This window comes from Cervus elaphus, chromosome 11, assembly GCF_910594005.1.
Source record: "Cervus elaphus chromosome 11, mCerEla1.1, whole genome shotgun sequence".
Taxonomy (NCBI): domain Eukaryota; kingdom Metazoa; phylum Chordata; class Mammalia; order Artiodactyla; family Cervidae; genus Cervus; species Cervus elaphus.
The window spans coordinates 55,556,810-55,670,624 of NC_057825.1; the positions used below are offsets into that span (position 1 = coordinate 55,556,810).

At 49.6% G+C, this 113,815-nt stretch overlaps 1 protein-coding gene and 2 long non-coding RNA genes across 3 annotated transcripts; 2 read left to right on the top strand and 1 right to left on the bottom strand.

Moving 5' to 3' along the window:
• Nucleotides 1-7,012: 7,012 nt before the first annotated feature.
• LOC122703503 lies at nt 7,013-11,907 on the bottom strand. Its single transcript, XR_006343508.1, has 3 exons — nt 11,841-11,907; nt 8,869-8,971; nt 7,013-7,353 (listed from the first exon to the last, which is right to left on the bottom strand). It is a non-coding gene; the product is annotated as an uncharacterized LOC122703503 (long non-coding RNA).
• Nucleotides 11,778-14,166, top strand: LOC122703502. The gene is made up of 3 exons (XR_006343507.1): nt 11,778-11,881; nt 13,811-13,838; nt 14,094-14,166. It is a non-coding gene; the product is annotated as an uncharacterized LOC122703502 (long non-coding RNA).
• A 16,489-nt stretch (nt 14,167-30,655) lies between these two features.
• ATOH8 (atonal bHLH transcription factor 8) lies at nt 30,656-71,959 on the top strand. Its single transcript, XM_043917794.1, has 3 exons — nt 30,656-31,754; nt 43,531-43,722; nt 70,930-71,959. The coding sequence occupies exons 1-3, from the start codon at nt 30,987-30,989 to the stop codon at nt 70,933-70,935; spliced, it is 966 nt and encodes a 321-aa protein (XP_043773729.1). The 5' UTR covers nt 30,656-30,986; the 3' UTR covers nt 70,936-71,959.
• Nucleotides 71,960-113,815: the final 41,856 nt, after the last annotated feature.

Below are 113,815 nucleotides of genomic sequence, written 5' to 3' on the forward strand. Positions count from 1 at the left end.
AAATGTACTACTCTGGTTACCAGATGAATTCTGTCAGCGTGGATTTAAAACCTTTATGTGCAGATACAAATCTGGAAATATAAGTCTCAAGAATATTAGCAGTGATTACCTGGAGGTAATAGAATTATAGGTGAACATTATTTTCTTCTTTGTACTTTTCTGTATTTGGTCAATTATTTTCCAAAATGCATGTATTACTTTATAACCAAAATTCAGTATTGTTTTTGTTTTGTTTCTAATGTTTATTCCATTTGATTCAATGATTCCTTTCCTAGGAAAATACCCTAGATAAATAGTCAGAGTAGATCATAAAAATTATCTAAAAGAATTTTTTGCATAATGTTATTTAGAACTGCCAAGAAAATTGCAAACAATAATAATTGATAAACTGGGATTGGTTAGATTATCTTGCACTTATACGCTGGGATACTCAGCTACTAATCCCTGCCAGAATTTTGGGATAGATAGCAGCTTTACTTCCCAGGTGGCACTAGTGGTAAAGAACCTGCTTGCCAAGGCAAGAGATGTAAGAGACATGGGTTCCATCCCTGGGTTGGGAAGATCCCCTGGAGGAGGGCATGGCAATCCACTCCAGTATTCTTGCCTGGAGAATCCCGTGGACGAAGGAGCCTGATGGGCTACAGTCCATAGGGTTGCACAGAGTCGGACACTACTGAAGTGACTTAGCACAAATAGCATGTATATAGACAATATGACCTCAGTGTTGTTTGAAATAACTAGATATAGATTTAGATCTACTTAGGAAAAAGACTTGAAGGAAGCACATCAGACTATTTTTTAAGTTGCTGGTTGTCCCAGGCAGATGTAATCCCCTTGCCTGAGTGTGACTCTGGGAGGGTTAAGATGGGGTCTCTCATTTACTTTTCTATTATCCAGGATCTTGTTTTTGTTTGCAAGTATCTGTTGAATATGTAAATGTATTATAAGTTGTTTGTATTTTCTTCTCTATACTTTCCTGTATATTCCAAAATTTCTACAATAACCTCTTTAATTGCATCATCACGATAAGTTAATTTTTTTTTTTTTATGAGGAAAAGAAAAGGGAAAACAATGGGGGATGTGGTGCAGAAAATTTTCTTTTCTTAAATGGACTCCATTTACCTTCCCAGGGTGTTGGTAGCAATAACTCCTTCCTCTGAACACCTCACCCCCACCTCCCCAAATTGGCAAAGTTCTGGGCTTCCAGACCACCCAAGCCATAAAACACTGGCACAAGGCCTGATTTCCCTAAGTAGGCAGTCCTGGGTGGGCCAGGAGGAGTGTAGCAATTCTGTTCAGTTTCTCCAGCCAAGCTTCTCCAGGAGTCCCTGGGCCAGGCCTGGTGCATTTCACTTGTCATCAGATTTTGATCTTGTAGATGTCTAGGCCACCATGGGCACCATAATTATTTCCTTGGGTGCAGATTCTTTGCCAGCACTGGGAGGTGGTAGCAGGCAAGAGGTGGGCTGGGGGAGACAGATCACTGGAGAGAGGGTCTCATGGAGAAAGGTGACAGAGAGAGGAGGCAGAATGAAACAGAGGGTCATCAAGACTCCCACTGTTAATAATAATAGTAATACTTACCAGTTGGGTCTTTATTGTGTGCCAGGCACTGTACTAATCAATTTTCATCATTATTTTCTTTATTTTTAAATTTATTTATTTTTTAAAGTTTTTTTTAATGGGGACCATTTTTAAAGTTTTTATTGAATTTGTTATAATATTGTTTCTGTTTTTTGTTTTGGGTTTTGTTTAGCTGAAAGGCATGTGGGATCCTAGCTCCTCCGCCAGGGATCAAACCAGCACGCCCTGGAAAGTGAGGTCTCAACCATGGGACCACCAGGGAAGTCTTGCATTATTTTCTTTAATCTTCACAAAATCCACATGAGGAAGGATCCATATTATCATTCCCGTTTTATGGATGAGAAAACAGCCTTTGATAAGTGAAGGAGGCCACTGAAGGTCACACCATGAGTTAAACATCAAAGTGCTGAGTTGAAAAGATACCTAAGGCCTGGTTCTTAGCTATTCCTGGCGCCGTATTGCAAAAGAGCCCCTGGACAGCTGTGAAGTGAGGCCTCCAGTGGAAAATCTCAAGATTTCTGTCTTGAAGACAGAAGTGTCCTGTCTTCAGGATTGGGGTTGACTAGTTTCCCAGAGATCAGAAACTGGGGGCCTTGGAGATGCTGCTGGGGGCCACCAGGGGGCAGCAGAGGCCTGCACTGGCTGGGGCGGCCCTGTCCCCAGTTGACTGCAGGCTTGGGGCAGCTGTCCTGACTCAAAGCTTGAACTGCTGGTGGCCAAGAATAGCCAGGGGCTGTAGTTCACGTGGGTACTCCTTCCCCGGGTTTCGAAAGCCCCTCACGTCATCCCTATCATTTCACAATCCTCCTCCCAGAGCACTTTTTCCATCTTCCACAAAACAGGTCCTATCTTGGCCGGTGAGAAGACAGCTCAGGGACACATACTTCCTGCAGACAGCATGTGAGATGCTGGCCTGGGCACTGGGATTAAAAAAAAAAAACAAACAAACCACCAAACAGGTCTTACCCCCAAGCGACATTGTCACAGAAATAAATAACCAAGGTACACTGTGTAAACTGCAATAATATATACAGGTGTGAGATTTAGTGGCAGGACAAAGTGGGAGAAAGAGGGGCAGAATTATATCTTAGGGACTTAGAATTATTATTTTAGGTACTTAGCTTAGAAGTGACCCAAAGGTGTATGTCTGTCTGCAGGAGTCATTTTTCCTGCGAGCTGAAGCAAAGAGTCTGAAAATTCTGGCCTAGAAGGATAAAGGGCCCCTGTTTGAAAAGTATTAGATACTATGAGAATGGGCTTCCCCAGTGGATCACTGGTAAATAATCTGCCTCCAATGCAAGAGATGTGGGTTTGATCCCTGCGTTGGGAAGGTCACTTGGAGAAGGAAATGGCAGCCCATTCCAGTATTCTTGCCTGGGAAATCCCATGGGCAAAGGAGCCTGGTGGGCCATAGTCCCTGGGTTTGCAAAAGAGAACTTGACTTAGCGACTAAACAAAAACAATGAGAATGTCAAGTGTTCTAGAAATTGTGAAGTTTGCATCTCTTAAATCTTGCATCAGGGTGTGGGTTGGGACAGTTGAAGCAGACCTAACCTGGGCTCAGTAAGCTGGTAAGGGAGGGTGGAGGAGGTTAGTTGGGAGGTGATTATAGGGTCAAGTGTCAAGGTCAATGGGCTCCAGTAAATCTAATGGAGAGAAGACCCAGCCTCACCTCCCACTCCTTACAATGGTGGTCACAGTCCTTCATCCTCAGGGATGGCAGGACAGATTGGACAAGTTCAGTTCAGTTCAGTCGCTCAGTCGTGTCCAACTCTTTGCAACCCCATGGGCTGCAGCACACCAGGCTTCCCTGTCTATCATCCACTCCCGGAGTTTAATCAAACTCACGTCCATCCAGTCGGTGATGCAGATACTCCCTTTCCTAAACCAGGGACTCAGGCTCTCAGGATTATCCCAGTGGGGATTATCTCAGTGGGATCCCAGGTCTCCACCCAGCCAAACCCCGCCCTTTAAAATCTGTAATGAGCTTGTCTGGGTAATTCTAACAACCTGGACTCATTCTTGGCTGAGAGCCTGCATGTTCCCTGAAGTTCTGTCCTCTCCCAAGATGGCTGCAGCATGGAGTGGGGTTGACGGGGGCCCTAGAGATGCTGTCACAAGTCTCTCTGCCCCCTGCAGTCCAGCAGCCTTCTGTGGTGCCCATTCCACGGCACTGTGGACACAGGTGTGCTATATCCTGGCCTTGAGAATGCCTGGGTCAGGTGGGGCTCCTTACCAGTCTTTCATTTTATTCCCAGAAAACTTCTTTCTGGGCAGACTGAGCCCAGATAGTGCTTTTAGGCAATGGTCCTCAGCATGGCCAAGGGCAGGGGGCGGGGGGAAGCACACGAGGACCAGGGGGCTCGGCGTGTGTGGCTCCACCCAGGGTTCCCGGAGGCTAGAGTTCAGTTAACCAAGCCTTTCTGGTTGAATAAGGGCCACCGCCAGTGCACTTAAAATTTTACACTTTTGGAGTTAGAAATCATTTAAAATATAATCTCACCAATAAACTTTTAATGAATTCTTAATATGGGTCAGTTTTTCTACCTTTTTGTTGTCTTTTTTTTTTTTTTAATTTTTTGGCTGCAGTTTATGGGATCTTCTTAGTTCCTTGATTATGGATTGAACCCGGGCCCTCGACAGAAAGCGCAGAGTCCCAGTTACTAGACTGCCAGGAAATTCCCCGTATTGTTTTCTCTAGGACGTCTGTTGTTTAGTCTCTCAGTCCTGTCCAACTCTTTGCAACCCCACGAACTGCAACACGCCAGGCTGCCCTGTCGTTCACTATCTCCCGGAGTTTGCTTAAAATCACGTCGTTTGAGCTGGTGATACCATCCAACCATCTCATCCTTTGTCTTCCCCTTCTCCTCCTGCCCTCAATTTTTTCCAGCATCTAGGACATTAATGCATTCCTATTCCACCAGTTTTCTAGAACTAGAAATTAAATAAGTGGGAGATGGGAACTTCCCTGGAGGTCTATTGGAAAGACTCAGCACTTCCACTGCAGGGGGCGTGGGTTTAACCCCTGGTCAGGGAACTAAGATCCCACATGTATGCAGCCAAAAGATAAATGTATAAATATAAGAGTGGGAGGTGGGGCTGAATGACAGTTTATGGCATTAGTGTGTTACATTTTTTGATCGCATATTATCTCACTTGTTTCTTATAACAACACTGGGAATGTTATTATCATAGACACTTTCATTGGACCAAGGAAGAAACTGACACTCTGAGGCTTACCCCATGTGGCTAGTGAGTAGTGAACGGGGCTTTCATCAGGTTCTCTGGTGTTTAGCCCCCAGGCCTCTCTCTGCTTCCTGGGGCTTCTGTGGTGTCAGAAACACCTGGGCAGCTTTGACTTTGTTTTTTCCAACAAAACTGAGCTGCTTTCATGGCACCTTTTTCCCACGCTGAGGGCCGACCTCCAAATAACTCCAAGACATTGAAAAGAAAGAGATCTGCGAGTTGTGTGTGGGTCTCAGACAAAGGCCTATTTAATTGCATTCACAAGTCTGTTCTCTATGTAAGTCTTTCTTAGCGAGGAAAGGAGAGGGTGGGAGAGAAACATTGACATATATACATTACCATGTGTAAAACAGATAGACTGTAGCCCTCCAGTCTCCACTGTCCATGGATTTCCCAGGCGAGAATACTGGAGTGGGTGGCCATTCCCTTCTCCAACAGATCTTCCTGACCCAGGGCTCAAACCAGGGTCTCCTGCATTGCAGGCAGATTCTTTACCATCTGAGCTACCAGGGAGACCCATAATATAGCTAATGGTAAGTTGTTGTATCTGGTGTTCTGTGACAACCTGGAAGACTGGGATGGGGGGAGGTGGGAGGGAGGTTCAAGAGGGAGAGAAAGTATGTATACCTATGGCTGATTCGTGTTGATCTATGGCAGAAAACAACATAACATTGTAAAGCAATTATCCTCCAATTAAAAATGCGTGTGTGTGCTCATTTGCCTCAGTCATGTCTGACTCTTTGCGACCCACTGGACTGTAGTCTGCCAGGCTCCTCTGTCCATGGGATTCTCCAGGCTAGAATACTGGAGTGGGTTGCCATGCCCTTCTCCAGGGTATTTTCCCAACCCAGAGATCGAACCCACATCTCTTATATCTTTTGCACTACAGGTGGATTCTTAACATTGAGCCACCGGGGAAGCCCCCAATTAAAAATAAATAAATTTTGAAAATGCATTCACTCAGTAACTCTCTGTTTGAACCCCACGTGCTCAGCATGGGGCAATGGAGTGACCCACCAGCGCATCCTCATGCCCGTGTGTAACCCCTCCCAAGGGCAGGCCCTGGGACCATATGTCTGTGGAGAACCAAGGCACATCTGAGCTCCTGCAGGCTGCCTCGGCGTCCCCCTGGGATGCCCCTCGTCAGCGGCGGAGGTGGGCAGGTGGGCAGTGAACGGTCCGCCAACACCGCCAGGTGGTTGAGGAGCTCAGAGATGGACTCTGGAGACCCTATTAGTGGAGGAGGGGCAGAGTGGGGTCAGTGTAGGGGGCTGTGTCCCTGAGGAGGTGACATTTGAGCTGCCCTCTGAAGGATGACAGAAATTCACCAGAAGGAGTAAGAGCTCTCTTGGCAGGAGATCTACATGAACAAAGCTCAAAGACTTGAGAGTATAAAGCACAGAAGGGTGGTGTGGGGCCGAAGGTACATGTGTGTGTGAGAGAGACAAGGGGGAAGGAGACAGAGACTGAGAAAGAGGCTCTATGTAAGTTTCCCTAACATTCCTTGGCCTCTGACTCCCCCCTTGAGCCCCTGCCTGGGGGCTCTCGGCCCAGCCCTGACCTCTATGGGCCTCTGCCTATTCCCCACAGGCTCGGAGCTTCTGCACTTGAGCCCCACCAGGGCTTCCCTGTTCCCCCAGCAGCCCCGCTATGACTTTGTTCTTCCTAAGCCTGTCCTAAGCTTGGCTTCCACCAGGACACTCGATCCCATCCCATGGCTGGCAGTGGGGCGCGGCCCTCACAGCAGCTGCAGGGATGGTTGACTCCAGATGGAAAGTGTTTCGAGAATTCTGACGTGACATCACGCTGTCAGGACATCGCGCTGACGGTCAGTAACCGATCCGGGAGTGGCCAGGTGGACTCATCGCCAGCTTTGCCCCTTGCCCAGGGCTGGCTCGGGTCAAGGAGCTTGGCTGGGTTGGGGGGGGGGGGTGATTGGTGGCACAGGGCGGGGCCTTCTGGGGGTCTAGGACCTCACCAGTAGCAGCTCAGAGGCCAATGGATGTCCATCTCCTTCCTATGAACTGGGCCCAGCAGACGCCCTGCACCCACATCCCGCACCGTGGGCAAGGCCCAGTTTGGCTGCTCTCCCGCAGCTCTCCTACCTGCCCTGGGACCTCGGGCACCTCTCCTCCCACACAGGCCAGATCACCACCCCTAAAAGGCCACTAACACTCTGCCTGTGGCTTCTTTGGGCTCACTCTGCTAGCCCCGCCAAGCCTGCTGGGCCAGGTGATGACTGGGGGCTGCCCTGGCCGCCGGGCCGGAGAGTGAAAGGGGAGTCCCGCCACAGCTGACATCCGTACCCGGGCTGGGACCCAGGGCTTGTCTTCAAGGCACCATCTGTTGCCTGCGAGGGCTGAGCAGGGACAGGAGGCTGGCACCAGGGCTCAGAAGGCAGGGCTGGGAGGGGGGAGGTCACGGTGGTTTGTGGGTGGTTTGCTGCCCTTGCGGAGACAACACCCTTGCTGCCCTCTCTTCTTCTGCCACCCTCACTCACTTGTGCAGAGTTCAGACCTGGAGCTGAAGAGTAAGAGTTAGAAGTGGTCAGCCACCCCCCGCCCCGGCTCAGGCTGGCTTCGGCTTCCCCGACATCAAGAGCATTTCCTTCTGGGGAAGCCAGAGGGCATAGCCAGATGGGCTGTAGCCCAGGCAAGCCTCCAGTGCTGGGCATCACAGCGGTCACTGCGGAATCATGAGACAGGAGTTGGATACTGGGCATGGGGCCACAGGATGGCCTTCCTGGGGTTGGTGCCCTGGCTGGCTCTCTGCGCCTCTCTGGAGCAGACTGGTCTGACCACAGAGCTGGACATGATGGGAGACACCTCGGAGTGGGAACAAGCCCCTAGCTGGTCATGACCCTCAGGACAGAATGGTGGTGTTCACAGGGACTGGGGAGCAAGAGAGTCATCTGGGCTCTTGGCTCCCTGCTGTCACCACCTGCTACTTTGCAAGGGACCAGTGGCTTTGAGGGGCTTCCCAGGTGGCTCAGCAGTAAAGAATCTGCCTGCTGATGCAAGAGACACAGGTTCAATCCCTGGGTCAGGAATATCCCCTGGAGAAGGGCATGGCAACCCACTCCAATATTCTTGCCTAAAGAATCCCATGGACAGAGGAGTCTGGCAGGCTACAGTTCATGGGGTCGCAAAGAGTTGGACACGATTGATTGTGCATGCACACACACACACACACACACACAGGATTGGAGAGAAGAGAGCAAAGGAAGGTGAGGGGGTCTGAAGATCAGGAGGGAAACAGAGAAGGAAGAGAAGGACAGTAGAGGGAAGAGGAGAGAGAGAGGGCGGAGATGTGAGAGAAAAGGCTACAGGTAACAGAGACCTCAATATAACAGAGGCTTAAACAAGATGGTGGTTTCTCCCACATACAGCTGTAGGTAGGGGGTCCAGGGCTAAAGCTGGAACCCAGGTTTGCATTTTTTTCCCCCACTCCTAACAATTCCAAGCTGTAGCATGGAGGAAGGGGTGGGGGAAGGGCATGCCCAAGAAAGGCCCAAGAGAGACCCAGGAGGGCGTTGCACACATGACTTTTCCTGCCAGCTCCCTGCATCTACATCTTACAGTTACATCTAGCTGCAAGGGAGGCTGGGAAATGTAGTTGTTCTGAGCATCCCTGTGTCCAGATTAGAAAGAATGAGAAAGAATGGGACTGGCTATTGGGACAGGAAGATAAAGAGGAAAGGAAACTCTTGGAAGGAGGAGTGGACAGGACAGGAAGGGAAGGAGGGTTAAAACCCCCTGGAGCAGCTTGTACGCATGGCCAGACCTGACCTCCCAGCACACCTGGCTCCCCCCAGGATGACTGGGTCTAAGGGTTTGCCTTAGGCAAGTTCCTTGGGGGTCAAGAGTCCTCTCTCTTCTCAAAGACTGATTAACCTGCTTCTGGGGCCCAGACCAGAAGTGGGCTATAAATACTTCGGTGAGGTCTCTGGAGAAGGCCTGCATCTAAAAAAAGGAAAGAAAATCAAGTGCAGGGTTTTATCAACATTCTCCCACTTAGTCAAGAGGCTCCGGAATGTACCTGGAGGTTGCGAAGATGGGTGTGACTTCATACTGAGCCAGGATGTAAGGAAGGAACTTGTCCAGTTTCCCTCAAGGTACATGAAGGTACATAAAATACGGGACTGAGGAAAAAAAATAAAATAAAATACGGGATCATCTCACACATCAGCTAGGTTGCTTTGGGCAATCAGTAACAATAAACCCAATCAGAATGTTCAGTAAGAGCATTTGTTATCTTCCAAAATGAGGAGTCCAGAGGAGGGCAGTTCCAGGATTGGTTAACTCAATAGCTGTGTGATATCTGGGCTCTGATTCCATTTTTCAGACATTCTCATAGCTTTTCTGTTTGGTTGTAAGATGGCAGCTGTACCTCTAAGCATTATATCCTCCTAAAATTGCTTTCAGAGGAAGTATTTTCCTCATCGGTGTAACATTTTAACTGAGAGGATAACCTTTCCCAGAAATTCTTCATCAGAATTCCCCTTCTCTTGGCTAGAGTGTTGTTATTGCTCAGTTGCTCAGTTGTGTCTGACCCTTTGCGACCCCCTGGACTACAGCATGCCAGCTTTCCCTGTCCTTCACTATCTCCTGGAGTTTGCTCAGATTCACGTCCATTGAGTCAGTGGTGCCATCCAGCCATCTCATCCTCTGCCTCCCTCTCCTCCTTTTGCCTTTGATCTTTCCCAGCATCAGGGTCTTTTCCAATGAGTCGGCTCTTTGCATCAGGTGGCCAAAGTTTTGGAGTTTCAGGTTCAGCATCAGTCCTTCCAATGAATATTCAGAGTTGATTTCCTTTAGGGTTGACTGATTTGTTCTTCTTGCACTCAAGAGACTCTCAAGAGTCTTCTCCAGCACCACAATTCAAATTTGGCTAGACTGCGTTACATCTATGTCCCCCAATGAAATTCTGGCAAGGGAGAATGGCATTACCCATTCCCATGGGGATGGTTGGTTTAGGTCAATCCTGACTCATTATCTGGGGCCCACCTTCTCTGAGCAACTGGATTCTGAATAGATGAATTTCTTTTATCAAAGAAATAGGCCCCCATGTTATAGGGAGCCATGGCTGTTGGTTAGGCTTAGGGAAAACATTACTAATCACTTATAGATCTCCTTTTCTGACTGTTATTACCAGTCAAAGTTGGCACAGGAGATAAAGCATGTGTCCTCTTGGCCTTAGATAATGTGACATAAAGAAACAATTATACAGGGTGTCTTTAGTGACCCAGTCATCTTATTGCCTCACATGGTATCTTCTTAAAATTTTTAAATTTTTTTATTGGGGTATAATTGTTTTATAATGCTGTGTTAGTTTCTGTTGTACAATAGAATGAATCAGCTACATGTATACATATATCCCTTCCTCTTGAGCCTCCCTCCCACCCGCCCTCACATGACATCTTTAAATATGTCTACAAATCCTTTGGCAATCTTTCCTCCAAAGGTGGAAGCATATTCCCCTCCCCTTGAGTGGGGGGTTGGACTTAGTGATTCATTTCTAATGAATAGAAAATGACAGGAGTGATGGTGTGTGAATTGTGAGACTAAGTATAAAAGACAGTGCAGCTTTCTCGTTGCTCTCTCTTGGGTCACTTTCTCTGGGGAGGCCAGCCACCAGGCCATGAAGGCACTCCAGCAGCCCTACAAAGAAGTCCGCAAGGGGGAAGAGCTCAACCTTCTACAATCAGCTGAGTGAAGAAGCCATTCTGGAAGTGGATTTTCCGGCCCCAGGCAAGTCTTCAGATAAATGCAGTCCCAGCCAACATCTTGACTGCAACCTTATGAGAGAGCCCCAGCCAGAAACCCCCAGTTAAGCCACTCTCAAATTGCTGACTTTTTCACAGAAACCATGGGATAATAAATGTTTCTTGTTTGAAACCATCAAGTGAAAGTGGTAGTCGCTCAGTCGTGTCTGACTCTTTGCCATCCCATGGACTGTAGCCCGCCAGGCTCCTCTGTCCAGGGAGTACTCCAGGCAAGAATACTGGAGTGAGTAGTCATGCCCTTCTCCAGGGGATCTTTCCAACCCAAGGATCAGACCTGGTCTCCTGCATTGCAGGCAGACTCTTTGCCATCTGAGCCACAATGGAAGCCACCAAGTTTGGAGTAATTTGTTGTGCAGCCAGAGCTGGGACTAGGGTAAAGCAAGTGAGGAACCCAACCCTGAAAATGAATGCCTTCTTAACTCTGTGCCCTGGCTTCCTCATTTGCCTCACCTTAGTCCCAGCTCTATGTGTGTGTTTAGTTGCTAAGTTGTACCTGACTCTTGGCAGCCCCATGCACTGTAGCCTGCCAGGCTTCGTGGTCCATGGGATTTCCTAGGCAAGAATACTGGAGTGGGTTGCCAGAGAATCTTCCCAACCCAGGGTTTGAACCCTCATCTCCTGCATTGGCAGGCAGATTTTTTACAGCTGAGTCACTATATCTAGCAGGATGTAAAGTTTCATGCTCCTTTTACCTACCTAACATTTTCCAGCTGGTACCTGGAGGTCCTTGGGGTTCTGAAGAAGCTTGCTCCTTCTCCAGCTCCAAAGGTGGAGCATGTGACTAAGTACATCAGCCCATTCCCGTGCCCTTAGGTCATAGTGAAGGGATCGGTTGTAGTACATGACCCCATTCTGTCCAATCAGAATAGATGTCAAGCCTTTTGCTAGGGATGCTGAGACAGATACAATTCCATGCTTGTGACTGAACAAGGTAAATGCAACCAGGGGGGACTTCTGATAGCCTTTGGGAGTCCTCTGAGGGGAGTCAGTTTGGGGATAAAGCTGTTAGCAGGATACAAAGAAACTGGGTCCTTGGTAATATTGTTCATTGCTAGATTAACACCTACCTAAAGCCAGCCTCTTCTCTGGACTTTTCAGCCCAGGGAGTTAAGAATTTCCCTTTAAAACTTTTAAACCCAGTTTGAGTCTGGTTTTCTGTTACAGGCAGAGGAAAGCCCAAACGTGATGTTAAACACACGGAGGAGACCCCACATGGGTTACTCACACAGATGCTGCCAAAGATCCTGCTGTTTCATACCGTGCAGAGTAAGTATCCAGATGTTCCATCGAAGTGTTGTTTCAGCCAGATGTTGACTATACTGTAGATCCAAGGTTAAGCTGGTTTAATGCTTAAAAGCAAACACCCCTGTTCCCCTGCCCCCCATCTGGTGTCTTCCCACTCCTAGTCCCTTCCAGGTCGTCATGTCCTACCCAAATCCTCAGGCAGGTGTTGTGATTTGTATCGTGTGATACCACCTACCCCACTTGTCTCCTTCCCCTACAGTTATGTGGACCAGGAATTAGTATCTAGCTCACAGAGCCAGTCTATAAGCTGGGCAACAACCCACATGTGGCTGGCATGAAGAGATGAGCTGAGGAAGTCAGTCTTCCTTTGTCTCTCTGAACTGAGACATCCTGAAGAAGGAAGAGGTTACAGGCAGAGACAGGGCCACAGGAGAATGTTGAGCAAGCAAAGTTATGCAGAAGAGAGAAGGGGAGTGAGCCCCTAAAAAAGAGGTGGAGAACCATTAGTCAGGATAGGCTAGGTTCTGCTGTGGAAACAAACATCCCCCTGATCTCAGTGGCTTAACCCAACAAAGGTTTATTCCTGACCCCACATGACTTACCTGTCACCTGTGAACAGGAAAGACTCTGTGTACTGTGGCCACATGAGAACTCAGAGCAACAAAGACTCCCTTTCGACCCAGGCTTCCACAATTGCAGAGGTAGGGGAAGGAAATTCAGCCAGTTGCATGTCAGCTTTTAAAACTTCTGTCCAGAGGTGACACATGCCCCTTCTGCTTACAATTCATTGGCTAAAGCAAACCTCATGGCTGTGCCTAATTTGAAGATTTGTGACCAGCCTTATTGATTCCACAGAGAGGGAAGCTGGTCCCCAGAGCAGCCTCAGACCCCACAGGTCCAGATTTCATGAGGCCCTGCCATGCTGTGGTTTATACTCACACAAGATCCCCATCACCCTTATTATCACACACCTGTCTTGCAATGCCCATCATCTCCACACACACATTTGCTTATTTCTTGCAACTTAGGATCTCCCTTGGTGACTTCCCTGGTGGTCCGGTGGCTAAGATTCCATGCTTGCAATGCAAGTGGCCTGGGTTCCATCCCTGTTCAGAGAACTAGATCCCACACGTGTATGTGTGTTTAGTCACTCAGATGTGTCTGACCCTTTGGACTATAGCCTACCAGGCTCCTCTGTCTGTGGAATTTTTCAGGCAAGAATACTGGAGTGGGTTGCCATTTCCTCCTTCACGGTATCTTCCCGACCCAGTGATCGAATTTGTGTCTCCTGCATTGCAGGCAGATTCTTTACCTGCTTAGCCATCAGGGAAGCCCCATATACTGCAACTAAAGTTTCCTCTGGCCACAGTTAAAGATCCCTCTGGCCACAATTAAAGATCCCACATGCTGCAATGAAGATCAAAGATCCTGAGTGCTACAACTAAGACCCAGGGCAGCCAAATAAATAAATATTTAAAAAAAAAGATCTCCCTCTAGGGACTCTAGGGACTTATTTCCTTTGAATGTTCCTTTCCTCTGGGGACTCCCTTTCTCGAAAGTCTAAAGCCAGGAACTCACTAATAGCCCAGTGGTTAGGACTCCATGTGCTCTCACTGCTGAGGGCCCAGGTTCAATCTCCAGTCAGGGAACTAAAATCCCACAAGACATGTGGTCTGGCCAAAAACAAACAAACAAAACAAACCTAAAACCAGCACAAATCATCCTTGTGTCTCTGATTTGTAGCATAGTGAGGATCTACAGGTCCTCCTGCTTTGGGAATGTCAGGGAAGGGTTCAGAGAAACTCCATTTGCACATGAAGACTGTAGGATCCTCTAGTAGGAATGCTCCACATCTATGAAGTTTTCTAGTGCTTACTATTTGCCAAGCACTGTGCTAAGAACTTTGCCTGAATTGTCTCATTTAAAATACTTATTGACCTCACTTTGCAGGTGAATAAACTATGGCAACTCCCTTGAGGTAAGATTTTCTTATCTATGTTCCTCATACTATAGTATGCCTCCAAGAAAGATGGTGAAGAGGGCTTTGGGGCTGATGGGCAGCCTGGGGGACTGAGGTTCATTTCTGAGGAGAGGATAGAGTGTATGTGTGGGTGGGTATGTGTATGTGGGGTGGGATAGAGTGTATGTGGGGTGAAGCAGCCTCAGGTGGGTAGAAAGCTTACCTCCAAGAAGGAGAGACATGCTTAACAGGGTGGGGGTTGGTATCTTTCAGATGCCCTTGGGCCCAGACTCAAGTTCTACTTGGAGAAGATTGAGAAATTGAAATAAGCTGTCTTTGACTGAGCACCTATAGTGACCAAATAGTGGTCTCTAATCACCTTTTTGCTGCTTTCCTGGTGGCTCAGAAGTAAAGAATCTGCGTGCAATGCAGGAGATCCAGTTTGATCCCTGGGTCAGGAAGATCCCCTGGAGGAGGGCATGGCAACCCATTCCAGTATTCTTGCCTAGAGAATCCCCATGGACAGAGGAGCCTTGTGGCTACAGTCTATAGGATCGCTAAGAGTCTGATAAGACTGAAGAGACTGAGAACATATGCAAGCATCTTTTCTCATTGAAAGGAATCAAGTCTTCTTGGAGAATTGGCTGTTTCCAGGTACAGAGCAATAATTATACAAGATAAACGCAGAGTATCTTTTATCAGAAGTTAAGAAAGCTGTCAAACCTCACTGGGCTCATGTCAAAAGGGCTCAGATGCCAACATCAAGGAGCATCAAATACAAAACCAACCAAATAAAAACCTTGCAGTGAATTGAAACACATCAAATATTTTTAAAATCGATAAATTAAAATGATAATAATAAAAGACATTTGGAGGATGCTTAGAGAAAAATAACTCACTATTCTAAGACCTGATAAATAAAGGGAAAAAAACTTTTTTAAAAGTTACCCGTGGGGCCTCTCAATGATACAGTAAAGTTGAGGGTTAGTTGGAAGGTTTCTCACATACTCCCCAGACTCTCCCTCTCACTCTTTCCAGCTCTGAATTTCCACCATTAGAGACTCATTTCTTTCAGGTTAGAGGTGTCCTTAATTTGAGTCAAGGTACACTTGGGAAAGATTTGTTAACTACGTCCCACACAGATTGTGATAGAGGGAAAGTGGAGAGTCCTGTGGTTTCTGGGGTCTGGACAGGTCGGGGTACAGCCAGAGAAGAAAGGCTGGAGGGGAAAGATCATGGCACCATCATGGAGGTCAGGAGAACCCCCTGGGCTGGCCTTCCATAGTACAGCTCCAACCCGATCGGATGAGTTGGATCCAGCAGGTTGAAAGCATGCCAGAGACATACATTTATTACACATTCTGGGTGATTCAAATGCAAGTTGTCCTGCTACCATCTTCGGGGGACACTGGACCAGGGCCCCTGAATCTCTCCTCCTGGTCTCTGTGACTTCCTGCTCCGGCAGCGTGGACTGTCACAGCTGAGCACATACATCTTCTGCAAAGCTCACCAGTTCCCATCACTCTGGGACCTCTTCACTACTGCTAGCTCCCTTTACGATGCCAGGCCCTTTCCTATGCGGGAAGCGGGTACCGCAGAGGAGGGACACAGTCACATGGGCCCCAGTGTGAGTCTGAGCTGCCTGCCCTTATTCTCCCTCTCACAGCCTCCCCAGCTGTCCCGCCCAGCTCCTCCTGTGACAGCCCACTCCCTTGGAGCCCCTGATGCTTGACAACTCCTCTCAGGCTCTCCTGGGCCGGGACTCTACATCCCAGCCCAGGCCTCGACATGCCTTCAGGCCTGTGCGTGTTAGTCGCTCAGTTGTGTCTGACTCTTTGCCACTCCATGGACTATCGCCTGCCAGGCTCCTCTGTCCATGGAATACTCCAGGCAAGGATAATGGAGTGGGTTGCCATTCCCTTCTCCAGGGGATCTTCCTGACCCAAGGATCCAATCTGGGTCTCCTGCATTGCAGGCAGATTCTTTACCATCTGAGCAGCCAGGATCCCTCTATCCCCGCTGGTGCCCTCATGGGGCACCTGTCCCTGGGCAGGAGGTTCTTTGTAGCCCTGCAGACCAGTTCTGTGGTTGAGCCAGGTTTGCAGCCGGTCTACCTTCACTCTAGAGTCTGCAAAGCATCCTTTTTTATCCCCTTTCCCACCCCACCACCCCACCTAGCCCCTTCCCATCCTGTGGGCCTCTCCCATCTCTCCCTCCCTGCTGAGATGAGCACCCATCTTCCAGGCCAGAGTCCACCCTCCCCTAGTAACACTCCTCAGCCCATCTCTTCCCCAAGGACCAACCGCCCCATCTGGGGCTGACCTTCTGAGTCTGGTCCCCATACGCTCGGCCCTGACTAATGGGTCCTGGCTGAGCACCCCTGCCCTGACACCCGGCCTTTGCCTGACCCCATGGGGAGGCTTGGGCGCCAGCCTGGGCCCTCCCTGACTGAACTGTCCCCCAGCACCCAAGCCTGGGTTGTGACATCTTTCCACTGAGCAGCTCTTATTTTGAGAAGGCAAAACACACCCCTCTCCTCGTGCTGACGCCGCACGCGCTGGCGTGAAAACCCGGCTGGCCGTGTTTATTTTTCTTCCTTTAATTTCCCCTTTAGAACAAACACCAGTCCTGTAACACCGACCACCCTCTCCTTTCAGATCCACAGCCTCCGCACCACCTGCCCCCCCATCCTGGTCCTCCCCGGCGCAGCTGTGAATGAGAACAGACTAAGTCCTTTAGCAGGAGGCAGTGGCCTGAATGAATTGATCCCAGCCTCCCAGCCAGCAGGGAAGGAGGGCTTGTGAGCATGTGTGTTTGCTTTTTAGAAACTCTTTGCACATCCCGAGGCTCCTATTTTCCCCTGGGCCTTGGAGCCAACGCCTCTCCACCTCACCCCCCTTCCCCTGACTCCTTTCACATTTGATTTGAATTCCTTTTTGGTCCCATGCATTTTGTTTTCTGTTTTCTACAAGGGAGCCTGAATCGGGGCCTCAGAAAAACAAGACTGGGCTGCCAACTGGAAATGTTTGCTCTGGGGGCGAGTTCGGAGGCTGGCGTCAGGCGGGGCAAGATCCGTGCCAGTGGAATGCGATTTAGGGGGGGAGCTGCAGGTCACTCAATCGCTGGCAGCCCGCCCGGGAGCAACTGAATGCTTTCTGAGCTGTGTGTGTGTGCGTGTCTGTGTGTGTGTGTGTGTGTAGACTTTTCCCTCATGCAAACAGAGCCCTGGAGACGTGGAGACAGAAGCATTAGGAAGAAACTAGACAGAGGTTTGGAAAAATCAGGGGAACCAGAGAGATTAGGTGGGTGGGGGTGGGAAGATGGTGCCAGGATCTGTGTGGCCACTTTATGCAGCACCCATTGTGTCCTCTGCCTAAAGCTCAGGGTGGGGGTGCTCTGGAGCAAAGAGAGATGCAGTCCCCTGCCCCAGCTCCCAGTGACTCATAGGCTCTTTGAGAAACAAGGGTCTCAGCGCAGAGCAGTCAGGCTAGCTTGGAAGTTCCCTGGCTGGAGTCAGGAGACCAGCGGTGCCAATAAGGTCAAGAGAGTCTGTCTCCTGAGGAGTGGTCTGGATGTTCCCTGAGCGGTCATGCAGACTGCATGAATGGCTGAGGTTTTTCAGGGAAGGCTCCCCAGAGGAGGTGTAGCAGGGTCCCAGCCCTGAGTATGAAGTACACGTCTTTCTCTGCTTATGATGGGATTATATCTTAATACATCCATCAGTAGTTGAAAGTACTTTTAAGTCAAAAAAATGTATGTAATACAGCCAATCTACTAAAGATCACAACTTAACCTACCCTACGTTAAACATGCTTGGGACACTCCATTAGCCTACACAAACCCATTTTAACAAATAACCTATTTTGTAGCGGTGGTAAAGAATCTACATGCCAATGCAGGAGACACAAAAGACACAGGTTTGATCCTTGGGTCAGGAAGATACCCTGGAGAAGGGAATGGCAACCCACTCTAGTATTCTTGCCTGGAAAATCCCATGGACAGAGGAGCCTGGCGGGCAACAGTCCATGGGGTCGCAAAGAGTTGAACATGACAGAGCGCACACATGGCATGGACTTTCTTATGTAATTTACGGCACACTGGACGGAAAGTGAAAAACAGAAGTTGTCTGGGGACGGAACGTTTGTGCGTTGGTGTGATCACGTGGTTGTCTGCAAGCGGCAGCTGCCCCTGAGGAGCATCTCAAGAGAGCATCACTTCGTGTGGGGGTGGTTTACTCACTCAGTCACGTCTGACCCTTGGGACCCCATGGATTGTAGTTCAGAGCTTGGTCCATGGGATTTCCCAGGCAAGGGTTGCCATTTCTTCCTCCAGGGGATCTTCCCAACCCAGGGATTGAACCCAGGTCTCCTGCATTGCACGTGGAATCCTTACCCACTGAACCACCAGGGAAGCACGACGTGTGCAGGAAAAGAACAAAATTTCAGGATAGCTGTTTCTACTGAATGTGTATCACTTTCACACCACCATAAAAATAAAAAAGTCTTCAGTCAAACCATTGAAAGTCAGGGATCATATGTGTTGCGTTGAAAAGAAAAGAGGTGTTCAGGAGATTGTTAGCTACCCCAGGCTGAGACTGTGTTGAGCCCTTTCATTGATGACCCCATATCATCCCAGCAACCCTTGAGGGTCAGTGGTCTTTCTATCCTACATTGCAAATGAGGAAACTGAGGATCAGAGCTTTTAGGGACTTGGCCAAGCTCCCAGCTGGTATGTGGCCAGCCTGGTTCAGCTCAGAGTTGTCTCATAATAAAGCCTGACTTCTCCTGACCACTGAGGGTCTTTTTCCACTTAGCCAAGTTTTCTAGGTAAGGGCCTGTCTTTTTTTCCCTCCAGAAAAAGAAGTTAAGTTTGACTTGGGGATCTAAGATGCCAAGTTAGACCTCCCAGAGGGCAGTGTGACAAGTTCTGGGAGATCTGAACAAAATTTGCCTCATCTCGGCATTCCCAGGAAGTGGCAGCTGGGCCCCTGGGCAGTCCTGCCAGGGTTCCTACCAAGCCAGGCCTCTCCGACAGCCGGGCTCACCTTATCAATGACCCGGGTCTCCTCCTGTACTCCTCAGCACACCCCATTACATGCCAAGTTCTTTCCCATCCCAAATGTTCACTGTGGGACTGCCCCCTTCAGGGGTCCTCAGTAGTTATCTGCCACTGTGAGAAGTGCATGAAAACCCAGCTGGACCAGACAGAATGGATATATCTAGGGCACCCAGCACGACCTGAGAGGTAGTCGGGGGACCCAGCGGGGCCAGTATTTCCCAGTGATGTCAAGTGAGTCTGTACCCTGAGGAATGGTCTGGATGGTCCCTGAGCTGTCATACAGATGGAAGGAGGGAATCTAAAATCTGGCTTAAGCCAGAGCTGATATGCAGGTATTGGTTGTGGGGGGAGTATCTGACCCACCACAGAAAGATTCTTGGTTAGAGAAAGCAAGATCTATTTCAGGGTCTCTCTCAGGCTTGGGAGAGGAGAAGGAAACAAGCCAGCCTTGGCAGGGAGGAAAAGATAGGGGCGAGGGGAAGGAGTATGGACAGGATGGTTAGATCCAAGCTCATCAGGTAGAGACCAGAAGGATAGCTGTCCATTTGATTAGAATGATTCCATTGGTCATTTGAGGATTTTATTGTCCTGAGGCCAAATGGTTAGCCTCATCCATGGATTTTTAAAAATTTTACTTTAGTTATTTATTTATTTTGGGTTGCATTAGGTCTTTGTTGCTGCACAGGCTTTTCTCTAGCTGTGGTGAGCTGGCTCTCATTCTGGTAGCTTCTCTCATTGTGGAGCACGGGCTCAAGGGCATGCAGGCTTCCGTAGTTGCAGCACATGGGCTCAGTAGTTGAGGCTCCCAGGCTCTGGAGCACAGGCGAAATAGTTGTGGCACACAGGCTTAGTTGCTCCGAGGCATGTGAGATCTTCTGGATCAGGGATCAAACCCGTGTCTCCTGCATCGGCAGGCGGACTCCTTACCACTGAGCCACCAGGGAAGCCTCATGGACTCTTTTTGCCCATCTAACCATTAATGTTAGGTAAATACTGTGTGGGGGTCACCTTGGTCTGCCAGGTCATCTACATGGGTTGAACTCACTTGTCAATCCTACAAGACAACAGATCATACCAATTATTTCCAGGAAATAAGCCATTGACTGAATTGACCCAACCCTGTCATTCTTTCGGTTTTTCAGAGACAGTCTTTGGACACATCTTTGGACCTCACAAATACTTAAGTTCCCCTGCCCGCACACACCCCATTGACAGGGCTTCCCAGGTGGCTCAGTGAGTAAAGAATCCACCTGCAATGCAGGAGAGGAGGGTTCAACCCCTGGGTTGGGAAGATCCCCTGGAGGAGGGCATGGCAACCCACTCCAGTATTCTTGCCTGGATAATTCCATGGACAGAGGAGCCTGGTGGGCTACAGTCCAGGGTTGCACAGAGTCGAACATGACTGAAGGGACTGAGCATGCATGCACTCACACGGGCACACCACTGACAACAGCCAGCCCCCCAAAAGGCTGGGAAAGACCCTGCAGACAATGGACCTTGGCACTCAATCTCTCCTATCAATAAAATGGGAAGGCTGGACTAGACCAGGAGTGGCCAACACATGGCATGAATCTGCCCTCTCCATGGCAGACATTGCTAATCAATTACAGTGTTCATTCCCATGGGACCCGGATGCAGCCTCAGAATCCTTTTCAACACGGGGCTTCAGGCAGCCCCTACCAATCAATTAGATTTGGCATATGCATGATGAAAAGCATTTGTCCTCGGTGCCCTAGATGATCTCCAAGCCTCCCTCCGGCTGTGCCGATCTAGGATTGCAACTGATTAAGTGTGTCTGAGGACTCAGCCCGGAGACCACCAGATCGACAGCTGTCCCTGGGGCTTCCCAGGTCTGTGGGGCGGCTGTGGTAGAGCGGTACCTTTTAAATTTTCCTCACTGCTAATAAACGTGCATTGCGTCAGCTCCGCTATGCCATACCCCCCATGGGCTCCGGCTGCCGCCATCAGAGAGGACTTTTTCAGAGAGTTGTAAAAATAGTTTTTCAAGGAGCTTGTACAGAAGAAGCAGCCAAGCCTTTTTTTTTTTTTTAATTTCCTTTCTTTTCTGAGGGAATGGGGGAGATGGGTAGGGAATACTTCACAATGAAGGAATGTGATCCTTGGGGAATTGAAAGTTGTTCTCCTAAAAAAAAAAAGTTATCACACACTGCTTTCTCATCTAGCCACAGAGCACGCCTGTGAGTCTTGGTAACAGCTCCCGGGAGATCACTGGCTTAAGCCAGTTCTTGTTAGGCTGTTGACAACTCCGTCCTGATGAGGGAAGCACTAATGGGCCCCTGGCTCACTCTCTGCCCGCCCCCTGGATGATCAGGCTTTGGGTTCCAGTGGGCTTGATGGCTCCATGACAGAGCTTTTCTTGCCTGCAATAGGGGTTAGGCCTGCAAGAGAGTTTTCTTTCTAGCCAGTGAACTTTTCACTTCTCCCCGTTGTGCTCTGGATTTGGAAGAGGCTTAAGACAGACGCTGAGATGTTAAAGGTGGGAGTATCTCCAGGTAGGTAAGGAGCCATCACCTTCTCACTCTTTCCATTTTACAGATGAAGAAACTGAGGTTTGCAAGGGCAGGGAGAGAGAGGAGGCAGATACCCAAGGGAAGGGTACATAACTGGTCCTGGGATGAGAATGCATTTTTCGACACCCAGATCAGCAAGTCAGAACTTTAGGACAACTCTGATAACATCCAGCCTGGAATTTCTCAAACCCTGAGTAATGTGTACTCCTGTCTTGAACGGTGACACCTTGTCACAGAGCCCTAGGACATCGCTGTACTCTTAGGCTTTATACTTTTAATTTTTATATAACTATGAAAAGAAATAAATTAGTAAACAAAACGACAAAGGTGATGTGCTTCCCCAGTGGCTCAGTGGTAAAGAATCTGCCTGCAATGCAGGAGTCACAGTTCCCCAAGTTCAATCCCTGGGTTGGAAAGATCCCCTGGAGGAGGGTATGGAAACCCACTCCAGTATTCTTGCTTGGAGAATCCCATGCTCCTCTGTCCATGGGGTTGCACAGAGTTGGACACAACTGAAGCAACTTAGCACACACGCACGCACAAAGGTGATACAATTCACATGAACAACATGGGGTTAATGACGGATAACGTTGTTTTACTGAAACAGAGCACATAGAGGGCAGAGGAGGAGCATAGGAGAAGCCACTGAAGACCCTGGACCTTCCCCATCAGAGCTCATTGGAATGAAGGAAACTGGGGGACAGTGTGATGTTGCAGGATGGAAGAGGATCAGAGAGGGCAGGGCCAAGGCAGATGCTGGTCAGGAAAGCACAGAGCCTGAACACACTCATGTCCTCTTGGGGGTGTGCTCTCCCAAGTCTCCTTGAGGCTTGGCTGTCCCCTCACTTCTTAGCGAATCCCCGACGTCAAGGCGGGGCCCCGCTGCCATCCCCTCTCTGCTCTACCGTCTTACTCACCACTGGGATGAACCCTCACTAGCCTCCATGAAGGAGTGGGTACCCCTGCTCCCTGCTGCTTCCTGTCTACTTCAGGTGGGAACACAGGCCAAATGGATCCCATAGATGTGGAAGTGGATCATAGAGTGTGTGTCAAGGAGAAAAGGGGTACGGTTCCAGTTGTAAGTGGGTGGTGAGGGGAGGCCTTAGCGAAAGGTGGCACAAACAGGAGGCTGGGAGAAGATTAGGGAGTGAGTTATGGATACTTGTCAGGGAGGAGGTCTGCCTGGCCAAAAATCCCATTGTCCTTCCAGCCTGGTTCAAATGTCTCTTCTTCAGGCATCCCTGGTGGTCCAGAGGTTTAAGTATCCACCTTGCAATGTAAGGGACCCCAGTTCAATTCTTGATCTGGGAGGATCCCACAGGCCATGGAGCATCTAAGCCCCTACGCTGCAACTACCGAAGCCTGAGCTCCTAGAGTCTGTGCTCTGCAATGAGAAGCCACCGTAATGAGGAACCACACATGACAAGCGGGTAGCCACCACTCACTGCCACTAGAGGAAGCCCTCATGCAGCAACAAAGTCCCAACCCAACCAAAAAAGAAAATAAACAAACACAGTGAGAGTGTTAGTCACTCAGTCATGTCTGACTCTTTGCGACCCCATAGACTGTAGCCTGCCAGGCTCTCCTTTGTCCATGGAATTCTCCAGGCAAGAAGACTGGAGTGGGTTGCCATTCCCTTCTCCAGGAGATCTTCCTAACCCAGGGATCAAACCCAGATCTCCTGCATTAAAAGCAGATTCTTTACCGTCTGAGCTGCCAGGGATCTTCCCAAATAAATATTCAAACAAACGAAAACCCAAATGCCTCTTCTTCCAGGAAGTCTCCCAAAATGGTTCTGCCACACTTGGAATTCCCAGAGTTTTCCCTGCAGTGTGTGTCACTTCAAACTGTGTCTAACGGCTCTTAGATTTGTATCATCTTTCTACTGGACCAGAGCTCCTTGGGGTGGATGTCTCATGCCCTCTCACCAAACATCAGCTCCCCGAAGCAGGGGTTTTTGCTTTGTTTGCTGCTGTTTCCCTAGACTCAGCAGGTGTCTACAAATGCGCACTGAATTGCCACGGGTGGACTAAGTCAAAGGTGGGACTTACTTGAGCTCCTGACGACAGATACCTCATGTCTCTGTCCCAGTCCCATCATGGGGCCTGGCCAGGGGCAAGGTTTGTCAAGTGACTGAATGACTGTTGATTCACACCCATTGTCTTTCATGTTGTGTATCAGGCCAGGAGACACGAAGCCAGAGTGAAAGAAAGTGAATTTGACAAACCGCCAGTTCTCGGTGGCCACAGCAATTGTTTCTAAGACATGATCAACTCTGGATCCACTGGCTTCTTCTATCAAAGCAGCTGCTTGAATAGTTGAGTAAGACCTGATCCAAACTGAGCAGTGAACCTCAGATGGTAAAGAATCTGCCTCTAAGGCAGAAGACCCAGATTTGATCCCTGGGTCAGGAAGATCCCCTGGAAGACGAAAGGGCAACCCACTCCAGTATTCTTGCCTGGAGAAACCCATGGACAGAGGAGCCTGGTGGGCTACAGTCCACAGGGTCGCAAAGTCAGGCACTACTGAAGTGACTGAGTACACATGCATGCATGCACACACGTGTACCAGGATTGTTCTAGATGCTGGGATATAGCAGTGAACAAGGCAGGTAAAAATCCCTGCCCTCATGGAGCTGACGTTCTAGTCTGGGATACAAAGAAACAAAAAACCCAGTTATATACATGAATATAGAATATGTCAGATGATGGCAAGTGCTTGAAAAATTAAAGCAGGGAAGACGCAGAAGATTCTGAAGGGGTGGGGTACAGATTTTATGGGGTGCCCAGGGACAGTCTCACTGAGAAGGTGACACAGAGGCACCAGAGGAGGATGAGGGAGTGAGTCACAGGCTACCTGGGGGAGAATATTCCAGAATGAGGGAATAGCCAGTGCAAAGGCCCTGAGGCGGGAGGGAGTCTTCTGGCTAAGTTCAAAGTATAGCAAGAAGCCTAGTGTGGTGGGAGCAGAAGGATGGGGTGGGTTATGGGGGAGAACTGAGGGATGAGGTCAGAGAGGAAATGGGAGAAACGGGGGACTAGATGCCAACCTTGGTTCCTACTGGAATGTTTCAGTTCTCTATTGCTTGCGTAACAAATCACCCCAAAATGCAGTGGCTTAACATGACAATTCGGGATACATTTCCATGGTTCTGGAGGTTGACTGGGCTCAACTGGGCAGTTCTCACTCAGGTTCTCCATGTGGTTCCAGAGAGATAGAGGCTGAGGCCAGAAGCATCTGAAGGCAGGTGTTTGGGTCCCTTCCTCTATCACAGATCTGGCAGGCACCATGGGGCTTCCCATGAGGCCTCTCCCAGCAACACAGTAACCTGGACCCCTCACATGGTGACTCAGGGCTCCCGTCGGCAGGAAGCTGAAACAGCCTTAAAAGCACAGTATCACTTCTACTCCAGCAGGCCTCCATTAGCCAAGGCAGTCCAGATTCCTAGGATGGAGGAACATACCCCTGTCTGCATGCTTGCAGGTGGAGAGGATTCCTGGCAGCCCGTAACACATGTGAGAAAAAAGGGAAGTCACCCCAAGGAATGACATGATGTGTCCTAGGTTTCAAAGGACTTCCGGTCAACTGTGTGAGAACCTGGTACCCACTTGCCTGTTGCACCAGGCTCCCCCTCATGCTTGCTGAACCCCTTCTCTCTGGACCCGACCCTCCCATTTCCTTCCTGACCACAGGAGTCAGGACCGAGTGTGCCCTATGGACTTTGCCTCGTGCAGGGGAGTCTGCTGCATGTACCACAGAGCATGTGCTTGGGCCTGAGAAGGGATACCCAAGCTTATCCCAGAGAGAGAGGGGGTGCTAAAGGCCTCCCCGCTTCCCTCCTGTCATGTCCTTATCCAGCCCCAAAGTCTCTCAATTTCCCACAATTTAGATGGTCACTTGGATAGAGGGAGCTAGAAGGAAAGCTGGAGAGGGAGTTTGAGGGCTTTCTGCCTGGATATCTCCTTTCTGTCCTCTGGATCCAATGTCTTGCTGGTTAATGGTCACAGCTCAGGTACTGTGACTGAAAGGTAGGGAGGGGAATTGGGGGCCACAAGGCTGGCTGTATCCTACTCTCTGCTCGCTCCCTTGGGTGGTCCTATCCAGGGTGGATGTGAGCACAACTCCAGAAGGCAGTGATCATATGCGTTCTGTAGCTTTTTGGCAGTCTAATTCCATTTTTCCTTGCTCGAATTGAAGACACACCCGCTTTGGAACAATCTGGACAGTCGGAAATGGGAACTCCAGATTCAGTAATGTAGCATTCCATGTAGCAAGGATCCAAGGACCCATCTCATTTGGCCAAGGAGACGGCAATCATGGGGTGCCACCTGGCAGAGTTATCCTGTCCTCACCCATGGGTGGTGTGTATGCACTTAGAAACTGCTGGGTACCAGCAATGCCAGGAGATACCAGTGCTGGGATAAGGTCTGGGATCCATATGCCTGAGATCATCAAATGTCCAGAGGAAGTACCCCTGACATCTGACCCTGACCTGGAGGATCACTGAGCTGGTCCAAGGGAGGCCAGAGGATTCCCTTGAGAAGAGGACAACAAGAAGCTCACCCAGCCTGGTGGCACATGCAGGGAGGCCAGTGTGGCCAGCCAGAGAGGCCAGCCCTGTAGGTGGCCCAGTGACTCGCCTGTTCAGATGCTGGTCACTGAGGTCTCAGGAGGCCACAAAACACAGTGGTTCAAAGCTTGAGTTTTGGGGTCAGTTGGCCAGGGTTCAAATCTCACTTCTGTTATTTTTTTCCATTGGCAAGTTTTTTTCTTTTTTTTCTTTTTGGTCTAGGAACCTCAGTTCCTTATCTGTACAATGGGTTTACTTCCCTGGGTTGTTATAAGGAAATTGAGCCTGTATAGAAATAGAGCCTATATTCACTCCCAGTGCGGTGGCATTACTGCTTGGCTTTTGAGCATTTGTTCCCAGTGACCCAAGCCCTAAGCTCTTGCCTTCACGTCCCTTTATAGCTTCATTCCTATTCCCTGGATCAGCCATACAGAGGATGTGGAACCTCCCAGTGGTTGTTTTTAATGTAGGACTTCCCAGGTGGCTCAGAGGTAAACACTCTGAGTGCTAATGCAGGAGATGGAAGAGACGTGGGTTTGATCCCTCGGTCGGGAAGATCCCCTGGAGGAGGAAATGACAACCCACTCCAGTATTCTTGCCTGGAAAATTCCATGGACAGAGGAGCTGGGGAGGCTACAGTCTATGTGTTCGCAAAGAGTCAGACACCACTGAGAGATTGAGCATGCGCGCACATAGGTTTTCTAGGGGTGTGTGTCTTGCCCCATTCCAAGCGGGTGTGAGACCACTTGGAGCCCTGAAAGCCTTTTTACCCTGGCATTTCTATGAATTCACAAAATCTATCTTACTCTCATTTCAGGGTTACCAGTCCTGGTGGCTCAGACGGTAAAGCGTCTGCCTACAATGCAGGAGACTAGGGTTCAATCCCTGGGTCGGGAAGATCTCTTGGAGAAGGAAATGGCAACCCACTCCAGTATTCTTGCCTGGAAAATCCCATGGACAGAGGAACCATGGGGTCACAGAGAGTCGGATACGACGGAGTGACTTCACTTTAGTCCTGCGCTCTAAATTCTTGTGGGGAGTTGGCTGTGCTGTGTGTAGTCCAGACTGTATCATACCACCAGAGGGCGCTAGCAGGCTGGTCTCCCTCCACTTTTCCAGGAGACTAAGGGAAGTGAGCCCTGGGTGGCAGGTTTGCCCTTAAGCTGGGGGACCTTGGGCAGTTAGCCTGGACTTTGGAGGTCTGCCACTTGTAGGGCTGAGAATCACAATAACAGGGACCCTTCACATCACTTGGGCCCTCCAGTTCTGGTACATGGCATTCCATCTTATGACTAAGGAAGTAATGCCCAGATAACAAACTACAGCTCAGAGAGGTGAAGGGGCTGCTCAAGGCCACACAGCTGGTAAGTGGAAAAGCAGATTCCTCCTAGGCTAGCCTGATGCAAAGCCCTGGGCCCACGGGAGAGGCAGCATGGCAGGGGGGAAGGAGCGTGTCCTGGAAGACCTGCTGGGTCTGAGTCCCATTCCACCTCCGCCCAGCGCAGCTTAACCACTCCAATCCACTCCCTTCTCCTCCCCTGTTCCCATGGGGAACAGTGACCTTCTCCCCTGTTTTGAGAGAGTTGGTGACAGGCTCAGGATCAGTATGAGTGGAGCCTTCGATACTCAACAAAGACAGGTGATTTTCCTGGAGCCCATGCTGGCCTCTATAGGGACAGTTTTCAGTCCTGCTACAAGACTTCCACATGCTCCAACTAGCTGTGGACACCTCTGGCCTGCAAGTGCACTCCAAGACGGGAGGCAGATGCTGCGATGCAAGGAGTCTGGGCAGCTGCACCAACCCAGAGGCCTGAGGCCACTGTCACTCCAGCTCACTGTTGTACATGCAATCTCACCTGAACCTCGTGCCAGTTCTGGGAGACAACATTATGATCCCCATTTTACAGAGGAGGAAACTGAGGTTCAGAGAGGAACCTGGCAGTTCTGGGGAGGAGGACTTGGCTTTCCCCCCATCTCTGCCACTGACTGGCTAGATGTGTGAGGAGTGGGCTAGCTAGGGTCTCAGACTCTGTTTGGGAGCTGGCAAATGTAAACGGCATGACAGTGAAAGACAGTGTGAGTCCACTCTTTGCGACCCCATGGACTGTAGCCCTCCAGGCTCCTCTGTCCATGGGATTATTCAGACAAGAATACTGGAGTGAGGGCTTCAGCAAGGGTTTCCTGGGAGACAGGGAGGAAGGAAAGAGCAGCTTGTGGATCTTAGTTCCCTGACCAGGGATGGAACTCAGGCCCCCTGCAGTGAAAGCACAGGGTCCTAACCACTGGACCATCAGAGAAGTCCCAGAAACAGTGGTGTTTCAAGACCTCACAAACCTAGGGGTTCAGACAGGACCTCAGTGGAGGACAAGCTGCAGCAATTCTTGGGAGTGAGCAGAGGCCAGCAAGAGTGACAAGGGGCTGTGATGACCAGCCAAGGTTTACAGAGAGAGGAGACTGAAGCCAGTCATTCAAGAGCGAGAAGAATGTTCTCTGCAAAGAGTCTGGGGCTGGTGGGGGAAAAGCAGGAGAATGGGGGCTCCTCTCTGGGGCTTACCCTTGGTCTTCAGGAGAGAGGTAAGGTATGGGAAGATGCTGGGTGTCCAGGGAAGCGGATGCCTCAGGAAGCAATCACTTTATCATGCTGGGACCAATTCCCTGTGGGAAAAAAATGAGGTTTTGCATTTACTATTCCCAGGTGGCGCTAGTGGTAAAGAACCCACCTGCCAATGCAGGAGACATAAGAGACAAGGGGTTCGATCCCTGGGAAGATGTCCTTGAGGAGGAAATGGCAACCCACTCCGATATTCCTGCCTGGAGAATTCCATGGACAGAGGAGCCTGGCAGGCTACAGTCCATGGGGTGGCAAAGAGTCGGACATGACGAAGCATATATGTACTGTGTTTCAGCCAGCCATAGTCAAAAAATTGCATGCTTCCGTGTGTATGTTCCTGTGTGTATGCAGACATATGAGGGTATGTTTGATGTCAAAGTCTGATGTCAAAGTCCTCTTAAGTCTGTGATCTCTTTTTATTTCCCCGACCACCTTGAGAGGTTGGCTGCATAGAAATGTCACCCTCAAGGACAGATTCAGAACTCCAGTGGGATGAACTGTCTTGTCCAGGGTCACAGGCCTTGAGAGTTGAAAAAGCCAAGCACAATCTACGCTCCTGCCCCTGAACTTTCTGTCTGGGCCCCTCTCCTACCTTCCAGGACACTGCATGGCACAGGCCACGGAGTCATCTACCTCCTCACACCCTTAGAGAGAGAGAGAGAGAGAGAGAGAGAAGGCACTCCAGATGAACCCTGAAGAAAACCCCCACTGAGTTTGGTCGGTGTAGGAGGTGGGAGTGAAGGACTGAAACCAGAAAGATAAGGATTCCAGTGGCTGCAGATGTCAGAGCCCCAGGCCAAGGTCGATCTTTTCCCAAACTACTTAAAGCACCCATCACCACCTTAAGGAGAAACTGCTACAGAGAAAAGGCCTTTGAGGAGTATGGGCTGGTCCTCGGGGCAGCCTCTCGGGTGGGGGAGTGTGGGGGGTGGGGAGGGCTTAGTGAGGGCCAACTAGTTTGACCTTCCCACTCCCCTGCCCAGAATCTCCAGTAGGATGGCCCTGAGGACCAAGGATCTGGGGAGTCAATCTCTGTCCCCTGCCAATAACGGCTGGCACCTGCAAAGCTCTCACTTTGCACCAGGCTGCTCTGAACGCTTTGTACAGACAGGGTCAGTTAACCTTCACAACAGTCCTGGAGACACAACTGTTACTTCCATTTTACAGATGAGGAAAAGGAAGCACAGGGAGGTTCAGTGACTTGCCCAGTGTTCCTCAGTTTGTCAGTGGCAGAGCCGGCCAGGAAATCTGCCTCTAGGAGCTATTCTGCCTCTGTTATTAATAGTAATAATAATCAAAGCTTCCATTGGACTGGTCCCTCCCATGTGCCTGGGGCTTAATTTCTCACAGCCATGCTGTGATTTAGGCGTTGATGTTCTCCGAATTTCTCATTTCATAGATGAGTAAATCCGGGCTTAACGGGCAGCCTGGGGTGAGCTGACTTCAGACTCTCACAGATGCTGCGTCGAAATCCGAAGCTTCCACCCTGATCGGCCTCTTTAAACTCGCTGCGTGACCGTGGGAAAAGCCCATTCCTTTTTGGAGCCTCAGTTTCCCTGTCGCTTAGGCTTTCTGCTCCTGGTTCCCCTTTGCTCCAGCGAGTGACCCAGAGAATGGGACTGCGGTGCAGGGGGCCCTGAGGATCTTGGACAACCCCAGAGCCTTCCTCCTCCCCTCAGCCCCCCATGACCTCACCCTCTTCCAGAAGAAGTCGCCATACAGTTTCTTTCTCGCCTGGCAAGCTGGGGTAGGGTTGGGGGGAGGGCTGGACGTGGAGGTGCTGGGTGCGGAAGGTCACCGAGAGAAGAAGGCCTAGCTCCATTTGGGGAAGGGCCCAAGGGTCTAGAAGCCACGTGCTCGGGAGCAGACTGTCCTGCGGGAAAAGAGAAGCGCCCGGGACTCGAGGAGGGGGCGGGGAGGGAGAGTCGGAGGAGGCAGGTTCTGGGCAGAAGGGCTGGGGGTGGGGGGAGGCAGAGAGCACGCGGACAAAGGAGGCGGCCGGCAGCCCAGCTGTTTTGAAAAATGCTTCCTGTTTCTTTAAAGGCGCTCGCGGCTCGGGCGGCCGGGGCTGGGGAGGCGGCGGCGCTGACTGATCTGGGGAACCGGGCTTCTGTGTAAACTGAGGCTAAACAAACACAGATGGAGCGCAGCGGGCGTTCTCCAGAAACGCTGGCACGGCGGCAGCGACTTCAGATGACACTCTGAGCGCTCCGGGAACGGACAGCCCGGCGGCGCAGCTGCCCCGGGGCGAGGAGGAGAAAGGGAGGAGGGAGGGAGGGAGCGAGCGAGCAGGGGGAGAGCTGGCGACTCCGAGGCGCTGAGCGCGGCGGCCGCCGGGGCAGGCGGGCGCGCTTCCCGGGCAGCCCCACGCCCCTGCCTCGCGCGCTACCCGCGCCATGAAGCACATCCCGGTTCTCCAGGACGGGCCCTGGAAGACCGTGTGCGTGAAGGAGCTGAACGGCCTCAAGAAGCTCAAGAGGAAAGGCAAGGAGCCGGCGCGGCGCGCGAACGGCTATAAAACTTTCCGATTGGACTTGGAAGCGCCCGAGCGCGGCGCCACCGCCACCAACGGGCTGCGGGACAGAACCCAGCGGCTGCAGCCAGTCCCGACCCCGGTGCCAGCCCGGGTGGCGCCGGCCGTTCCCTCAGGTGGGGGCGCGGACACGGCCGGGGACCGCGGGGGCGCCCGGGCGCCGGAGGTCTTGGACGCGCGGAAACGCGGCTTCGCCCTGGGCGCAGTGGGGCCGGGACTCCCCACGCCGCCTCCGCCGCCGCCGCCGCCTCCTGCGCCCCAGGGCCAGGTACCTGGGGGTCCCGAGACACAGCCTTTCCGGGAGCCGGGCCTGCGTCCCCGCATCTTGCTGTGCGCACCGCCAGCACGCCCCACGCCGTCGGCGCCCCCGGCGCCCCCGGCGCCCCCAGAGCCCCCGATGCGCCCCGCGCCCCCCACGCGCCCTGGGGAAAGTTCTTACTCGTCAATTTCACACGTAATTTACAATAACCACCCGGATTCCTCCGCGTCGCCTAGGAAACGGCCGAGCGAAGCTACCGCCGCCTCCTCGGAGATCAAAGCCCTGCAGCAGACCCGGAGGCTCCTGGCGAACGCCAGGGAGCGGACGCGGGTGCACACCATCAGCGCAGCCTTCGAGGCGCTCAGGAAGCAGGTACCGGTTCCCAGCCACACATCCTCACTGCACTTGGGGATGACTGCGGGAGTGGGTGGGCAAGTGGCGGGGCGGGCGGGGTGGTGGGACTTTAAGGAGGGTGAGGGTGTGGATTAAAGGGCAAGTAATCCCCGCCCGGTCGGTCCCAGCGCCGAGACAGGTATGGGACAGCCTGGGGCAAAGACCTTTGCCACACATTGGTATGGGTCTTAGTTTGCAAAGTGGGGATGAAGTTTCGAGATCTCTGGCCCTCTTTACTGCCACTTCCATCCCCTTTGGGGTGACCCTGTCTGCGAGTCTGACTTTAGCCCTCATAGTTCACTTTTATGGCAGCGAATATTTGTCTCCCGGAGGCCCTTGGGGGCCGTGAGGATTGGAGAGGGGAAATGTGGGAATCTGTCTCCGGTGGGTAAGGGCGAAGACCCTTTTTCTGGCAGACCCGGAATGCTGCTGAGGGGTGGTCCTGATTTTGCCAGAATATAAATGTTCCGCCTTCTGGGGGAGCCTGTCGACCCCTTTTTAGTCCCCGCCTCCCGGCAGGGTTGTCCCGGCCCTCAGGTTGCCTACACACCCTGCAACACCCCCCGCCCCCCCCCCCCCCACCACCACCACCTCGGTGTCCTTAAGGACCCTGGCTATAACCCTTCCCTGGGAATTGGCTGGAGAGAGTCTTTCCTGGAGATTCCCCTTTACTGCTGACCTTCAGCGCACATGGAAGAGACAGGTCGGCTGAGCAGGGAACTGGTTGATAGGGGATCTTCAGAAACTAGTTCTGAAGTGGGTTAGGGGCTTCTTAGTTTAGGGCAGGTGGCAGCTGTCCTCACCAGACACTGCCTTCTGGGGGGGGGGGGTGGGGAGGAATATTTGTCCAAGAATTCCCTGTAGTGGGGAGTGGCAGTTTTACAATTCCACTTAGACAAGATTGAGACTGCCCGGGAGTTCTAGACTGTTCATTTTCATAGAGCAAAGAGAGATCTAAGAAGTGAGTGGTAAGTGCCCTCTGCCTCCACCTCACACAGGGCATGGGGAAGGTTGAGGGGGTAGGTGGGTGTGATTGGTTTGAATAGTCAGGATTTCTGCTTGCTCTGCCGCTGACTTCCTGTGTGACTTCAGGAAAGTTACTCACCCTCTCTGGGCTTTAGCCAGTAACAAAGGATTTCAGAAAATATGATATTTTTGGATGACACTCTCTCTGCTTCCTCCTGTGAGTGGGTCGGGCAGTGCCTGTATTCATCCCTGGGAGAGAAATTGAACTCCTGGGAAAAGAGGCTCTATGACTTTTGAGCCAAAGTGTCTCACTTGGGAATGGGTGAGCTGATTGGTCAGTGAAGTGGAGTGGAGTGGAGGGGTCAGATAGCTGTCACAGATAGTTGGGACCCTGGGCAGTGGGCCAAATGGAGAATTCAGTCTCACCTTCAGGTAGCAGCCTGCTACCTGCCCCTCAGGATGGAAGGCTGAAATGACAAAGATATGCCTGTCCACCTGCTCACCTTGAAGCTAGGAAAACCCCTCTGATTGGGGAGGTCAGGTGCCCAGAGCATCACAGCTGGTGAGCAGCAGGACGGGGCTGGCACCTAGGCCCTCTGACTGCCAGCTCCGGGTTCTTTTTACTCCTCCAGCTGCCTCTTTCGATGCTGAGAAAATATTCATAGTCTTGTATGCTCAACTGCATCTCATTTGTCCAGTGGCTTTAACTTCTTTTAGTAATAAATTCCATCTTACCTGATCTTAACATCCCTGTCAGTTGGATTAACTTTCCACTTAATGGAATGTAAAACTGGGGCCCGGAGAAAGAAGGAAGAGGACTCTTCCCAAGTCACCTAGTGGGTTAGGAAAGATGATAGAAGTTTCTAGAATGCCCGCCCGGCCAAATGCTTCTCACAGTGTTGGCTGTATCAGTGTCATGGGCCCCCCAGCCGGACTTGCAGTGTCATTTGTAGTTGGAAGATGGGCAGACACAAGCCTGACTCTCTGAGACAGGATTGTTAATCCTGCTTTCCATTCACTTCTGCCCTTCTTGTGGGAAAGTTCTGTAGAAAACGGACAAATTCAGGGAGAGAGTGCGTGCACACACACAGGTACACACAGCTGTGTGTATACACGCAATCAGTACCCGTGCTCTTAAGCACACACCAAGTGCTTGAACAGAAACATCCACTCCTGTTTGTTGCCCTCCTGGCCCAAAGCATCTGTCCTTTCCCCAGAAAGGCTGCTGTCCGTTATCTGGGAGCAAAAGAAATCGCTAGGGCACTTCTGGTCCCCAGAGCCCAGGGCCCAGGCCACACTCACCACGTCCACATCACACAGCCCCTGTCTGATGGGGAAAGTCCTGTGTCCTGGAGGCACTCCTTCCTCCTCTGGACCTCAGTTTCTCTCCTGTAGAAGGTGTACATGTGTATACACACACACACACACACCCATCCATGTGCGTGCCCCTGTCCAGACAGGCTGTGGCTCTGGATTTAGGCTTGGTGGTGGTGGTTTAGTCACTAAGTCGTGTCCGACTGTTGCGACCCCATGCGCAGTACCCCTCCAGGTTCCTCTGTCCATAGTATTTTTCCAGGCAAGAATACTGGAGTGGGTTGCCATTTCCTTCTCCAGGGAATCTTCCCGACCCAGGGATCGAACCCAGGTCTCCTGCACTGCAGGCGGATTCTTTACCAACTGAGCTACCAGGGAAGCCCTTGGATCTAGGCTCAGGCTTGACTATTGGAAATGGGCCCCTGCGAAAGAAGCGAAAGGTGAGAGTCTGGTTCTGCCTGAAATGAGACCTTGGCCATTGCAGCGCTGACGTCCGTGGTGGGACTGTGACTGGTCTGGAGTTCCGTTTCCCTGACCAACTTCCTGGTACAGTGAAAAGAGTATGAGCAGGGAGTCTGGAGGCCGGCATTTGAGTCCTGTCTCTGCTGTATGCCTCTTGTGTGACCTTGGACAAGTCATTTTCTCTCTGAGCCTCAGCTAATGAAACTGGAAAATGGTGATAAAGCTTACTTCATACACAGCTTCTTTGCAAACATCGAGTGAAGAAAGGAAGGGAGACCGTAGGAGGAATGAACCTTTCTCGAACATCCACAGTGTCCTCAATGCTGGGCCAAGGACTTGACAGATGTAGAAATAAGAATCCTATAATCATTTTCTTAACAATCATAGAAACTGCCATCAATCTGTGGCAGCAATCAAAGCAACTGGGTTCAGTCACCCAGTCACGTCCGACTCTTTGTAACCCCATGAACTGTAGCATGCCAGGCTTCCCTGTCCTTTGCTATCTCTGGGAGTTTGCTCAAACTCATGTCTGTTGAGTCAGTGATTCTATCCAAATATCTCATCGTCTGTCACTCCCTTCTCCTCTTGCCCTCAGTCTTTCCCAGCATCAGGGTCTTTTCCAATGAGTTGGCTCTTTGCCATCAGGTGGCCAAAATATTAGAGCTTCAGCTTCAGCATCAGTCCTTCCAATGAACACTTAAGGCTGATTTCCTTTAGGCTTGACTGGTTTGATGTCCTTGATATCCTTTGTACTGGGTCCTGGGCTAAGCGTGCTATGTGTATTAGTTCATTTAACGAAATAGGTGTTGTCCCATCCCTACCCCCGTTCCACCCCCATTTCACAGATGGTGAGACTGAGGTTCAGAGAGCTTCTGTAAATTGGTGATGGTCTCCCAGCCTTTGGCTGCCACACCAGGCCTCATGGGTTTTGCACTGCATATCTCCCTGACTTGCCATTTACTAGGCTCCAGGGTGCATATGCCGTTATCCTTGCAGAATCTGGATTCAAATCAGTCAGTGAGTCGCTCCAAGGCTCAGAGTCCTACCAGCCTGGTGATCTCCCTGGAGCTGTCCACCCCCAGCACAGGGAAGCGCGCCAGTCTCCTGTTTTGTCCAACCCACCATATTCTCAACCAGGGAAGGAATGGGGTAGGAGGCTGCCTGGCCATAGAAGTGCAGGTGGGGGAGAGAGAGGCCCCCTGGCAGGAGGGTGGGGGGTGGGTATGCAGGGCAGATGGTCAGGCCACATGCCACCAGCCCAGCTGCGTGGGGCCCTCCCCGCCGCCTCATGTGAAGGCCATGTGTGTACAGCTGGGCCCGGTCCATGTGCGGGGCTGCTCCGGGCCAGGTGGGAGGGGTTCAAGGGAAAGCCTGGTGTTGCTGGGTGGGGGAGGGGAGGGGCCCGAGCCCGTGGGCCTCGGCCTTCCCTGACAGAACCTTCTGGCTCACAGGCTGTGCTTGCCCACAGGGCATCTGCTGTGCTTGCAAGATTTCCTCTCTCCCAGAGAAGTGTAAAGCTCCTCAGTGCTGGAGGAATGGCACTCTGGCCAGGCAGAGGCCTGGATCAGCAGGGCAGAGCCCTCAGGGCCTGCTGAGGTGCCTCTTCATAAGTGAGAGTGTTAGTCCCTCAGGCTTGTCCGACTCTCTTCGACCCCATGGACTGTAACCCGAGAGGCTCCTCTGTCCATGGGATTTTCCAGGCAAGGGTTCTGAAGTGGGTTGCCATTCCCTTTTCCAGGGGAACCTTCCCGACCCAGGGATCGAACCCAGGTCTCCTACATTGCAGGTAGAGTCTTTACTGTCTCAGCCACCAGGGAAGGTGCCATGGTCTCCTGTGGAATCCTCCACAAGTAAACTCAGGGTGGCCCAGAATGGGGCATGAGAATGGCACCCCCAGCCCCGCACCTCTCTCACGCTCAGACTCCCTAGGATGCCAGGGGGCCATGGCAGCCTGTGTCTCACTCCTCAGGGAATGAGGGACAGGCCTGCTTGTGTCCAGGGGGACAGGAGTGACAGAAGCCTCTCTCCGGCTCCCTCTCATCCAGTCACCAGGGCAGCTGCCTTTTGAACCTCTTTGCAGGAGGTGAAGTACCTTACCTGGCCTTGTGGTCATGCATATGTAGTCCCACCTTCCCACTTCACAGGTGAGGACACTTACAGAGGTGGAACGAGTGACCAGGCTTTGTCCCGTCTGGCTCTGGGCCAGGGCCCATAAAGACTTAAGCCCAGGTTTTCAGGGTTCGGCCTCGTTGCTAGGAGTCAGGTTGGGATTTTGTTTAGACGGAACTTGACAAGGACCTCGAACAGCTCTATATGGAGAGACTTCACCCCAGAGAGCCAGCACTCCCTGATACGAGATGATCAGAGAATAATTTCAAATGAATCAGGTGCTCGGCTGTGTGTCGAGGACACAGTGATGCTGGAGCTCTGTGGGTCCAGAAGCCTTGGTGGGCATCTGAGGATGGGTCTGAGGAGTGGGTAGGAGTTGGCACAGAGGCAAGAGGGATTCCAGGCCGCCCCTGCATTGGCTGGTTGGTTCCTGGCTGTGCTTGTCTGTTGCCCCTCCGAAGGAAACGGCAACCCACTCCAGTATGCTTGCCTGGGAAATCCCATGGAAAGAGGAGCCTGGTGGGCTGCAGTCCATGGGTCGCAAAGAGTTTGGCATGACTAAGAGACTAACACTCACTTACAGCCCCAGCCCCTCCCTACATCTGCCCAAGGCGATTCCATTCTGAGGCAGCAGGTATTCTCATGTCCATTTATTGGTGAGGAAACTGAGTCCCCTAAGCTTGTGGCCCTGCCTAAGCTCATGTGGATGGCCCAGAGTAGAGTTAGGTCCTCAGCATCTCAGGCCAGGGTCCTTCCTGCTTTCTCCCACTTGTTGGAGCCAGAAGAGGGTCTGGTAAGTAAGTGGGATGGAATCTCTTAGAGGTATATGGGACCTTGAGAAAATCCCCACATGTGCTCTGAAGCTTAACAGTCTTTTAAATCTTTGTCTGTGTTGGGTCTTCGTTGCTGTGCACGGGCTTTCTCTAGTTGCGGTGAGTGGGGGCTACTCTCTAGTTGTGGTGCTCTGGCTTCTCATTGTGGTGGCTTTTCTTGTTGTGAGCACAGGCTCTAAAACACAGGCTCAATAATTGCGACCCATGGGCTTAGTTGCCACAAGGCATGTGGGATCTTCCCGGACCAGGGATCGAACCCTTGTCCCCTGCATTGGCGGGTGGATTCTTAATCACTGGACCCCCAGGGAAGTCCTAAAGCTTAACAGTTCTTGTGGGTTGAGCATCAGGCAGGTTCTTTTACTTTCTTGGAAGTTTTGCTGCCTCAAGAGTTGCAGCCAACTGACCCTGCTGCCTCCTTTGGCCTTGTCCTCTGAGCAAGCTGAACAGATGACTACTGTGGGCTTTCCTGCAGGTGGTGTGGTGGCTGGGCTCTGGGCCTTATGTGGATGCTCAGAGAGGTAATGCAGTAAGGCTGGGATCCCATGAAGTCCAGAACTCTCCAGCTTCTGCTCAGAAGGGTGGGCTGCCCACCTCCACACCATATAGATACATCCACTTTAAAAAGCAAAGACACCACTTTGCCAACAAAGGTCCGTCTTGTCAAAGCTATGGTTTTTGCAGTAGTCCTGTATGGATGTGAGAGTTGGACCATAAAGAGAGAGCGCCAAAGAATTGATGCTTTCCAACTGTGGTGCTGGAGAAGACTTTTGAGAGTCCCTTGGACAGCAAGGAGATCAAACCAGTCAATCCTAAAGGAAATAACCCTGAATATTTATTGGAAAGACTGATGCTGAAGCTCCAATATTTTGGCCACGTAAGGGACAGAGGAGCCTAGTGGGCTGCCGTCTATGGGGTCACACAGAGTCGGACACGACCGAAGCGACTTAGCAATAGCAGCAATGGTGCAGAGCTGACTCATTAGAATAGACCTTGATGCTGGGAAAGACTGAAGGCAAGAGGAGAAGGGGGCGAAAGAGGATGAGATGGTTGGATGACATCACTGACTCAGTGGACATAAGCTTGAGCAAACACTGGAAAAAAGTGAAGGACAGGGAAGCCTGGCATGCTGCCATCCATGGGGTTCCAAAGAGTCAGACATGACTTAGTGACTGAACAACAACAAGATACATCCACTGGAGAAGGGCATGGGAACCCACTACAGTATTCTTGCCTTGAGAATCCGGTGGACAGAGGAGCCTGGCAGGTTACAGTCCACAGGGTCACAGAGAGTCACATATGACTAAAGTGATCTAGCACACACACGCGCAGATACATCCACATCCCCAAGCAGTTGCTTCTGGCTGGAAAGAGCTCAGCTAAGGTGTGAGTTCAAAACCCAGCTCGTCTTTCATCAGCTGAGAGATACTGGAAGTGCTTAAACTCCCTGGGCATCAAATACCTCTCACAACAGCCATCCTTTGCTTGGCCTTAATAGATTGCGAGAAACAGCAGGGGGTGACCTGGTTCCAGCAGCCATGAAGGGTACACAGATGTTATTCCCACCTTCCAGATAAGAAAACTGAGACTCGGAGAGGTGAAGGTACCTGTCCAAAGTCACATCCTACTGTTTGGGATTCAGATCAGCTCTTTCTGCCTTACCTTGACCTTGCAGAATCAGATCTGCATTAGGCCAGGGTGCTCTGAGCCGAGTTTTTTGGGGGACCTGGTTGCTGCATCCTGGGACGTGGGCATGAGAAGGACCTGGAATTAACCAGATGAGCTGAGGAGCACCCGTGCTGGAGAGCAGGAGGAGTCAGAGTCAGCTGCCAAAAAGGATCCTTGGTGTCCCATATACAGTCACCTCAGGCAGCAGGAGCTCAGAGAGCCTGGTGGCCTTCCTGACTGATAGATACACAAGCTTGTAGCTCCAGTCAGGTCTTGATGAGTGACCTTGGGCCCAATATGTCTCTTCTCTGTTTCCTTGTGTGTAGATGGGGTAACAGTCTTTATTTGGGGGGATGTTTCAATGGGCTAAAACTACCTATGAATAGTGACCACAGGGCCAGGTAAACAACCAGAGCTCAATAAATGGTTTTCTTGTTAGACTTGGACTTTGAGAGAAGCAGTGGGGCAGATTGACAAGTCTGGGACAAAACTGCTCAGAACTTGGCACGGGAGCTCCTAGGTTGGCCTTGACCTCATCTGTTGCTCTGTGGTCCCACAATGACCCTGGATCCCCACGAGCAGATCCCTTCTGAGAGCCCTGCTCCCGACTGGGCTGCTCCTGAGACCCCTGCCGCTGTCTCAGGACCCCCAGGAAACTTTTTGTCCCACAGACCTTGTTTATTTGTTCAGGCTGATAAGCAGGATTCTCTGGACTCTGGTTGAGAACAGGCAAAGTGCATTGCTCTGCAGGCCTTTTTTTCAGATGGATTTGGTGGCGTGGTCAGAGCTCGGGGGTGGGGGGCAATGTATGGGAGTTGGGGGAGTTGACAGTCCCTCTGTTTTCTCCCTGCCCCTCCCTGGGTTTCCTAGCCTGGTGAGGGGCAAGTCCATGGCTGCTGGAGGATGTTGGAAGGTGACTGCAAACCTCATCTGGGCCCTGGGCTGTGGTCTCAGGACCCCTGGAGGGGGAGGGCGGGTAAGGGATGAGCAGGCGCTACTTCCTGGCTCCAGATCTCCTGCTTCTTACCCTCTCTGGAGCCCTTCTTAGGAGACTGCCATACTCATGGACATAATGCCCCTGACGGGCAGTGTAGCCCATGCGCCGTCTCCTTTAGTTCTTCCCACACTGTGAGGCCAGGCCTGTTAGTGATATAATGAGGACAGCCAGGCCCAGAATGATCATGTCTCTTGCCCAGGGTTTGTGGCTAGAGCCAGGAGTTAGCCCAGGTGACCAAAGGATGTACAAGCTTCACCTCCACACCAAACAGCTAAATCTTCGTTCTTAGAGAGAGAACAGTTTTGGAGAATTTCCTGGTGGTCCAGTGGTTAGGACTCTGAGCTTGTACAGCCAAGAGCATGGGTTTGATCTCTGGTCAGGGAACTAAGTTCCCTTAAGCCACACAGTGTGCCTTCCTCACAAAAAAACAGACAGAGGGGAGAGCATTCATTTGTTCATTCAGTCCCTCGTTCAACAAATCCTTTGGAGGCCAGTGATGGGCAGGATCTGTGTTAGGCTCTGCATACAGAGACTTTCCCCCGACAGCTCATAAGGAGACTGACCATTAAATGAGTCACAGTCATCAGGGGTTAAGAACAGATGGGGGCGATTAGAGCACCATCAAGGGCAGGTACCCGTAGCCCCTGGTGTAGGGCTGGGGGCCAGGTCAGGGAAAGCTCTTGGGCACGGTGAGCTTTAACATGGGCTCCATTTGTGGATGCATTTAAAGTTCTCATCTGAAGCAACTCTCTCTCTCTTTTAAAAAATTAATTAATTAGGTTGTGTCGGGTCTTAGTTTCATCCTGCAGGATCTTTTGTTCTGGTGCGTGGACTCTGTAGCTGCAGCACAAGGTCCCAGTCACTCCAAGGCAAGAGGGATCTTCATTCCCCAACCAGGGATCGAACCCATGTCCCCTGCATCACAAGGTGGATTCTTAACCACTGGATCATCAGGGAAGTCCCTGAAGCAGCTCTCTTGTTTATGCTGTCTTGATCACAGCACTGTGGACACTGGGGGCCAGGTCATTCTTTGTTGTGGGCACATGGTAGGATCCTGAGCACTGTAGGACATTTAGTAGCCTCTCTGGTCTCTACCCACTAGTGATGACCAAGAATGTCTGCAGGGCTTCCCTGGCGGTTCAGTAGTAAAGAATCCACCTGCTGATGCAAGACACACAGGTTTGATCTCTGGTCCAGGAAGATTCCACATGCCGTTGGAGCCACTAAGCTCGAGCACCACAGCTACTGAGCCTGTGCTCTAGAGCCCAGGAGCTGTAATTGCTGAACCCACATGCCGCAACTAGTGAACCCTGTGTGCCCTAGAGCCCATGCTCCTCAACAAGAGAAGCCACCACAATGAGAAGCCCATGCACAGCAACTAGAGAGTAGCCCCTGCTAACTGCATCTAGCGAAAAAGCCCAGGCAGCAATGAAGACCCAACACAGCCAAAAATAGATAAATAAAACTAAAAAACATCTGCAGACATTGCCAACTGCTGCTGAGGGATGATATTATCCCTGATTGAGAACCACTGGTCCAGAACAGTGCCTCATGTGTGTGTTGAATGATCCTGCCATGGGGGCCCCATTCACTGTGAGATGAGGGTTAGTCAGTACCCGGTATCAGTGTTGGGGATGAATGCTGCATATAGCTCCTGGAGAGCCATAGGGAGGAAGATGCCACAGCCTTGGTTGCTGGGTATACACGATTAGCCATTTAGGTGAACGACGCATCAGAGCAGCTCTATCAGTTAGCACCTATCTAACCGACAGGTGGACTTTGTGGTGACATCTCCACATTATGGGGGCTTCCCACATGGCACAAGTGGTAAAGAACCTGCCTCCCAAAGCAGGAAACGAAAGAGACTCAGTTTCGATCCCTGGGTTGGGGAGATCCCCTGGAGGAGGGCATGGCAACCCACTCCAGTATTCTTGCCTGGATGGAGGAGCCTGGTGGGCTACAGTACATGGGGTTGAAAAGAGTTGGACATGACTGAAACAACTTAGCATGCACTTTCCATGTTTCCACACAGAACTGTGCTGCAGTCCACATAGCTTTTTGCTCCAGCAGTGGAAACATTGATGGACGATGTTAGAGACTCCATCTCTTCACCTGATGCAAATCACTGTGCCACTTGTGATTATCCACTTGCCACCTGATATGAAGAGCCAACTCATTGGAAAGGACCTTCATGCTGGGAAAGATTGAGGGCAGGAAGAGAAGGGGGAGACAGAGGATGTGATGGTTAGATGGCATCACCGACTCAAAGGACATGAGTTCGAGCAAACTCCCAGAGATAGTGAAGGACCGGGAAGCCTAGCGTGCTGCAGTCCATGAGGTCACAAAGAGTCAGACACGACTGAATTGAGTGACTGAACAAGTCAATGATGAATGTCAAGGATGTCAAGTCTGGTTGGAGCTGTACTTATTAGGCACCTGTTGTATGCCCAGCAGCTTCCCAGGTCCAGAGGTCAGAAAGAAAAAGAGAAAAGCATAATCCAATCATGTATGGGCCTCCCAGCTGAGCATTGGCACTTTCCTCTGGTCTGTTCTGAGAGTCTGGGTGCTTAGCTCTGCTTTGATGTTAAAGCATCCCTCTTTTTAAAAATTAATTAGTTAGTTAATTTTTGGCTGTCCTAGGTCTTTGTTGCTGTGCGCTGGCTTTCTCTAGTTGCAGCGAGCAGGGGCTACTCTCTAGTTGCAGTACACGGGCTTCTCATTGCGGTGGCTTCTCTTGTTGCAGAGCACAGACTCTCGCCACTTAGGCTTCAGTGAGTGCGGCTCACCAGCCCTAGAGCTGAGGCTCAGTAGGTGTGGTACACGGGCTTGTTTGCTCCATGGCATGTGAGATCTTCCCTGACCAAAGATCGAACCCATGTTCCCTGCGTTGGCAGGTGGATGCTTACCCACTGTAGCACCAATGAGGTCCATAACCTCAGTCTTGAGAGCAAGTCCTCTGATGGTAGAATCCAGTTATTGTTTGTTGCCAGACCCCAAGTGTCCAGCAAGACAGGTGTCCCTGAATGAGAGAACAGACTCTCAGAGCAAAAAACATCTGTTCTGTCCAAGATTCCTTCTCAGGGAGCACAGGTGATGGAACTCTGTCCCAGGGGGAAGCTCACTGTGCTTCGTGATTACTGACGTTTGGGCAAGAGCCGAGCCTGGCTTCCCTCCTGTATAGTCTGGGAACGTGGATGCCCCCCAGGGGTTGTGTGTGGGTGTAAACAGCAGGTGATTAGAACAGGGAATAAAATCCAGGTGGAAAGATCAGACAAACCACCTCTGCCGCCCGACCGTTCCCTCCCCAGCAGCGGCATGAATGGCCCCACACCTTCCTGGCCAAGGTGCCCCCTGGGCCGGTTCTCAGCAGAGACCGGGCAGCCCCTGCTGACGCCTTCTCACCCACCAGGTGCCGTGTTACTCGTATGGGCAGAAGCTGTCCAAGCTGGCCATCCTGAGGATCGCCTGTAACTACATCCTGTCCCTGGCGCGGCTGGCCGACCTCGACTACAGCGCCGACCACAGCAACCTCAGCTTCTCCGAGTGCGTGCAGCGTTGCACCCGCACGCTGCAGGCCGAGGGCCGCGCCAAGAAGCGCAAGGTATGTGCCAGCTGTGCGGGCAGCAGCCTCTGGGGAGGATGGGGAGGTAGGGACTGGAATCCAGGGCGCCTCTTACTCGTGTCCAGAGGCTTCCAAAGGGACCAGCGAGACCAGCCTCTTGGAGGTTTGCTGGGATTCAGGGCTCCTCAGGCCCCTGGGATTGTGTGTGACTATATTCAAGGGGCTTCCCAGGTGGTGCTGGTGGTAAAGAACCCGCCTACCAATGCAGGGGATGTGAGAAACATGGGTTTGATCCCTGGGTCGGGAAGATCCCCTGGAGGAGGGCATGGCAACCCACTCCAGTATTCTTGCCTGGAGAATCCCAAGAACAGAAGAGGCTGGTGGGCTACAGTCCATGGGGTGGCAAAGAGTCAGGCACAACTGAGCAACTTAGCACACAGCACACTGGTAATGGGGCTCCTGGGTACCAAGGACAGTCCACTTGGGCCTGCGTTTGCTCATCACTTAAATGAGGACAGCTTATCTCTGAAGCTCTTTCTGGTCTTATGTGTTCTGGTGCTGAGTTCCCCACTCAGCCCCTGATTAACGTCACATTAGAGGGAGATCTCATGGGCTGGTAACTGCCCAAGAGAGCCCTTCAGTATGTTTTGGGAATATGACTTGGCCTGTGGGTTACCTGAGGCTGTGCATTAAGGCAAATCATGTTCATTCATTCATTCATTCTGAAGGGATTCATAGAGCCCCAGCTGTTTGCTGAGCCTGCTGGGCAGGGGTATAAAAATGATAAACATGTGGTCCCAGAACCTCTGCAGCTCAGAGGATGCTCAGAGACCCTCTTGCATCTGGATGAGGGCAGGAGAGTATAGACAGGAGGCCCCGGAGGCCTTTGCTGGGCTACAGGAAGGCCAGGCGGAGGAGGGACAGGCTGCCTTTCCTGCCCAAGGGAGTTAGAAAGATCACCTTTGTGTAAGTGGTGTTTGAGCTGGGACCAGCAGGACAACCAGGAGGTTGCTGAGCAGATGAAGCAGGAACAGCATTGGAGACAGAGGGAACAGTGTGTACAAAGCCTAATGTGTTTGGAGAAATATGGGCGGGAGGAAAGGTGTCGGGCACAGCTTTGCTTCCCAGATGGCTTGGCTTCCAGCATTTCCAGCTGGGGGTCATTGCCAGGCAGTGCAGAGCAGGGCTTGGGATGCAGCCCTCTGGATCTCTCTGCACACGAAGCTACAGGGAGACAGAGGCTGGGACCCAGCCCATACCCATAGGAAGGGTAGAGGTGGTTAGAGATGCCTGACTCCCCTGAGCATGCAGGGCTGGGGAGAGTGGCGGGGCTGGGGGTGCGGGCAGGTGACTCTAGCATCCTCCATCTGTTCCTTCCTTCCACCTCCTTCTTCCTTCCTGGCCTGCCCTCTCCCCATCCCTGAGCCCCAGCCCCCCTTCCAAGGAGGCCCTTCTCTGGGTTCTCCAGGCCTTCCAGAGGCCCCTTCAAGAGGCTTCTAGGCAGAGAGACCCTTATGGACTCTCCTGCCCACAGCAGGGAGGGGCCCAGCACATCCCCACCACCAGCCACTGCTGTGTTGATGGCGTGTTGCAATCCTGGGAGTGATTTAACATAGACCAATTAGGTGAAATCTTCATCTAGTGGGTGAGAAAGGAAGCACCACTGGCTGCTCGCAGGGCGGCTTTCCTCTGGAAAGTGACACGGACAAATTAAGGGCATGATTGATGGCTCCATGCAGGGCTCTGTGACAAAGGAGGGTTGTAAACTCTGGGTGAACTTCCCCTGGCATTTGGGCTGTTGGAGGTGTGGATGGGCAGGGTGGGCAGGCGCCATTTCCCCCGTTTATGCCCCTCGTCCCCACCCCCACCCCAAGTCCTCCCCTCACCCACCAAAGGCCAGAGTGCTGCCCCGCCTTCCCTGTTCTGTGGAGCAGAGTGTCCTGGACTGGGGAAGAGGAGAGACGCTTGGAAGGTGAGAGGAGAAGAAAGAGGAGTGGGGTGACGATGGCCAGCAGAGAAGAGTTTTTGGCTTCCCCTGAAATCAGCCCAAATCTAACACACCTTAGAGCCCATCTGGTCCAGCCTCCCCATTGTCCAGATTGGGAAACAGGTGTTAGATGGTGGATAAGAGCATCAAACAGTCTTCTCTAGTGGCTTAGACATTAAAAGAATCTGCCTGCAATGCAGGAGACCCAGATTCAATCCCTGGGTTGGGAAGATCCCCCAGAGAGGGACATGGCAACCCACTCTAGTATTCTTGCCTGGAGAATCCTATGGACAGAGAAGCCTGGCAGGTTACCATGGGTTCACAAAGAGTCAGACACGACTGAGTGTCTAACACTTTCACTTTTAAGAGCATAAAACAGCCCTGAGTTCAAGGCCTGGTTCACCACCTACTAGTTGTGTCATTTTGGACCCATTTTTTAACCACTTTTTGCCTCAGTTTTCTCCTCAGTCATTGGGGATGTGGAAGCATCGGTGATTTCCAAGGCTGTTTGCAGTCTGATTTCCAAGTAGAGATCCTGCCTCACCTCTGAAGGGCAAGGGACCCCGGGCATCCTGTAGCCCCTCCTGCCAAGTGGGATGTCCTGAGGCTGCCATCTCCCGAGGACCATGCCTGGACAACCACCATTACCAAGAGGACTTAGAGGGAGGGGTGGGACTGGGTCCTGGAGCTGTTGGGACATCTTCAGGCCCCACCACTGTGCTGGCAGATTGGCTGACCACAGCATCACCCCATTCCTGCTGTGTGTGCTTTCCTGCATCTCTGTCACCATGCAGGTAGGTAAATTTCAAGGTGTCCTCAGGATGGTCTTCAGTGACCGCCGAGTGACCCTGAGTGACTTGAATAGGCTACTGTTTTGTTAATCAGAACCCCTGGAAATACATTCATTCATTCATTGATTCATTCAGTGTTTATCAAGCGCTGGCAGTGAGTTATATGTTGGAAATCCCAACCTGAGCACATGGGTGCCATGATGGGTGTTAGCAATGAGACTTGAGCTTCCCAAGTCTCTGTAGATAGACTTCCCCCTTGGCCCAGCAGTAAAGAATCTGCTTGCAATGTAGAAAATGCAGGAGATGCTGGTTCTATCCCTGGGTTGGGAAGATTCCCTGGATGAGGGCATGGTGACTCACTCCAGTATTCTTGCCTGGAGAATCCCCATGGACAGAGTTACAGTCCATAGGGTCGCAAAGAGTCAGACATGACTGATGTGACTGAACATAAACACACAGAGTCTCTGTGGACAGACATGTGGATGCAGCGGGGCGGCAGAGAGTGGTGGGGTTCAGATGAAGCCCCTGTTACCTGTCCCCTGCAGCCACTCAGGGCGACCTGAGGGTATGGGGATGCAAGTGAGTCAGGCTTACATTCTAATGAAGGATAAAGAAAGGAAGAAACTAAAAAACATTCTGATGTAAGTGACCAGCTGAAAGGAAGTCCTCCATAAATGATCACCAGCAATCCCATCGATGGCACCCTGAGCTGTCCCACTCAAGGGTGGCTCCCTCACAGTTCATGTGCCCCAGGGGCTGGGTGACCCTTTTCCAGGATTCCTCCTTGAGAGACTGTTTTCTGTGTCCGCTGATAAGCTGCCTTGTCCCTCCAGGCCTGTGTTAACAATGGGATTTAAAGTGAACTTGACTTACCCCCTGGGCCCCAAGCGTATCCTTTTGCCCATCCCAGCCTTGCCTTGCTGGGGGTGGGCACCCACATCCCTTGACTGGTGAGTCCTCCATCTCTGGGCCTCACAGGATGTGACTCTGAGGATCCAGGGTCCATCTGGAAGCCCCAGTCATGCAGAGAGGCCCATCAGAGGCTGCCCAGCTGAGAGACAGGTGGGAGGAGTGGAAGGGCTCCGCAGAGCTCAGCTCCGACTCGGGCCGCAGCCGGAGATAACGCGCCTTAGGCACCTGGCTCTGGGCCATGTTTCCGCAGCTCCTGTTTTTAAAGCAGTGACTCCTAGGAGCTTCTGAAGAGGAGGAGAAGAAAGAGCAGCAGAGCTGTTCCACACCTGGGCTGGATCTGCATTGCTGAACCTCAGAATAGGAGAAGACTAGTTTCCCACAATCTAGGGCACTGCCTTCCAGTGATTTGAAGCTATTGAATAAAATAATAGCAATAATAACAACAATAATGGCAACAAAAAAAGCAATAGCAGCAGCAGCAGCTACTGAAGTTGATGGTATAGTTTAAACCCTGGTGATAAATGACCAGTAAGTTCTTGTCCCCCACCAAGTTGCTCACAGGCCTCCGGGCTGTTCCTCGGTGACTCTGGTAAAGAATCTGCCTACTAATGCAGAAGACTCGGGTTTGATCCCTGAATTGGGAAGATCACCCGGAGAAGGAAATGACAGCCCATGCCAGTATTCTCGCCTGGAGAATCCCCATGGACACACACACAGAGAAAAGTCAGTCATGGTGTGCTGAGCTCGGGGCTGTACCAGTCACCTGGGCAGTGATTGGTGATCCCAGGCTGTGACGGTAGCTGTCAGTGCCAGCCGGGCTGGGGAGGTGGGCTCTGCAAGTCTAGAGGCTGCTCCTCACCTGTGGGCAGTCTTCAGCCAGAGGATGCGCCAAGGCTGGTGTGGCTCCATCAGATCCGCGTTGTCCCCCTTTTCCTGCTGCTTTCTGGGCAGGGGGAACTTTTGGTGGTGATGGCAGGTTGGAGGGTAGTCACACTCCCCTTTGGAAGTACATCTTAGGTGCAGACTTCTGTGTTTTGGTGCTGGGGGCAAGCTGAGGTGGCACATTGGTTTTGGGGTTAGGGAGTCAGTGGGAGCCAAGAGACTCTGTCTGGTATCTGAGCCCTGGAGTGTGGGAGACAGCAAGTCCACAATTCCTGTGTCTTCTGTGTCCCCACTGAGCGGCATGGTCCTAGCTCTGTCTCCCCATCGCATAGATGGTCACCTCCATTGGGGCTTTGGCTTCTACTTCTCCAAGGCGAGTTGACCCCGGAAGTGATTGCTATGGCCCTTTCTGGTAAGACTTGCCAAGCTGAGGTCACTTCAGCCCCTTAACTATCTAAATGACTAAATGTGTTTCGCTCCTTTCCCCTCTGCCCATCACAGGCATTTCACACAGATTTGAAAATCACTCACAGAGACTGTTGGGACCCCAGCGCACCACAAGAATACTGACAATACCTGACGTTCTTAGAGCCTGGTTCTCACGCTAGGCGTGGTGCTGGGTGTTTAGTACTTCTGACGGATCACCCTGTTGACTCCTCCCTCCCCCCATCCCTTCAAGGTGGAGACTGGTGCTGTCCCCTGTGCGTGAGTGCTGTCGCTGCAGACATGTCCAACTCTTTGCAACCCTGTGGACTGTAGCCCACCAGGATCCTCTGTCTATGGGATTCTCCAGGCAAGAATATTGGAATGGGTTGCCATGCCCTCCTCCAGGGCATCTTCCCGGCCCAGGTCGAACCCACATCTCTTATGTCTCCAGCATTGGCAGTCGGGTTCTTTACCGTTAGCACCATCTGGGAAGCCTGGTATTGTCCCAGGAACAATGAATCCAAGGCTCAGAGGCCTGAGGAACTGGCCAGTAAGAGGTGCCGGGCGGGGGCGGGGGGGGTGGGCCTGCTGCTTCCCTGTCCTGCCCCCTGCATGGAAATGGGATGGTGAGAGGAGGTTCTATTTCTACATCCTCTGGGCCATGTTACTGAGTTAAATACCATGTGCTTTAAAAGTCCATGGAGCCTATCTCTGCTGGGAAAGAAGGGGGGTGGGTGGGAAACCACCATCAAATTCCCTTCTCGTCATAAAAATGGATGCAATTTATTTTTTCTGGCATTCCAATTACACAGACGTTTGTCGCCAGCTGTTTGTTCTAACGTGGAGCATTCTCTCAGCTGCTGTTTCCCCTCTCGCATTTGACACCGTGAGGCCACAGGCCTGGCAGGCACTGACCTGGGGGCGCGTTTGGCCAGGGAGCCTCCCAGGTTAGGCTGGAGCTGGCTGCCCTGGGACGCAGAACGTGGTCGTCTGATGTTCCCCGGGTGGTCCCGAGGTGGGGGAGAGGCTGGGGCGCTGCTTTCCCCTCTCCTTTCACACTGCCTTCATTCCCCCCCGCCTCCTCTCCCCTCACTCACAGACCCCCGCCCTCCTCCCCACTACGCTGTGTGTGAATGAAACTCAGGGTCTCTGATGGTGAGAAAGAAGCAAAGTCTCACACTCAATCACAGAGACCATGGAAAGTCCCCTCTGATGCTTAAGCCACTACCTCTCAGAGAACCCCCTGGAGCACCACTTTGATCCAGGGTACACCCTGGAGACCCCTTGAAAGACTTGGTGGTCCCGCATCCAGGATGCTATAGGTGGGGGTTCAGTTGAGAGAACCCTACAGTTCTTTTAAGTTTCTGTACTGCTGTCATTTAACTTTAAGGCACGTGCAATAGGGAGATCCTTGGCAAGACCATGAAGTAGGCAAAGAGTAGGCTTTGGCTCTGGAGACCTGGGTTCGAGTCCTGGCACTGGTACTTTCTGCCTGTGTGACCTTGGGTGTGTTACCTAACTTCTCTGAGCCCCTGTTCTCGCATGTGTGAAGGGAGAGCTTACATACCTTCCTTGCTGCCTTGCTGGAAGGCTTCAACAACATCCCATAGGAGAAAGGGCTGGCCTTTTCTCAGTGCCAGGAAGGAAATCTCATGAATTTACAACTACAAGGTAACAGCTTCATATGGAACCCCAGGAAGGATCATCTCAGGAACAGGCAGTGCCAAGAATGGATGAACGACCAGCCCAAGGTAGATGAGGGCAAATTGTTTTGAATGGGGGACTCCTGTTTGTCCAGCGTTCAGGGCAGAGCTCTGGCCCTGCATCCTTAAAGGGGGCGAGCATCTCACCAGCCCAGAAACTCATGGGCTTTCAAAATTCATGGATTCATACCAAAGAACAAGCAATAACCTGTGGCTTTACATGATCATAATGCTATTAAACAGACTCTCACCCCAGTGGCTCAGTGGTAAAAGAATCCGCCTGCCAAGCAGGAGATGTAGGTTCGATCCCTGAGTCGGGAAGATCCCCTGGAGAAGGAAATGGCAACCCACTCCAGTATTCTTGTCTGGGGATTCCCATGGACAGGGGAACCTGGAGGGCTACAGAACATGGGGGTCACAAAAGAGTCTGACATGACTGAGTGACTGAACACCACCACCAACACCAAAGACCACACTGACTGGGTGGGGAGCTCCCACTGGGTGCCCAGCACCTCCCATACTTTATCTCTACCCCTTTTGCTAACCCTGCACTTTGGCACCACTTCCCCCGTTGTATGGAGGGGAAACTGAGGCCCTGAGAAGGGCAGTAACTTGCCCAAGGTCTTGCTTTAGAAGCAATGGAGCCGCTTTGGTTCTAGTCTCCGAGGGCTTCAGCTCCTGCGGGCAGCAGGGTCCTAAAGTTCACATACCGCCCAGCAGGGTGGCCCATGCCCCCGGAGACCCCCAGCAAATGGGGGTACAGGGCCTTGTGGTGTGGGTGAGGGGAGCAACAGCTCTTATGTAAGCAGCCCGGCTGCGGCTGCAGCGCGTGGAAACTCCATTTAGCCACGGGGAGCCAATAGCCCGCCGCCGCTGGGGGTGAAGGGGGGTGGACTGGTCTGGGGGTGGGGGTGTCAGCAGCCCCGATCCACCCCCACCCTCCCCGCGCCCCCCAGCGCCGCCGCCGCCGCCAGTGAGGCCTGACACCGGGTTAAGTCGCCCCGCGGCCTCTGGCTGCAGCTGGGAGCGCGCCTGGTTCCCATTCCGGCGCTGTGGTTTTGATTAGCTGTTCCGCGAGGCAGGCCTGGTGGCGAAGCCCTGGGAGCTCCGCTGGAACACAGGGTCCCCCGCCCGGCCGCCGCGGCCCCCCCTCCTGGCAGCCCCAGACTCCAGATGTTCCGAGCGCTCGCTGGGAAGGCCTGCTGGCGCCACGGAGGGCAGAGGGCAGGGAAAGCACGCGAGCTGGAAGCCCAAGCACTCAGTCACCGCAGGGCTTGGCAGCCCGCCCAGCCCTCTGCTGGCACATTCCCCAGCTCTCCCCTGGCCATCTGTTCCCAAAAAACCCTTTCAGAGCCTCATCATCACTCACGATACAACAGCGCGAGCAGCTGGTTTGGAGGCAGCAGGGAAAACCGTGCAAAAGGTCCTTTGTGAGAGAGGAAACTCACTTATGAATAACAGGGCTGGATGCCGTAAAAGTTGGCGGCTGGAATCCCTGTTTCTCAGGCGCCGCTGTTTTCTCCCGACTCTTTATCTCTGCTTTTTATTTCGTTTCCCCTTGTTTGCTTTTAATGTTGTTTCTTCCTCTTCTTGCACCAGTTGTGACTTTTCTTGCTCCTCCGAGGTGCCTGAAGGCCACCTCATTAGGTCTCCTGGATGATGCCCGACTGTTGTTGTTTTTTTTTTCCTGTTCTCTAAGCTGTTAAAATTGGGGATGGTTAGAAGTGACTGTTTTTGTAAAACCTTGGCTAGAGGAGACAGGGCAGGAAGAAGGTGCCCGGGAGGGCATAGTGCGGGCAGGGCAGCAGAAAATCGTAAACTGGAGGAAGGGTGGAGGGCAGAGAGGGTGCAGAGATCCCCACCAGCTCATCAGAAGGAGATGCTTAGGGAGAAGAGTGGCATTAATGAAACACCCAGTGCTGGGCTCCCTGGCTGATTGCAGTATGACATGAAGCCTTTTTTAAGAACTGCTGCCGCTGCCAAAAACTTCTGGGAGATGTCTGCCTGGAATTTGGGCGCCTCCTGGGAGGGTCATCAGGGGCCCTTGGGGTGCTGGTGGAGTACTGGCCGCTGGGAGGCCCGCACTAGGGAGGAAAGGAGAGGGCAAGGCCTGTCTGCCTCCCTCAGACCCCCCTGGACCCCTGAGGAGGAGCTGAGAGTCAGGCCCAGGCTACCAGGTGGAGGTGGGGACAGGGACGCCTCCCCAGGTGTCCGATGCTGGTGACAGCATGGGGGTGTCACAGGTCAGGGGCAGGGAACTAGGGACTTCCTTTTCCTCTCTCAATTCCTACAAACCTTTATTCCTTGCCAACCCCCCACACTATTCCGTGAGATGCAGAAACTCAGCCACCCCTCACCCCAGCAGTGGAAAAAACCTGTCTTCCATACGGCTATGGGTTGTCGGCTCTTCCTTCACCAGCTGAGGCTCTGGCTCTGGAGGGCATAACATCTGCACTTTGGCTAAAACAGTAAAAGAACCCGCCTGCCAATGCAGGAGACACAGGTTCAGTCCCTGGGTTGGGAAGATCTGGAGAAGGGAATGGTTACTGACTCCAGTATTCTTGGTGGAGAATCCCATGGACAAAATCCCTGGCAGGCTACAGTCTATGGGGCCGCAAAGAGTTGGACCCAACTAAGCGACTACACTTTGAGTTTTCTCTCATCTGCGCTTTACTCAGGTCCACTACTTCACGCCTTTCTCCTCTCTGCCCATTTTCAGTTGGAGAGATGGCAGCTCCGCAGGACAAAATATTGAGATGTATCACAATTTCAGGGCAGTTGGTCTCCTGATCTGAAGGGCTGGGCATGGGCTGATTTCCCCCATCTCTGCTAAGGCCTGGGCGGGCAGGTGTGTGGTCTGGACGCTGAGGCTGGTCTCAGCTTTGCCCTGGGGGCTGTGCAAATGGTGGCTTAGCTCCGTTTTCTTATCTGGGAGATGCCAGCCTGCCTCCCTGTCTTTCTAGGGATCAGTGGCACAAAGGATGTGAAATTCTTTTGTGAGCTCTGCCTTTCCTCCTGTGTCTCCTGGTCTTTGTGGGGCCGAAGTTGAGGAGGGCCTAGGGAAGGACGGGTGGCCATTGGCCCCAGGCCTCTGGTGATGATGTGGAGTCTGTCCAGTGACCAGAGCTTGCTTTCTAGCCCAGGGGCTTCGAGAGGACCAGGGAGAGGCGGGGGACAGGGGGGCAAGGCTGCCTTCCCACTGGGGTGACCAGGCCCATCCTGCCCACTGCCCAGCCTTGAGCCCTGCCCCTGGTACAATGGACAGCTGGGCATAGGGGGCGCCAGTAGGCCCTAGCTCCCCACCTGTCTTCAAGCTGGTCATCCTTTTTCTACCTGCCCCCACAGACCAGAGGCAGTAGGGGGAAGTATAGATCTCTGCCTTCCTTGACCTCCTGGTGTAAGTGTTTCTAGAGAATGAAGTAGGGAGCCTCTCTCGCCTTCAAGGTGTTCGTTCTCTGCCCAGGCTTCACGGCCACCTGCAGCCCCACTGCCCGGTTCCTCCCCAGCTCGGTTCATCCCCACCTGAACCCCTCCCTGCAGCTCTGCGGAGAGCCAGGTGTGCCAGCCTCCCTGTCCTGCTTGGGACCCCTCAGGGGCTTCCCACAGGCGCCTGCCCCTCTCCCCAAGTGACCTGGCTCCAGCCGGTCACTCGGGGTATCCCAACTTACACTCTAGCCACACGGAACTCCTCACGCAGAGGGGCTATTTTTGGCCCCTGTGCTCATACTGTCCCTTCTGCCTGGAATGCCCTTCTCCGCTGTCTGTCTGGCCACCTCCTGCTCATGCTGGAAGGCTCAGCTCCTCCTGGAAGCCCTCTCTGACCCCCACCGCAGCCTCCTCAGGGCCCCAAAGCACGGCCACCTCCATGCCCTTACACAGGGGTGAGTGGAGTCTAATTCAGGCAAGCATCCTGTGATACACTATGAAGTTATGATAGAACATATTATATTACGTGATCCTCTATTATGTAATACTTTAGAGCTCGTTTTTTGTCACTATTATATTTTTACATAATTTGTTACCTGATAAATTATGTGCTATTAAAGCTCTGTACTGTGGATTGACATATATACACTACCATGTGTAAAGTAGATAGCTAGTGGGAAGCCGCTATATAACAGGGAGCTCAGCTCGGTACTCTGTGATGACCTAGAGGGGTGGGATAGGGGTGGTGTGGAAGGGAAGTTCAAGAGGGAGGGGATATATGTATACATATAGCTGGTTCACTTCACTGTACAGCAGAAACTAACAAAACATTATAAAGCAATTATACCCCAATTAAAAAAAAGCAACTCTGTTCTACATTACATTACACAGTGTATGCTTAATGTACCTTCTGGCTGGACTGTGAGCCCTTTCATCTTTGTGTCCCAGCTCTTGGCACATATGTGTGTGTGTGTGTTAGTCGCTCAGTCATGTCTGATTCTTTGCAACCCCCTGGACTGAAGCCTGCTAATCTCCTCTGTCCATGGAATTCTCCATGCAAGAAAATGGAGTGGGTTGCCATTCCTTTCTCCAGGGGATCTTCCCAACCCAGGTATCCCATATTGAAGGCAGGTTCTTTACCATCTGAGCCACCAGGGAAGCCCCATAGGAAGCCATGAAATAATGCACAACATTCCTTCCATGAAAATCCACACATCTGGGGCTGAATGTTCCTGGGCTGAAGGCTGAGACTCTTGGAAGGATGAACTAGGGGTTTCAAGACACAGACACAAAAGTGCCCCTGGGCTCCTCCCAGGCTCCTGTTTGGGGAATTCCAGCTCTTGTTGGCCTGAATCAGTGAGAAAAGCTTTGCGTTTTAGATCACAGAAACTCCTCCAGCAGCAGTTTAAACTCACAGGGCTCCTGTTTCTCACAGTTAGGAAAGGTGAAGTGAGGTAACTATTCCCTGGCTCCAAGTCTTCAGTGATGCTAAGACTTCAGGCTTCATTTTTTGTCTTTACCTCATGGCTACATAATGGCTGCCACAGCACTGAGTACTTCATCCACACACTGCATGCAAGGCAGGGCAGGGCCTTGCCACTAAGAGCTTTTGTCTCCTCAGCAGTTCAGCCAATCCTTCCCAGACATCCCTTACCCAGGCTGAAAGAGGAGGTGCTCTCCCTGAAGCAGAGGAAGACATCAAGTCCTCTCAGCTGGAAGGACAGCCAGGTCAACAGCTACGTGGCTAATCTCTCAAAAGTTGATCCTGAGTTGTGACAGAGTGATTTTCTTCCCAGTGAGGCTAAACAGTGTCATAACCTTAACCACAGTACCAGAACCTCATCTCTGTGAGTTTGCCATTACTCACTGCAGCCCCCAAAATTGAGGGCCAGTAGCCCAGGTGGTGCTAGTGGTAAAGAACCCGCCTGCCAATGCAGGAGATGCAGATTCAGTCCCTGGGCTGGGAAGATCCCCTGGAGAAGGAAATGTCAACCCATTCCAGTATTCTTGTCTGGAGAATACTGTGGACAGAGGAGCCTGGCTGGCTACACTCCATGGGGTCGCAAAGAGCTGGACATGACTGAAGCGACCTAGCATGGATGCGACCCCATTTTCACTGGACAGCACTGAGGTCCAGAGAACCGAGGTGACTGGGCCAGGCTGCTGGTGGCCTCATCAGTCTGCACAGTGCTTTTCAGCTTGCAGAGCCTCTCACACTCTTTATCGTCTTTAGTCCTGCAGTGACCTCCTGAAATCCACATTTCTCACTGAGCTAGATGAGGAGTCTGGGACTTAGGGGGGTGAAGTTGCCAAGGGCCCATCCAGCTGGGTGGCTGGGCAAGACTTAGGAAGGCTCATCCACTTCTGTGAAACAGGCACTTCTGAGTCTAGACCATCACTGGCCCCTGTTCTCCCAAGGTGAGAGGTCTGACAGTGCAGGGCCCCAAGCTGGGGGACTGGGGTCTGAGTCTCAGCCCAGTCACTTGTGAGCTCTGTCGCCTCAGGCCTTCTCCAAGCTTCGTTTTCTTTGTAAGACATGGCTAGAGATGTCCACAGGTAAGGAGGGTTCAAGGTAGTGATGGCCTTGAGAGAGCCTCATCAGCTGGATGCGCTCATTAGTCACTGGTGTGCCTAGACGTCACTGCTGTCCATTACAAAGGTAGGCAGAGGGAGCCCACGTGTCCCCTCCCCATCCAGTGACTTACACTGGGTTGCTAGGCAGTGGACATCAGGTCTGTCCCTCTGCCGTGTGTGTGTGTGTGTGTGTGTATACATGCACAGGTTTGCTGGGCATAAGTAGTCGCTATCTGCCAGGATCAGATGGAGGGCCTCACATGTGGTGGGCTGAGTTCCCGGCACTGGGGAGGTGCCCGGAACTTATAGGTTTCAAATCTCCCCCCTTTTCCCAAGGGATCAGGAGCCCTTAGAGTTGGTTCCATTGTAGCAGGCAGGATAGAGCCAGGCAGCTGGGCACACAGGGGCAGCCCAGTGACCCCACCCACAGCCGGGAGAACAGTGACAAGGTGTTGCTGGGATCTACTCTGCCTTCGCCCTCAGGACGGTGAGGCATTCCTGACACCCATCCCCACCAGCATCACCACCACCACACACACAGAGGGTGTGGGTGGCAGCCAGTGTGGTTATTTGCAAAGGTTTAGCCCTGTGCACCCAAGGGCAAAACCCTCCTCCTCTGCATACATTGGGTTGGCCAAAAAGTTCAACAGTTTTTCTGTAAGATCGTAGAGAAAAACCCTGAACAAACTTTTTGGCCAACCCATTACATGCAGTAGTTCTTTTATTTTTCTTCAGACTTTAACCTTTTTATTTTGTATTGGGGTATAGCCCATTAACAACGTTGTGATAGGTTCCAGTGAACAGAGAAGGGACTCAGCTATACACATACATGTATCTATTTGTGGTTCGTCATTTACTGTATCTCTAGCTACATGGGGACAAAAAGATGAAGCAAGCTTGAAGGACCCTTTACATTTACTTCAAAATAAATAGTTTTTAAAAGTTTGTTTATTTTAATTGGATGATAATTACTTTACAATATTGTGATGGTTTTTGCCATACATCAACTTGAATTGACTATAGATATGCATGTGTCCCCCCCATCCTGACCCCTCCCACCTCCCTCCCCACCCCATCCCTCTAGGTTATCCCAGAGCACTGGCTTTGGGTGCCCTGCTTCATACATCAAACTCACACTGGTCATCTATTTTGCATATGGTACTTACATGTTTCAATGCTATTCTTTCAAATCATCCCACCTTGTCCTTCAAGAATAAATTCCTGCTATGCGCTAGGAATTGTCCTAGGTACTGGGTCACTTTGGGGAACAAAACCGACAAAGGCCCCACCCTTTGGAACTCGGGGTAAATGACACAGGCCAGATAGGAAAGCTCACCGGGGAGCCCTGCTTCTGAGCCCACTGTGCTGAGTCTGCGGACAGCTCTTACGAGCATGACTCCCTGGTATCCCAGGTCAGAGCAGCTGAGCAGAAACGGCTGGGAGGCCAGCTCCTGGAGCAGGTGCAGTGAGAGCCCCCAGAACCACAGCCAGTGGCCTGATGGCGTGAGAAGAAACAGAAGAACAAAAAGAGCAACGCCAGAGGCTCAGAAGAGCCAGGAGGCATGGAGCCATTCAGTGTCAGGGTAAAGGGCTCAGAAGCCTCCGGGACCTGGAGGGTCTTCTGTAGGCTGATGTTCCCCGGGCTTGACCCTGAGTTGTTAGGAGGAAGCCAAAGTACATCCAGTAGCATCTGACGGAGAATGCAGGGAAGCGCATCAATTATCAAGAACTGGGACCCGTCCAAGCCGTTCAGGCACAGAAAACACGCGGCTTCCTTTCTCTAGGGAAACTCACTTCAGCTCGGGGGCTGCTTCTCTTGGGCGGGTGGGGGGTGGTCCTTGTCTGTTTTGCTCCCTGCGGGACACTCATGGGCTCTGAATGGAGCCTGGCATGGTCTGAACACTCAGTAAGTGTTCCCCAAATGAATGGAAGTGTGGAAGTCCAAGCAAGTGAGCTGTTTCCAGCAGTCCTCCACATATCCCATGGGCACCTCCTTGGTGCCCAGTTCCCAGTGGAGCCCTGGTCACCTGATGGGGAGACAGTTCCTGTCGTAGTCAACTGACATGCAGATGGGGGAGACATGGGCATATACACACATGCACACTGATGCGTGGCTGCCTAGCGCTAGGGGCTTGGCTTCCCAGCCATCGTGTTCTTCTTTTAAAGTAATTAGTTTTTGGCTGTGCTGGGGAGTCTTCACGGCTGCACACCGGCTTTCTCTAGCTGCAGCCAGTGGGGCTATTCTTTGCCGTGGTCCACGGGCTTCTCCCTGCAGTGGCTTCTCTTGTTTCAGAACACAGGCTCTAGGCACACAGGCTTCAGTAATTGTGCCGCATGGGCTTAGTTGCTCCAAGGCGTGTGGGATCTTCCTGGACCAGGGATTGAACCTGTGTCCCCTGCATTGGGAGGCAGATTCTTAACTGATGGATCACCAAGGAAGTCCAGCCATTGTGTTCTTTAATCCTCTCTTCAACCTCAGACTGTAGACTACTATTATTACCCTTTTACAGGTGGAGAAACAGAGGCACAGAGAGGTTAAGTAACCGCTCAGATACACACAGCTGGTAGAATGGGGAAGTAAGGCTCACACAGAGTCCATCTGATGCCATAGCTGGAACATTTAACCACTATGCTGCCTTGCCTCTCAGTGGGGGTGTGTGTGTTTGGGAGTGTCTCTGTGTGCATTTAAGTGTGTGTGTGTGTGTACATGTGTGGGTGAAAGAGTCATTTCTCTTCCTGGAACCTCTGTGGTGTCACTGATAGTCAAGGTGATGGTGAGTAAAGAGCCCTGATCAGGGATGCCCCAACGCTCCCTGGATCCCATGGTAACTTCAGAGTCTAGATATAAGGGGCTTAGGGAAAATGGGAAGGGCCAGAGGAGGGGTTTGGACACTGTTTTTGCAGAAGTCATTTGGTTATTTGGGTTGTCCAGGGCCTCATGGCTTCTCCCAGCCACCCCATTATTGCCTCCATGCATCCTGAAGTATCAATAGCTAGACTTTTACTGAGGGTCTCCTCAAGACATGCTGTGGGCTTTGCAAAGGCTTGCAGGCTGTGGTCTTTGCAAAGGTTTGCAGGCTGGCACTTTGGCATGTATTGGCTTGTCTGGCTGGTGCCCCATCGCTGCTGCTGTCGATTTGCTATAAGGATTGGGGAGGGGAGACTGGAGATGTGCAGAAGGGTGGTGGGGAGCGATCTTAAGCCCTGGGGATCCCTGACACTGTGGTTGGGGATGTGTGTGTGTGTGTGTGTGTGTGTGTGTGTGTGTAGTGTTGGTGGCAGATCGTGTGAGAGTCATAAGTCAGGGCCCATGGGAAGCTTCCAGGGAGCAGGACCTTCTTCACCTGGCTAGGCCACCTGTCTGCCCAGCTGTCTGCTCTCCTCCAGCCTGTCTGTAGGGCAAGGTCAGGGGCTCCTTGTGCTTCTGGGGTCTGGAAGAGCAGCGTGCAGCCAAGTGGAGTTGGCTGGACACTCCCAGGATGGGAAGCAGATGGGAGACTGCAGCAGCTGGGGCTCAGGCCTCACCCAGGCCAGCTTGACCCTTGCCCTATACTGTGGGGTGGGGTGGGATGGGGGCCAAGAAAGACAGACCGGCTGAGGGACTCGGAGGGAGAGACAGAGGGGCGGTCAAGATAGCTGGCACAGAGACACACAGGCCGAGTATGGAGACAGAAGCAGAGCCTGGCCACCAGAGAGAGTGGCCTGCAGCCCAAGAAGGCATTGGCACAGTGGGGCCTGGGGTCTCCCTGCTGGTCCCCTGCAGGCCCATGGGCTCCTTCCTAGCACTGGCCTGACTCTGAGAGTGCCAGGCCTCCCACGGCCAGCCACCTTCACTTAGGCCCCTGTAGATGAAGGCTGAGATTGCCTTAGAACCAGGGAGGTAGCAGCTGGGTGGATGGTTTGGGGACTTTCTAGTCCTTTTTGCTGATGAAGAAACTGAACCTTGTAGGTAGGGGCTTAGGGCTCTGCTTTTCTCTGCTGCATCCTAGCATGTGACCTAGGGCCTCCATTTTCCCATCTGCAAAATGGGAACAACAACAGCCACCTCCCAAGGGCCATACAACAGCAAAGGAGTGTGGTGGGCTCCAGACGAGGCCTCTGTCAATGGATTTGCTGACTTCTGTCCCCAGGTCTAGGGGGACAGGGAGCCGAGGACGACCTGGCCCCCTCTCTCAGGAGCTCATGGTGGCACTGTGTGGGGTGAGTGGGCAGGCGATGGCAGTTGCACCAACCAAAGCTCAGACACAGAGGAGAGAGGAGAAGTCAGTGTGAAGCTCTTGGAGGCTTCAAAGGGAAACATATGTCCCCAGCCTGCAGTGAGGTGGATCTGGAGCCCTCACTGTCTGAACTGGGGACACAGCGAGCAGCAGAACCCCACCCTCCTGGAGTCTCTGTTTCTGTGGGCAGGAATAACCGGAAGCTAGGCTGTAACCAGAACAGGGGGACTGCATGGGGATGTCTCAGTGCTGGTCCTGGTACCTGCGTCCCAGCTCCACCTCTAGCATCTTAGCCCAGGAGGGATCCCCTGTACTTAGCACAGTAACCCTTGTTGTTCTTACCACTAGGAAAGTTCTTCCGTATGTGCTTGACTGACCCTGAGGTCTGAACACATCCATTGGCCTCAATTTGAAGGGGCTTATTTATTTATTTAAATATGTACCTATTTATTTGGCTGTGCCGGGTCTTAGTTGAAGCCCCAGAATATTTATCTTCGTTGTGGCATGCAGGACCTTTAGTTGTGACATGTGGACTCTCAGTTGCAGCATATGGGATCCAATTCCCTGACCAGGGATTGAACCCAGGGCCTCCGCATGGGAGCACTGTGTCTTATCCACTGGACCACCAGAGAAGGTCCCAGCAGCAAGGAGTTTGGACTTCTGGACCAAGCCATGCTCCTGACCTGGCTTCCTTGTATCACAGGCAGCCACAGCATCCTACAGCCCAGGGCCCCCTAACAATTGAATTCACTCCTCTGGTGAGCAGCCTGGTGGGACAGGGGAAAGACGACTAGGCAGCATTTACCAGCAACAGTGTTTTCAGTGGGCTTCCGTGATAGCTCAGCTGCTAAAGAATCCACCTGCAATGCAGGAGACCTGGGTTCGATCCCTGGGTTGGGAAGATTCCCCTGGAGAAGGACATGGCAACCCACTCCAGTATTCTTGTCTGGAAAATCCCACGGATGGAGAAGCCTGGCAGGCTACAGTCCACAGGGTCTCCAAGAATCGAACACGGCTTAGCGACTCAACCACAGGTGGTTTCAGCTTTGCCCTGGGGTTAGATTGTAAGCTGCCCCAGGGCAGGGCCTCGAGCTCCAGTGCTTGTCACAGAGCTGACACTCAGGAGGAACTCAATAAATCTTTGTTGAGTCAATGAATTCCACCCCCCCACCCCCCCCGCCCAGTTCATGGTCCCTAGGTGGAGTCTTCCGGCTCACAAGGGGCTCTGGCCATCACTTTGCAGCTCTAAGACCTTGAGAGTCCTCCTAGCCAGGACACAGTGTGATCCTTGATTCACACCATGTTCCCGCCCTCAGCAAACAGCAGCCAGCTCCAACTGCTCATAAATTTCCTGCCTGTCACCCGTGGCGCCCGGGCCAGGCAAGGCAGGAGGCGCTGGGGGTGGGCTGAGCCATACCTGCTTCCAGTTCCCTGGGAAGTTTGGAGGCCAGAAGCCCAGACCTCTGCATGTGCCCAGAATAACCTCAGCAGAGCCAGGCCCCTTGGAGATGTGGAAGCAGGTCTGCCAAATGCAAAGATGAATGGGCTGGAATGTTCGAGAAAACACAAACACCCGCTTGCGGTACGGTTTGTGCAAGCTGATTTCACTCCCAAGAAATCTGATACAGGCCTGCCTAAGCACAGGAAAAGTGTGTGGATGTATGGACCTAGAGAGTATCATACTGAGTGAAGTAAGTTAGACAGGGAAAGACAAATATCATATAATATCACTTATAAGTAGAATCCAAAAGTGATACAAGCGAGGTTATTTACAAAACAGAAACAGACTCACAGACATAGAAAGCAAGCTTATGGCTACTAACAGGGAAAACAATGGGAAGGGATAAATTAGGAGTTTGGAATTAACATATACACACTACTGTATGCAATAGATAAATAGTAAGGATATATAGCACAAGGAACTATATTCAATATCTTGTAATAATCTACAATGGAAAAGAATCTGAAAAAGAATATATATATATCTAAGTGAGTCACTTTGCTGTATACCTGAAATTAATACAACATTGTAAATCAACTGTGGTGGTGGTGGTTTAGTCACTAAGTCGTGACCAACTCTTTGCGACCCCACGGACTGTAGCCTGCCAGGCGCCTCTGTCCGTAGGATTTCCCTGGCAGGAATACTGGAGTGGGTTGCCATTTCCTCCTCGAGGGGACTTCCCGATCCATGAATTGAACTTGTGTCTCCTGCTCGGCAGGCGGATTCTTTACCGCTGAGCCACCTTAAGACTTCCCTGGTTGTCCCGTGGTTAAGAATCCGCCTTGCGATGCAGGGGATATAGGTTCCATCCCTGGTCTGGGAAGATGCCACATGCCTCAGGGTGACTAAGCCTGGGTGTCCCAACCCTAAAGCTCATGCTCCACAACAAGAGAAGCGACCATAAAGGGAAGCCCATGCAACACAACCAGAGGGTAGCCCATGCAGCAACGAAGATCCAGTGTAGCCAAAAATAAAATAAATAAATAAAATTTAAATAGAAATAAAAAAAAATTTTTAAACTAGAAAAGAAAAGAAAAGCGTGTGGACGAGCAATCACCTATAGCTATCATGGTTTCTCTGGGTGGGGAGAGGGAGGTGACTTAAATGGTTTTCTTCTGTTTAGTTGTCTGTGTTTTTTAAGTTTTCTACAATTAACCTGTACTACCTATGCATGTACGGAAGTTTTCATGGTTTTATTGAGATTATAGTTTACTCATTTAAAGCTGACAATCCAACAGATTCTAAGATTTTCACTAAAATGTGGCCATCACGACCACCAATTTAGAGCATTTTCTTTCTTTCCCCCTTTTTTCTTCTAATATTTGGTTGCACTGGCTCTTAGTTGCAGCATGCTGGATATTTATTGCCATGTGCTTTGCAGCACGTGAGATCTTTTTTCTTTTTAATGCGGCCTCAGCATCTTTAGTTGTGGCATGTGGGATCTAGTTCCCTGACCAGGAGTAGAACTCCCAGGGCCCCCCGCATTGGCAATGTGGAGTCTTAACCACTGGACCACCATGGAAACCCCTAGTTTAGACCATTTTTATCAGCTCCAAAGAGACCCTGTATGCTTTAGCAGTTCATGTCTCCTTCCCAGTTCTGGGCAACCACAAATCTGTAGATTTCCCTGTTATGGACATTTCATGTGAATGGAATCGTGTAATATTTGAACATTTGTGTCTGGATCCTTTCACCTTGCATACTGTTCTCCAGGTTTATCCAAGTTCTGTCATGTGTCAGGACTTCATGCCTTTTTATGGCTGAGTAATATTCTTTTGTATGAATATACCACAATTCACTTGTTTATTCACTATGAATGTGATTTCAGTAATTTAAAAATTGTGCTTACTGAAGCAACTTAGCACACACACCATCTTGGGATTCCCGGGTGGTGCTAGTAAATAAAGAACCTGCCTACCAATGCAGGAGACATAAGAGATGTGGGTTTGATCCCTGAGTCAGGAAGATACCCTGGAGAACGGAATGGCAACCCACTCCAGAATTCTTGCCTGGAGAATCCCATGGACAGAGGAGCCTGGCAGGCTATATAAGTCCATAGGGTTGTAGAGTTGGACGTGACTGAAGCGTCTGAGCATGCATGCACAGATTTATTGCTTCCTGTTCTGGACGTTTCTGGCCAAGATGGCAGTTGGTTCCATGTGACTATTTCTGGTTACTTGTTTTGAGACTTTTCAGCCTATGATACCATTTTATGTTTTCAAACACCAGTGAGTCACCCCAAGGACCCAGATCTTTGCAGGAATGGGAACTGGTGCTTCAACTGTGGGTCAGACCCTGATGGGCGCAAGTGGCTCCCTTGTGCCATTGGTTCTTTGCAACTGACCTAAAGATGGGTACTATTACTGTGCTCATTTTAAAGATGAGTAAACTGAGACTTTGAGAGATCAACCAGCCTGCCCAGGGCCCCAGGGCCCCAGAGCCCCACTGACTCTAAGGCCAAGATGAAACCTAGCATTCAGCATTTAGAACCAAACACAAAATCCCCTTTTAGCCTAAATATTGGTTTACATAAAAGTGAAAGATATGGGATTTCCTGGCAGTCCAGTGGTTAGGACTTGGCACTTTCACTGCCAACAGCTGGGTTCAATCCCTGGTCAGGGAACTAAGATCCCACAAGCTGTGTAGCTCATCTTTCCCCACCCCACCTCCCCCCCGCAAAAAAAAGATGAAAGTAAAACAATGCCTGATAATGTGGGTCTTGCAAAATATATCTCTGATGCCCTCCCCGCTTGCCCTTTTTTTTTTTTAAGTATTTTTTTAAAATTAATTAATAAATTTGAAAAGCTTTTGCCTACCCTGGGTCTTTGTGGCTGTGTTTGGGCTTTTTCTAGTTGTGGAGAGTGGGGGCTACTCTCTAGTTGCCTTGCTCAGGCTTCTCACTGCAGTGCCTTCTGCTGTTGCAGAGCACGGCTCCAGAGCACAGGCTTGATGGTTGGGGTTCATGGGCTTAGTTCTCCACAGCATGTGCGATCTTCCCAGAGCAGGGATAGAACCCATGTCTCCTACATTGGGACATTGGGAGGTGGATTCTTTACCACTGAGTCACCAGGGAAGCCTCATTCTTCTTCTTCTTTTTCTTTTTTCTCATGTTTTGGCTGTGCCATGCAGCCTGTGGGATCTTAGTCCCCCAACCAGGGACTGAACCCACTCCCCCTGCATTAGAAGCATGGAGTGTTTACTACTGGACTGTCAGGGAAGTCCCTGTCTTTCATATTTTAGTGTTAAAATAACATTTGCAATCTGACTGCTCCCTTTAAGGACAAACCATAAAAAACAAACAAACAAACAAACAAAAAAAAACCCTCAGGATTTCATTATCATTTGATGCCTTTTTCTGCTCATAAAAGGCTGTATCCAGATTGCTTATCTATAGAAAAAATGTATAATTTGAAAACAATGATACATGGTTAAGTAAGTAAAGTGACTGAAAATGAACTTGAAAGGTAAAATAACTTACAGGCAGAAATCATAATTTTTTAAAATGCCCCTACAGTGATAAAATTACTCTGTAGCACACAAAAGTGATCAAGAGAGGAAACCAATCCACTTAAAGCCAGAGACAAACTTAGTAAGCAGAGGGGATATAATTAGAAATTTAAAAACTGGAAGTGAACAAAAGCAGAAAGATGCAATATGGTTCCTGAATTCACAACTGTTACAGGCACAGTTAGCCAAAATGTCCAGTGACACATTTGAAATAGGAAACCTATCTGTGGCACATAATCACTATATTAAATAAAATGGCAGTGACTAGAAATATTTATTCACGTGGCCAACAAATAGCAAATATTTATTGAGATGCTACTGTGTGTCCAGGCTGTTTTAGGCCCTGAGGCTACAACAGCCAACAAAACAGACCACATCCCTGGCCTTGTGGAGCTGATGTTCCAGCCACAAATGAGTGAACAATCAAAAGATGATTTCTGGAACTTCCCTGGTGGTCCAGTGGTTAGGACTCTGTGGTTTCACTGCTGAGGTTGTGGGTTCCATCCTTGCTTTTGGAACTAAGATCCCACAAGCTGTGCGGTGTGACCAAAAAAAAAAAAAAAAGATGACTCCTGAATGTGATAAACGCAGCCACTTTGTCACACTAACCAAATCACCTCAGTCGGACTCCACACATCAGACCTGCTGAAAGGGACCTGGGAGGGATCTTGCCTAGTCATTTTTTAAAGTTACGATAGTGAGACTTTTTGATGCTTTCGAACTGTAGTGCCGGAGAAGATTCTTGAGAGTCCCTTGGACAGCCAGGAGGTCAAACTGGTCAATCCTAAAGGACATAAACCCTGAATATTCATTGAAAGGACTGATGCTGAAGCTCCAGTACTTTGGCCACCTGATGTGAAGAGCCAACTCATTGGAAAAGACCTTGATGCTGGGCAAGATTGAGGGCAAGAGAAGGAGCGACAGAGGATGAGATAGTTGGATGGCATCATCGACTCAATGGACATGAGTTTGAACAAACTCCAGGAGACAGTGAAGGACAGGGAGGCCTGGCGTGCGGCAGACCATAGAGTTGCAAAGAGTCGGACATGACCGAGCAACTGAATAACAACAACATTAGTGAGAGGCAGAACCTGTATTTAAAGGGCATCTTCTTTGTTGAGAGACTGTGTAGGGGGCTCCTCAGGACAATGAAACCCTTACCCAGCCATACCCAGAGTGTTGGCTGCAGTGGAAACAACCACCCACAAAAAGTACGGAGCTGGATGGGATGCAAGCTGTGTTTCTCACCTGGAGCAGGATGTGGCCAGGGGTTACGTGAGCAGGAGTCTGTGGTGTGGTTGTCACAGTGGAGAGTAAGTCCAGCCCTCTCCTCTGTATTTGCAATTATGCTTGCACGTGTGCGTGTGCACACACACCTAAACACACACCTTGCCTCTTCTGAAGGGATGGCGTAGGTAGATTTGTCTCCTGTCTTTCAGCCACAGCTGATGGGTCCCTGGTAAGAAATCTGACTGAGGCTGGACCAGTGGCCTGCCTTCACTGGGCATTTGGGGTGGATAGTTGAGAGACTGGATCAGTGGGGAGACAGGCAGTAAAGAAGCAGGGCCTAGACGGGGCCGAGTGACGTGGTTGGCAGGCACCTGGAGGGAATGGCCATAGATTGCCCCTTGAGGTTTGCAAGCTTTCCTGAGACTTTCCTCTAGCCTCCCTGAAATGCCCTTTCATTGTTTTTTAGCTGCTAAGTCGTGTCAGACTCTTTGGGACCCCATGGACTTTAGCCCACCAGACTTCTCTGTCCATGGCATTTCCCAGGCAAGAATACTGGAGTGGGTTGCCATTTCCTCCTCCAGGGGATCTTCCCAACCCAAGGATCAAACTCATGTCTTCTGCATTGGTGGGCAGATTCTTTACCACTGAACCATAGGGAAGCCCCTTGGGTAACCTTGAATAATGGAAAGATAGGAATGAGTTTCTACTCCCCACAATTCAGTCACAGTCACAGAATCAAAAGAAAATGCTGGGTAAATAAAACCATACAAATTTCTTGACTGCAGGATTTTTCAGAGCTTTTGATATGTCCATATATACTGTGACTTTCTCCAGGGGATCTTCCTGACCCAGGGATCAAACCTGGGTCTCCTGCATTGCAGGCAGACTCTTTATTAGCTGAGCCACCAGGGAAGCCCATACATGACTTTCCAAGGTGGGGCCAAGGTCTGTGATGTTTCCAGATCTCATGGGATATGCCTCACCTGGCTCATACTCTGCAGAGCAACCCTTTGGGGAGTGCTAATCCACGTGCATGGGCTTGTACTTGCCATACAGGTGAAGGAATTAAATCATAGAGAGGAAGCATCAGCTTCCCAAGGTCATACAGCTGGTTAATTGCAGAAAAGGTCCTGGCACCTAAGACCTCCTGGTGTTCCTCCCACCACACCCCAGTTGACATAAGGCTTCCTTGGACAGATGATGTTATGTGTGGGATTCCTGGTCCAAGGTGGGTGGTGGAAGGCAGGTCCAGTATAGACAGGAGGGAAAGGGTGGGGTTGAGAACTGAAGGTCAGGCCTTGGGCGGGTGGTAGCCATGGCTTCCGTGGAGTCTGAGAGCCCTACTGATGGCTTGGGGCAGAGCCCGGCTGGGCGGCTGCGCCTTGACAGAGCAGCCAGGGGGCCGGCTCCAGCTGCCCCAGCCTTGCGCGCCTTCTCTGACCACAGGCGGACTGAGCAAGGGAGGAACGCGGGGCCAGTCCTCGGCCGGCCCGCCCAGGCAGCCAGCGCCGGGATGACGCGGCTGTAAATCACCCCGTGGACCACAGACCCAGTGCCATCCCCACGGGTTTCCTTTCCGCTTCTTAATCCTCCTCTTCAGACTCAGTAACAAAAAGCAGATTCCTGCTGGGGCCAGCACACACCATGGGCTCGGAGAATGTGAGCCCGAACTCACCACATCAAGATGCTCCCTCCTCTCACTTTTCCTTTTACCCGTGTCTTAGCCTCTGTTAGCCGGAGGACACTCCCTCCCCCTGGCGGGGCTCCCTCACCCTCCCTGGACCCCACTTCCAGCCTTGCCCCAGCCTCTACCTTGGCCGCCTGCCCATTGGACGCCCAGGCCTGAGGCTCACCGGGGCCTGTGGTTAGCAGCCCCTCCAGCCTCGTGGTTTGGCTCCAGCCCGGCTCCCCAAGCCTCCCTTTCAGCAGGAGTTGCCTTCATGTGTTAGGGTAAACAGCACCGATCAGGGTTCAAATGCTGGTGCTGCCAACTCGTAGGTAGCACTTACCTCTGAGATGGGGGATGTGAGAAGGTTCCCTGGCACGTCGGAGGTGCCTGACAGCTGTTCTGTTCCAAAAATAAGTGCTTAGCTGTTTGTTCAGGGTTGTTGCAAGAAGCAAGAGAGAGGTATTTGGCACCGCTTTGCTAGGGGTTTGCGTGCCCAGTTAAGGGATGGTTGTTCTCCTGAGTGTTCTTAGGTGGACTTGGAGCCCCTCAAGAGCCTCCCCACCAGGTCTGATCTCCCTCCAAAGCTAAAGCCCTGGCAGCCCCCATGACCTCTCCCCATCTCCTATCCCTTCCTGTAGCAAATCCTACCCTTTGGTCAGTTTTCTCATGAGCAACACCAAGTTCAGTGGCCAGAGTGAAGTTTCTGAAGGTCAGGACTACAAGGGACTGAAAGGTGGTCTAACCTAAGGGTTTTCCAATTTGCCCCAAAGCACCTGAGTTCTCAGAGACTTCACCAGGCTGCACGTTGGAAGGAATACTGTAGACTCTGGGTCCCCTTCTCTCTGTGTCCCGCATCCTCTCCTGATTCAAATAGACCAGAACCATGCTCATTTGTTTTCTGCATTAGAATTTCAAGGTCAGACTTCATTACTATTTTATTTCCACTAGATGAAGACACTGTCATTTTGTAGATAAGAACGCAAGCCTAGCTGGCGGGGGGATGGGCTGCACCTAGAGTCGGCCTCTTGGCTGCTGGTGTAGTATCTTGTCTGAAGGATGTGGGGAGAAGGAGGTGAGGATGCCATTCCTGTGGGCAGGGGCAGGGCTGACTCTAACATTCCTTGGAGGTGTGACCTGGGGATTGTAGGTCACACCTGGGTATCAGGACCGGGGTCCCTGAGCTTCTTCTATCCGCTACACCCCACCCCCATCCCCCAAACCAACTAAATCAGCATGTGTGCTAAGTCAATTCAGTCTTGTCCTACACTCTGTGACCCATGGACTGTAGCCCACCAAGCTCCTCTGTCCATGGGATTCTCTAGGCAAGAATACTGGAGTGGGTTGCCATGCCCTCCTCCAGGGGATCTTCCCAACCCAGTGATCAAACCTACGTCTCCTGTGTCTCCTGCATTGGTAGGCAGGTTCTTTACCACTAGCACCACATGGGAAGCCCAACTCAGTCAGCAGTGGCTCTGAAATGCAGTAGGGGTGGGGTGGGGAGTAAGGGGACACTGTGGGCTCTGGGGGGCAGCCAGTCCTGGGTCCAAATGGTGGCTCCATCCCTTACTGAACCTTTCAAGATGCAGTCCCTGCCTGAGCCATATGGGTCCTTCCTGGGGCAGCCACGAGGGTAAGTAAGAACAGGTGCTACGGGTGCCGGCACCTTGTACAGGCTGGCCTTCTGGAGTTAGGACCAGTGTGTGTGTGTCGGGGGCAGGGGTGCTTCTGACCATTGGTTGTTTCTTTTCTTTTTTAAAAAATTTATTTATTTGACTGTGCCAGGTCTCAGTTGCAGCACGTGGGACCTTTAGTTGTGGCATGTGGGATCCAGTTCCCTGATCAGGGATGGAACCTGGGCCCCTTGCACTGGGAGCAAGGAGTCTCAGCCACTGGACCACCAGGATGTCCCCGTTGGTTGTTTCTTTTTGTTTGTTGAGGGATAGTTGATTTACAATATTATATTATTTTCAGTTTTATAATATAGTGAATCAAAATTTTTATAGATTATATTCCGTTTAAAGTTATTACAAAATATTGGCTATATTTCCTGCACCATACAATATATCCTTTTAGCTTAGCTATTTTATTTTTTCTTTGTTTCTTAGCTTTATTTTTATTTTTTTTTGTATTGGAGTGTGTTTGATTTGGGGGCTTCCTGGTGGCTCAGTTGGTAAAGAATCTGCCTGCAGTGCAGGAGACTGCCTCTTGTTTTACCTTCAGGTGTGCGACAAAGTGATTACTTATACATATACCTATTCTTTTTCAGATTCGTTTTCCATATAGGTTATTACGGAGTATTGAGTAGAGTTCCCTGTGCTATACAGTAGGTCCTTGTTGATTATCTATTTTATATATGGTAGCGTATATGTCAATCCTATCCTCCTGATTTATCCTTTTCCTCCCATTGGCTGTTTCTTTCAGGAGTGACCAGCCATGGGCCTGCCCAAGGATGCTGCTGTGGGCCCTCTTTCCAAGTCAAGCTTGAGGAGAAGGGGAGCTTGCCAAGTCCAGCCTCATCTTCCTCTCTAATATGCCACCGGATGCTCAGACCACCGCCTCTCAGGACAAGAGCTAGCCTGCCTCCTTCTCACCCACTCCCCACACCCCCACCCCCAGCCACTCTGCGGTGACTTTGCACTTTGCTCTCTGCCTGGTGGGGTGGGAAGAGCAAAGCCTTCGCCTTGCCCGGGCCTGAGGCCCACCGTCCATCTGGCTACAGAAATTCATTGCCAAAGATTCAACAGGGACACTGAACAAACTGGGGGTGAGAGGACCCCACAGTGAAAAGCCACACTGTGGCTCTGTGACCTTTGCTCCTCGTGTTGCCCGGGTCCCATCTCAGGCCAAAGACGAATCAACATTTCCACTAGGAACTCATGGAAGAGATGGATGTTTGGTGACTTCAGACCTGACCCGGAACTGTCTTTCTCCACTGGGCCCTGAGCTGGCTGGACACAAGATAAACCTTCTAGGGCCTGTGAGTGGGAGGCTGGAGGTGCCTGTGGGGAGTGGGATCTGAGATCCCGGCCCCTCTCTCCTTCCCACTGGCTGCCCAGGCCTCTGACCTTGATTTTCCATGTTCCCTGGGCCCAGGCTCCTTCTTGGGCCCTCAGCGTCATGAGAAGTGAGTGTGTAGGGAGAGCAGCGCCCGCACACCCCACCCCCGGGACTTGCCTCGAGGTGACCTGCCCCCAGCTGGCCTGGCCAGCCACTCCTTGCCAGGGGCCTGCCCTCCTGACGGGCCTGCCTGGAGGCCAATGGTCTGTGACGGTCGTTCCGGGGGGCAGAGGGGAGGAAGGGACCAGGGGAATGGGCCAGTAATGTGGGGAGGAAGGCATGTTCAAAGCCAAGGCCTGTTCTTTCCTTGTGCTCACAAGGCCAAAGCTGTTCACATCTGTGCTCAACCATCTGCTTCAAATTGAAGTAAAAGCCCCAATGTGTAAAGAAAACACTTGCTTGTGTTGATGGACTCTGTGGGTGACCAGGACTTTGGCCGGTCAGTCAGGGGGAGGAGAGAGGTTAAGAGTCCTTCAGAAATGAGCAGTGTGTGGATGAGTGTGTGTGTGTGTGTGTGTGTGTGTGTGACGGGGTGGGGTGGGGCCCTCTCCATGGGCTTGGCCTAGACTGGTGACCAGGAGGCCAGGTCAGGAACATGTGAGGAGCTTTCTCTGTTTGTGCCTCATTTACTCCATACCATGAGTTTATAAGGTGGGGACTGAATTTTTTATCCCGTTGTACAGATGAGGAACCTGAGTACAGAAGGAGACAGGGCAGGTCAGCGACAAAGCCAGGTCTCACACAAGGGTGGCCTCACTTCAAAGCCTGTGCTCTTAACACTTTTTCAGCCTCATAAGCCAGTTCTGGCCCAAGGTCTTGGCATGGCTTTTTCCCATCCCTGCGCTGCAGTGGGCCTTGGATGGGACAGTAACAGCCCAGCAGGAGTGGTTGGGTTGTGGTTTAGTCACTCAGACGTGTCCAATTCTTGTGACCCCATGGGCTCTAGCTCACCAGGCTCCTCTCTCCATGGGATTTCCCAGGCAAGAATACTGGAGTGAGTTGCCATTTCCCTCTCTCGGGGAACTTCCTGATCCAGGGATTGAACCCTGGTCTCCTGTGCTGCAGGCGGTCTCCTGCATTGCAGGTGGATTGGATTCTTTACCAACTGATTCACCAGGGAAGCCCTCATGGGGATTGGGGAGGGGTAATTAGAAAAGAACTCCGAAAGGAATGTCAGGGTGGAGGGCTGTAGGAGGGGCAGAGGTCTTGGAGGATAAATAGGAGTTTTCTGAGCAGAGGAATGGAAGAAGAACTTTCTATGCAGAGAAGTCTTCAGTCCTCAAAAGAGGTTAGAATCACCTAAGGAGGTTATTAAACATTGACATAAAGTGTTGATGCCAAAGTTCCATCTTCAGAAATTCTGCTATATTGGTCTGGGCACTTGGGACTTTTAAAAGCTCCCCAAGTGATTCCAATGTGCAGGCAAGGTGGAGAGTTACTGGATTAAGTGGGGTTAGATCACTGACAAAAAAAGTGATTTAGAATCACTGATGTGGAATACAGGCTGTGCCAAAAATGTGGACGTATGTGTGTATGTGTGTGTGTGTGTGTGTGTGTGTACAAATAGACAAGCAAATAATTGTGATACCATCAGATGACTATATGAATGTATACACACATATGAGTGACAAGAAGTTCCATGTTTTTTATTTCTTTTCTTTTCTAGCTTTTCTCCCAATACAGCAGCTTTGATTCTTTTGCATGCACACACACACACACACACTCCTTCTTGAACACACATGCATGCCCAGATATCCACCGTGTACATCCCCAGGGAAGAAAAATCCATTTCCCATGGATTCACATTTCATTGGCAGCCTTCTCAACAGTTTGTGTAAATAACCGTGCAAGAAGACCCTCACCAAAATAAAAGTGATAAAGAGCCGCCTTCCTGGAGCCTTGAGAGCACTTGTCCTGTTTCAGCTGAGAGTGTGGTCACAGGGCCCCCGCAGCTTCGTTTATACACATACCCTCCATGCTCCGTTGTTTGCTCTGGGTCCTGGCCCCACACACCAGGGGTGGCTCAGTCATGGAGGGCGTGTACCCATGTGGGAGGCCATGCGTGTACACACCGTGTCCACGTGTGTACCTCTGGTTCGTGCTTGGTTCCTGCAGCATGCGTGCTTCTTTCTCTCCAAAGGGCAAAACCACAAAGAAGAGCTCTGGAAGTCAGAGATCCTCCCAAGCTCAAGGCTGAGTGTCATCGGGCTCTTTGAAAACAACACGCACACAGGCTGCATGCTCCTTCTTGGGACCTCAGACAGTCCCAGAAGAGAGGTGTAAATTCTGGGGAAGGGGTTCCACAAGTCCCTGGGCCACTTTCTGGGGTCATAGCCTGGCCAGGGCCCCTGTGGATTCCATCTCCCCACACAGTCCTTCCTCCCATCCCTATGGCCCACCATGCGGTCCTGGACTTCCCCAAATCCCCACCACCTCATCATGTCCCATTTCCTTTCCTGATTAATCCACCCACCCATCTCCCCTTCCTCACAAGTCAGTGACATACAAGAGCTGGTAGCTCCCAGGCGCAGGGAACTGGGTAGCAGAGCTATGAGCAGGGACTGCATAGGGAGCAAAGGTGCAGACAGGGCTCCTTTGTGCCCGAGATATGGGCAGAGAGCTGGGTACCGCTAATTGGGCTGAGCTGGGGCTGTATTGGGGCTCCCCTGGGGGCTCAGACAGTAAAGAATCTGCCTCCAGTGAGAGACCTGGATTCAGTCCCTGGATCAGGAAGATCCCCTGGAGAATGGAATGGCAACCCACTCTGGTTTTTTGCCTGGAGAATCCCATGGACAGAGAAGCCTGGCAGGGTACACTCCATGGGGTCACAAAGAGTGACTTTGTGTCCACTCAGTCAGACACAACTGAGTGGCTAACATTCAACAACATAAGGGCTGTACTGGGGGGGCGGGGAGTCAGTTGGGGGCCCACTAGGGAGCTAGAGTAGGGGTTACACTTGCCTCCCACCTTCCACTTGGCTTCCTGAGCTACAAAGAGGCTATTGCCAGCAGCCCCAATGACAAATAACCTAGCCCTCTCAAAGCAAGACTCTGACATCTCCAAGTGTCTCTTTCAGCAGATTCATGGAGCACCTCTCCTTCTGACTCTCTGCCACCTGCACGGAGGCTTGCTGTCTTCAGGCTCCAGGAGGACAGGGAGGCTGGAGGGGGCCCTACCTGAGTGAGGTGGGGAGGGGAGGGAGCGGCTGGCTTCACCCTTTGCCCCAAGGATCCTCCCTTCTCACAGTCTCCTCTGGTCTCCTGGACCCCAGACAAGCTGTGTCTGCCTCCCTGAAGCCAGGGACCCCAGGAAACCTGGCTTAATAAATAACGACTTTGTTTTGCAACTATTTGGGCACGTGTCTAATCTCCAGATGGCACTGTGAATTCCTAGAAGGCAGAGATTAGGTCAATCACATCTCCAAATCCTTGAAAGGGCTTTGTACAATGTATATATCAGTTTCTTTGTTGAATAAATGGATAAACTATGAAAAATATGATAATTCATACATTTATTTTCTTCCTTCCACAAATAACTACCAAGTAGCTAATTTGTTAAGACCCTGAGAGAATAGGGCGCAGGCCTTTACCAAGGACTCAAAGAAGCTCAAGAAGCTTCCCTGGTGGTTCAGACGGTAAAGAATCTGCTGTAGTGCAGGAGACCCCGGTTCAATCCCTAGGTTGGCCCTGGAGAAGGAAATGGCAACACTTTCTACTATTCTTGCCTGGGAAACTCCATGCACAGAGGAGCCTGGTGGGCTACAGTCCACGGAGTAGCAAAGAGCAGGACTTCACTGAGCGACTAACACTTTCACTTTTAAAGAGGCTCAAAGGGAGAAGCTCCAGAGCAGAGGGGAGCCCAGACTTGAGGCTTTTTACTCTTTCTGTGGCTGAGCCTTTGTGCACTCCTGCAAAGAGGAGAGCTTCATAGCACGTGTGTCTGGCCTGCAGGAGGTGCTGAATAAACGTTTATCAAGGTGTGTGGATGAATGAATGAATGCAGCCCCACCCACACACCCCTCCTCAGGTATCACTAATCAACTGTGGCACTTTGTCTGATGGGGAGGGTCTGAAGCTGCCGGAGCTCAAGACAGTGCTCCAAGCAGTCACTATTGATCAATTGAAGAGATGTGCTTTCTTGGTTATCCCAGTCTTAGGGCCATTCTGGAGTAAACTATGGGTGGGAACCCCTCAGGCCAGCCTTTGGGGCACCATTGGGATGACATGATGGAGGATATCTCAGGAGATTGCCTCGCTTATGTCCACGGGACTATGTGGCCACTCCATGACTGGCCTCCTCTCTATGATCTGTTCCTTGCTGACCCTTCCTCCACTATTGCTAACTGGAGGTGTGTTGCTAAAGTTCCTCCCCTGGGCCTGTCACCTCTAGGCAAAGTCCAGTCTCCTTAGCTGCCCATAGGACTTGTCACAGACAGTCCCATCCCCTCCTCCAGTGACTCCAGTGTCTCCCTAGACTCAGTGACACCTAGTTTGGTCATCTAGGGATGTGGCTGAATCCAGTCCCCAGGTTTTAACAGCCCCTCTTTTCAGCCATGTCTCAGTACCTTTTCTTCTGGCTGCCCCCAAAACACGATTCTTTCTGGACGCTGGTGTTTACTGCTGTGGAAACTGTTCCTTTTTGTTTGCTTGTTCTGGCCGTACCTTGTAGCATGCAGGACCTTAGTTCCCCAACCACGGATTGAACTCATGCTTCCTGAAGTGGAAATGCAGAGTTTTGACCACTGAACAGCTGGGGAAGTCCCAGAGACAGTTCCTTTTTAATCTAACTTTCTTCTGTATCTAATCCATCAAGACCCCTGATTCCCCAGAGGGAAGTCTAATTCTCTCAACTCCATAACCTGGGCAGACAGAGAGGACCTGCTTAACCCAACAGCAAGAGCCTGGGTTCAGGTCCCCCCATCCTAAGGCTCATCTTTCCTCTTCATATGTAAATCAGAGCATTGCTTTGCTCCATCTATCTTGGGAAGCCCATTATTGCTCCAGATCTCTGAGGATTCTCAAAGGGCTTATATCCCCATGGTTATCTCTTGAGAGTTGAGAGTTATCTTTGTTAGTTGCCCAGTTGGGTCCGACTCTTTGTGACCCATGGATTGTAGCCTGCCAGGCTCCTCTGTCTGTGGAATTCTCCAGGCAAGAATACTGGAGTGGGTAGCCATGTCCTTCTCCAGGGGATCTTCCCAGGGATCGAACCCAGGTCTCCTGCATTGCAGGCAGATTCTTCACCGACTGAGCCACTAGGGAAACCCATGGTTCTGTCTCTCCGATCTAATTATCTCTCTCTCAATCACTTCCTATGGCTGATCCCTTCTCTCTACTCTGCTTCAGTTCAGGGGAACACAGCCACTTTCCCTTGATCTCCCCAAAACATCACTCACACAAGGCAGCTGTGTATAGAGGAATTATTAATATTTTCCTCTCTCCTGATGATTTTTTAAAAAATGTTTACACTCCCAGAAGACCAAACAAGACCTTGCTACTTCTCCCCAATTTCTTTAGCTGATTGCATGTATTTTTGACAGGTTCATTGTGTTTCCAGCAGTTATAAATATTTTCCCCTCTGGCTTCTCTCTCTGACACCACATTTCTGCTTTGTGACTCACTGAAGTTGTCCCACAGCTGGGGCTTGAATCCAGTCTTTTTTCTTCAGTTTAACATCTCCCTACCCGACCCTAGGTCACCACCAAATCCCAGCCTGAAAACAGGAGACTATAAAATACGATGCCCAGTGGAAAGGTCATAAGCAAATATGACAGCTGGCTGGGCCTCTCACCCACACTCAGCTGAGCAGGCATCTAGGTCTTGCCTCTGGGAGAAGAGATGCAGGGCCTAGACCAGCCACATTCCTCTCCCTAGGCTCTCCTATAACCAAGGCTTGTCCAGAGGCAGCTGACTGGCAATACCGTGGAGAGGAGGGGACAGGACAGAGCCTGCCCCTGCCCCAAGAGGCAAGTGGAGCCCTGAATTTAGCCGGGTACCAAGGCTATACCTCAAACTACCTTCAAAGACATCTGGTCCACAGACACCATGCGTTCCTCTTCTGGGATTTCATTTCCACAACCAGAAGTTTCTAGAATTTTCCTTTTGCATGCACACATACGCATGCCACTCACACCCTATTTTTATTTTATTTTATTTTAAATAAAGAACTCAAAATCCTTCCAAGTCCCGGGAAATAAATCACCATTTTTGGAGAAGAAAATAGAAGAAAAAAGCAAGCATTTGGTACACATTGGGATAGCTATGTTGACCTTTATTTTCTAAATAGAAATCAGGGTAAGGGGTTTAACAAAAATTTTAGTGCCTCTTCCAGGTGTGAGAGGCAGCCAAGGAAGTCAAATGCTGTAATTTAGGATCAGCCCCAAGATGAACAGGACTAGGATTTTTAAGAACAAAGATTCAATGATCCTCTCCACTGGGAACTGTAGCTAATATTTCCCCATCATAAAGGCTCTGAAAAGTCCTGCAAAGTCCCATTTTAAAAAAAAAAATTTTTTTTTTTTGTGTGTGGCTCTGCTGGGTCTTTGGTGCTGTGCAGGCTTTTGCAGTGAGTAGGGGCTACTCTTTAGTTATGCATGGGCTTCTCGTTGTGATGGCTTCTCTTGCTGGGGGCACGGGTTCTAGGGCGTGCAGGCTTCAGTAGTTTTGGCATGTGAGCTCAGTAGTTGTAGCTCCCAGGCTCAGTAGTTGTGGCCCATGGGCTTAGTTGCTCTGTGGCATGTGGGATCTTCCTGGACCGGGGATCAAACACGGGGATCAACATCTCTGTTGGCAGGTGGATTCTTTACCACTGAGCCACCAGGGAGTCCTAAATTTATTTTTGTTGAATGAAATATTCTTTAAATTCTATAGCACATTACAATTCTCAGAAGTTTTACATACATGATTTCATATAATCCCATAAGAACCCTTTTAAAAAATAATTTAATTAAATTTTTATTTAAAAATAAATAAACTAAAATAAAAATTTAAATTTAAAAGGTTTTTAATTTAAAAATTTAATCCCCAACCCCTATATTGCCCTTCCATTTATTTCTTTGTTTTTTTCTTTTTTGGCCCCTGCATTTAAATTTGAGAATTCAATGTCTCCCAAACTTGTTTGAGCACTCACTACATTAAAGAAAAAAATTTATTGCCATAAAATGTGTATAACATAATATTTATCATTTAAATCATTTGAAGAGCCCTAAATAAGATATGATGTTTTGAAACCATAACCACTAACTATATTGCAGATTTTTTCATCATCTCTAAGAAAAACTCTGTACCCATTAAATAATAACTTCCCTCTTCCCCACCTCCTCCAATCCCCACCCCTCTTAACCTCTATCTTACTTTCTATCTCTATAAATTTGCCTATTCCAGTTATCTCATTTAAACAGAATACAATACTTGTCCTTTTCGGTTGGGCTTATTTCAATAAACATAATTTTTCAAAGTCTGTCCATATTGGGACTTCCCTAGTACTCCAGTGGCTGAGACTCTGTGCTCCCAATGCAGGGAACCAGGGTTTGATCCCTGATTAAGGAATTAGGTCCTGCATGCCACAATGAAGATCAAAGATCCTACATGCTACAACTAAGATCTGGTGCCATCAAATAAATAAATATAAATATTAAAAAACAGATCTATCCATGTTGAGCATGTTCCTATTTATGGCTGTATAATGTTCCACTGTACATGTATGCTACATTTTGTTTCTCCATTCATCTGCTGATAGAGTGCATTTATTCTTTATTTCATGCCCCTCTCACAGGACAAGTTTTCCCCCGCTCTGCCCCCCGGTGGCTCAGTGGTAAAGAATCTGCCTGCAATTCAGGAGACACAGGAGATGCAGGTTCGATCCCTGGATCAGGAAGATCCCCTGGAAAAGGAAATGGCAACCCACTCCAGTATTCTTGCCTGGGAAATCCCATGGACAGAGGAGCCTGGCAGGCTACTGTCCACAGGTTCACAAAACAATGGACATGACTGAGCACTCACGCATGCATCTCACTGGATACCACTGGCAAGGCAAGGTCCATGGAACACAATTTGGGGACTGCTGGTATCCGGGCCACTAGAACGTTAGGCTTTTGGATAAGCTAGGATTTGCTTATGCATGTGGTTGCCCCAGGCACTGCCAGAGGGTCTCTGACCAGCTGAGTCTCCAAACTGAAGGCAGAGGCTACAGCTTTGAGAGGACTTAGGAGAGGGGGCTCAGCCGTCAGCACTCAGAGGGGTGCACACTGGAGAGCCTTGTCCTCCAGCCCTCACAGGACAGTGGAGGGGGTGCTGTGGGGACCTGCTGGGATGACTGACAGCTCCGTGCTGGTGACATCTGTCAGGGCGGCCTCCCTTGGCTTTGATGACAGGACTGGATCAGAGCCAAGCTTGAGGGGAGCAGTTGCCTGAGAGGCCCCAGCCCCCTTTTGGCAGCCTCATAGGTGCACCCTGTCCTGCTCCTCAGGGAGGTTGGACGGACTGTTCTGAACCACTGCCCCTCCCGTCAGCACTTCCCACAGCAGACCCACTGGGCTCAACCCCCCTTTCCAGTGGGCCTTCTCCTGCACTCTCCTCTCCCAAGCACAGGGATGTGGGAAAAGCAAGTGAGGAACCGCCCAGAACCAAGTGCCCTGTGACTGAGGGAGAACATGGCCCTCTGGGAACCCAGAGACCTGGGGTCCAGCTTGGCCAGACCCTCAGCTCCCCGAGTGACCCATCTTGAGTACAAGTAGACAGTGGCTCTGTGACCTCCAAGGTTGCTCATAGCCCGTTTCCAACCTGGGCCCCAAACTGCCTGCATGCCTGAGTTCAAGGCTCAGATTACAGCCCACACGGGCTTTCTCACCACACGGAGCCTGAGGTCTTGCCTCCTTCTTGCTAGAACAGCTTTATTTCTCCTCTTGAGGGATTCTTTTGAACCAGGGAATAACTGGAAGGAGCCGATAGCGTCCAGAGTCGTTAAACAAAACAAACACCAACAGAGCATCTTTAAAGATATTACAAATAAATGAGTGGCTGTCCTTCTGATCCGGGTAGAGCTCACCTCCCCTGACTCCTGACCTGCCCTTCCCTCAGCGAAAGGTCCTTTCATCTTTATCCAGATTCCACACGCCTTGCCTTGCGCCTGTTGGGAAGCTCCTGGTCCCCTAGTGGCTCTGTGGCTTGTCTCTCCAACCATCTTGCTGGCTCGACTGTGGGCTCCTGGAGGGCAGAGAATAGGTCTGTCTGTCACCACATTGCAGGACAGTCCTAGGCCCTGAGGCCTCCTCAATGTACAGCCTAGGCTGGGAGGGCTCTTGGGGTCTCTTTGCCCTGGTGAGGAGCTACCGGGTGAGCCCCGAGGGCCCTGCCCATTCCACTCCAGCCCAGGATGTCTGGCAGAGCCCCACAGAGATGCAGGCCAGGGAGAAAGTCTTAACATGGTGAGAGTCCTTAGCAGGAAATGAATAATGAGTGGGAGCCGGATGGAACTCACAGGGAAGGGAACTCCGGAAGTAAACTGAGGTTCTGAGTTCAGTTCAGAGGGTTGACGTGAAGTGGTCACACCCACAGGCGGGCTGCTTGCTCCTCCCAGGGCCTGTGTGCCTCTTCCTCCAGGTCCTGGGCCCACTGAGACCCACCCTCTCAGACCTCAAGACCCCTCTCCATGATCAGGAGCTCATGGAGTCCACTCTGCCGGGAGCCAGGCCTCTCTCTCCTCTGTCGGAGCCCACTGGCTTCCGCTGTCTCCTGCTTTCCCCTCCCCAGCCTGGCTTCCTCAGTCCATGGATTCAGGAGGCAGCACCGTTTCCCAGGCACCCCCTCGGCACGTAGAGGTGCCAGGGGTCCTGATCCTGGTTCTCAGCCCTGCTGCTCACTGGCTGCTCGACCCATGGCAAACACCTCCCACTCTCTGAGCCTCAGTTCCTCCATTTGTAAAATACGTGGTTCATGGACATAATGACTATAGGCCTCTTCCAACTAGATAATTTCTCTGTCCAGAAAATGTCACTCAGCCCCAGGGTGAGCTGAAAATCTGTTTCATTTCTATTTGAAATTCACCATTTTTAGCCTGCCCTGTCCCTCCAGGCATCACCCAGAGCAGGAAGGAAGAGGCATTTCATAGCATCTGCTTTTCTCACTCAGGACAGACCTTCGCTGGCCTCTCCCCAGCAACCCCCCGTCACCCCCCCGGCTCCTCACAGGGCTGTGGCCTTCCTCTGGCCCGGCCCTCGTCGGGGACTCATTTCCTCCTCCCAGCCTTAGCACTTTTCCGAGGAGCCAGCACCAGTCCCAGCGTCCTGGAAGCTTCCTCAGAGGCAGGACTGAGATCAGGCCCCACCCGGCAGCTTGGCAAGCACCGACTTGCTGTTGATGGGACTTAATTAACACAGGGATCCGCTTTCCTCCCGGCCGCCTGGCCCTGGGTGAGAGGCGGCCTCCTTGGAGCTCAAGGACACAGGGCCCTCCATTGTTCTCCAGAGACGGCCAGCTGCCCCATGCAACGGCTTGTCGGGCTCATCAGCTGCTGTCCTCCTGGTCCTCCTTGCTCTTGCTTCTTTCCACTTCCCTGCCCGAGGGGCTTGTACAAGTGCCCACCCTCCGTGACAGAAGTCCCCTGCCAGGCTTGGGCCAGCCCATCTCCTTCAGGATGTTGGTCCTTAGTTCCCATCAGACTTGATCTGTCAGCCAGCACACTGGACGCAGCCCATCCGTCCCCCCCGTGAAACACAGCCCAATCTCCCTGGGTTGCCCCCTCCCTCCCTGGCTACACCTCCTTAGCCTCCTTTGCTGGTTGGGATGCCCTGGGGTCTGGTCCTCAGTTCCTGCTATCTCCCTCCCTCCAACCCTCAAAACTGCATGACCTTTGTAGGCTGTTGACTTCCTAATTCTTGTCTGCATCCCCGAGATGGCAAGATCCCACTCAGAGTGAGCCAGGTCCTTGCAGTGACCTCCAGTGGGCCCACCTGCCCTATTACCTCCCTGACTTCACTCTGGTTCTCTGACACAATGGAATCTGTCTGCCCCTTGGCCTTGGCATCAGCTGTTTCCTTACCTGGAATGCTCCACTCCTAAATATCCCCATGACTTGTTTCCTCCCCTTCTTCAGTTCTTTGATCAAATGCCACCTTCTCAGTGAGGCCTTCCCTGATTGTTCTATTAAGTGAACCCCTTCCCCCCACCCCACACTCTGCTTCCCCTGGCACTTTCTCCATCTTTCTTCCCTGTTCTGTTTTTCTCCAAGCTGTGTCATTTAAGTGTACCTGGGGGTCTTTGGTTTCCTTTGTTTTTTATTGATTATCTCCTCCCTCTGAAAGGTAAACTCCATGGAATCAGGGATGTTTTTTATGTTTTTGTCACTGTATTCTTAGTGCTTGGCACATAGTAGTTAATCAACAAATATTCATTGAATAAATGAGAGGGTATTTCATTAGATGTCCTTGTACGTATGTCTTCATGTTCTGTATTTTGTTTTTTTCTTAACTTTTATAGAGGAGGTCCTGGAAGTAGGGTTGTTCTGACAAATGTACACACAGAGTATTTTTAATTTTCATAAACAACTCTAGATTACTTTCCCAAGAGGCTATAGCAGTTTAAGCCCGTTGCCTTGCTTGTGCTGGATGCTCTTACACTTGACTTCATGCCAGTATGCTGCGGGAGGGGAAAATCACCTCATTGTTTTAATGTTCATTTTCCTGACTGATTAGAGAAGAACATGCTTCTTAATTATTTGCTTGCAAATTTTCTTGTTTATAACCTTTGCTCTTGTTTTTTTGTTGTTGTTGGGAGGGGGAAAGATTTACCTTTTCTAATGAGTTTGCAGAGGGAACCCTCATTTCTTAAAAGAAAATCCCATACAATTCTGATACTTATGGAAGTGTTGGAGCAATTGTTGTAAGACTGACCATCCTCCTGGTTTGCCCTCCCTGACACACAGCACAGTCCCCCTGTGCATTTTGGAATTAAAGATGTTTTAAAGTGTTTTTGCTTGTTGATTTCTTGTCTCTTCTGCAATGTACTCATGTTAGTTTAAAAAAAGATATTAAAAAAGGATCATAGGAAAATCCTTGTGTTGTAATGCCAAATGGAAAAAACATTTACAATTAGGGTGTACTTTTGATGACAGCTACATAAAAAGGATCTCTGTATATAGAAACTCTAGCAGTGAATCAGCCGAAGTGAAAAGGGTGGGATTATGTATAATTTTTCCCTACTATGGGAGACAGGCAAGTGAGGGGAAAGGGGGTGGTAGTGAGTCCCTAGTGGAGAAGAATAAGCCATTGAAATCATGGCATTTGGTTTACAGCTCTCTCCCTTGGGCCTTGGGAGACATCACTAATTATTGCTTCAGTGGTTCCTCCCAAGTCCAGACTCAGCCTTAGAACCTTTCTCAACGCAAGAGTACAGGGAAGGACTAGTCATAGCTCAGAGTTTGCAGGCAGATTAAACGCGCTTGCCCAATCCTTGTCCAGTGCTGTCAGCATCAGCCCTGCAAAGAACGCTCTTGCTAGGGCAGTAACATGCTCCCCCGTGTCCTCCTGGCTCCATCACGGCTGCAGTCTGGTTGACTGTACCTCTTCAAAAGTGCTCTGAATGAGGTTGCTGGGGTCTTTACAACTTGCATTGGTTTTCAACCCATCACTGATCCCAAGCATCACTTTCTGAAATCTCTTTTCCTCCTGTTCCCTTGGACTCGTTGGAACTGTGAACACTATCCTCAGCATGGACACTTAGATGCTTTGCCCACACCCTGGCACATCCCCTTGGACACCACACCTTGGCTGCTCCCACTTTTGGACTGACTCTCTGTTCTGACTTCTGTTCCAGTGGCATGCCCCCCACCCCCTACTCAGCTGCGATTTCAAGCCCTGGTACTATGATTGCTTGCCCATCCTCACTGTCTGACCAGACCCCTGGCCCTGCCCTCTTGCTGCCCTGTGCTTGGCTTGTCTCTGATCTGAGAGATTACCTCACAAGTCTCATTGCAGGACACCCAGGAATTTCTCACCAACATTCTTTATAGACCAGCTTGGGGAGGTGAGTTGATTAGAAAGGATAGGAAGAAATACTGTGTATGTTTCTTTTCTGTTTGGGGAAAAACAGTAAATGATACAGAAAAATGACAGAAATGGATGAAATGAGTGTCAGTAATTCAGTCACCTGGAGATACCCACAATGACTGGGCTGGCAAATATCCTTTCAATCACCTCAGCTTCCGCAGCCATTAAGATCTGCATCTATCAACCGTCTTGAATGAATCCACACTGTTATTCGACCTGTGTTTTTCACTCATCCATCTGTCACGAGCATTTTCAAGGATGCCAATGATGAGAAACATGCTTTCCCTTTTCCACGAATGTAAATTATATTCCACAGCGTTCTTTTATTTTCCCCCACCAGCACATCTGCGCATTTGCTTCTTCGGAGGCAGAAATTTACTTGTGTACCATTTCCCTCCCATAGTAACAGACCACCCATTTTTGGTTGGGTGTCCAGCCATTACAACAGAAATGATACCTCCCAGCTCCCCTTGACTGTGTGTGGTCATGTGACTGAGTTCTAGCCAACAGGGGGTGAGCAGAAGAGGAATATGTGCAAATTTTTGGATGTGTCCTGTGGCGGTTTTATATGTGTTCACAAATTCTTTCAGACTCATTTCATTAAGGTAAATCCTAATTCCCATCTCACCCTTAGATATATGCTATACTTAAGGACTTGTGTCTTTTTTTTCCTGAAAAATTTTTAATTGAATGGAAGGTTGTTTAAATTCTATAGTGCTTTACAATTTTCAAAAGTTACACACACATGATTTCATATAATCCCATAATAACCCTCTTTCCCCCTACCCCTATTCTGCCCTTCCCCTCTTCTTTTCCCCACTGGTAACCACTAATTTGTTCTCTCTCTACATCTATGAGTCTGCCTCTTTTTTGTTATATTCATTAGTTTGTCATGTTTCTTAGTTTCTACATATAAGCAATAGCATACAGTATTTATGTCTTTCTGTGTCTGACTTGTTCCACTAAGCAAAATGCCCTCCAAGTCCATCTGTGTTGCTTCAAATGGCAAAATTTCATTCTTTTTTTATGGTTGAGTGTGTGTCCAATGTGTGTGTGCATATATATATATTACACACACATATATATACTGCACTTTAGATTTATTTTATTTTTTGTTATTGAAGTACAATAAAGAAATTTCTTTATTGATTTATAATGTCCCAGTCTCTGCAGTACTGCAAATTGACTCAATTATATACTTATAGATGTTCTTTTTTAAATATTCTTTTCCATGTGGTTTATCTCAAAAGACTTTGATATAGCTCCCTGTGCCATACGGTAAGGACCTTGTTGTTTATCCATTCTAAATGTAATAGTAAACATCTACCAACCCCAAACTCCCAGTCCCTCCTTCTCCTTTCCCCTCTCTCCCCTGGCAACCACAAATCTGATCTCTGTGTTTGTGAGTTTGTTTCTGTTTTGTAGATAGGTTCACTTGTGCCATAGTTTAGATTCCACATATATGTGATATGATATAGTATTTGTCTTTCTCTTTCTGACTTAATTCACTGAATATGGTAATCTCTGGGTCCATCCACATTGCTGCAAATGGCATTACTTTGCTCTTTTTTTTAATGGCTGAATTCCCTGGTGGCTCAGACGGTAAAGAACCCACATGCAATGCAGGAAACCTGTGTCCAATCCCTGGGTTGGGAGAATTCCCTGGAGAATGGAATGGCAACCCACCTCAGTATTCTTGCCTGGAGAATCCCATGGACAGAGGAGCCTGGTGGGCTACAGAGCCTGGGTGACAAAGAGTCGGACACAACTGAGCAACTAATACTTTCAACAATCGATTGTATACATGTACCACGTCTTCTTTATCCATTCATCTGTTGATGGACACTTGGATTGCTTCCACACCTTGGCAATTGTATTGCTTCTATGAATAATGGGGGGCAGATATCTTTTTGGATTAGTGACTTGCTTCTAAAGAGTAGAATATGGCAGAAGTTGTGTGTGACATGTGAGGTGAGGAGGCAGAGGGTTTCCTCCTTTCTCTCTCTTGTAATAAGTGCAATGGGGAAGCCAACTTCCAAGTCATGAGGATTATCAAGAAGCCCCTTGGGACTTCCCTGGTGGTCCAGTAGTTAAGAATCTGCCTGCCAATGCAAGGGACATGAGTTTGATCCCTGGTCCCCACATGCCTCGGGGCAGCTAAGCTCGCATCCTACAGCGCTTGCATTGCAACAACTTCTGAGCCTGTGCACCCTTCAGACCATGCTCTGTAACAAGAGAAACCACCACAACGAGAACCCTGCACGAGAAGCCCCCGCTTGCTGCAACCAGAGAAAGCCTGTACGCAACGACGAAGACTCAGCATAGCCAAAAGTCAACTAAAAAAGAAAAAGAGAAAGAAAAAGAAAAAGCTTAGAGAGCATGGACAAATGGGGAAGAATGAACAGTTCTTCCCACTCCTCAGCTTGTGGCAACTCCAACCTTCTTTTGTGCTACCATTAGGGTCAGTCTGGCGCCCTCAAGAGGCCAGGGTGGGAAAATGGGCTGCATAGCCTTCTGGGAATTTAAGCCTAAAGCCAAGGGGCTCAGGAAATGTGCATCAAATTTTATTATCTAGGTACTTCAGAGAAGAGCTAAAGTGAGGATACGGGGAAGGCCTGTTCAGGGAAGGCCCCACTGGGTCCTGCTCAAGTACATATCCAGTAGCCAGATGTGTCTAACAAGCAACTTAAACGTGGCCATCCAAATGAAGGGGCTTCCCTGGTGGCGCTAGTGGTAAAGAACCCGCCCAGAAGATGCGGGTTCAATCCCTGGGTTGGCAAGATCCCCTGGAAGAAGGAATGGCCACCCACTCCAGTATTCTTGCCTGGAGAATCACCATAGACAGAGAAGATTTGAAAGTCTTAAATCGTGACTTGATTTTTGTATTTTTAAAGTAAAATATCATTAATGCATTTTTATATGTAAATATTCTTGTTGTCGCTCAGTGAAAACATGGCTAATTTTAATATAGTCAAATTAGAATCTTTTTCTTTATGACTTTGTTTTTGGCATGCTGTTTAAAAAATCCTACCCTATCTAAAAAACAGAGATATTTTCCTATAGCATCTTCTATGATTTCGTTTTGGCACTTATATAAAGGTTTTCTAAAAAAATTTTAATTGGAGGATCATTAACTCATTTTATATTGATTACATGTTGAAGTAATGATATTTTGGATATCTTGGGTTAAATAAAATTGAAAAAGAATAAAGCCATAGGTCTGGAATCCTTCTCCTTACCTGTGTAGCTTGTTTTCCTACAGGAAGTACCAGTAACTGCAACCTTTTTGAAGAATAAATGTTTCATGCTCATGGTTCAAACATGGTGTGATACAAAGAGAATGCAAGGAAAAATTTTTTCTCACTGCCGTCACCAGCACCCAGTTCCTTTCTTAGAGGCATCAGTATTTCCTACTTTTGTATATCTTTTCTGAAAAATGTTTTATATATACATGCAAATGCATATATTCACATATGTGTGCATGCATATATGTGTATATGTATGTATATCTTTGCTTCTTGTTTTATTTCACAAATAATAGCATATTATACATACTGCTCTGTGGCTTGCCCTTATCCACACTCCCACAATATTTCAGAGTAATCATAATAAACATTTATTAGTGGTTACCATGAACTGGGTACTGTCCTAAGAACTCGATACCTTTTAATTGTCTTAATTTATTTAATCCTCACAATAATCCCATGAGGTAACGTTATTATTTTTTCAACCCTATGCATAATGGAAACCATGCAAACTAAAAAACACAGAGATAGTATTTTTCATTCATCATGCTATTAAAGATCAAAAAGCTTGCTAACATATTATGTGAGAAAGGGTGTGGGGAAATTGCCAGCCCATAGATTGTTGGCAGGCAATTTAGTAACATCATTCAAAATTATAAAGGCTCATATCTTTGGCAGAGCAATTCCACTTCTAGGAATTTTCCCTGCAGATACACTTCACCAAGGCTGAATGACTTGGGCACAAATTGTTCATATAGCATTGTTTGTAACAGTGAAAGTTTGGAAACAGCTTAAATGCACATCAGTAGGGACTGGCTAAATAATTATGATATATTGCCATCCATTGAGTGAAATACTAAGTTGTGATTTTAAAAGTGAGCAAACTCAGCTCCCCTGGTGGCTCAGTGGTAAAGAATCTGCCTGCCAATGCAGGAGACAGGGGTTCCATTCCTGATATAGGAAGATCCCACAAGCCGCAGAGCAGCTAAGCCTGCCCACAGCAACTACTGAACCTGTGTTCTGGAGCCTGGGAGCCTCAGCTACTGAGTCCATGTGCTGCACCTACTGAAGCCTGCACCCCTAAAGCCTGTGCTCTGCAACAAGAGAAGCCACTGCAATGAGAAACCCATGCACTGCAACTAGGGAAAAGCCCTTGGAGCAATGAAGATCCAGCATAGACCAAAAAAAAAAAAAAAAAGTGTAAAAGGCATCAAAGTAGATTCTACTCATTAAAAAAAAATGAGCAAACTCTTTATGCATAGAGGTCGGTTGCTCCCCAAGAGGGAGAGTGTTTTAGTCTGTTGGGGTTGCTACAACAAGATACCACAAACCAAGTAGATTGTAAACAACAGAAATTTATTTCTCACAGTTCTAGATGCTGAAAAGTTCAAGATCAAGAAGCAGGCAGATTCACTATCTAGTGAGAGCCTGCTTACAGTTTGATAGGAGCCTGTTTTTCCCCTGTGTTCTCACAAGGCAGAAGGGACTAGAGAGCTCTCTGGGCCCCTTTCATAAGGGCACTAATCCCATTCATGAGGGCTTCACCCTCATGACCTAATCACCTCCCAAAGGCTTCACCTCAAAATACCTTGGCACTGGGGATTGTGTCGACAAGTACATTCACAGAGAGTAGGGACACAAACATTCAGTCTGTAGCAGAGGGACACGGCAGTGCAACGTAATGGTTAAAAATCCAGCTATGAGCCAGGCTCCTAGGTTTTCATTCTGGCTTTGCTGCTTATCAACTGTGCAAACTTAGACTGTCACTTTACCTCTCTTTACCTCTGGTCTGAAAAGTGAAGATTGTAATAACAACATGTGATACCCCCAGCCAACTCAAAGACAAGTGATGAATGAATTGTTGTTCAGTTGCTCAGTTATGTCTGACTCTTTGTGACCCCATGGTCACGCCAGGTTTCCCTATCCTTCACTATTTCCCGGAGTTTGCTCAAACTCAAGTCCATTGAGTTGGTAATGCCATCCAACAATCTCATCCTCTGTCCTCCCCTTCTCCTCCTGCCTTCAATTTTCCCCAGTATCAGGGTCTTTTCAGCTCTTCCTTTCAGGTGGCCAAAGTATTGGAGCTTCAGCTTCAGTATCAGTCCTTCTAATGACTATTTAGGGTTGATTTCCTTTAGGATTGACTGGTTTGATTTCCTTGCTGTCCTAGGGACTCTCAAGAGTCTTCTCCAGCACCATGGTTCAAAGGCATCAATTCTTTTTTTTTTTTTTTGTCCAACTCTCACATCAGTACATGACTACTGGAAAAACCATAGCTTTGACAACACCGACCTTTGTCAGCAGAATAATGCCTCTGCTTTTTAATACACTGTATAGATTTGTCATAGATGAATAAGTACTTACAGTTATATGCCACTGAGATTTTGTGGGTGTTTGTTACACAGCATGATTGCGGTAACAGCTAACTGATACAAGCACATGGTAGGTGCTCATTAAATATGCTTAGTAGGAAACCAAGAAAGCCCTTTCCTTATAATGGGGTACTTCACAGTTTACCTGAAGAGTGGCTCCATATAAGACCCAAAGAGAAAGCTCACAGTTAATATCCAAAGTATCACCAAAGCACTGGAGTTTTATTTATTCAACAGGCTGTGTTTTGAGTACTAGCCATTCTGGAAGCTAAGGTACATACAAATAGAGTAAGGATTGGCCCTTGTTCTCAGAGCTCTCAATTTCTGGAAGGAAAGGTTTGCAAACAAGTAATTATAAGGGGAAAATCACCTGCTATAACAAAAGTGTGGACAAAGAATGCAAAAGAGAGGAAAAGCACATTAGACCAAGGTGGATGGGGGGTGGGGCGTGGTGGTGGCAAAGGTGGCTTAGGAAGGGGATGGGGGCTGGTAAGGAGGGAAAGGATTTAAAGCTGCAAAGGTAAACTGAATCCAGGGTGGGGAGGACCTTGAGGGCTCTGGAAGAGCATCTGAGTGCCATTCTTAGGGTCCGAGAGAAGGTGGTAGGCTCTGGGGCAGAGTAGTGTCATCTTCAGGTTTGTGTTTTGGGGGCGATAACTCTGGAGTAGATGTGAAGGGGCACCCCTAGAGGTGGGGTGCTTAAATCTTACTTCCTGTTGCAGTAGGAACTGATTGGGAACAACTTCTGGGGACTGGAATGATCTGGAGCCATGTAACCTCAGGTGAGAAAAGGGGAGGAATGCAGGGGTTGATAACCAGAAATAGTCCTTTCTTCCAACTCCCCTGCTATGAACTGTATCAGTTAGGAAGGTATTTGGCTGCAAGGGGCAGGAAGCCTGGTATAGAGGTTATACACACAGGGGGTCTTTTTCTCATAATGAGAAATCAGGAGAAAGAAATCAGAAATCAGCTATAACACTGCTGTTGTAGCTCAACAACTCTGAGGTTTCTTCTGGCCTTTTCTTAATTGTTTATTTAATTGAGATACAGTTGATTTACAATGCTTCAGGTATACTGTGAAGTGATTCAGTTAAATATATGATTACATCTTTTTCATATTCTTTTCCAATATAGGTTTTTTTTTTATAAGATATTGAATACAGTTCCTTGTGCTATACAGTAGGTCCTTGCTGTTTATCTATTTTATATATAGTAGTGTGTAATTGTTAACTTCATATTCCCAACTACCCCTCCCTGCTCCCTTTTCCCTTTGGTAACCATAAATTTGTTTTCTAAGTCTATGAGTCTGTTTCCATTTTGTATATAAGTTCATTTGTATCATTTTTTGGAGTCCATATTTAAATGACATCATATGATGTCTTTCTCTGTCTGACTGACTTAGTTCACTTAGTTCACATGTCCATCCATGTTGCTGTAAATGGCATTATTTCATTCTTTGTTATGGTTGAGTAATATTCTCTTGTATATGTTTTCTCATATATACCACATCTTCTTTATCCATTCACCTGTCAATGGACACTTAATTTGCTTCCATATCTTGGCTATTGTAAATAATGCTGCTATGAACATCGGGGTGCATGTATCTTTCCAAGTTAGCCTTTTCATTTTTTCTGTATATGTGCCCAGGAATGGGATTACTGGATCATATGGTAACTCTGTTTTTAGTTTTTTTCAAGGAACCACAACATACTGTTCTCCATAATGGCTGTAGCAACTTACTTTCCCACCAACAGTGTAGGAGAGTTTCTTCTGGCCTTTTATTTGTGGTCTTAGATGACTGGTATAGCACCATTTCCTTCTCCAGGGAATCTTCCTGACCCAGGGGTCAAACCGGGGTCTCCTCCATTGTAGGTGGATCCGTTACCTACTGAGCCACCAGGGAAGCACCCTGGGTATCATGCCCACATTCAAAACAAAACAGAGACAGAAAGATGAAAAGAGAGAGGCCACACCAGCTGAATCTGTCCCCCTTTATTAGGAAAGCAGAAGCTCCTGGACTTGACACTGTGAAGTCCACTGTGTCTCCCCACTTCTACTCCAGAAATTCGCTGCAGTGGGTCCCAGGTTGTCCCTATCTCCCCTTACAGAAGTCCTTAGAAGTAGATCCAGCTGCTGTGTGACTGGTGTTTACCAGTGCAGAGAGGGTTCCCTGGGTCACCTGACACGCATGCTGAATACCCTATGGGCCTTTTCCAAGCTGAGCTGGTGCAGAGGGCCTGGGGACTGCTGCCACTCAGAGTCCAGTTTCCTAGTAGCAGAGAGTTCTAGTAGCAATATGCTTTAGGGGCTGTGTTGTCCACATAACTCTCTGTCTTGCCTCCATTCCTGGCGGCAAGTTCAGACTGAGCAACTGAACTGAACTGAACTGGGATGCAGGCTAATGAATGGCCACCAATTTGAACTTGCTGGTTGCTGGAACAGAGGGAGAGGAAAGATCTGGAGGGTCCTGAATTGGCATTTAAATGCTTTGACTTTGGAGAGACTCATATAATTTTTACTCACAACTCACTGGTCGGGACCAGTCACATAAGTCAGTTCAGTCACTCAGTTGTGTCTGACTCTTTGCGACCCCATGGACTGCAGCACGCCAGGCTTCCCTGTCCTTCACCAACTCCAGGAGCTTGCTCAAACTCATGTCCATGGAGTCAGTGATGCCATCCCAACCATCTCATCCTCTGTTGTCCCCTTCTCCTCCTGCCTTCAATCTTTCCCACCATCAGGGTCTTTTCCAGTGAGTCAGCTCTTCACATCAGATGGCCATAGTATTAGAGCTTCAGCATCAATCCTTTCAATGACTATTCAGGACTGACTTCCTTTAGGATGGACTGGCTGGATCTTCTCGCAGTCCAAGGGACCCTCAAGAGTCTTTTCCAACACCACAGTTCAAAAGCATCAGTTCTTTGGCATTCAGCTTTCTTTATGGTCCAACTCTCACAATCATACATGACTAATGGAAAAACCATAGCTTTGACTAGATGGACCTTTGTTGGCAAAATAATGTCTCTGCTTTTAATATGCTGTCTAGGTTGGTCATAATTTTTCCTCCAAGGAGCGTCTTTTAATTTCGTGGTTGCAGTCACCATCTGCAGTGATGGCCCCACCCAACAACAGAGGGGCCCCTGAGGTGTGATCCTACCACATGCCTGGAAGAGAGAGTGGAAATGGCCAGTGAGCAACACTCATGATCAACATAGTGATTTGGGGAAAGTTGTCTAATTCCTCCAAGCTTTCTTTACTTTGCCTAAAAATGGAGCTCCTAAGGCAGAAACTGTGTGTGTGCCCAGCCACTCAATCATGTCCACCTCTTTGCGACCCCGTGGACTGTAGCCTGCCAAGCTCCCCTGTCCATGTGATGTTCTAGGCAAGAATAGTGGAGTGGGTTGCCATTTCCTTGTCCAGGGCATCTTCCCCACACAGGGACTGAACCCGTGTCTCCACAGACCAAGATTGTTAAGTGGCAGTTCAAGTCACCAAATGAGTTCTGTTTAGCTCAAATGCAGCCCCGAACATCACACATGTGAGAGAGGGAACTGCAGAGCAGAGACTGTGGAGGACAGGCTGAAATCCTCCATGCACAGATACCCATGTGACCGGGGCTGTGTCCACCACAGATCGCTGTGCTCAGGGTGCGAGTGACCCCTGGAAAGCCCCTGACTATGAGGGGTCCTCAGGGATCTCTTTCTGGCCATGAGACACCGCAGCCACCCCCCAGTGTCACAGCCCCTGGGAGAGGGGATCAGACCTCTCTTCCTCAGATGGGCACCCAGCCTGCAGCCCAGGTAGCTTACAGTCTCCTGGGACCCCAAGATGCCGGGGCTGGGACTGGCAGGAGCCTGAGATGGAGCCACACCAGCGCCTTTTCACAGGTGAGGGAACCGAGACTCAGGGAGCGTGAGTGAGTTGTACAGACTCACACAGCCAGTTAGGGAAAGAGGCTGAATGATTTCGGACTAAGGTGGAGGTGCTGTGGGCAGGTTTAAAAGCAGGCGTTGGACAAGCCTCCCCCTCCCCCGCCCCCGGGTACAGCCTGGACCAGCCCCTCTGTCACCGGGAGCCCTCCCCACCCCCATGAAATGAGAGAGGTTTCCAGCTCGTAATTTCTTCCTCCAGGCGGCGTGGGAGGGGTGTGGGGGTGAAGCAGTGGGTCACGCAGGCAGTCCGGCCCTCGCCTCCCGCCCTAAGCGCCCCACACCAGGGCGGGGGAGGCGGTTGGGGGGGCTGGGGGGAGGCTCGGCGGCCGGGGCATGGGCGCCCTCTGCCCCCCAGGGACCCCCGCGGGCTCCCCAGCCCTGTGTGGGCTGCTTTGACTCTGCGCCGGGAGCCGAGCTTAGGCAAACCACGCCGCACTGGACGCCATTCAAGCTTTTACAGGCCCTCAAATTGGGGCTGGAGCCGGAGAGGAAATACTAAAATCCTGTGTACACAACTTCTGTCTGTGCGCGCCGGGCTCCGGGAGAATCGGGCGCGGGACACATTTGCACTGTTTTAAGGGTTCCACGCCTTTCCCCCTGTCCTGCTTTGAACAGGGAGCGGCTGATGTGTAGCCTAAAACCTAGACTGCTAGGCACGGACCTGGGGAGGGGTCTGCAGGGGGCGGAGAGGGGCGGAAGGGAGTGGGGAACTGAACTTTTTCTCCTAATCCCAGGATCTACGAGCCACAGAGACCATGGCCCACGACCCTTCTCTGGCAGCGGAAAGAGATGGTGGCTTAGAAGGTCCCTAGAACCAGGCAGGTGGGGGAGGGAGGAGGAGAAATGGGCCGGGTGTTCAAGGCAGGGGTGTGGAGCCAGGCTCATTACTTTGCTGCTCTGTGACCATCTTTCCCCATCTGTAAAATGGGTGCAGTCATTGTAAGGTGATAGTACCTCTGAGGTTTCCTGTGAAGGTTAAAGTGATGATGTAGAAGACAGGGAAACAGCTCAGAGTCTGGAGCATCCTATGTGCTGCCCAAATAGCTGTTGCTATTGTTTATATGCTGTAATAGTCAGGCATTTGCTAAGTGCTGCACACAGTTGAATTTCTTTCATACTCACAGTAGCTGTCATACTTGAACAACATTTTAGGTGAGAAACTAGAACACCAAGGAACCCGATGACTCACCCAAGGTCACACAGCTAGTGATTGGCTGGGTTGGGACTTGAACCCAGGCAGTCTGGTTCAGAGTCTTAGGTGCTTTGCTGCCCTCCTGAAGTGCTGGTCAGCTGTATGTGCCCGTGGCATCCTCAGCCTGACACGTAGCTCCCCACGCTTGCCCCCTGCCCGCCTTCCCTATTTCATCCCTGACAAACGCCTTCGAACATTCCCCACCACCACACATTCTCCTGATTCTGAACCCGGGCCCCTCCTGCCACCTCTCAGCCTGGGCTCAGCCCCTCTCCTAGCGCAAGGCTCTGTCTGCTGACCATCAGTCAGTGCGTCAGGTCCTCCCGGGCCCTCCCCACCAGACAGGGTACCCCAACACTGTCCTCACCTTCAGGTCTCCCATCCCCTTGGCCTTGGGCCACCTTGAGCTGTGGATGTGTTCATCTCCTCATTCTGGTCTCTCATCAAAACCCCTGCAGGTTTGACCCAGTCTCTCCTGCAGACATGGTTTTGGGGGAATTGAATTTTCACTGATGGTAAATCTGGGCTACTGGGTGACGTCACATTGGTGACCTCCAAGAGGGAAACAGAAAAGGGCCTCAAGCCAGCTTGCTTGGAGGAGCTGGGGGACAAGGTGGGCGTCAAATGCCTGTTGCTGACATCGGCCGCCAACCCAGGAAACAGAACAGTGAGAGTGTGGCCTGGGCTCCCCTGCCCACCCCTGCCTTTAATTTCCCTAATTGTCCTGTCATCAGGGCCTCCCAGGAGCCCTGCTCAGCCTCAGGGAAGGACAGACACCTCACAGGGTCTGAGCTCCTTCTGATGGGGCTGCCCCAAACAAGCCGCCTACAATGGGCATCTGATCTCCAGGCCTGTCTGTGCTCCATGTGATGCCAACCTCAGCTTGAGCTATGCCAGCCGTACCTGCACAGTGCACCTTCTAGACCTCTGCTAGGCAACCAGAACCCCCGCCATCCTGCTTCCCCCAAACAGCCCAAACCCCCGGGCCCACGTTCAAGAGACTCAACTCTGTTGTGGAAATCATGCGGCCTTTGGAATCCAAAGAGGTCTGGGTTTCAGTGCAGTTCCATGAGGTCTTGGCAAGTCACTTTGCCTCTCCTGTGTCAGTTTCCCCACAGGGTGATGGTCTCTATCTCATTTCTTTGAGATTAAGTGACATGAGGGGTCTGAGCGGGCCTGGCATACTATGGAAGTGGAATTGATGGTGGGATTAAAGAGGAGTCACATGGTTGTGGTGACCTGGACCCTGCAGAGAGTCTGGAAGCTGGCCCGAGTGGAGACCCAATGACCCAGTCCCAGGGATGAGACAGCTCCTCTGTGTTTTTTTTTTTAATTATTTTATTTATTTTTTTTAATTTATTTTTTCATTTATTTATATTAGTTGGAGGCTAATTACTTTACAATATTGTAGTGGTTTTTGCCATACATTGATATGAATCAGCCATGAATCCACATGTGTTCCCCATCCTGAACCCCCCCTCCCACCTCCCTCCCCATCCCATCCCTCTGGGTCATCCCAGAGCACCAGCCCTGAGCACCCAGACAGCTCCTCTGAAAGGGGACGGGGGCGGGGGGGGGGGGGTAGATGCTGGATAGCACATCTGCTCCACACAGCTGTGAGGGCTGGGGGCCTCCTTGAGATGAGCTGCGGGTCCTGCAGGCTGAGGCAGGAACAGGCTACGCGGCATGACAGTGCCCTCTGCTGGACAGGCTGGGCTGGCATCGGCTGCTCCTCGGTACAGTGACTGTAACACTTGCCACCTGCAGGGCCTCCACATCCCTGGACTGGGCAGGCGGGCCAGACCCTGGCTTGGAAGGGACCTGGTAGGTGTGAAACCCATTTCTGCTTTACAAATGAGAAAGCTGAGGGTCAGAGAAGTGAGGTAAGTTGCTGTCGAATGGCTGAGCCAGACCTGACCTGCAGTGGTCTTGTTCTATTGGTGGTTCAGTAATAGAATTCTCACCTCCCACTCTGCAATGCTCTTCCTCCTACTCCAGGAAGAATCATTTTATGTAAATATCATAGGACTCAAACGCTGGAAATAGTGCCCTTCCCTATTTTGTTAAAATCAAATTAGACCTGGGGTGGGGGAAGGATAAATTAGGAGGTTGCGATTAATATATACACATTACTATATGTAAAATAGATAGTCAACAAGGACCTACTATATAGCACAGGGAAGTATACTCAATATTTTGTAATTACCTATAAACAAAAAGATGGACTCCCTAAGTGGCTCAGTGGTAAAGATCCAGCTGCAGTGCAGGAGGCTCAGGGTTGATCCCTTGGTTCGGAAGATCTCTTGGAGAAAGAAATGGCAACCCGCCCCAGTATTCTTGCATGGTGAATGCCATAGACAGAGGAGCCTGGTGGGCTACAATCTATGGAGTCGCAGAGTCAGACACTACTTAGTGACTTAACACACACACACACATAAGCAAAAGGACTCAGAAAAAGAATATATACATAAGAATATTATATATATATATATATATATTGCGACCCCATATAGCCCCTCAGGCTCCTCTGTCCATGGGATTCTCCAAGTAAGAGTACTGGAGTCAGTGGCCATTTCCTCCTCCAGGGGATCTTCCCAAACCTAGGGACTGAACCCAGGTTTCCTCCACTGCAGGCAGATTCTTTACCATCAGAGACACCAGACTGTACATTAACTATACTTCAATTAAAAAAAAAAAATCAACTTAGACCTGGCTTCACCTTGCCAGGGCTGAAGAAGCATTCGCTGTTACTTGTTTTTGGAGGTGGGGTTCCTCCTCCCTAGGCCCGTGCAAGCACCCAGGAGCCTAACGGGATGCCAGAAAAAAGGGGAGGGGGAGGCAAGGGAAATAGTCAGTGTGTGGGGGCCACTGTGAGAGCTTCACATTTAAGCCGTCAGGAGTTTCTGCTGCTTCCTCACCAAAATCAGCAGCCCCAGGGCCTGGAACCACACCCACGTGCTCCCCGGATGTCCCACACAGCTTACCCTTGCCACCCGAGGCTCTGTCCCTTCTGGTGGGCACTGCTACTCTGGACCACCACTCTCCCCAAACCACCTCTTTCTCCTCTCCCCAAACCCCCAGACCACTTCCCTTAAATTGTTCCAGATCCTGAAAATAAAAGCAGGAAAGTTAGGTTGAATACGGGGAGGAAAACAGATTAAGAACAAAGGGTAAATGATTATCTCGGGAAAAGCTCCTGCCCCTCCAAACTCTGCCAGGCAGCAACTTGTGCCTGTGGGAAAATGCTATGCACTTGAAGTGACCTTTTTGCTGCAGCTGAAGCCAACAAGACGTGGGTCCATCAGTGAGCAGGTTGTGTTGTGTTGTTAGTCCCTCAGTTGTGTCTGACTCTTTGCAACCACATGGAGCCCGCCAGGCTCCTAGGTCCATGGAATTCTCCAGGCAAGAAAACTCGAGTGGGTTGCCATTTCCTTCTCCAGGGGATCTTCCTGACCCAGGATTGAATCCAGGTCTCCAGCACTGCAGGAGAACACTTTTGAGAGTCTCTTAGACTGCAAGGAGATCAAACCAGTCAATCCTAAAGGAAATCAGTCCTGAATATTCATTGGAAGGACTGATGCTGAAGCTGAAGCTCCAATACTTGGGCCACCTGATGCGAAGAACTGACTCATTGGAAAAGACTCTGATGCTGGGGAAGATTGAAGGCGGGAGGAGAAGGGGACAACAGAGGATGAGATGGTTGGATGGCATCACCAACACGATGGACACAAGTTTGAGCAAGCTCCAGGAGTTGGTAAGCTACAGGGAAGCCTGGCATGCTGCAGTCCATGGGGTCGCAAAGAGTCAGACATGATTGAGTGACTGAACTGAACTTCTGCATTGCAGAACTTCTGCATTTGAGCCACCAAGGAAGTGGGTGAGCAGGTTGATTCAATCCAACTGAAGAAGCCTGGGGGAGGAAAGGACTTCCCTGGTGGACCAGTGGGTAAGACTGTGCTCCCAATGCAGGGGGCCTGGGTTCCATCCCTGGTCAGGGAACTAGATCTCATGCGCTGCAACTAAAGAGCCCACATGTGCTACAACTAAGACCTGGCAGAACCAAATAAATACTAAAAAAGAAGAAGAAGCCTGAGGGAGGGGTCATGAGGAATGGAACATGCTAATCCATGTTCCAATTAAGCCGATAAAAGTGAAAAAAGAGGTTATGGAAAACTGGGTAAAGGGTTAAATGCCTAGGGAGCCTAGGTTGCAAAGCCATTTCTATCTGAAAAGGATGAACTTGGGGGCCTCTCCTTGTCATCTCAGGGCTTCCCTTGTGGCTCAGGAGGTAAAGAAGCCACTTGCAATGTGGGTTCGATCCCTGGGTCAGGAAGATCCCCTGGAGAAGGAAATGGCAACCCACTGCAGTTTTCTTGCCTAGAGAATTCCATAGACAGAGGAGCCTGGCAGGCTACAGCGCATGGGGTTGCAAAGAGATGGACTCGACTGAATGATGACCACTTGCATCTCAAAATATACAAAGGGCCTGGTGGATCCAAACTGCAGCCCTCTGGACTCTGGAGCTTCTAGATCCACAATTCTGTCTTGAAGTTCTGACCAAAAAACATCCACCACTTAACCATATACTATCAGCCATGTTACCAGTTCCCTGAGGGTGGGGCCCTTGGCCTGCTGGAAACAGTGCATTCGATTCTTCAAGGGTCCTTTTCCAACCTGGGAAAGTTTAGGTTTAAACATGAAGATGAAAAGATAAATTAAGCCCTAAGGATCAAACTATTAAGTTTAGGAGTACCCCTTGTATTTATTGTAGCTCATGAGACTCCTCTGTCCATGGGATTTCCCAGGCAAGAATACTGGAGTAGGTTGCTGTTTCCTTCTCCAGGGGATCTTCCCAACATAGGGATGAAATCCGTGTCTCCTGCATTGCAGACAGATTCCTAACCACCGAGCCACCAGGGAAGCCCAACCCTTGGTTTGTGGTTTCTTTAAAGTATTATAATAGTCAAGAGATTCTAGCACATTGAAGACTGATAGATTAGCTTGATGCATTTTAGATATGTAATAGTATTTAGACTTTTGAGTTTCAGTTGGAAAGGGAAAGAAAATTTGATTCCATTTTTGTGAATATTATGAGATTTTAAAGAAAGCTGGTGCTTCACTATATTAATACATCTTATTTCTTAGGCTTATAAGAATTTGTTGCTTGGAGATATTTTGCTTTGTTAGAGAACCAAAGCAGAACTGATTTCTCTAGGCAAGAATACTGGAGCAAGCAGTCATTCTCTTCTCCATGGGATCTTCCAGACCCAGGGATCGAACCCAGGTCTCCCAAACTTCAAGCAGATTCTTTGTCATCTGAGTCACTAGGGAAGCACCATGAGAATTTATCACTTGGAGATATTTTGCTTTGTTAGGCCACCAAAGTGTTTACAAAGAAAATACAATATATTAAATTTATGAATGCAGTTCAAAGTGTTTAGGGGAATTTAATTAAGTTTGTAAATGAATTTTCAAAAGAGCTTAGTGTCCTCAAGTTAATAGATCATTAATCAAATAGAATTGAAAGGCACTAGACTCATGTTGCCATATTTATAAACAGAATAACAAGAGTTATAAACTCTTGTTTATAACATAACATAACAGCTTGAGGATAACTAGGTAATTTCTATGTTATGAAGGGAATATTAATTTAAAATCTAAGTAGTCCTTTGTGGTCTACTCTCAGACTTAAAAAAATTATTCACAGAGATGGCTATTAATGCAAATAGCTAATATTTATGGAGTACTTTACGCAGACGATCTCATTCCATCTTCTATTCCAGATGTTGTTGTTGTTCGTCATTCAGTCCTGTCCAACTCTCCATGATCCTGTGGACTGCAGCACTCCAGGCCTCCCTGTCCTTCCCATCTCCCAGAGTTTACTCAAACTTGTGTCCACTGAGTCAGTGATGCTATCTGTCATCCCCTTCTCCTCCTGCCCTCATTCTTTCCTAGCATCAAGGTCCTTCCCACTGAGTTGGCTCTTCACATCGGGTGGCCAAAGTATTGGAGCTTCAGTTATAGCATCAGTCCTTCCAATGAACATTCAGGGTTGATTTCCATTAGGATTGACTGGTTTGATCTCCTTGCTGTCCAAGGGACTCTCTAGAGTCTTTTCCGGCATCACAGTTCAAAAGCCTGAGACCATGGGAGGTCAGGAACTGGCTCAAAGCCACACACCTAGGAGGTTGTACAGGTTGGACTTGAGTTGTTTCTTCCAGAGGCTACACTGTTACCCACAGTGCTGGATGATCTCTGGGGCCTGGGTTTCCAGGGTCTGCACTGAGGGTCCTGGGGAATGGCTCACACTTCACTAACTTTTATACCAGTGAATGAGAGCTTGTCTGCACCCCCACCTGCCCCACTTCCTTGGTGCTCAGCACAAATAGGGAAAGGGTTTCTTTTTTTTTTAATATCTATTAATTTTTGTATACATTTACTTCAAGTTCAATTTTCCCTTCAAATGTATGTCTTCAGGATTCTTTTTTAAAGATATTGAGATATAGTTGATGAACGGCATTCTTGCCTTGAGAACCCCAGTAACAGTATGAAAAGGCAAAAGATATGACACCAAAAGATGAATCCCCCAGGTCAGCAGGTGTCCAATATGCTACAGGAGAAGAGCAGAGAAGTAGCTCCGGAAGGAATGAAGAGGCTGAGCCAAAGCCTAAATGATACCCAGTTGTAGATGTGTCTGGTGGTGAAAGTAAAGTCCAATGTTATAAAGAACAATATTGCATAGGGACCTGGAATATTAGGTCCATGAATCAAGGCAAATTGGAAATGGTCAAACAGGAGATGGCAAGAGTGAACATCAACATTTTCGGAATTAGTGAACTAAAATGGATGGGAATGGGTGATTTTAATTCAGGTGATCATTGTATCTACTACTGTGGGCAAGAATCCCTTAGAAGAAATGGAGTAGCCATCATAGTCAAGACTCCAAAATGCAGTACTTGGGTGCAGCCTTAAATGTGACAGAAAGATATCAGTTCATCCCCAAGGCAAAACATTCAACATCAGAGTAATCCAAGTCTATGCCCCAACCACTAATGCTGAAGAAACTGAAGTTGAATGGTTCTATGAAGACCTACAAGACCTTCTAGAACTAACATTGAAAAAAAAGATATCCTTTTCATCATAGGAGACTGGGATGCAAAAGTAGCAAGTCAAGAGATACCTGGAGTAACAGGCAAATTTGGCCTTCAAGTATAAAATAAGCAGGGCAAAGTCTAACACGGTTTTGGGAAGAGAACACGCTGGTCATAGCAAACACCCTCCTCCAACAACACAGGAGAAGATTCTACACATGGACATCATGAGATGGCCAATATTGAAATCAGATTGATTATATTCTTTGCAGCCAAAAATGGAGAAGCTCTATACAGTCAGCAAAAACAAGACTGGGAGCTGACTGTGGCTGAGATCTTGAATTCCTTATTGAAAAATTCAGACTTAAATTAAAGAAAGTAGGGAAAACTGGTCGGTCAATCAGGTATGACCTAAATCAAATTCCTTATGATAATACAGTGGAAGTGACAGATAAATTCAAGGGATGAGCTCTGATAGAGTGCCAGAAGAACTAGGGATGGAGGTTTGTAACGTTGTATGGGAGGCTGTGATCAAAACCATCCCCAAGAAAAAGAAAGGCAAAATGATTGTCTGAGGAGCCCTTTCAAATAGCTGAGAAAAGAAGAGAAGGGAAAGGCAAAGGAGAAAAGGAAAGATATACCCATCTGAACGCAGAGTTCCAAAGAATAGCAAAGAGAGGTAAGAAAACCTTAACTGATCAATGCAAAGAAATAGAGGAAAACAACAGAGTGGGAAAGACTAGAGATCACTTCAAGAAAATTAGAGATACCAAGGGAATATTTCATGCAAAGAGGGGCACAATAAAGGACAGAAATGGTATGGATCTAACAGAAGCAGAAGATATAAAGAAGAGGTGGCAATAATACACAGAAAAACTATATTAAAAAGGTCTTAATGACCCAGATATCCATGGTGGTGTGATCACTCACCTAAACACAGACATCCTGGAGTATCAAGTCAAGTGGGCCTTAGAAAGCGTCACTACGAACAAAGCTAGTGGAGGTGATGGAATTCCAGTTGAGCTATTTCAAATCCTAAAAGATGATGCTGTGAAAGCGCTGCACTCAATATGCCAACAAATTTGGAAAACTCAGTAGTGGTCACAGGACTGGAAAAAGCCAGTTTTCATTCCAATCTGAAAGAAGAATAATGCCAAAGAATGTTCAGACTACTGCACAATTGCACTCATTTCACATGCTAGAAAGTTAATGCTCAAAATCCTTCAAGCTGGGCTTCAACAGTGTGAGAACTGAGAACTTCCAGATGTTCAAGCTGGTTTTAGAAAAGACAGGAACCAGAGATCAAACTGCCAACATCCACTGGATCACAGAAAAGGCAAGAGAACTCCAGAAAAACATCTACTTCTGCTTCAATGACTATGTTAAAGATTTTGACTATGTAGATCACAACACACTGTGGAAAATTCTTAAGTAGACAGGAATATCAGACCACTTTACCTGCCTCCTGAGAAACCAGGACAAGAAGCAACAGTTAGAACCAGACATGGAACAATGGACTGGTTCAAAATTGGGAAAGGGGTACATCAAGGCTGTCACCCTGCTTATTTAACTTATATGCAGGGTACATCACGGGAAATGCCAGGCTGGATGAAACTCAGCTGGAATCAAGATTGCCGGGAGAAATATCAACAACCTCAGATATGCAGATGACACCACCCCAATGGCAGAAAGCAAAGAGGAACTGAAGAGCCTCTTGATGAAGGTGAAAGAGGAGAGTGAAAAATCTGGCTTAAAACTCAACATTCAAAAAACTAAGATCATGGCATCCAGTCCCATCACTTCACTGCAAATAGACGGGAAAACAATGGCAATAGTGACAGACTTTATTTTCTTGGGCTCCAAATTCACTGTGGATGGTGACTGCAGCCACGAAATTAAAAGATGCTTGCTTCTTGGAAAAACGCTATGACAAAACTTGACAGCGTATTAAAAAACAGAGACATCACTTGGCCAACAAAGGTCTGTATGGTCAAAGCTATGGTCTTTCCAGCAGTCATGTACAGATGTGAGAGTTGGACCATAAAGAGGGCTGAGCGACGAAGAACTGATGCTTTTGAGCTGTGGTGCTGGAGAAGACTCTGGAGAGTCCCTTGAACAGCAAGGAGATTAAACCAATCAATCCTAAAGGAAATCAACCCTGAATATTAATTTGAAAGGTTGATGCTGAAGCTGAAGTTCCAATACTTTGGCCACCTGAGGCAAACAGGGAAAAGACCTTGATGCTGGGAAAGATTGAAGGCTGGAGGAGAAAAGGAAGACAGAGGATGAGATGGTTGGATGGCATCGCTGATTGAGTGGACAAGAGTTGGAGCAAACTCCAGCAGACAGTGAAGGACAGGGAAACCTGGTGTGCTGCAGCCCATAGGATCGCAAAGAGTGGGACAGGACTGAGCGACTGAACAACAAGGACAGCACTGAACCCATGCGCCTAGAGCCTGTGGTCTGCAGCGAGAAGCCTGTACGCCACAACCGGAGAGGAGCCCACACACAGCAACGAAGACCCAGAGCAACCAAAAAAAATTTTTTTCTAATAAACACATATTTTAAAAATTTGCCTAAAATAAGAAATGTTGATATTAACATAACAGTATTGTTTCTTTTTTTCCTTTATAATACAATGAGCGTTCATGTACTTTAAATTTTTTAAATTAATTAATGTATTTGACTGTGCTAGGTCTTAGCTGGGGCATGCCAGATAGTCTATCTTCCTTGTGGCATGCTGGATCTCTAGTTGCAGCCTGCAAGCTCTTAGTTGTGGCCTGTGGGATCTAGTTTCCCAAACAGGGATTGAACCCAGGCCCCTGCATTGGGAGTTAGCCACTAGACCACCAGGAAAATCCCTCCAGGATTGTTTCTAGGTAACAGAAAGTTCAGGTGGGATTGGTGATTGAACTATAAGAGAAATTATCATTGCCCAGAGATGGAGGCAGTGACTAGGGGAAACTGGTGTCTAATATTTTGTGGACAGAGTAACTGTGTCCACAAAAGTATGATGATGGTTGCCTCCTGTTGTCAGGGTGTCGTGATCACTGTCACTCAGATTTAAATATGGGTTGTATTGGGCTTCCCTTATAGCTCAGTTGGTAAACAATCTGCCTGCAATGCAGGAGATCCAGGTTTGATTCCTGGGTCAGGGAGATCCCCTGGAGAAGGAAATGGCAACCGACTCCAGTATTCTTGCCTGGGAAATCCCATGGATAGAAGAGCCTGGCACGCTACAGTCTATGAAGTCTCAAGAGTTGGACATGACTTAGCAACTAAATCAATCAATCATGGATGCTGAGGAGCAAAGACGTGGGCTATGCTGGGTCAAGTGCATTGTCTCCTGATCGCTTATCTAGACCATCGTCTCCACTGCAGGGTCTGGAAATCTGAAAACCATGGTCCCTGACTCTCTTGCCCTTCTACCTGTGAGGTTCTGGTGATGATGGGAGGCAATGGAGGGAGACTGGAATGGGGAGACAGGAAAAGGCTTTTCAGGAGTAGGGGCACTGGGAGCAGCTCTCCAAGGAGCAGTGGTGGTGGTTCTTGTAACACTGTTGCTCTTTGCTTCCTGCAGGCATTAATCTGTAAGTAGCTTTAACCTCCACTCTGTCCCTATAGCAATCCAACCCCTTTATCACCAATGCTCTGTGCTCAAGCCTCTCTGTTTCAAATATTTACAGTGCTTTCCATTTTGCCCATTGGACAGACAAAGGTCTCATTCTGTTGTTTGCTTTTTGTGCTCAGCTCTTTGATTTGAAGTCAGATCCGTCTTGTAGCATCTACATCAGGTCTGGTTGCCTCTAACTGCTACGTGGTGCTTCGTGGGGTGTACATGGACCACACTGGACCCATCTCCTTATCCAGCATGGACACCTAGATTGCACCCACCAACATGCTATGATACATATTTTAACACATGTTTCCTTTTTAGACCTGTGTGAGAATTTATCAGCAATTAAATTATATACCCAGGATTGAAATTGCTTTGTCATAGGTCAAAGGTCTCTGCTACTTTTGACCAAGCATTATAGGATCATGATCTTGAGTAGCACACTTCCCTCAAAATATTAGATAATGCTACAGATGTTGCTGTTTAGTTGCTAAGTTGTGTCTGACTCTTTGTGACCCCATGGACTGTAGCCCACCGGGCTCCTCTGTCCATGGAATTTCCCAAGCAAGAATACTGGAGTGGGTTGCCATTCCCTTCTCCAGGGGCTCTTCCCGATCCAGGGATTGAACCCAGGTTTCCTGCATTGGAGGCAGATTCTTTACCATCGGAGCCACCAGGAAATTGTTACCTGTGAGATGTTGCCTATCAGTTACCTAAACTGAGTCGTTTAGTGGAAGGGCCCTGGAATTTTCTGCATTTGGAGTCTGAGATCCAGGCTAGCTGGGGAGGAGGCAATGTCCCGCAGAAGACAGACATGCTAGGCTGTGGCTCTGAAGACTTAATGGGGAGGCCCCACTGCAGACCTTGGTGTGGGAGAAAAGAGCCAGTGTGACCTGTGAGAGTGGATGATTTCTCAGGAAGAGATTACAATGGAAGGGGGAAAAGGAAAATATCAAGGGCAGAGACTTGGAAGGGGGAAGGGGAACCCAAGGAGAAGTGGTCAGAGATAGTGCAGGAAGGGGGGAAGTAACCCCAGCTGAAGAGGAGGCCTGACCTGCACAGGAAAGGGGCCGACTCCCTGCTCTGGAAGCCCGGTGCTCTGAGAGTGCCATACACCATATAGACACGAGGTGGCGCTGTGGCCCATTCTAACAGCCAGTCCTCTTAGTGTCAGGGTTTTCTCCTTATTGGGCTTCCCAGGTGGTGCAGTGGTAAAGAATTCACCTGCCAGGCAGGACACTCGGGTTCAACTCCTGGGTTGAGAGGATCACCCGGAGAAGGAAAATGGAAACCCACTCCAGTCTTCTTACCTGAAAAATTCCATGGACAGAAGAGCCTGGGAGGCTACTGTCCATGGTGTCACAAAGAGTTGGATGCAACTGAGCAAGCACGCACAATTTCTTCCAGGCTACAGTCCATAGAGTTGCAAAGCATTGGACATGACTGAGTGACTAACACTTTCAAAGAGAAATTAATGTGTGTTGCCCTCCCCACAACCCTCCCTCCGCACGCCCTCTTTTTTGTTGTTCAGTTGCTCAGCCATGTCCGACTGCAGCACGCCAGGCTTCCCTGTCTGTCACCAGTTCCCGGAGCTTGCTCAAACTCATGTCCATTGAGTCAGTGATGCCATCCAACCATCTCATTCTCTGCTGTCCCCTTCTCCTGCCTTCAATCTTTCCCAGCATCAGGGTCTTTTCCAGTGAGTCAGTTCTTCCCATCAGGTGGCCAAAGTATTGGAGCTTCAGATTCAGCATCAGTACTTCCAATGAATATTCAGGACTGATTTCCTTTAGGATTGTCTGGTTTGATCTTCTTGCAGTACAAGGAACTCTCAAGAGTTTCCTCCAACACCACAGTTCAAAAACATCAATTCTTCGGTGCTCAGCCTTCTTTACGGTCCAACTCTCACATCCACACATGATGACTGGAAAAACCATAGGTTTGACTAGACAGACCTTTGTCAGCAATGTTTCTGCTTTTTAATATGCTGTCTAGGTTGGTCACAGCTTTTCTTCCAAGGAGCAAGTGTCTTTTAATTTCATGGCTGCAGTCACCATCTGCTGTGATTTTCGAGCCCAAGAAAATAAAGTTTGTCACTGTTTCCATTGTTTCCCCATCTATTTGCCATGAAATGATGGGACCAGATGCCATGATTTTAGTTTTTTGAATGTTGAGTTTTAACCAGATTTTTCACTCTCCTCTTTCACTCTCATCAAGAGGCTCTTCAGTTCCTCTTTGCTTTCTGCCTAAGGGTGGTGTCATCTGCATATCTGAGGTCATTGATATTTCTCCCAGAAATCTCGATTCCAGCTTGTGCTTCATCTAGACTGACATTTCGCATGATGTACTCTGCATATAAGTTAAATAAGCAGGGTGACAATATACAGCCTTGACGTACTCCTTTCTCAATTTGGAACCAGTCTTGTTCCATGTCCGGTTCTAACTGTTGATTCTTGACTTGCCTTCAGGTTTCTCAGGAGGCAGGTAAAGTGGTCTGGTATTCCCATCTATTTAAGAATTTTCCACAGTGTGTTGTGATCCACACAGTCAAAGTCTTTAGCATAGTCAATGAAGCAGATGTTTTTCTGGAGTTCTCTTGCTTTCTCTGTGATCCAATTGGTGTTGGCAATTTGATCTCTGGCTCCTCTGCCTTTTCTAAATCCAGCCTGTACATCTTTAACAGATGAGAAACCCAGACAGGGATGTAGTTTGTCCCAAAGCACACAGAGGTGTCGTGGCTGAAGTAGGGCGGAGTTACTCAACAGGCCGAGCTCTCCAGCAACACGCACTTTTCAGTCTTGCCAGCAGTGAAATCACCTTTCTTGGTTATTCCCATCCTTTCTGTTTCAGGGTTCCCCACCCGCCCCACCTCCATTATCCTTCCACCTGCAGCCAGCCTCTAAGATACGTTTCAGTATAAACTGAATCAGGTTGAACACACCACGAACAGCCTCTGGTGGTTCCATCTTACCCTAATATTCATCTTACTGTGGCCAACAGGGCTTCCTGCCTCTGGAGGCTTGACTCTGAGTCTATCTATGCTTGCCTTGTGGGTTTGCTTTGATAAAGCTGGTGGTGCGGTGCCGCCTCCATCAGTCCATTTGCTCTGTTTCCCGGCTCTTCTCCTCTCCCCCACTGACCCCTTTGGTCTCAGGCTGACCCCCTGGGCATCCCCTGCCTTCTCCACAATGCCCTCTCCTCTGCTCTACTGCCTGTGTGGTCATGTCAGGTCTTTAATGTTTCCTTCCCCTCTAGACTCAGCAGTGGGGTGGGAAGCCAGGGTCCATTCTGTCTGCAGCCTGTCCATAGGGTCCAGCCATGGTTCTAGGAAGGCTGTTCCACTAAGGATGACTGTGCTGGCAGGGCAGCAATGGCCAGCACCAGGTGTCACAGGACAGGGTCGTCGGGGGCCAGGCCACTGAGTACTAAGATACAGCCAAGAACATCTGTTTGGAACCACAAGCAGAGCATCAGCTGTTTTCAGCATTTGAACAAACGGTGTTCAGTACAGAACAGTCTGCCAGAAGGGTTAGCCAGAGCCACAGAACCAAGTCCGCAGAAGGACCCCTCACTGTTGCTCTCACCTTTGTATTCCAGGAGCTGGTATACTTCAGTGTGTGTGTAAAAAAAAAAAAACAAAAAAACAAAAAACTGAAACTTCGTTTCAATTCCAAGTTTTGGAGAATGTGGGGCTGCATCTGGAGCAGGTAGGAGTCAACATGGTCTTTGTTCTGACTTGGTCAGACCCTCTCCCAGAGATGGAGACGGCAGACCCTTGAGCCAGACAATGACAATAATGTGAAAGCATGCCATTGCTTGTGGACATACCAACTTTGGTCTGTTGGCCCATACAATCAACACTTCAAAATATTTCCCTCTTCTTTCTCTCATATGAGGCTGGGAACTTTCCTGGTGGTCCAGTGGTTAAGAATCTGGCTTCCAATGCAGGGGATGCAGGTTTGATCCCTTGTCAGGGAACTAACATCCCACATGCCTCAGAGCAAATAAGCCTGAATGCCACAACTAGAGAAATCCCACACACTGCAACCAGGACCCAGTGTAGCATCGTCCCTCCCCCTGCCACCAAAAAAATAAAAGAGCTGTACCAATGGGTGTTAATAGAGGTTTTAGATTTCCTCAGTGCATAAGCCAGACAGCTGCAGGGTTACTGCAACACAAGCTTGTTATGCAAAGGAGGTCATACACAGAGACTTCAAAAAGGCTAAGGAAATGAAATATGATCTAAATTAGCTTTTCTTCTGTTTCATATCTCAGTGCTAAATTATATTTAACATTGGTTTTTATTTTTCCAGAAGTATCCAAAATTGGACAACAGAAATCAGATAGTCTTTTGTTTCTGCAGGAAGTTTTGACATTTGACAAACAGAAACAAGTCTGTGGTTTTTAAATCTGGCTCCCCGCTGCAGGCCAGAAATGCCTCAGTTGTCAGCTCAATTCTGCCAACTTCCTGAAGAGGAAGGATTCTTTCTAGTTGGAGAGACGCTAAATCAATGTTCAGTACAGGATGTGAACAGGGGGTGGGGTGGGCAGAGGAAAGGGAAGACAGGAAGAAAATCAGTATTAGCTCTTTATAGAGAAAGGTTTGGGGGAAATTGTGGAAAGACTTTGAAGCAGCTGCAGGCTGAGATGCAAGGGTCAGGAGAACCCTTTCTGAAAGCTACTCCAAATGTCTTGGCATCAATACTTTGTGTGTGTGTGTGTGTGTATGCTTAGTCGCTCAGTTGTATCCAACTCTTTGTGACCCCATGGACTCTTGCCCACTGGGCTCCTCTGTCCATGGAATTTTCCAGATAAGCTACTAGAGCCAGTTGCCATTTCCTATTCCAGGGGATCTTCCCAACCCAGGGATCGAACCCGAATCTCTTGCATCTCCTACACTGGCAGGCAGACTCTTAACCACTACACCACCTGGGAAGCCCCATAAATACTTTTTAAGAAACAAAAAATAGGTCACTAGGAATAAGTATATAAAACAATGAGTATGGTGATTATACTGTTTAAAGTCAAAATCAGGATATTTGACCTGCTAATTGGACAGTGTAATTGGAACTGAGACTGACCACCCCTTCCAGATGGGGGCTCCAGGCCGGCATGCATGAACCGGAAATGTTTGGCTGTAGAGCAAAAGGTCGACCAGATGGTTTCCTGTTCCTGATTAGGCTTCCAGATCATGTATGGTGGTGGTGTTGAGATAGCAGGAGAGGTTAGTAACAGGACAGAGGGTCTGTCCTTCTGACTTCTCCTCAGCTCACCCCTCAGGACCACAGTGCACACTGTGTCCCTAAAATTTAGGTCAAATTTGCTAAGAAAAGTGACATAAATGAGCCATAGGCAAGACAGGGAGGAAAAGACCACTGCTGGGACATTACCCTCAATCTTTTGTTTAGGACAAGGCTTTTGATTTACACTGGAATCTACAGTTTTGCTTGTTTGGAGTATGTGTATGCATGTGTAATCTGAATCTCACTCACTCTTTATACTGGAAGAGGAAGCAGCTCCAGAACAAGACCTGAGTCAGAAGGCAGGTTGTTTTTGGCCGCCCCTCATGACTTGTGGGATTTTAGTTCCCTGATCAGGGATTGAGCCTGGGCCCCAGCAGTAAAAGCGCTGAGTCCTAACCACTGGACAAACAGGGAATTCCTGTGTCCACTATTATTTTAAAGACTGCCCAGTTCAAAATGCATCATATCTTTCACAATTTTCTTTTTTGTATATATTTATTCATTTGTCTGCCTCCAGTCTTACTTATGACATGCCGGATCATCATTATGTCATGAAGGATCTTTCACTGCAGTGCAGGGACTCTCTAGTTGTGGTGTGTGGACTCAGTAATTTAAAACTTGTGGTGTGTGGACTCAGTAATTTAAAACTTGCAGATTTAGTTGCCCCACAGCATGTGGGATCTCAGTTCCCCAACCAGGAATCGAACCCAAGTTCCCTGCCTTCCAAGGCAGACTCTGAACCACTGGACCACCAGAAGTCCCCATTATCTTTTTTTTTTCTATCATCTTTTAAAAATAATCTTTATCGAGTAAACCATGTATATATATATATATATATATATATATATATATATATTTTAAAGAGAAATGTGTAGGTAAAATAGAGATGTATTATCTTGGTTTTCCAATTTCCATATAATAAACTCACTAAGACTGCCTTAAATGCAAAACATAGAACCTCTGATTCAGGAATTCCTGTTAAGAGTCAGAAACCCCAACCCACACTGCGATACATACCTCTTGGTGGGTCTTTGAAAAGGTAAGGTACACAGGTCAAACTTCTATTTTAGAAACTTCTGCAATAAATTGGTTTTCAAAAACATATGGACATGATACAGCCATTAAACAGACTAATAAGCTTTTACACGTTCTTTAAAATATCATTTAAATCGTTAGGATAATTATATAAAGAAAAAGTGGTATTACAGAACTCATGTCCAGCTGTTCGATGCTCAAAAATCAATATATGAGGACTTCCCTGGTGGTTCAGTAGATAAGAATCATTTGAATCAGTTCTAATGAGATGGATGAAACTGGAGCCCATTATACAGAGTGAAGTAAGCCAGAAAGATAAAGATCATTACAGCATACTAACACATATATATGGAATTTAGAAAGATGGTAATGATAACCCTATATGCAAAACAGAAAAAGAGACACAGATGTACAGAACAGACTTTTGGACTCTGTGGGAGAAGGCGAGGGTGGGATGTTTCGAGAGAACAGCATGTATATTATCTATGGTGAAACAGACCATTGGCCCAGGAGGGATGCATGAGACAGGTGCTCGGGCCAGGTGCACTGGGAGGACCCAGGGGAATCGGGTGGGGCGGGGGGGAGGTGGGAGGGGGGATCGGGATGGGGAATACATGTAACTCCATGGCTGATTCATGTCAATGTATGACAAAACCCACTGCAATGTTGCGAAGTAATTAGCCTCCAACTAATAAAAATAATTGAAAAAAAAAAAGAATCAGCTTACCAATGCAGGGGACATGGGTTCAATTCCTGATCTGGGAAGATTCCGCATGCCACAGGGTAACTAACCTGTGCTCCACAACTACCGAACCTGTGCTCCAAAACAAGAGCAGCCACCACAGTGAGAAGTCCGAGCACCCCAACAAAGAGCAGCCCTTGCTCACCACAACTAGAGAAAGTTCAAGAACAGCAACAAAGACCCAGCATAGCCAAAAATAGATATTTTAAAAAATCTATAGGCAAGACAGAGACAAGTGTTGGTAGAAAGGAAAGTTACTTTTAATTAGAATGCCAGCCATCTGGGGAGATGTTGGACTCAATGCCACCCCTCAAACCATCTCCAAAGGTTATGCTCGGCCATGAAAGTTTTTGAAGGGAAAAAGGGGAAGTAATCTCAGTTAATCATTGAGACAGGGGGTCAGAGTCCTCGCCATCCCCCTTGTTCAGGCTTGCCGACTTCTTGTGATTTTTCTTTAGGTGCTCTCTTGTTCACACAGTCTGTTCTCAAGATTACTAAGCAGGAAAGGAGGGACACTATCTGGTCATCTGTAAATTATTAGCACTTATTCTTCATTTCTGCTTCTTTGATCAACAGAAAGGCAAGGTATTATTGTGTGATCAAAAGATCTGAAAGGTGTGTGAGGGCTTGAAGTGAGTAGAGCATGGGTGGTGCCTGGTTTAAAGTTAGTAACAAGGGACCTCTGCAGAGAGCTCTTTCCTGCCCAAAGTGCTTACTGTGACCGCATTTATTTATTGCAT

What these genes read in the sequence shown, in the direction of transcription:
- ATOH8 (XM_043917794.1), top strand. Translation starts at nt 30,987, where the DNA reads ATGAAGCACATCCCGGTTCTCCAGGACGGGCCCTGGAAGACCGTGTGC. An exon ending in TCGAGGCGCTCAGGAAGCAG is followed by an intron (nt 31,755 to 43,530) that starts GTACCGGTTCCC and finishes CTCACCCACCAG; the next exon opens with GTGCCGTGTTACTCGTATGG.